The 144,179-nt window shown below is 36.2% G+C and overlaps 4 protein-coding genes across 5 annotated transcripts; 3 read left to right on the plus strand and 1 right to left on the minus strand.

Annotated features, from left to right (window-relative positions):
• Window positions 1–2,250: 2,250 nt before the first annotated feature.
• LOC129276700 (EF-hand domain-containing protein D2 homolog) lies at window positions 2,251–10,439 on the plus strand. Its single transcript, XM_054913098.2, has 3 exons — window positions 2,251–2,393; window positions 3,284–3,418; window positions 5,943–10,439. Exons 1-3 carry the CDS (start codon window positions 2,277–2,279, stop codon window positions 6,072–6,074), a joined length of 384 nt encoding a protein of 127 aa, XP_054769073.1. The 5' UTR covers window positions 2,251–2,276; the 3' UTR covers window positions 6,075–10,439.
• A 16,682-nt stretch (window positions 10,440–27,121) lies between these two features.
• Window positions 27,122–44,642, plus strand: LOC129276699 (solute carrier family 25 member 36-A-like). The gene is made up of 7 exons (XM_054913097.2): window positions 27,122–28,878; window positions 30,994–31,176; window positions 31,469–31,546; window positions 37,974–38,074; window positions 38,516–38,582; window positions 38,959–39,227; window positions 40,261–44,642. Exons 1-7 carry the CDS (start codon window positions 28,811–28,813, stop codon window positions 40,455–40,457), a joined length of 963 nt encoding a protein of 320 aa, XP_054769072.2. The 5' UTR covers window positions 27,122–28,810; the 3' UTR covers window positions 40,458–44,642.
• Window positions 44,643–44,867: 225 nt separating this feature from the next.
• Window positions 44,868–64,393, plus strand: LOC129276698 (2-phosphoxylose phosphatase 1-like). 2 transcript variants are annotated; one of them, XM_064109335.1, is made up of 5 exons: window positions 44,868–46,081; window positions 55,890–56,064; window positions 57,896–58,084; window positions 58,868–59,041; window positions 59,414–64,393. In XM_064109335.1, exons 2-5 carry the CDS (start codon window positions 55,953–55,955, stop codon window positions 60,640–60,642), a joined length of 1,704 nt encoding a protein of 567 aa, XP_063965405.1. In that variant the 5' UTR covers window positions 44,868–46,081; window positions 55,890–55,952; the 3' UTR covers window positions 60,643–64,393. The 2 variants fall into 2 exon arrangements, with proteins under 2 accessions (XP_063965405.1, XP_063965406.1); XM_064109336.1 differs by having other exon boundaries at window positions 58,871–59,041.
• A 534-nt stretch (window positions 64,394–64,927) lies between these two features.
• LOC129275969 (calsyntenin-1-like) lies at window positions 64,928–87,598 on the minus strand. Its single transcript, XM_064109334.1, has 12 exons — window positions 87,258–87,598; window positions 86,160–86,417; window positions 79,145–79,311; window positions 78,153–78,264; window positions 77,257–77,447; window positions 76,325–76,434; window positions 75,680–75,879; window positions 74,326–74,505; window positions 72,986–73,131; window positions 72,395–72,548; window positions 70,452–70,621; window positions 64,928–69,718 (listed from the first exon to the last, which is right to left on the minus strand). The coding sequence occupies exons 1-12, from the start codon at window positions 87,592–87,594 to the stop codon at window positions 69,563–69,565; spliced, it is 2,181 nt and encodes a 726-aa protein (XP_063965404.1). The 5' UTR covers window positions 87,595–87,598; the 3' UTR covers window positions 64,928–69,562.
• Between the last annotated feature and the right edge of the window lie 56,581 nt (window positions 87,599–144,179).

Below are 144,179 nucleotides of genomic sequence, written 5' to 3' on the forward strand. Positions count from 1 at the left end.
TGACATGACTTGATCAGTCAAATTTTTCCTTGGGGGGGGGGGGGGGATATTGGATGGAATACCAAAGATAAGCCACTCGTTAGGGCCAATATTCCACTCATCTGTGATTCATTGAATATTGGCCCTAACTCTTGGAATATTTCTGGTATTCCATTCTTAGCCATCCAATATAATATGAATGTTGAATTGCTTTTTGATCGAGAATGAAATTAATTCTACAGACCTTGATACTTAGTAATGGCGCAGTCACATTTCCCTTAACGGCTAGTAGAAAACAGCCGTTGCAACATTTTTGACCCAGCTACATATAAGTGGTTTGAATAAAAATGAATAAAACGGGCGTTTTCGACTCGCTGTAGGGCCGCCATGGGGAAATGTGACTGCAGCATAACTATTGTAGTTAGCCTTGCAGAACTTTATAAAATCCCATTATAGGGTGACAAAGAAATTCACCAGGAAATCACCTTACATGGATTTATCTCAAGATCTAACCATTTCTGTCAATATTTCTGTACATTGATTTTAGGTGTTGATATACATGGAATTTTATGACAGGCAATTCTTCAACAACAATAGAAACATAATAGATAAGAAATTATGTAGCCTTGTAATCTTTCAGTTCTTTGAAGATTGTCTTCAAATGCATGGGTACATTTTTTCATCAGATTAATCTTCTCAAAATTTGAGTAAACAAATGGTTTAAATTCTGAAAGGTAAATATCAGACCTTGTGAACTATTATATCACTCTTAGAAGGCTGACACAGTTCTGTGTAGATCTATTCAGGAAATGCTCTTTATATACAGGTGTACATGGACATTGCTCTGTTTACATCTCCATGCAATGCAAGTTCACAGCTGCCAGATTTTATGGTGTACACAAAACAATCCTTGACCAGTGTTGAGTATGGTGTGTTTATTGATCGTATATAAGATAAAATCCGGCTAGGTCCAATGCCAATTGTAGCAATCTGCCGAGTGTAAGATGCGTGAGTCACCCGATCAAAGACTCATTCACGGTCATTTGGCTGGAAAATTGCCACACCGTTGGTAAAGTGTGATGACCGATACTTCTGTAGCACCTTGAGCGCCGCGGCAAGGGAAGGGAAGAAAATGAACAAGAGAATGATGTGAGTGGGTTGTTATTGGAATCTCTGAAAGGAAGTCACTTGTAACAAATCCAGTGGTGTGTGTAGGAGAAATTGGCGCTCAGGGCTAGAGAGCTGACTTGAAAGTTGAAATCACCCCCCCCCCCCTTCTCAACATCTGGGGCCCTTTTCTTAACGATGTACAACTGTTATTTATGGCAACTACCATGGTAACATTGCTCAGCAGCCAATCACAATCAAGGTTTCCATGGTACATGTAGTTACAATAATGGCAAAGTTACCATAATTGTAAGTGTATGTGAAACAGGCCCCTCATACTGGAACAACTGATGCCTATGACCTAAAGGTCAAGTCCACCGCAGAAAAATGTTGATTTGAATAAATAGAGAAAAAGCAAACTAGCATAACACTGGAAAGTTCATCAAAATCGGATGTGAAATAAGAAAGTTTTAACATTTTTGCGTATATTCACACAAAACCAGTGATATGCACAGTTCAGTGTCATGCAAATGAGACCAGTAACTTCACATCAGATTTTGATGAAATTTTCAGTGTAATGCTTATTGGATTTTCTCTTTTTATTAAAACCAACTTTTTGTTAGGGTGGACTTGTCCTTTAAATTTTCCACGAGATCATTCTGTAATTTGTCTTTTTTTTTACATTTTATTATTTTTTTCACTCATACATTTGTTATCCTCATGGTCATTTAAGAATACTGTTAGTTGAACCTATGATTCTATTGATTCTTTTACTGTTTTATTTTGCGTTTTGTCATGATTGACTCATGATGGATTGTAATTTATGTAAACCTCAAATTTACATCCCTTGACAAAATACAGGAGAATACATAGCCCCACAAGTATAGAAGTTTTTGGGATGCCTAGATTTAGGATGTGCTATCACTAGGTGGCGCTGTTCACTTTTTCATGTGTCAAGCATTCATATACTACAGTAAGGTTTATGTATATACCCTTTTCTATCAAGATTTGTATTTTTATTAAAAAAATGATAGTGGATGTACAGTATAAAAGAGCCTACAAGTGGTTTACTTACTTACTTACTTACTTAAAATTGTCATGTCTTATTATCCATATGTTACATTTGTCTTTTTATCTTTCCTTTTCCATTTTTTTGTAGGTATGACACAGGAGGTGATAATTTCATTGACATGATGGAGTTAAAATACATGATGGAGAAACTAGAAGCCCCTCAGACTCACTTAGGGCTTAAAGCAATGATAAAAGAGGTAGATGAAGACATGGATCAGAAGATCAGTTTTAGAGAGGTGCGTTCACTTTCAAGTTCACCCCAGGAAAATGTTGATTTGAATCAATAGAGAAAAATCAAAGATCAAAATCAGGTGTTAAATAAAAAAGTTTCGCTTATTTTTTCACAAAACAGTTATATACACAACTCAGTGTCATACAGATGAGAGAGTCAGTGATGTCCCTCACTTTTTTTTGTTTTTTATTGTTTGAAAAATTGTACAATATTTCAATTTTTACAGATTTGACAATAAGGACTAAACTTGACTGAACCATAAAATGTTAAAACAATGGTAATTCTACATGTTCAGGGAAGAAGAAAACTTTGCTTCATAGGAGATTGAGGATTAAATTAGAATATTTCATGTAATAAAATATAAATGAAATCGTGAATGACTTCATCAGTCCCCTCATTTACTTTTTCTCTTTTTATGCAAGTTAACTTTTTGTTGGGGTGGACTTGTCTTTGTTTAACATAAGTAAATGTAACTAATATGTGAGATGGTTATTTGATGTCACCAATGATATGAAATGAAAAACCAGTTTTCATTCAAGGTCTAAGGTCATTTGAGATTGACAAACTTTGAATTTTATAATCCATTTATTTAATTTTTTTCTCTCTTTTTGAAAAAATATCTTAAATGTAGTGGTTTTCTAAGTCAGCGCTGCAGTTAGTTTAAATGGCATAATACAGCCCAGAGTGCTAGAGGCGTTTCACTTGTTTGAAAAGTTTCATCAGTGATTCTAACGGATTAATTTACTCTCAGCCACTCAGATGCAAGGGATTTCAGTGGCTTTTAACAGTTGTCATTGGAAATCACTGATTATCTGTTTCCTGAATTGCTCCCCTGATGTCTAAAGAGAGCCCTCTAAGAATTCTTTCTGACCAGTTTATTTTTCATCTTCCCAGTTTCTACTGATCTTCAAGAAAGCAGCAGCTGGAGAACTGGCAGAGGGTAGTGGCTTGAGTCAGCTAGCCCAGCTTACAGAGATCAATGTGGATGAAACGGGCGTCGGCGGGGCCAAAGACTTCTTTGAGTCTAAGGTAGGCTTGGTCTATCCACCATACATTTAGGGTGCTTTCTAATATTCCACCTCTCACAATAGGTGGCGCTATCAATCACCAGTGGCGATCAGTAACATGTCATTCAGATGTTACCATCACTCACGATGGATAGCGCTATCAATCACCAGTGGTGATCAGTAACATGTCATTCAGACGTTATCACCACTCACGATGGATAGCGCTATCAATCACCAGTGGTGATCAGTAACATGTCATTCAGACGTTATCACCACTCACGATGGATAGCGCTATTAACCACCAGTGGGGATCAGTAACATGTCATTCAGACGTTATCATCACTCACAATGGATAGCATTATCAATCACCAGTGGTGATCAGTAACATGTCATTCAGACGTTATCATCACTCACGATGGATAGCGCTATTAACCACCAGTGGGGATCAGTAACATGTCATTCAGACGTTATCATCACTCACAATGGATAGCGCTATCAATCACCAGTGGTGATCAGTAACATGTCATTCACACATTATCATCACTCACGATGGATAGCGCTATCAATCACCAGTGGCGATCAACATGTCATTCAGACGTTATCACTACTCACGATGGATAGCGCTATCAATCACCAGTGGTGATCAGTAACATGTTATTCAGACATTATCACCACTTGTGATGGATAGCGCTATCAATCACCAGTGGCGATCAACATGTCATTCAGACGTTATCATCACTCACGATGGATAGCGCTATCAATCACCAGTGGCGATCAACATGTCATTCAGACGTTATCATCACTCACGATGGATAGCATTATCAATCACCAGTGGTGATCAGTAACATGTTATTCAGACGTTATCACCACTCATGATGGATAGCGCTATCAATCACCAGTGGCGATCAACATGTCATTCAGACGTTATCACCACTCACGATGGATGGCATTATCAATCACCAGTGGTGATCAGTAACATGTTATTCAGACGTTATCATCACTCACGATGGCTAGCGCTATCAATCACCAGTGGTGATCAGTAACATGTCATTCAGACGTTATCACTCACGATGGATGGCATTATCAATCACCAGTGGTGATCAGTAACATGTCATTCAGACGTTATCATCACTCATGATGGATAGCGCTATCAATCACCAGTGGCGATCAACATGTCATTCAGACGTTATCACCACTCACGATGGATAGCGCTATCAATCACCAGTGGCGATCAACATGTCATTCAGACGTTGTCATCACTCACGATGGATAGCGCTATCAATCACCAGTTGTGATCAACATGTCATTCAGACGTTATCACCACTCACGATGGATAGCGCTATCAATCACCAGTTGTGATCAACATGTCATTCAGACGTTATCATCACCCACGATGGATAGCGCTATCAATCACCAGTGGCGATCAACATGTCATTCAGACGTTATCACCACTCACGATGGATGGCATTATCAATCACCAGTGGTGATCAGTAACATGTTATTCAGACGTTATCATCACTCACGATGGATAGCGCTATCAATCACCAGTGGCGATCAACATGTCATTCAGACGTTATCATCACTCACGATGGATAGCGCTATCAATTACCAGTGGTGATCAGTAACATGTCCTTCAGACGTTATCATCATTCACGATTGATGGCATTATCAATCACCAGTGGTGATCAACATGTCATTTAGACGTTATCACCACTCACGATGGATAGCGCTATCAATCACCAGTGGCGATCAACATGTCATTCAGACGTTATCATCACTCACGATGGATAGCGCTATCAATCACCAGTTGTGATTAACATGTCATTCACACATTATCATCACCCACGATGGATAGCGCTATCAATCACCAGTGGTGATCAACATGTCATTCACACATTATCATCACTCACGATGGATAGCGCTATCAATCACCAGTGTTGATCAGTAACGTCATTCATACGCCATCACCACTCACAATAAAACATGTCTTATGCTTCTCAATTCATGTTAACGTCTGAAAGAAAGGGGGGGGGGGGCTAATGTTGCAACATAACACTATTTGAAATTCAGTTGTTCCATGATGATGACGCTGATGTGATCATGATTAAAACAATACCAGTAATAATGATAATGTAAATGATAGAAATAATGATGATGATAATGATAAAAGCAATAATTTCAAAATGAATATAATAATAATATTAATGATTTTGATAATATAGTGATAATGAATACAATATTATAATAATATTAATAATGATAGTAGTGATAATAATAACAATAATCTACTACTACTACTACTACTACTACTACTACTACTACTACTACTACTACTACTACTACTACTACTACTACTACTACTAATAATAATAATAATAGTAATAATGATAATAATAATAATGATAGTAATAATATTAATAGTAATAATAATAATAATATTGATATTAATATTAATAATAATAATAATGATAATAATAATAATAATAGTAATAATAATAATGATAATATTGATAATAATAATCTGTATCAATGGTTTATTGTTTCAGATCAAAGTTCAATCACAAGAGAACAAATTCTATCAGGAGATTCTTGACGAACAAGAAGAAAGGAAGAAGGAAGCTGAAACAAAAAAATTAAGACAACAAGAGTTCAAAGCAAAGGCAGCCATCTTTAAATAAAAGTGAACTAACTGACTGAAATTACAAATTGCTGGGTATGAGAAGAGAGAGCCATTTTCTACATGAGAAACTTACTGAATCTGTGGTACTTATCCTTGTCTGTTCAACTGTTCGCTCCTGCTATTTCTTTGGTCGTCTTTCTGGTTTCAATGAGGTTTTTTTTTTAAATTAACTTGTCGACATCTCGGACTGCTACGTAGTGCTACGCATGCATCACTCCTCTCCCTCATCCACTCAGAATAGAGAATTGATTCTTCTATAGTCATCACTTGTACCTATGATGTCATCACAAGCCGTCTACACTTGGCTGTACACATCGAGTGAAATCAAATGTTATGAGGAATTAATGTCACCAACGCATCAATATCCACAGCTGGATAGAGCTACAACACGTTATTTTGAGTTAAAATAAGAGAGTACTCCAAAAGGTCAAGTGTGCACAAAGTTCCACACTTTTCTATTGTGCATGCGTGGAGTACTTTATGCGTTGGTATGGCACCATGTACGGTTAATTGTGTACTTGTAGTACTTTTCCTTTGCCCAAAGGTCTCACGTGCGGCAGAGCACTATGAGCTCCATCCAGCTTATGGATATCGATGCACCGACATTGACTTGCGTGATCTTGGTTGCCGTTCTTGTTCTCATTGACCCAAACTTCCTATTGTCTTAGAGTGAGAGAGACAGTAAGACAGATACCAAACTAAACACCTGTGACTGCCTACATTAGGTACCGTTCTTTTAATCCTGTACTGTGCTTATGTTCATCTGGGCCATGTTACACAAAACTAATCTGTGGTTTTATGATTGATCATTGCAATCATTTGTAAAAATAAATCTTATGATCAATTTTTGCCTCTTGTATGAAATGCTATAGCTGCATATCGACTGCAAATTTGCAATTGATTTTTGTAATTAATTGGAATGAAAATTTTAGCACACCCTTTTAGTCCCTGTGTAACCAGGACTATCTAGATAGACTCAAAGGATATAGTATTTCAGTAATACAAAACTCAGTCAAGATGAATGCTCTCTCGTGGAACTATTTTGGTCGAAAAAAAAGTATTTTTTTTTGGTGGTGGGATTTATCATTTGTCTTAATATTTTCTACATAAGTTTAATCAATAAATTGGTAATCATATTTGAATCAAGTGCTGCGCCTTAGAAGTCTAGTTATTTTCAAGATTAGTGTGATTAACTCATATCATTCTTGTGTCAAAATTAATCTATATTCCTTTTATAAAGATGTGTTGATCACAACTATTGAAAGTTAGCCAACACCAACATGTAGAATGCATGTTTTCATTGTGTGGACCAATTGGTGTTATTCATTTTGTTTACAAAGTAATATTCCCAAGATAAAAAATTATGACATATGTATGGCTTTCCACATCTGTGATAGGTCAAATCTATCCCTATTCCTTGTAATACAGAGCCTCTAGCTCTTTAAAATAAGTTTTCCTTCCATTTTGTTTACAAAGTGATATTCCCAAGATAAAGAATTATGACGTATATGGCTTTCCACATCTGAGATAGGTCGAGTCTATTCCTTGTAATACAGAGCCTCTCTTTAAAATATGTTTCTATTGGAATGATCTTTAATTGATGTTTACAATAACTGGGTATTATTTGATTATTTAGAATAAGAATATGGTGTTAAAGGTTGTATAAATTTCTTTTTTGAACATATATAAATGTGCTATTTAGTATATATCAGCTCACTTGAGTAGTTGCATTTGAACATATTGTATAAATATATAAGAGTAGTTTAGATAACTTTTGTACATGTACTGTATACTGTGCTGGCTTGAATGAAAAATCTAAATATATATTATGAAGCCTTGTTTAGTTCTTTTTGAAGAATAATTGCAGTAGCTGCATTTTGTATTTGATTTATAGAGTAACAAATTTAGTTGGAAGAGCAAAACCCCAAATGAAATTACCTACTCATCCTGCTTTGTCCTCTACGATACACATTCAGCAATTGTTTTTGATAATTTTGTATGATATATTTTTACATTTCATATAATAAACCATATTATATTTTATCATTTTTTAAAGAGAGATAAGTGTTGTGTTATGTTTCAGTGTGTTTTTGCAATGTCTGTAAGGTTTTTGTTGATTTCATTTCCATGTTATAAATTATTTAACATTGTAGTGGATAATTACTATCAGAGAATGTTGATATTTACAGTGAGATGTTATGGATTTAATTCACTCCAGTCAAGAACTTATTTGATGGCGATAAGAGCTTCTCTAGAATGCAAATAGGTGTTTACAATACATTCAGTAATATTCCTTGCTCTAGAATCGCAAACGTGAATCACAAACAAAAATGCAAAACACAAATCGGCATTCAAGGAAATCCTTCCTACCGGGAAACCGTTTATGATACTTGGGTTGAGAGTGCCAAATGTAGATTAATGCCTTGCCTGAGGATTTGAGTGCTGCAATGGGATTTGAAACCCAAACCTTGAGGTCATAGTTCTTTGTGTATATATACCCAGGCAATTTGGTTTGTTTTGTGAATCAAGTTACTAGTAACAGTCTTAGGGGCTGGAACTGGGATTTTACAAATCAACTACGGATTATCTTTCTTTTTTTGCTTCCACATTCCCATGAATATACAATGATATCCTCTTTCATTAAATTTGACCAATGCGCATCTTCGTGTGCCTGAGCTTTCAGATGCTATGAGATTTTATTGTATCATTTGTAAGAACACACATTGTTGTTTAAAGTAATGATGAATATCTAATATTTGCTCACATTTTGTAAATTGATGCTCTTTTCCTGCAAGAAAATTTTACTTTCGCTTCATATTTCCATGTAAACCTTAAAAATATAAACACTTTGATATTAGGCTTATGGGTCATTCACATATTGTTCATTTTCTGGGGATGTTCCTCAAAATAATTATATACAACCAAACTTGTTTGCACATAGAAACATTTGCATGGATTTCTGTAAGGTCAGTAGGTCTTTTTACAAGTTACCATTGATAAGTTTGTGACCAAATCATGTTTCTTCTTCATTGAAAAAAAAAATCATTCCTTGCCATATTGATTACGCATTACATGTAGAAAGACCAATGCATGTAACATAAATTTATCTCTTCCAAAATTGAATTACTCAATATTTAATGTTATCTTACAGTCTTTTTGTCATTGTGGATTTTCGTTTTTGTCCTAATTGTTGTTCCAATATTATTATTTTGTTTTCTTCGTATACCTTCACTTTAAGGTCTTCTCATTTTTTTCCTTCATATTTTCTATATATTCTGAAGCACTTATGAAATTATAAAATGTTACCTCATGGTATTGCGAATGAAAATATCTTATAAAGTAACAAGGGAAAATGGATGAGAAGGATATACTTTTGACCTACACACAAGATGTTAGCACGGAGCCTTATAGGTGCTCACAAACCTTTTTTTTCGGGGGGGGGGGGGGCACAATTCAGAAGAGTTTATGTCTTGGGTACAGTGCAGACAATGTGTGTCTCTGTATATGACATTTTTACAATGATTTGAATTTTGCTGATTTTGCACATTCAATATCGTCCCTTGTATTATTTTCCATTGCTGCACGTAAAGACAACATCAGGACCCGGTAATACAATGCTTAGCAGTTGATCGTAGGGGTGAATATTACATTGCATATAATATGTAATGTAATTGCATGTATTATTAAGTGCAATAAATCGTATCAGTCCACTTTACAATCAATTACTAAGCATTTTGTTACCGGGCCCACCTGAAAATAGAGTATATTTATATGAGTTTTAAAAATGTGAAAATATCCATACACCAGAGTGCCAGCTAATATAATATACAGGTAACTCTGCATAAGTTGAATCTGTTGGGATTACAGAATTCTGTTTGTCTTGGGGGAAATTCAACTTAGAAGTACATAACACATGTTTTTGATAATCTGGTCTCAAAATTGCTTCACTTAAGTGAATATTTGATGTATTGAAATTCGACTTGGGCAAAGTTACTGTTTGTACACTTTCTGTGATTACATTGTCCCATTATCTCAAACCATAAACTAAGCATTATTACTAAAAAAAATAGTGTCCACTTTACCTTTGACATTTTTTCACGCAATGTTGCAATATTGCAATAGTCCACATACCAATGAAACTGGTGATTGTATTAGTTCCAGATGTCACTATTTTCTATATCTCGGACAAATCATATTCATTTCTGTGATCAATGTCCTTATTTGGAATGAAATTATCTTACAAAATATGAAGTAAAAAAATTACAGTACTCTGATTTAAAGGGTATGGTAATATGCAAGATCATGATATGTTTGTATTTGGTTGTGGCTTTTATCATATTAAAATTCACCAACAAAACTTCAATTGCTTGATTCTGTGAGTGGTTCTATAAATTTTGGGTTTCAAAATTTGAGTCTGATGAAAAAAGGATGGCAATGTTTTGGATGATGATGACTTATGATTGATGACGATGATGGTTGATGGTGATGATTGATGGTGATTGTGATGATGATGATGATGATGATGATGATCATGATGATGAGCATGATGATATGATTTGATGGTGATTGTAATGATGACAATGATGATGATTGATAGTGATTGTGATGAGGATGACAATGATGATGGTGAAGATGGTGATCATAATGTAAATTACATACTTGATGGAATTGAATTGTCAAGATAGTGATATGGGCATGATTATGGTGATAGTTATGGTTTAGTATGATGGTGATGATATTGATAGTGATGATGATGGTGGTGGTAGTGATGATGATGATAATATTATGACATCCTATTTTCAGAGCGCTTCATCAACATTTGTCGTCTGACAGGATGTCAGATCTGACAGCTTTGATTTATGTTGACTGACTGAGAATCAAAGGTGTATGTGTGGCTGTTGTTACTAGGTAACAATCAGATGAAAACATGCAGACGTAATAGGGTAAAACTTCCAACAAATCCTTTCACAAAACCCTGATTTGTTTAATGATGAGGAGGATGCTTACAATTTCATGGACAAGAAGAATATCTTAGATTTCAAGATATTTGCCATGGTAGAAAAAAACTTCTAGAATGAGATCAAATCTGGACTCTCAAACAAAAAATAAATTAATAAATGAAATATAAAGTAAATGAAATTAAGGAAATGTCGTGCAAGCAAAATGAAGGTCCTTAAACCAATCATAATGTCTATTAATCAATTGCAATTTTGAAATTGATTGCTTGTCTGTCTCTTGCATAAATAACAATGAATTGTTTTGCTTTAGTCAAAATTGATCTATCGAATGTGCAACTGAAATTTACAACTGATTGCAAATATTTCCTCGGGACATTACCCTGTATCACCTAATAGAATGATACAAGAAGCTAGAAATTGTAATGTACAGTTTCTACATGCCGGTATACATGCAAATAATCATGCCTGGTCTAATACTTCCCTGGTCTAATCCAGTCTAACCAGCAATACACTATTATTACACAGCGCCAGCTTTGGTCACCGAACGTTCAACAACATTGCCGTTGCGGTGAGTAACTCAAAATAATGTAACTTAAACTTTTGGCAGTGATTTATCACCAAATAATTTACTGTAGTCTTTGCCGATTAGATGCAACGACTTCAGAAGCTTATATTAAATAGAATTGCATGTGCAGTGATCTGTAACCTAGATCAATACCGGAGAGGAATCAGTTATGAAATAAATTTTGAAGACGATGACAAAAACTATATTATTTTTATTTGCAAACACTGGCATTATGAGGGGCTCTGCCCCCTTCACACCCCCCAAAAAAACTTCCACACACAACCTATAGAAATGGGAGGAGAACAAGAAATAAATAGAGTCGGGGGGGTCAGTGATTTCGTTTTTTTTTTCTTCTTATTTAGGTATGATGTGAAAGCTAAAATGATTAAAAGATGGAAATCAGAGTACCTGGCATATTTCGTCAGGGGGGGGGGGGGCAAGCGACAAGAATGAGAAATGTGGGGGGGGGGGGGGGTAGTAGGCCTGGACGTATATAGGCACAATTTTTTTCAAGGGGGGGCTGATAATTATTGCCCAAATATCAACCTCAAAGTTTTTAATTTTCGAGCGAGCGAAGCGAGCGAACATTTTTTAAAATTATTATTTAGCCTTTTTACATGATGTGAAACGTGCAGAAATTATACATTCGGTCATAAGAATATGAATTACCAATACACGAGGATATTTGGGCACCTCGCAGTCCTCGTTGCCCTGCATTTTGCAGCCCACCCCCACACACGTTTGGATGTGTAGGTCTGGCAGACTGGCAGTGGCACTGAAGGTGGGAAAGGTTACACAGGGGGTGCCCAATAAAACAGTTGGGATCTTGCTACTATATTTGCTATCGGGCGATTGCACTTTATTGTCGAAATTAATTCTTTTTTTTTGTATATCATTCTAGAAATGAAATGTATTGGATCGTGATCGATATATTTCTAATCAAGTGGTAATTGCAATGTTTATACATGTATAAACATATTTCTTTTATTCCTCTTTGAAGGTGTTTACATTATGTTCCCAATTCTGCTGATTTGGAGACGTTATAAAAAAAGTATTTGACATTGAAATCAGTTAAATATAATAATATAAAAACAATAATTGCGAGCGCGAAGCGCAAGCTGATTTTTTTCTAAAAATTTAGACCTAAAACGCGCGAGCTAAAAATTTTGATATTCCTAACTGGACACTAGACATTCTCAGCATTTGTACAGGATGGGTATCTAAACAGTCGTGCGGCCCGAAGCGCGAGCTAAAACTTTTGATATTCCGACCTAAGAACTTGATATTCTAAGCACTTTTAATAACCGTGAACAAATTGGTTTCTGACTGAATGATTAATTGATGCGAGCGCGAAGAGCGAGCTGAAAATTTGAGATATTCCCCCTGAATAATGGACATTCTAAGCACCTTTTTTTTTTTAAACTATGAACAATATGGTATTAAAAAACAATTAATTGGTGTGGGCGCGAAGCGCGAGCTGAAATTTTTTGATATTTCGACCTGAAAACTTTACATTCTAAGCACTTCATTTAATTATGAACAGGATGGAATTTCATGCGTGTGCGAAGCTCGAGCTGAAAATTTTGATATTCCGACCTAAGAAGCAATTTTTGTAACCGTGAACAAATTGGTTTCTAATGATATATTTTTTATTTTTTATATCCGACCTGAAAACCGGACATTCTAACACTTCATTTAACTATGAACAAGATGGATATACCTAAACAGTTATATGTGAGCACGAAGTGCGAGCTGAAATTCTTGATATTCCGGCCTAAGAACTGGATATTATAAGCACTTTTTGTAACCGTGAACAAATTGGTTTCTAACTAATTAATTGACGCGAGCGCGAAGTGCGAGCTGAAAATTTTTGATATTTTAATCTACAAACTATACATTTATTTTAGGTATCCAACTAAAAAATTGATGCGAGCGCTTAGCGCGAGCGAAATTTTTATTGTTTTAATTACATTACCTAAAAATTGTTTTGTACCTTTTTCCTGTCCCTGGTCAGCCCAGTCCATACTCACTATCGGTACAGAGAGCTCGAAAAGTCGCATTGCGTAAAATTCACAATTTACCGATTAAAGTGTACAGTTTAATTGACATTACCGACAAAGATGGTGGAACTAAAAAAACGAATCAGTTAAAACAGCCCCGTGTGCCTGACAGTTTATAATATTTTCTGACAGTCTGCAGTCCAGTTTTTGTTTTCCCCTGTCTCTTAAACTCTTTCTTCTTTTTACCCTTCCCCCTTTTTTCTCTCTTTCCTTTTTCCTCTTTTCTTTCCCTTTTTTCGCTTTTTTGTTTTAGCTTGTGACTCGTCAGGGGGGCAGTCTGCCCCCTGCCCCCCCCCCTTAGGTACGCTAGTGCAGACGAGTCAGTGAGACGAATGCCCTGCTCTGTCCACTGTCCATTGTACAATGAGCGATGATAAACCGCGCCATTCATCAGTTTTACTGAAATGTGGAGAAATAAAATGAAAACCAAGGTCTGTTGATCCCCTTCCCCAAAGCACGATGAATGTGTTTATACGTGTGAGCCGAGTAATCATTTTATTTGGGGAAATATAATGCAATCCATTTTTTCAAGTCTATTTGTGTAATAACAATTAATGGAGTCGATTACTTTGCAAAAACTGTGATGTTAACCGTAGTACATAATTATAGAGGACCGCACCAGTTATTTTACACCGGTGTTAAATTGGCAGTGTTAGTTTAACACCTATAGGTATTTTACAACACCTCTGGTTGTTACATCTGCACTCTTTGGTGTTATGTTCAATCTCTAGGGTGTAATTTTAACACCTCAGGATGTGGTCCTCTATCAACACCAACTGGTGTCAGTATTAACACCATAGTTTTACAGTGCATCTTCTGCTTCCATGTTGTTGAAACAGAACCATTTTCAAGATGCGGATATTTTTCTTGATTAATTTTATTCATAATGTGAGAAGTAGCTGCAAATTATGCATTACCGACACTACGACGGGGCAGGGGCGGAAATCTCTCCCAAAAGGTAGGGGGGACACAGGGGCGGATCCAGCCTTCGCCAATAGGGGGGGGGGCGGAAATTTGTTTCAGCCATATTTTCCCCAAATCGGCAGCTCGAAGATGATTTGTGTTTGTTTCTTTAAAGGGGTAGTCCTCAAAAGACACTTCTTAGCTTTATTCTTATAAATTCATATATAATATCATAATCTTTATTTATATGATGCGAGCGCGAAGCGCGAGCTAATTTTTTGGAATTTTTATGTATTTTTTCCTAAAATTTGAACATTCTGGGCAATGTTTGTTATCCTGAAAAAATGTGTATGCAACTTAATAATTACTACGAACGCAAAGCGCGAGCAGAAATGAACTGATGGAAAAGATACCTGTTAAAGACTGCGTGCAGATAGCATTTAACAATCAAATAATGCGAGCGCGAAGCGCGAGCTGATTTTTTTTGACATTTTTACCTAAAGAATGGAAATTCTAAGCATTTTTTGTAACTCAAGTAGAATAGGTATATAAGTAGACAATTGATGCGAGTGCGAAGCGCGAGCGGAAAATTTCGAGATTTAGTCCTATGATATTTACTGAACGAGACACTCTATTCATGTTTTGTAAATCATGAAAAGGATGAGTATTAATAATGCGAGCGCAAAGCGCGAGCAGAAATTTTTTATATAAGTTTTTAACTGGTACCTGTTGAAAAGGTACCTGTTAAGGACTGCTTGCACTTAGCCATGAAGGCGTTACATATTTCAACAATCAAAAAATGCGAGCGCAAAGCGCGAGCTGAAAATTTCTAAAGAAAGAATGGCAATTTTTTTGTAATCGTGAACAGGATAGCTATATAATTCAAAAATTGATGCGAGCAGAAAAAAAATCGAGATTTAGACCTAAAAATGGGCCACTCTGTTCATGTTTTGTAAACAGCCATAGGCTGATCGAGGGCTTTTGACCGTGTTCAAATAAAATAAATCAATCAAAATCAATGTTTTGTAAATCATGAAAAGGATGAGTAATAAGGGGTCTTCCTACATTAATAATGCGAGCACAAAGCGCGAGCAGAAAAATTTTGATATTGTGATCTGAAACTGGATAATGATTTAAATAGAGAACAAGTTGATTATTTGAATAAACATGCGCGCGCGTGTTTCATATTTAGACCTAGAATCTAGGCATTCTAAATACATCTTTAATCATGAAAATCATGAAACTTTGATATTCCGATCTGAAAAAAGAGTCAATTACAGCTTTATATTTCAAGCACTGTGTAGGAAAATTGTAAGGTGGATATGGATCGCACTTAAAAAAAAAGAGCTAAAATTTTCATTATTATTACTTTGAGTTTTGACAAGGACCGGGACATCCTTACGACATGTCATGAAAATGATGACTATCTTCCTATTCCTCTTGCTAAGCGCGAGATGAAACAAAAGTGACAATTTAATTATTAAATTAATATCATATTTATTGATGCCTAATGAGGGCGCGAAATCTGATGATATTATGGCATAAAAACTGGACATTTCACTTTTGTAATTATGAATAGGATGCTTCAGTTAATATATTTTTAACCATTAATGCCAGCGCAAATCGCGAGCTAAAATTTTTGATAAAATATCATGAAAAGGGGATTTTAAGTAGTTTGTTGTATAATCAATATTGAAACATACATAACTCGCCAATCAAAATGCCAGCGTGCAGCGCTAGCTGATACGTCTTGAAAATCAGATATGAAAAGGGATATTTTAAAAAATTTATGGAATACACGAAAATAATAGGTACCTGATGTATCAAAATTTGCGAGCACGCAGCGCAAGCAGCAAATGTTGATAAAATTATTCAGACCATAAAACTGACATTTTTACATAGCACTTTTAAAAATCAATTTGTAAAAATCACACAAAATAATGAAAGTTCGATTTCCGAGGTGAAATATGTTTTGTATATTGACTTCCAAACTTGATATTTGAGCTCCATATTGAACAAGATATGTAAATCACCTAACAGGCAATGGGAGCGCGAAGCGCGAGCGAAAATTTTATATAGTGGCACGAAAGATTCTTTTTATTTTCCAAGTCTTCCCCTCATCTTATTTTATGCACTCGTCGTCCTTCTCTTCTTTTTCTCCTCTCTTTTCCCTCCTTTTTTCCGTTTTCCTTATTTCTTTCCTTTTTTTGCTCCGCCAATAGGGGGCGGGGGCCCTCAGCCCCTGGATCCGCCTATGGGGAAAGGGGCGGGGAAATGGGACAAGAAAAAAAAAAGGTTATCATCCCAAAAGTACGGTCATCTCGTCCCAACTCGTCCCAAAATACATGTTTTATTTCGATTTAGAATGATGTATTTCTTACCATCATAAAAGACCAAAAACAGTAGGGGGGACATTTGATATTGTGTCCCCCCTACTATTTTGAGTAGGGGGGACACGTCCCCCCTGTCCCCCCTGGGATTTCCGCCTATGCGACGGGGACGTTTCTCACTCAGTGCCATGTTAGCTCTGAAAAGAGCTGTGGGGTCTGTTAGCTCTACAAAGAACTTTCCGGTGGTGGGCTTTCCGGTTTGCAAGTAGCCCTGAAAAGAGCTTTCGGTGTTTCCCTGGATCTATATACTTTCTTGAAGAAATCAAGAAGACAGCGTCGATTGTCTTGCAGCAACCCTCTCCTTCAAAACATGCATGGGATGCCACCATGTCATCCAACTCCACACTGCAAAAACAAACTCCGGTGTTGATTTAACACCAGCCCGGAATCTATATATGTTTATAAACACCCAGCAGAGAAGTATTGAAACAACACCGTCAAACCGATGCTGTTTTAATACTAATTGGTGTTGTATAAACACCTATCTGGTGTTAGACCAAAACGAAACTTCTCTGGTGTAGATTCCGGGCTGGTGTTAAATCAACACCGGAGTTTTTGCAGTGCAAGCAGCCTAAGTCAAGACGGGCGTGCCCTCGGTTCACTGCAAATGCTTTGATATCAGCTATCACCTTTGAAAGATCTTTGAGATTCTTGATTTCCATGACCGGTTGTATGACTGGTTCCTGTACTTCATCGTCACCGTCATCTTCCATACCTTGCAGACGGTCTTGGAGATCTCCTAGTGAAGACGTGGGTCCGTTTTCTGATGAATTTATTATTTATGCTTTAGACCGACTTCGTGACTGGTTTAACTTCTTCACTGTCTCTTTCTTCTTCCGCATACTCAAGACTGTCATGGAGATGACCAAGTGAGGAGGCGGGTCCGTTGTCTGAGGTCGCAATGCCTATAGGACTGAGTGACAAACTTATTCTCCGTGACGCACGGTGTCGAATCTACAGGGGCTTGACCCTTCTCGTCGAGAGTGTCCCTAAGATTGTAGCCGCCACTTTCGCCATTCATCCTCCAGAAGGTGATGCTGTGTCTCTTCTGGAATACCTCGAGCCAGCCATTCGACGTCTTGAAATCAGGCACTTGGAACTATCTTGCAAGTCCTCTAGCTTTTTCCAGGAGTAGAGGTCCGCTGACGGGAAGCTTCCTTTCAGTGCGATCCTCGACCCACTCGTAGAGGAGAGCGTTGATCTCTTTGTTCCCAGGCTTCCTTGCCTTTCTCTTCATATCCAAGGGACTCAACCGCGTAGCTAGGATTTAATTTTGGAGGGGGCGGTAAGTGCACGCGAAATGTGCCAACACCAAAGGCCAACACTTACAGTTTTACTCTTATAAAACAACATAAACATGAAATAATCTCATAAACCTTATAAAAAGTGCGAGCGCGAAGCGCGAGCGATTTTTTAAAAACTTTCATGTACTAATATTTTGTCCTGAAAATTTAATATTCTGGGCAATGTTATGTGTGATCCTGAACAAGATTCGTATGTAACTAGATGGTTACTGCGAACGCCAAGCGCGAGCAAAAATTTTTATTAACTGGTCTAGCATTATCGAAAAGGGACCTGTTAAGGACTGCTTACAGTTACCCACGAAGACGGTATACATTTCAATAATGCGAGCGCGAAGCGCGAGCAAATTTTTTTGACATTCCGACCTAAAAATGGTCATTCTAAGCACTTTTTGTATTAATAAATGGGATAGGTATGTAACTAAACAATTGATGCGAGCGCGAAGCGCGAGAGGAAGAAAATTTAGATTTTAGACCTAAAAGCGGGACACTCTATTAATATTTTGTAAATCATAAATAGGATATAGTTAATTGGGTATCATTAATAATGCGATCGTGAAGCGTGATCAGACAATATTATTGATATTCTGATGTGAAACTGGATAACTGAAGTACATTTTAAATAAAGAACATGCAGGCTATCGCGCATGTTTTAGATTTAGACCTAGAATCTGGGCATTCTGAGTATATTTGTTTAATGGAACTTTATGGAATACACATGGACAATAGAAACTTGGCAAATCAAACAATGTGACCACGCAGCATGAGCTTAAAATGCTGATATGTAGACCATAAAACGGACATTTTACAGAGCACTTAAATTTGTAAATGAAAAAAAATAATGAATTAAAGCTCGATGTCCGAGCTAAAATATGTTTTGTATATTGACTTCAAAACTTGCTCCATATCAGCCTATTGAGCAAGATATGAATCTCATAGAACAGGCGATTCTGGCGCGAAGCGCAAGCAAAAATGTTATATGGTAACATGAAAGACTTTTTTTGCAAGTCTTCCCCTCACATTATTTCATTCACGCGTCTTCCTCCTCTTATTTTCCTCTTCTTTTTTTCTTCTGTCTTTCTTTTTCTTTTCTTTTTTTTTGCTCTGCCAATTTTTTTTCAGGGGGCACCTGGGGGGGGGGGGCACGTGCCCCCCAGGCCCCCCCCCCCGTAGCTACGCCACTGGAAAGCAGGAACAGTAAATTTTTTTAGCAGACGATATCAGACGATGAACGGTGTCGAGAGAAAAATGAGCAAACTAGTGCGAATGCCATTCTATTTATTGTGATTCGTAAGCAATCAGCTGTGAAAAAAACACATCAGATCGATCACTTTCATTACCTAAAGATCAAATTAATAGTTAATTACAAAGGTTAAGAATTAAATTCCCTGTAATTGATTTGAGCTTGTGTGAAAAGCGATTGCGTCATGAAAACAAAAGGCGTATTGTTCGCTGATCGCCCCCAAACCGGATCCTTCGGAAAATGTGGAGCTCTTCATGACCGACCTTGTTGAAGACAAAAAAAAAAATCCTTTTAATTTAAAATGAAACTCTTAACTTAGATTTAGATTTAGATTTTATTGATTTATTTCATTTCTTTTCTTTCCATTTTTCACATACAAGGCAAAAATACATAAATACAAATACATAAATACAATTACAAAAATGAACAAAAGTAACGACCTTACATTTGCAAAGATTGGGTAATTATACGAACAAAATACGATACTTATATCCTCATTTTATAAAACTTAACATTCTTACAAGCATGAGTATTCGTGTGTATGTTAAAAAAGAAAGGGGTGAAATGAAAAGAGAGACCAGCTGAGAAGCTAGGCTTGTTGGACGCTGATCTCTCGAATTCGTAAATAATGTAAATAACGTAATATAATGTAAACTTGGTAAATGATCATTCGAATCAAGGGAACATAAATAGTAGGAAAATCGCTGAACATATGGAAGATAAATGCATGGTCATGGATGATATAACAAAAAACAAAAAAAAAAAAAAAAAAACAGAAACAGAACAATGGACGGGGGACAAGGAGAAAGAATAAGATACAAAAAAAAAAAAAAAAAAAAAACGATAAGGAAAAGGAAAAGACAAATAAGGAAAAGGGAGTGGGGGAAAGGGGTCGGGGGGAGGTGGGATCTGTATGATTATCGGGGACATCCCGATAGACCGCGGGTCCGATAGACCGCGGGTCCGTTAGACCGCGGGTCCGATAGACCGCGGGTCCGATAGACCGCGGGTCCGATAGTCCGCGGGTCCGATAGACCGCGGGTCCGATAGTCCGCAGTGTGTGTAAAATTATGATCAGATATATCAAATGTCATCGAGAGGTCCAAAGGTCAAATGATACGAGGCCATGGGGTTCTATCAGGTGCGGATCCATGGAGGGCCGAGGGGGAACTGCCTCACCCCCCCCCCACCCCCAGCTCAAAAAAAAGAGGGGGAAGAGGGGAAAAGGGAGAGAATAAAAAAAGAAAGAGGAAGATGGGAAAAGAAGAGAATAGAAAAGAAAGTAAGAAGGAGAAAGGAAGAGAAGAAAAGGGGGAAAGGAAAGACAAAGAAAAAAGGAGAAGAAAAGGGGAAAGAAAAGGGAAAAAAGAGGAGGGAAAAGAAAGAGAAGAAAAGAAAGGAGAAAGGAAAAGGAAGAAAAAGAAGAAAAAAAAGAGGAAGGAAGAGAAGAATATTTAAATAGAGAGGAAGATGGGAAGAAAGATAAGAAAAAAGAGAGAGAGAGAGGAAGAGGGGAAAAGAAGAGAAGAAAGAGAGAGAGGGAGGAAGGGGAGGGAGAGAAGAAAAAATATTAAAAGAGAAAAAAGGGAGAAGGAAAGAAAAAGAAAAAGGGAGAAGTAAAGGGGAAAAGAGAAAAAAAGTGGAAGAGGGAAAAGAAAGAAAAGAAAAGAACGGAGTAAGGAAAAGTGGGAAAAGAAGAAGAAAAAAGAGAGAGAGTAAGTGGGAAGAGAGGAAAAACGAGAAAAGAGAGAGGAAAAGAGGGAAAGAAAAGACAGCAAAAAGATAAGAAAAGGGGGAAAGAAAAGATGGGGGGAAAGAGAAGAAAGGGGGGGGGGGGAAAGAAGAGGGGGAAAGAAAGAGAGAAAGAAAGAGAAAGGAAGGAAGGGGAATGAGGATAAAAGAAAGAAAAAAGAAAGAAAAGGAGATGGTAAACGGAAGAGGGAGATGTTGACCTGGACGTCGATTTGATGGCGCCAAAATGACGTTCGAACTATGGGGCGCCGAATTGATGTTCGATCTAGCGGGGCACCAAATTGATGTTCGAACTAGGGGAGCGCTAATTTGAATTTTGACCATAATGCGACAAATACATGTTTCAGAGAGGGGAGGGAGGGCTAAGTTATATTTCACTTGGGGGCGCCAAGTTTATGTTCAACCGAGGGCGCCAAATTGACCTTGAACTTAGAGGGCTTCATGCAAATTCATTTTCGACCGGGGACGCAACATTGCCTGTTTATAGTGAAATATATGTCCTGCCAAAAAACTTCAATTAATGCGGCTGAATTAAAATATCCCGTTTTTACGATAACAGAAAAAAAAAATGTTTTCGAGTTTTAAGTCTGTTTAGCGAGATAGATACCCTGTTCAGGGTCACAAAAAAGGGTTATCAAATTCAGCTCGCGCTACGCGCTCGCAATATTTGATTAATGAGGTATGTATCCTCTGCTTCAATCCCACATGTAAGTGTTAGTGTTTTTCAAGTCAACATACATAGGTCGATCCAGGGGGCAAAGATTTTGCCCCCCCCCCCCCCATGGTGGCGCAAAAAGGGGTAAGAAACAGAAAAAAGGAAGAGAAAAGGACAAGCAATTAGAATAGGAATTATACCTTAGTCCTTCTTAAGTCAGTATATACAAAATTGAGCTCGCGCTTCGCGCTGGCATCAATAAATTGTTTAGTTATAATTATACGCATCCCGACCTTACAGTTTTTTATGCGAACGAGAAGCACAAGCTGAAAATATTTGATATTCTAACCTGACAACTAAAAATGTATTTTTCATTTCATCATTATAAAAGTTTTCAGCTAGCGCTTCGCGGTCGCATTCATTTCTTAATAGATATGCATCGTGTTCATCATAACAACTACTAACATAGGCGGATCGAGGCGGCCCGAGGGCAACCTCCCCCCTGTTGACAGAGCAAATAAATTGTGAAAAACGGGGGAAGAAAAACAGGGGGAAAGAAAGGAGAAAAAAGAAGACGAAACATAAAAGGTGGAAGACGAGTGAATAAAATAAGGTCAGAAGAAGACTTGGAAAACAATTTAAAAAAATATTTGATGTCACTATATTAAAGTTTCGCTCCGCATCGCGCTCACATTGCCTGTTCGATGAGATACATATCTTGCTCAATAGGCTGATATGTAGTTTAAAATATCAAGTTTTGATATCAATATACAAAACATAATTCAGCTCGGACATCGATCTTTCATTATTTTGTTTTATTTACCAATTTATGTTTTAAGTGCTCTGGAAAATGTCCGTTTTATGGTTTGAATCAACATTTGCAACATTTTGTGCGCTCGCACTATATGCCAAGTAGGCCTACGTATTGTCTTTTTATATTTCATATAAGATTCTCTAAATATACCTTTTCAGGTGTCTCGATTGTAAAAAAAATAAATAAAGGCCTATGAGCTAGCGCTGTGATTTTGATTGGTGGGTTATGTAGACCTATATATTAATTTTATAACAAACTACTTAAATCCCGGCCCCATTAAAAAATTCCGGATCGCGATTTGCGCTCGCATTATTTGCTAAAAAATATATCAACCAATTAATGAATCATATTCATGATTACAAAAATACTTAAAATATCCAGTTTTTAGGCCTCATGCACTGTCAACAAATTTCACACACTCATTAGGCTTAACAGATTAATAAATATGAAATAAAATTTGTATAAATTCATTATAACTAAATTGTCCCTTTTTCAGAAATAAATATCAACAAGTTTTAGGAAAAGAAAGAGAAGATAGTCATCATTCTTATATGATGACAAAATGTCCTTAGGCCTAAAATGTCTCGATCCTAGGTCAAATAAATAATAAAATATCAGCTCGCGCTTCGCGCTCGCATTATTTATATAGTGCTATCAAATTTCCATATATACACAGTGCTGTAAACAGTGCTAAAATTGACCCTTTTCATATTGGAATTTCAAATATTATTTTCAGCTCGGGCTCTGCGCTCGCATTATTGATTTTTATGATGAAAAATGAAATGTATTCAGATTGCCAGGATTCTGTCTAACTCTAAAACACGCGCACGCATGTTTTTAGGATACAAAGCTTGATCTTATTCAAAACGTGCTAAAATTATCCAGTTTCGAATCAGAATATCAAAAAAAATTTGCTCGCGCTTTGCGCTCGCATTATTATTGTAGGAAGATACCAAATATTACCCATCCTTTTTCATGATTGACAAACATGAATCGAATGTCCCATTGGGGGATTTGAAATCTCATCTTTTTAGGTTGGAATATCAAAAATGTTCAGCTCGCGCTTCGCGCTCGCATTATTTAATCGTTGAAATATGTATCGTCTTAATGGCTAACTGCAAAACATCCTTAACATGTCCCTTTTCGACCAGGCCAGAACGAATATTTAACATTTCTGCTCGGCTTCGCGCTCGTGGTAATTATCTAGTTACATACGCTGTTCAGGTTCACAAACATTGCCCAAAATGTTCAATTTTCAGGACAAAATACATGAAATTTCATTAATTTTATGCGATACACCATATCGAGCCCCCTCGAAATTGTTGGCTCATTTATACGGCACTGGGACAACCCCTTCAAAGAAACAAAAAAAAAATCAACTTTGAGCGGCCGATCGGGGAAAATATGGGTGAAAAAATGGCCCCTCACCCTAATGGCGGAAGCTGGGTCCGCCCCTGACTTAGGCTTTCAGGATATAATACATGAAAAATTAAAAAAAATCAGATCGCGCTTCGCGTTCTCATTATTTATTTAGGCCTTGTGAAATACCTCAATGTGTTTAAAAAAATAAAATCTCAGATATTCTTTATCGTCTACCCCCCTCCCATTTCATTTATTTTTTCATCTTGGTGCCCTCTGCATAAGTTCAACAAGAACCCCCACCCCCCCCCCCCCGTGCACCCATGCTGAATAAATACGCCACTAATGAGGAGAATGAGTCGATTGCTTCGAGATTGCATTATTCCCAAGAAGTTATCATTAATATTATTGAAGGCTATTCTAAAACAACTAGTAAAGAAACAACAGCTCCCGTTCACACAATATTCTAGTAGGGCCTACTCTGGAGAGAAGCTAAACCAAATTGAAACCCCCAAAAATCGCTCGCGCTTCGCGCTCCCATTGATATTTCATTATATTTTCATGGATTTTTTTTTCAAGAACACATTAAAAGAGTGGTCATTAATTGCCTTTTTTTAATGTGTTTATAAATTCAAAATCCATTTTAGGCACTTAAGTTAGCCTGACTGGGAGGGAGTGGGCGCCATTTTTCGAAAAGTACACATGGGCGCCAAGAATCAGATCAAATTTGGGCCCCCCTTCTCACGAAATCCTGGATCCGCGCCTGGGTTCGATAACAATAACCCAATTAGGGCAATCATCCCCTGACAACTACTTCAAGGAAAATATGATCCCCATATTTTTACCACCGGGGACTGTTACCCCCGGAAATTTACCCTCCAGACAATTACCCCGGATAATTACCCTTAGTACGGAGCCTTTAAAATGCCATCGACGTGACGACATGGCGTGATACTTTATCTTGCCATGTAAGATTAATAAGCTTATTATTTCGACATGGCGATATATTCTATCTTGTCAAGTCGATATGTCGACATGGCGAGATATGAAGTGTACAAGTCCCGGCGAGAATCCCGATATATCGCCGTGTTGACATATAACTTGTTACAAGTCGACTTGGCAAGATAAAATATCTCACCATGTTGACGTATAACCTTTTATATGTGGACTTGGCAGGATAACGTATCTCGCCATGCGGACATAAGCTTGTTTAGTCGACATGGCAAGATAACAATCTCGCCTTGTCGTCAAGTCAATGGCATTTGAAAGGCTCCGTACTAGGGGTAATTGGCGTCTAGAGGGTAAATTTCCGGGGGGGGGGGGGGTAACAGTCCCCGACGGTAAAAATATGGGGATAATATTTTCCTTGAAGTAGCTTTCAGGGGGCGATTGTCCTTTGTGTCGGCATCGTTATAGAACCCCATGGACTCGTATCATTGACCTTTTGACCTCTTGATGACATTGGATCTCACTATATCCTGATCATAATTTTACACACATCGCGGACTATCGGACCCGCGGACTATCGGACCCGCGGTCTATCGGACCCGCGGACTATCGGACCCGCGGTCTATCGGACCCGCGGTCTATCGGACCCGCGGTCTATCGGACCCGCGGACTATCGGACCCGCGGTCTATCGGACCCGCGGTCTATCGGGCTGTAACCTGATTATCAAGTAATTGAGGTTTGTTGTGAGTAGGGGGCAAGTAGTGATTTTTTAACCTTAAATTTAAATGTACCTATACTTAAGCTCTCTCTCGTATTTAGGGGAAGGGAATTCCAAAATTTGGGGGCAGTAAATATAAAAGTGTTCTGTGTAATTGCTGTACGACTCCTCGGCAGATGATACAAATTGATTTGTCTAGTTGGGTAACGGTGAATTTCATTATTGACTCGAAATATGTTGTTAAAAATGGAGGGTAACCCTTGGTTGTTATACTGCATGATACATAAGAATCGCAAGATTCAATCGATGAATATCGTAAATTTTTAGAATATTGTTTGCTAAATAGCATGAAATTAGTTTTCTCTAGATTTAGGGATAATTTGTTGGCCTTAACCCATGTTGACACAAAGTTTAATTCGGAGTTGACTATCTGTAAGAGTTTCGATGTTTGTGTGTGAAAGAAAAAGATTGGTATCATCTGCATACATAATAAATGAAAATAAGTCCGAGGATCTGTTAAAGTCGTTGATATAAAGTATGAAAAGCAGCGGGCCAAGTATGGAACCCTGAGGGACACCACAATTAATATTTCTCAATTGTGACGCATGATTTTCAATGCTAACATATTGTTGGCGTTCGTGTAAATAATTACGGAACCAGTCTAAGACAATGCCTCTGATACCATAATGCGACAGTTTATATAAAAGAATTTGGTGATCTATTGTGTCGAACGCTTTAGAAAAATCTAAAAACATTCCTATCGTATGGGAGCCTTTGTCAAAAGAGTTAGCTACTTTGTTGATTAGGGACAAGATAGCATGAGATGTATTATGATAGTGATAGATTTTGGCATTCCTATCCTATTTCGTTTTAGCCTTCTTTTTTCACTAATCATGGAACTTTTTTTTTTCCTTGGGGGGGGGGGGGGGTGGGACATCTCCCTCTTAAATCTGTACGCCATGGGCTGATCAACACTTTCTGAAGCGGGCAGCTGGTCCGAATTTTTTTTCAAATTCTGTCTCACCATTCAAACTATATTTACTCATATTTCTCAAATTTCTTAAACCAAGGTTGGCTCCCCCGACAGGTTCCATATTCAGTATGAATTTTATCGAACTTTTATTCATCCGAAAAGGGACAAAAATAATGACCACTATCACGTGTTATCTAGTACACTCTTTCGATTATAAGGCTTGTTGTTGTAATATTGTTAAGATTAAAAAATGCATTATATTAAGCATATCAGAAAGTTACGGGTGAAGGTTGCATCCTGAAACTAGCTCCGTTTCCATGCTTGAGATATGTTCAGGCTATTCCTTTTTTTATCGGTCACCCAACCTTTTCTATTTTTGATTTTCTTTTCTTTTTTATTCGTTCATTTTATCGAATATCTTTTCATTGTCTAACATATACAAATAAGTAATGATACAAAATACAACTAAATAATGATAGCAGAATTACAATTTGATGAGTAACAACTTTACGATATGCAAGCAAATCTGTTTTTGGCATATTGATTATAAAAATCACAAGAGCAAATTATTTAGGCCTGCAATCAGTTCTGTTTAGAGAGGGAAATATCGTTTTAAACATGGTCAATGAAAAATAAGACAAGAAGAAAACAGTATAGGCGAATAGAAGCAGAGCTTGTTGGAACGCTGGTCCGTTTTGTGGAAGCAATAGAAATGCAATCATTTGTCAAAATAAAAGAAAGAAAACATAAGACAGAGTATGAGAGTTAAATTAAACGTGGAAAAGGTGAAATGGGAATTTCCGTGAGATATATAAATGCTAAATAGTCTACCCTAAAATATAATATTTCACAACTTATCACAATGTTTATGATATACCCATGGAGCATATCATAGAGCTATTACAGAATATACCGTAGTCATTTTCCGTAAGCACGCCATGTATTCACTCCAAACATTTTTGTTGTTTCGAGGGAGATGCCCCCATCTGGTTTCCCCAAGGCACGCTCTCTACCTTTCCTCCATTCAAGGTCAGCAATCGTTGCCACACCCTAGACACACCCCAGCCATACCCCCAGCTCCAGTCACTCCCTCAACGCACCCCCCGGCGACTACCTAGAGCTGACCTAGAGCCCTGGGCCTTTGCCTTGGGAGACACACCTTCAGCGACCCGGCATCGTTCCCATATGCCCCGCCATATGCACAGGTAATTGGTTTCCCAAGTCATCCCTATGTCGTCGGTTGAAATTTAATATTTTGAGTCCATGTAATTGTCACGAAAATGTTTTGAAATCCACACTGAAAAGTAATTATAAAAACAAAACAACAAATGAAAACAAATGGAACAATCAAACAAGCAGGGCTATCCACGCCCCCCCGGGGGGGGGGGGGGGGCACTCGACCACAAAAGTGGTAGGTATGTCCATCCAGGACCGAGCTAAAAATAAGATCACGTGTAAGCGCATCCCTTAGTTAGTATCTATATGTTTATAAAAACACGACCCTCAAATCAGATAAAACAGACAAGTAAAACCTCTCAGCTCTACGTTTTTGTCCGGTTACATCAGTAAAACTGTTTGCGATTGAGAGCGATTTCTTCGCGCGTCGAACTCGAAGTCTTCAACGACTTTACTCATTCATGTTTGTAAACAAATCATGAATGACCCGTCCTACATAATTCAACCGCGAACATGAAGGAAAAGTTCACTACCTCGACATAGCTGAAGCATTGCTTTGACCAATCAGATGCCCGTGCCCGCGTGATCGCAGCTAACCTTGTGCATGTAGCTGACGATTGTCCAATCAGCGCGACGGAATATTTCCCCCACGTGCTTGTGTGAACTTTTTGTGAAGATCAAAACATCCATTGAGCTAATAAAATATCTGTATGCAATTTTACAACACACTCATGCATGGTACTGGTACACGCAAATAGGACACAATATTGCGAAATTAGTGTTAGTAATCATTCGAACTGTCTTTACCACTGTAAAAATTTTCTGCACAGACATCAGACGTCTTTATCGAGAATAGACTGGAGTTGATTTGTAGGAGAAAACTGGAGGAATACGGTACTTATCGGAAAGTTGGATCTTATGCCTGAAACTGAAACGATGCATCGACCAACCATTTCTCCACACATGACTCATGTAGTCGCAGGAGGGTGAGTACGAGAGTACGAGTATGGGCATGTAATAGGTCCATGGTACTATACCTATAGGGGATCGAGGGCAGCGCCTTGCTGGAGGTCTGCGGGAGCCTGGCCCTGGGCGGGCGCGGGAAGGGAAGGCTTCATGCTCATGCTGCTGTAACTTAGGCTTAACGTTAGGCTACGGCTTTCTTATGAATACAACGATCTTTAATATCTCAAGAAGGGTTGCAGGTTAGAGCCATATTTTATTAAAGCTAAATCTACATGTAGTTGTTGCTTGTGCGCTAACGTAACGATTAACACTTATAACAGAAGAAAGTAAAACTAAAAACAAGTGGAGATATTGGCATGATGATGGTGCCGGTGATGCTGTAGTCTGTACTGTTGTGTCGTCTGTTGATGTCTGATGATGATGATGATACCTGGTGGTGGTGGTGGTCATGGTGGTGGTGATGATGATGGTACTAATGATGGTGATGTCGATGATGGTGGTGATGAAGGTGATGATGAGGGTGATCATGATGATGTCTGATGATGATGCTGATGCCAGTGATGGTGATGATGATGATGAAGCCTGAAGGTGATCATGATGGATGATGATATGGTGATGATGCTGGATAATGTTGGTATTAACGTTATGGTAATGATGATGTCTGATGATGGTGATGAGGGATGATGGTGGTGGTGATGAGGGATGATGTTGGATGACGGTGATGATGATGGTGGTGATGATGATGGATGATGATGATGCTGATGCCTATGGTGATGATGATGGATGATGATATGGTGATGATGCTGGATAATGTTGGTATTAACGTTATGGTAATGATGATGTCTGATGATGGTGATGACGAAAGATGATGGTGATGATGGTAATGGTAATTGATGGTGATGAGGGATGATGATGTCCGATGACGGTGATGATGATGTCCGATGACGGTGATGATGATGCTGATGGTGATGATGATGATGATGATGGTGATGATGTCGATGATGGTGGTGATGATGGTGATCATGATGGATGATGATATGATGATGATGCTGGATAATGTTGGTATTAACTTTATGGTAATGATGATGTCTGATGATGGTGATGACAAATGATGATGGTGATGATGGTAATGGTAATTGATGGTGATGAGGGATGATGATGTCCGATGACGGTGATGATGATTGATGATGCAGCTGATGATGATGGTGATGATGATGATGGTGATGAGAAATATTGTGATGTGCTTGCTCATGCCTAATCATAAAAGATCAAAGTGAAAATTAAAAGGAAATCACAGCTCAGCAGCATGCCCTGGTTATTTTTAATTTCAAACTTTAATAAAGATTGATGTGGATTAGTGAAGATCATGCTGATTTTTATTTTTATTTTGATGTGATGATGTTTGATGAGGATGATGAACATGATGATGAATGCCAAAATGTGATGTAATCATTGATTCATTGACGATGAGGAGGAGGATGCATGATGAGTGAGGGTATAAATGATGATGATGCAGAATTCTGCATTTGGAAACAGAATGCTGATGGTGATAAGATGAGGTCATTTCTTGAAGACAGAAAAATATCTAATGAAGATCTAGTAATTTCAGCAACAAAATTTATTGGAGGGTGTAATAGATATGATTTTGAAATTTCATTCATTTTGGTTATATAGATCCTTCTTAAACATCTAGATTTCATCTTATCTATTTGTGTTTAAAACAACCTAAAATGTACTTGAACTTCATTAGCGATATGGCCGAGACTGTATAACTTCAGTTGGTATTTCTTGACAGGATCATTTGTTCATGTGTAAGTACATGGATAATGGCGCAGTTGACAATTTTTATGTGGATCTATACCATGAAGGAGACATTTTTCAGTAAAGAAAAAGTGATGTACATATATGTGCTAAATGTGAAAAACTTTCATTCCAGTTCTGATTTCTTTTTCCAAACTTATATTACCATTCTTTTTTTTCTTATTTTTCTCCTGTCATATAAATCTAAGTTGGAGTTCCCTTTAAATTAACACCATGCTGTATCCACTGTTCAAGATTAATGCGGTTTAGTTATGACTTTCCCCTTCAATTTTGTACAAAGTAATTCATATTTATTCATTTATTTTTCATTACAGGGTTGGTGGCACTGTTGGAGCTGTCATAACCTGCCCTCTAGAAATTGTGAAAACCAGATTGCAGTCTTCCACCACTGCGTTCAAACAGCTTCCCGTTAATGGCATATCTGTATCCACAGGAGGCAGCATTATTCATGTTGAAGATTGCGGAAGAAGAACAGCTAGCATAGTAAAATGTATCAAGTAAGTAAAAAAAAAGAAGGTCTATACTTGACATTGATTGACATTCTATGAATGCAGTTATTACAATGCAGTCATTGTATCTTGTAATCTAGTCAGATAACAAATGGATACTGTAAATTAATGTCTGCATTTCGCTCTGTGCTTTATGAAATAAAGATAGATAGGACAGCTGGATTATTTACAATGGTGCTGTGGCCAAGTTTCAGTTGTCAAACTTCGTTTATACAGTTGGATTAGAAACTTTGACTAATCTAGTTTTATCATTGTTCTCCCTTGCCATCTTTTATTGCAGACAAATAATCGAAGCAGAAGGAGCGACAGCATTATTCAAAGGCCTTGGACCAACTCTCGTTGGTGTCGCCCCATCCAGGTAGGCATGCTCAACATTAATTTGCCTCAGGTGTAAAATCGTGATAATCACAAGGAAATTGAAGTCGTACGTTACAAGGGTAGCATAATTGCTCCTTGTTTTATATTCATATGTGGATGTTAGCATCCAGGTCTGTGAAACCATGTATGTAGTATTAAAGGTCACGCAATACACACATATATTGCAATATGATGCAATGTTTGTCATCATTTCATTCCCTGCACAACAAATATCCAATCAAAATATACTGTTATGACGCAAATATGCTGTCTGTTTTTTTTCTTCTGTACATGCTTGCTTTGTTAAAGTTTGCTTCACAAAGCTTTTTATACTTGAAGATGGGGTTCTTTTTAGATTATCATGTGGGCCAGAGATTGTACTCTCAGTTGAGAATTTAGAAATTATTTCCCCCATGGGTTAAGTTTTAGTTTGATCAGTTATGGGCTAGGCCTATCAGTGAAAATTCATTCATGATTTCTACCTCGGCAGTTTCTTGAAATTTGTATTTAAAAAATAATAAAATAAAAACTCCATGAAATATTCTGCATATTCAGATGGTTTGATCTGATTACACAGCTCAAGTTACATGTACAAAAAAATTGATCAATGAAAAACAATGATAAACAATATTTCATAAAGCCAATCTACTGTTAGCTCTTCAAGAGAACCCTGTGTTATTTAGATTTCAAAGTGCACCAGCTCATGAAAATCATTTTGAAAGTGCATGCATGTTGTGGGATAAAGTGGAATGAAAATTTAGATACCAGGTCGTGTAGACAGTGTACAATGAAAGGAAATGCATGCCATTGACCCAGTTATAATTTGTCACATGTTTGGAAAGATAAACTGAGTGTTACAAATATGAAACTCATGAAGTTAGATAGTGGTATGGGTCGATGGATGTGGAAGTTAAATTTCCCCTCCCTCTTTGCTTTTGAAAGAGATTGCTAGTTCCAGGGCCCCTGCCACAATATGAAAGGTGAAAAATCTGTCCTACATCTGATAACATTTGCCAATGTCCCATGTATACAAGAATATAACGCAGTAAGGCTGGCCCATAGAGCATTAGATGAAGCCATTTGTTCTGCAGTTTCTACCCACAAATTTGCTTTGAGCCAATCTGAGGCATGGATTTCAAGAGCCTATTACAGTTGGTCGTGAAATTCCTCAACAAATCACTTTGTGAAATACTACACTGATTTTCAATTTTTTTGTGATGGGTGAAAGGTCAGTCATATCCCTCTTGTAAGGTATTTATAGATCAAAATACCTCCTGTGCAGTTGTGTTTATGATTGTTACATTATTAAAGGAGACTTTTAAGGCAGTGTTCAATTGACAACTTTGAACTTTCTATCATCAAAATACATGTATGGTTTTCAAATATGTTTTAATAGTTCAAGCCACCTGTATACTCGCAAGGGATATTTTTCAATCTCTAAAAAGTTTCTTTTCAAAATGCTGAATAGGTATGTTTTCAAAACTTTTTTTTCCGAACCATAGGTGTTAAAAATTGATGGGACGCAATAGAGATCTCAATTATGTTTCTACCATAGGCTACTTCACATTGACCTTTACAGTGTACTTCCTGGGTCAAATTATTATTCAAATGCGCAGTGGATGGGGCTTGAAAAGAGGGAGATACGAACAAACACTCCTAAAGTTACTGTGTTTGTTTGTGTCTAGATTTGTGCTTGCGATTCTAGCGCAGGAAAAAATCAAGTGAATGCACCATCCAATCCAGGTCTGCATTTTGAGCGTCTTCTTGACCCTTGACCTTGCACGAAGTCCAACTCTTATTAGCATCCTGTGAGCTGTACTCCTGTTACAAGATGCTTGCTCAATAACTGTACAAGCTGTTCATTTTTCCTTTCTAAAACATGGATACAATGTACCGGTAATGGTTTTGCTTTGGTAGTTCTGGTAGGCGGTAACGGTGGTCTATTGTTATTGAGTTAATGTAGAATTTAAAAATCAGAGGGAGATCCATTTGTCATCCGATTGTCTTAGGACGACCTTAAGCTCATCATAAAAGCATTGCAACATGCCCAGACTTTTAATTATTTTAATCTGATTTATTTTCTTTTTTAATCTGATTTATTATGTATTGTCAGATGAAAAGTACATTCTCAGCTGGAGTGAAGAGCAAATTTGGGCTGTATTTTCTTTGTGCAAATAGTTGGATTTGTTCTTACGGAATAAATCTTCCATAACATTATTGACCATGATTTAATTTCTTGGCTTTGTTTATCTTCCTACCTAGATAAGATTGAATATGTTATTAGCCATTGTGCTCAAGGTAGTACTGGTCCACATTGATTATCAGTAATCTGAAAAGACACAGTTTGACAACAGTCTAGGGCTGGGCAAAGATTTATAAGCCATGTATCATAGCTTCACTAATTCCCTGGCCAAGATGAAGGAAATGCAAATCTTACATTTACGTGCAACGTAGAGTCTGAAATAGCCTTTTGGATATCAGAGGGAATCTCTATGGTAATGTCTCATTCTAAGACAGGAACTTGCCAATGATGAATGTCCGCCTGTTTGGTAATGGCCTCTATCCATTCACCCGTTTTTCAGATTATGTCTGCTTAATCTGTGTCGGAACTGCCCTGGCTAAAACGTTGTAGACAGTTTTGCAATAAATATTCGCTACGCTAAATGCAGTTAATTTTACAACATCATCTGCTTATTTATAATTAATTAGTTAATCAATTAAACCAGAGAAATTCAGTTTATGATGTATGAAAATCAGGAAATGTATTCAAATGTAACAATTACAACTATTTTTGGGGACCTACAGTAATAAATTGTGTTTGTTTTGCAATACCCCTATACATGTACATGTACTGGTTGTTATCTCATCCCATTCTGTAAAACTAAAAATAAACCATTGTTATGTCTTGTTGCCATTGACCCTTTCTTTCCCAAAGTGATTAGCTAGCCCTGCACTTCAGAAATTGTTTACTTGATCCCATATTCAGGGTATAACATTTCAGCTATTATCCACTGACCCAGCTAGCCACTGACCTGTAGTGATGTACAGCCTGTGTATCACAACTTGTGTGCGTGCTACTATGATGAATAGGAATGAAGGTTTATTGTTGTCCTATTGGATTAGGTATTACTCCCTATCTGGCTTTACCAGTTTATTTTCAGGTCAAAGAAAATGTTTGTTATTTGACATAACAGCTCCTTGATTATTTGAAGTTATATTTTCCATTTCTGTTTTCTTTGGCCCTACCATCATTTTCAGGTAAAACATCAAACAAACTGTCTTAACAGTATTTGACACATAAAGCTCATTCTTATGATTCACAGTTATTTTCTAATGCGATTCAGTTATTTTCTAACTTTGGGCGACATTGACTCATGTGCCTTTTTTCTTTAACACGTATAAAGGAAGAGTCAAGAATACAATGCATAATCCGTGGTACATGCAATGAAGGTGAACATGTACACTAAAATAGTGTCCATGTATTGCACAGAAGTCCACAGTATGTTTCACGTTAATTTAGCTGAAGTTGGCAAGTTTGTTTTGCTTGTACATTGCACCTACTGAGTGAAGCAGGAAAGAAGGTTTCCTCTCTAGCTCATAAATAACTGGATTTGACCTCTATTGTGTGTTGGTATCACAAGTGTCCATAAATAAATCCAAGGCTTGTATTTACACTGTACAATGGATCCATAATTTGTGAAAAGGAATAGATACACCAATAGACGGTTCTCTGGAAGTAAATAAGCCAAACTGGCATATTGTAGTTCTTGTCTGAACTGGATCATTCTTGTTCTATAGTCCATGTAGGTCTCTGTGAAATATCAAGAAATAGCCTTGAACAATAACATTGAAGTTATTAAAGTCTCCAAAATCAAGGTCAAATATTAGTTGTTAAAAGCATTTGTGCCAACACACCCCTGTATCTCCAGCAGCGTTATGCCAAGGAGGTGTTGCTTTAATTATAAGCCTGCATAAAATATTTTCAATGATTCTCCTTTTCCCCTTCTGGTTCATTATTTTGCCATTATTCATACATGTACATTGTAATTGATCTGTTCATTATTTTCCGTTCCATGACTCGTGTAGGCCTAGGCCTCGTTCTAGCACGCATTGTGTCATGCACTGCAATATTCCATTACACAAAACTTTTCACTCCCTCTCTCTTTCTTGGTCCATTCTCCCTTCTCTCTTGCTGCTTTCTCTTCTTCCTCCCCTCTCATCTTTATGTCAGCATCATTGTAATATTCCATCATGACTGTCATAGATACTATAGTCATGTACTTCATGGAATGTATATTTGAACATGGAATCGGGAAAGCAGTGAGGCCCCTCTTTTGCCTCCTCTATGGAGCAACATGAATGCACAGTGACAACATTAATTGCTTCGTCGTGACGTAATGCACATGTTAACTTAGGGATCCTAAGCCGCATTGAGTTCACCCCCAAAACATTACGCAAGTAATCCATATAGGCAAGTAATCCATATAGGCCTACACTCAAAATAGTTTTCTATTGATTGCCCCGGGGGGGCCACTTACATTGACGAGTGGATCCCATGCGCGACCAAAAAAACACGTAAAAAGGATGTCTTTTTCACGATAGGGCACGTTACGTACGTAACGTGATAAGGGTGTCAAAAACACAAAAATAATGAAAAAAGGGTATCTATTTCGCAAGGAAAATTATGTTTTTAGGGTCGAATTCGCGGGGATGATAAAACAAAATTAAAATGTTTTATAAAGGATGGCCTTTTTGCCCTAACACTTCGTGTTTAGAGTCCGATTTGCGCGAGGTGTAGAAGGTGGGGTCGTACTAAACCAAATACGGTAAAGCCGTAAAGGACCCGTAACAATAAAACATTCCTGTACTTGTTTAGGGGTTCATTTCAGGGAACATTTGCCAAGAGTATCGTTTTCTTTCCAATACTTGTAAAGGGTAGGGTTTCACACGCCAATACTTGTTAAGGGGTGCATTTTCAGAATATGGAAATTACGTGTTTAGGGTGCTTTTCGAGACCCCATGGTCGCGCATGGTATCCACTCGTGAATGGAAGTGGCCCCCCCGGGTTGATTGCCTAGTTTTTGAATCTGTGCACTCATGCAGAAAGCACAGCTGAAAACCCATGACATGCATACAGTGCATGAATGGAATTCCAACTAGCATAGTTCCCTGTTGAAATCAAAGGTTCTGTGCGAGGTGTGTGCGCTGGCTGTGGGTACATGAAAATCACCTTGCCAGCGTGTAGGCAGGCATGTGGTTTTCTTCCATTACGCATTATGACAAACACTGTATGGATGGGAGAGCTATCTATTGATACACACTTGCCAGCTCACACTTGTAATTAGTCTGCTGGCACAGACTCAAACTTGACACTTGACACTTGACTTGACTCTGCATGTATTTTCTAATGCAAAGAGCAGTATGTCTCCTATAAAGGTATTTGGTTTTGAGTGTAACATGCAGTATGTTTTTACTAGTCTTAGAGTTCAGACAATACATGTGGTTGCTGCTGATAAAGAGTGTGCGTCAGCAAACTGCAAACTATGATGGTGGGGGGGGGGGGGGTAGCAGTAGCGACATTTGCATGTACAATACATGATTAATTCTGATTATTACTGCCAGTCTGATAGCACTTAAGACATTGATAACTTTAATATAAGTAATTTAAGTGTAAATTCTCTTTGACTTGTTTATCTCTGAAATCAAAGGATGTTTTTACACTGTAAACAAAGGTCAAAGTCAAGTCAAATTTTTATTTGCACTTGTTTTCCCCATTGGAGGTTGCATTCCCAAACTTTTGGTTGAACTTTCCAAACTTTTTGATAAAAAGGACAGCTGTTTCGTTTCAGATTGAAATGAGAAAATCTTGTAATCGAGATGTTTTTATTTCATGTGGGTTTGCAGTTTGCACCAATGCTGCTAGTCATATTTGTAAGTTATGTTAATTGCTCCTGTCAATCTGGGTCCCATTGCCTAAAACCTTACCATGATGAAATCAGTCAAAAGTGCTCAAAAGAGAACTAAATTCTCTATGAGCAAATGCATAGCATAGGATTAGGTTCCTATAATACATATTTCAGTGGGGGACACTAATTAAGCAAACCCATACTTGTCTTCTTTTGTTTAAGACAGGTGGTCCTTTTATGCAGGGGATCACAATTTAAACAGGTTTTACTTTATTATGGTACATGTACCTCTGCCATAAATGGTTAATGAAATAACGTGTTTGCTGGGATCAGCAGCCAGTAATATCATACTTTTTCCATGCAAGTTTAACGCTAATTGCAAAATGACCATGATAAACCATGAAAGTAAATCAATGTCTACTACACAATTGCATTCATCACATCATACAGAACACGCTCATATATAGTTCACTTTGCATCTTGATTAATGATTTCAATTCCTCTCATTGTATCTTCATGCAGAGCCATCTACTTTGGTGCTTACGCCAACACCAAGAGCTTCCTGAACTCCCACCTGACACCCGAGTCATCCATGGTACATCTCCTATCTGCAGGTTCAGCAGGTAAGAATTTAGGAAAAAACTGTCTGTAATAGCTCACTAGTATGAGACATAAAACATGCATGTAAACATTGAACATAAATACCAGTTGTGGTAACAATTTTAAAATGAGTTGAAGCAGAAACCAGGAAAATTTACACTAATGTAGTAATGTATGCATTTAGGTGTGAATGAAAAAGATGTGTGCCAAATGATTCTAGAAGAAAATGTGTAATTGCCGAGAGTTTTTTAAGTTGCCAATTTGCATGAAGGGAGAGTGTTCACATTGCCATTTTAAGGTGTTAGTGATTATCTTTGCTTCAACAATTTTGCCACCAAATGAAAGAATCCGATGTGATGCAATTAGGCATAGTGAGTTAATTGATTATTCTTTCTTGTGCATTTTGTCAAGAATGGAAGAAGATGATTATTACAATTAATGCATGTTTTTTTCTTCTCTTACAGGTTTCATCTCATGTACATTAACAAATCCCATCTGGATGGTGAAGACAAGGATGCAATTAGATGAAAGGTACATATCTTTTTGTCATTCCCCATTGTGATGTCATCAACTAAAACCTCATGCTATAGGTTGCTGCTTATTAAGTGATAATGGACATTGAAAAAAAAAATTAATTCTACTTAAAACCTTTCACTCAATGACAACTTGATTTACATGTAGGTCTTCACATCAATCTACAGTCTTTACAACTAATTATGCAGTTGATTAAGTATTTTAAATTATTGATTGGGAATTGATAATTTATAATTATTAATTCATTAATTATGCCAAGCATTTTCCAAATAGAAATGCTGAGTTACTCCTCTGGTATTTTCCAGTTCATGTCTTAAAATTCTATATATGCATCATAATTTCTTGCAACATATTGTGTTTCTGTCTCTAACAGCAAGGGGCCAGCGTATAACAACATGCTCAAGTGTGCAAGACATGTCTACCAATCAGAGGGTCTCCGAGGCTTCTACAGGGGCGTCACCGCCTCCTATGCCGGGCTTTCAGAAACCATGATCCACTTTGTCATCTATGAGAAGATCAAGCAGCTCATCCAGACTCAGAACTACAGTACTTCCAGCGACCGCAGACCCTGGGACTTTGTCTGTTTCATGGGAGCAGCTGCCACGTCCAAAACCATTGCCTCAACATTGGCCTATCCTCATGGTAAGCTTGATGTCTTTGATTGTGATGGTAGCCAGCAGATTATGTATATATATTTTTTTAGTGTTGTGAAGTTGTTAAAGCAATTTATGGGTCATTAATCTTGATTTACAGGTTTTAGCAAATGCTACATGGTTATTACTGCTGTGTTGTAACATCTATTGATAGTTTCCTGAGACACAAGACATAGACGCAAGTCACAAGAAAAGTCTGGCACCCAAATCTCCAGTGGGTATTTTTCAGTCTGGTGATTCAGTCCCCCCCCCCCTTGAAACGGGACAGTGGATTCTAATTCAAGGCATGGCTTTAATTTTCTTTATATTTGCTACACACCCCAGATAAGGTGAATCAGTTCTTGATAAGATTGGTGTTTAATTGCCCCTAGCACTAGAAAGGAAAGCTCAGGCCACACCTGGAGTTAATGACAATTTATGTGCTTCTGAACAGTTGACAAGATAGACGGTGTGCTTGAAATGGTATTACTTTTATGTTGATAAAAAATACAAAGAGATCATGTATTAGAGAATCAATTTATGGTTTCTATACTTTGGTGGCCATGAAAATATTAATTGATGCTTTGTTTCTTAAAACGGTTAGTATTCAGTGCCTACAAACATTGTGTTAAAGATAAATGAAAGTAGTTGCAGCAAACAATTATTTCATGAGAAAGTCTTTTAAATAAAGATTAATTGTCAAAATATTATACTTCTAGATCTAGTCCATTAATGTAAACTTATCTTTGCAAAATCATGAGATCTGAGCTCAAAATATATAATTCACTAATCACTAACACAGAAAAGCATATGTGGGACAGTGTATTAATATTGCTTCGATAAATACCCGACATTTGATGGAATTCCGTGCTTATTTTGCTCATTTGTCAGCAATTACACATTTTCTTCTAGAGCTATTTGACACATTTTTTACATACGTTTGTATGTAAAAAAATATAATGGTTAATGGTTAAATGTAATGGTTAATAAATGACAATACCAATATCCTTACCATCATCTGCATTGCTTTTATTTTGTTACAGAGGTCGCAAGGACAAGATTAAGGCAAGAAGGGAACAAGTACAGGACATTCTTCCAGACGTTAATGACAGTCTTCAAGGAAGAGAGGTACAGAGGTCTGTACGGCGGTCTCGGCACGCATCTCGTCCGACAGATCCCCAACACCGCCATCATCATGGCCACTTATGAGTTTGTGGTATACCTTTTCAACCGATGTTGAGTGGATGTCTGCCGAACGATTGTGATAAACAAGGGATTCATGTGCAATAGAGGCCCTGAAGTTCTGCTCGGTTGTCTTCTGGTTTGGCTGTCTGTGTTTTCTATGTGGAGGATATGAACAAAGCTGGAAGCCGTTTGAATGGTGTTCCTGAGTTTTCTTTTCGGACGAAATGGACGAGGCTGGAGCCTTAATGATGGTTCTGAGTTTTCTATTTGGAGGAAATTACGAGGCAGTAACCGTTTGAATGAATACAGGAGATGAACAATGCTGAGAGTGCCGAGTAGATTGTCATGAATGAATGGAATGGCACGTCGCTACTGCTTCAGGATGTCAAGAATGTTTGTGGACTGCTTAGAGTTGTAAAAAGTGGAAGTCGAAAAATAGGGAGCTTTTCAGCTGAACAATCTGGCTTTAATAGGCGAAAGTCATCTGGGAATCAAGTACAGATCAGTTCGATGGACCCTCAATTTATTCAAATCGGGATCTGGTCTTGAGTATTGCTTTTGACTTTGACAAATTTTGGACAGCATCAAGAGATACATTTTGAAGCAAGTACTTGATCTGAAATACAAGTCTTGTGTGTCTCTGAAGTTGAGGACAGTCCCTACATGTATACCTCCTTATCATTTCAGAACTGTGGCTGATTCTACAAAATATCTGTTTTTCAATCACCAACTTGGAAAAATACGATCATGTAAGAAAACTATAGGATATGTGGACTGGAGACATTTTGATAATCCTTTGTGTATGCCTTGATAAATATATAAGAATACAAAATGAATATGGGCTTTGGATAAAGCTCTCCAAGTGCTTAAGTATTGTATATTGATTCGTCCAACCATGATATTGTACTGTTTCATATTAACAAATTTATATATAAGGCTTTTGCATGTTATACAAAGTAGTAACTCATTACTTCATTTAAGCCTTCCATGTATATGTTTGGTATATATATCTTTAGCATGTGCTGCATATAAAGAGAAATTTTGACAATTCCATTGTTTTTGTCAAATAATATTTTGGGTGTTAAGGTTGTAAATTATGACTTTTGAAAATTTGAAATGAAATTTTGACCTCGGTGGCTTCCTGAAACAGATTTAGAATTTGGAAATTATTAACGTTATCGGTCGTAAACAGGAAATGTGTCATGGGCTTGGAATATGTCACTACTCAAAACCGATCTTGTTCATTTTTTTCACCCAAATGTGGTCAATTTTATCATCAGTACTATATGACTGGAAATCAGTTCAACTTTTTATTACATCCAAGAATAAAATCAAATACATGTAAAGAGTGTACTTTGTAATCATTGAAATTGAAGGGATTAAACAAAGTGATAGTTTGTTATCTTTTTTCCTACTCCTCAGTACAATAATTGTTTTATTTTTATGTTAGACTACCTGAAATGACAGACAGTATTGTATCATGTGATTATTGTAGGTTAGTAACCTCATATTTACATGTATTTTAACATGCAGTACCGGTGTATATTATATAATTCTTTTTTCTGTTTAGTTCCATTAATTGATTATGGAAATCATGGTTATTTTTCTTGCTTTCTTTAATGTTTTTGTTTTTATGCCCCTAGAAATTGGTATAATAACGGTATCTGTCCCTTTTTCAGGTGAGGAGGGGGGGGGGGGGGGATCAACCCCTATACAAGTAACTGTCTTCAATTATATTGCATACCTGTGCATTATGTGCTTTGTATTGGTAATTTAGATTTTCCTGTCAGTTTTGAATGAGAACTGGTGGGAAGCAGTGCTTTTGATATTCAAAAGTAGAAACTGTGTCATCTACTTGTTCATTATCAGAAAACTGTGCCGTTTTGAGATATGTGTATGAGTTTTATAATTCTTTTGTATGTTACCAAACCATATTCTCAAGGATACATGCAAGTCTGATATTTGGCATTATCTTTGTTTTTCTAGGTGATTTCCCTGTTCTAATAAACTTCACATTGCTGATGTTTTTGTGGGAGAAAGACTGAAATATGAATGAAAGAACACAAAATAGAGAATGGGGTTAAAAGAACCCACAAGTGCTTCACAGCTTCAAGCATTGTGGTTGTTCCAAGCAGCTAAATAGGGGGATGAAAATTGCAAGGAGGGGAAAGTCTACCAAGTTCTTAGATTTTTCTCAGAGTTTCATAGTACTTTTGGATGAAATGGACAAATTTTAATCTTAGACTGCCTTGGAACTCCCTTTTGGCTATTTTTGTGAACTTCAGTCTAAAAATGTTAAAAGATTTATGGAATGGCCCATTTGGTGAAACTTTCTTTGCGTGTGCATGAATGAAGTACATGTACATATATGTTCTAACGAGTCTTAGCAACAGTGGCCAGTTAGTGTTCAGTATTAAGCTCAATCATGTGTTTTATCACTCAGATTTGTTTTCATATAATGAAAATTGACAGTACAATGTGATCTTTACATACATGTACATACATGACATTCTATCAGAGTTTCATTTTTCTATCTTTTTGCCCTTGTCATTATTGTGCATATATCCATATAAGATTTGTTTGCTGAGCTAAGACCCATTTACATGTATTTACTTAATAATATTTCCTTTAATGTATTTGTATACAATAATCAACAGTGGAGGTGTATGTAAACAGCACCAGGAGATCATTGTGAAATGTACATTATGTACAAATGTATTCAATGTAAATTACAGTGTATAAACTATAAACTATATTCCAGGCATGTAGTTTACAATGCCTTCATAATGGCAGGGCAAAGGTGAACTAGCATTACAATTCTGCACAAAACCCTACTTATCATTTATTTGGCATGCATTGTTAAAGAATTTGTCTTCCTGGCATTTATGAGTTCCTCACTGCCTACTGTTAGCAACAACCCTGGTTCAACAATCAACATGAAATTGATCAGCTGATGTACATGTAGGTGAGGGTGGGGAGTGAAAGGGGGGTATCGTAAATGCAGGGTTAGCTATTTCTGAACCATGTGACGTGGTGCGACATAGCTGGTAGGGCATCAATATACAACAACCTGTATCGTTTACATGCCTGAGAATGGCAGGGGTCATGTCTCTGCAATGCAAAGGTATGATAACATGATTATGCAGGCTAGTCTGGTTTGATACTGACACATGGACTGATCTTTTATTCTAAAAAAACAACATGAAAAGTAAATTAAACAAACAAACAAACAAATCAACCACAACAATGTAGATAAAATGCTATACCAGCCATTTTCTGAAGAAGTTATTTTTTCAAAGTTTTTAAACTTGCAATGCATGAACAAAGTACTGATGTGATAGAAATTAATCTACCAGTAAGTACATTGTTGACATCCGTAAAGTCTCATTTTAAGTGCCTTGAAAATTGACTTGAATGTTCTTTTTAACAAACCATGTATGGGTCATATTAGAATTGAATGAAGAGCAGTGGAATTGCATAACTCTCAATGGCCCTCGACATTACTTTGCATGTGCATACAGTTATTGTTCAACACACCTGCAAGAAATCAAGTGTTTGAGATCATTCAAATCTTGCAAGTGGTTGCAAATACTTTGGTTCTGAAAATATGTGTTTTTGGAAGAAAAAAAATTATCATTGAGATTACATACCCCCCCACAGAAAATACTAATTTTTTTTAATGAAAGGGATTTTTATGGTCTAACTTGTATTTTATTAATGATCAATGCAAATATTGTTTGTTAATGATCAATGCAAGAATTTTATAGTAATGATCAATGCTAAAATTGTTCTGTGAGCTTCCATAAAACATTGCTTAATAATGCATACTCGTCCCTGTAACACAGTGCTTAGGGGTTAATTGTAGTGTTGACTTTACGCCTGATCACATTGATCGCTATGTGCGATCAAGCATACAGATCAACTTTAAAATCGATCACTAAGTGCTGTGTTAAGGGACCCTGGAGTTTCATAATGTTTTTTTTATGAAATAAACATTTAAAAAAGTGCTTTGATGGATGCTTTTGATTGGTCAAGATGTCCAAAGTTCAAACTCAAGCATATATTTCTCAGTTAATTGTCTACTTACATTTAATGCTATGTAACTATGTATATTAAAGATGACAGAAACAAGTTGTATATTTGTTATATCGACAGGTATGAAAAAATATTACTTCATGAAAGATTATGTTTTTATGGCAATAAAAGGAATTATGATACATACAGTATGTTGAAATTGAAACATCTGTCTGAGAGTTTGTATATTGAGCTTTCTGCTTCTTTTATGCAAGGGGACTTAGAAATAATGTGATCTTGTCACATGATAAAACTAGCGGTTGGAACTAGAATTAAAAACAAACAAACATTGATTTTGAGAAGGTGAAGATCAAGTAGAGATGAATGTGAATGTGATAGAGTGGGAAGGGGTTGGGAAATAGGTAGGAGAGGGATAGAGAGAGTAGAGTGAGGGGGGGGGGGGGGCAAACAGAAAGGGAGAGAGAATATACCAAGATACAGTGAAGAAGGTAAAACATTCAGCAATCATTAAAAAGTATAGCTGGATAAGATGCCTCATTCCATTAACAATGATATTGATTATCACATTTGCATAATATGTATTTAAAAAATGTACTACCAGACCATCAACAGGAATATTTATGTAAATCGGAAGGAAGATAATAATATTAAAGTTAAAGATACTGGGATCAACAAATTAAAAAAAGAAATCTACTTTGCATTAGGCAATTGTACCCAGCTCGAGTGGAACTTCACTTCAATTTTTTTTAAGAGCAAATATAAAGAAACATGAAAGTGAAAGTTTGACCAAAATGCACCAAAGCTGCTGCAGCTCAGCAAGCAGAAACACAGATTTTATATAAAGAAAGTAATGTTTTCTTTTGTGATGTCATATTTTGTGCAAGCATCTCCCCCCATTTGTCATGATATTAATTCCCTATGATGCAATCTTATTTAAGTAAATGAAACTGATTTTACCAGTCAGTGTTTTCAATTAATAATAAGTAATAATTGATATCAGTCATCTTATCTCATGAACCTGAAAAGGGGAGAATTTAGAACATTACATAACACAACATGGTGCAGCTGCTTGTATGTTTCATTAGTCCTTGGTACATCTGACTGTCAAAAAGTAAGCTCTTTAAAAAAATCATATCATGTATCCCCTTTAAAATGGAAAACAAAGCTTTAATACATTTTTACCTGGAGAATGACACTATTTTAATCTCGGTAATAACATGATATAATTTTGATATGATAAAAGAAATGTCTTCATATTACACGTTGTACAAAAAATATAAAGATATCTGTTGAGGGGGGGTATATGTTGACTATTTTAATCAAGGGAGTCGTGGGTAGGGCACGATCCTTCAATTGAATTAATACTCTCTTTTCTGCATCATTATTCTGATCATTCTTTCATTAATTATTTGTAGAGAAAATATATTTTAAATGCCATTTTAGATTTGACTAATACTGAAAGAAATTCCCATGATCAGCATCTCCCATCTTCCCAAGACGGAAAACTGTACGTCACAGAGTTGAGAGATGGCGCTATACCAAAATTGAAAGCCGAGTCAGAAGTTATTCTTTGTCTGCTAATTTTTTCGGTTGACGTGTAAAAGTAAAACGTCACCTGTGGAAAGCTTTGTCATCAATTTCTGAGTAAGTGAAATCTCCTCACAATTATTTTATTACTGGTGAAAATGAAAAAATGGAAAATCTAGGTTATGGATATAATTCTATGGAGCAAGTAGGACTTGATTTTATTTGGATCGAATATATTTTTCTTTAAAATATATAGTGCAGTCCCATATGTGTCTAATTGTGTAAGTTAATATTATTGTCTTATAAAATATAATAATAATAAGCTGTCCTCCTATTACTTCACTGAACTTCTGAAGTCTTCAGTTACTTAGTGGGGTTCCTTGAAATGACTCCTGTAGTGTAGAAAATTAGAATAGTCTAAAGTCATTGTTTTTTTCGTTACCAGGCCAAGGCATCGAAACTAGCATTTTTATCATGTTTATCTTACTGAGAAAAAGAACAAAGAAAGGCGTTCCAAAGCATAGGGTTAGCATATTCTTCTTTTCGAGAAAAAAGAAATCTGTTCCAAAGCTTCGCATATTTTTTGTTATGCCGTTCCCGCTGCATTGATCTGCTACAATGAGCTGCATTTTTGGTGAAAAGCGGCCCGCAGAGCGCTGTCCGATGTAGACAGGAATAACCGTCGTTTCTGGGGATTTATTTAACAATTTCTGATATTTTACTATAATAGATTGGAGCCAACGCAGTTCAGCGGAACAACCAAAATACAGAGACTGAAGCTTTTGATCTATGTCCGATGATGCCTCTCTAAACTGATATTTATGGACAATTACATGCACTCGATCCTGCTAGAAAATTTATCGGAATAAAGTAAAGTCATATTTTATTATGTATTTCCACTCTTCCATCATATATGTTTTATATTAGAGCTAGATATATTATTTTGAACCTTCTCAAAATTTATTTTCAATTTTAGGTGGCTGTCGCAAAAGGAACTCTTCCTGTTAATTTTGTCTAGTACAAGTAGAATAGAATGATGATGCTTCACATTTTGTGAGATATTTTCTGTCTCTGTCTTTTCTGTTATTACATTTTTTATTGATTTCACTCCTGAGTATTCAATTCAATTCAATTTTATTGTTTAACCATCAAATACAAAAACAATACAATCAAGGGAATATACAAGACAATGATGGTAAGGTGACCCCGGAGAAGCAAGGCTTATAATAAGGGGCCACCAAGTAACAACAATTATCAACAATTATCCAAAATAAACAAATATAACTATCTATAAAAAAAGGAAAAATACTTGTATCTATAAATAACAGTTAACACACTCATGCAGCAAAAAGAAAAAAAAGAACGCAGGAAATTCAGTAAAGTAAATTCAAGGGAGGTTAAGAGGTTAATATTCCCCTGCACAACTTTCTAAATCTCAAAATAGTGGAGCTGTTTTTAATGTCATTAGAAAGTTTATTCCATAGTTTTACAGATGTTGTTTTAGAGAAAATTTATGCTGGCAGAAGCCAGCATCTGCATTTATGAGACACGTCACATAACAGAGAGCATTATTCCTAGATCTAGTCTGATAATATTAAAGTTTGCATAAAAAGTAAAAATTAACAAAACTTCAAAAAGAGCAAAATTATATTATTAAGCCAATTGAACTAATGGAAGTTATGAAAGAAAGGTTAGATGTATGGATTGGACCTATCTGCCTATAAAGAAACATTCTAGTTTAAGTTTACAACTTTTTATGCCTTCAACAGTTAATTTTCAATTAAATTGAGCTTAGTTTCTCCTGTTTGAATTTATAGCCAGGCAGGAGGCACTTATTGGAGAGTAAAATTAATTTGCTAACTCAAGGTTACTTTCAAAGACGGCTGACAATTTTTGGTACCAATCACAACATATAACATCATGTAAACAAGATCTGTTAAGCCATTCCTTGCTGGAAAAATAATCTTGTAAAAATATAATACCGCTAATCATTCCGCATGTTTTTTATTATCGCAATCTGACTGTTCTTTGTGAAATGCTGGACCAAAAGTTTTTTACAGAACTGCATGAAGAATGCTGATGATTACACTGCAATGTTGGCGTTTGTCATGGAATACAGTTGCTCAATTGTTAGACTGAGCCAGACAGACAATTCAAACCATGCAGTGCTTGATTGTCCAGCTGAGTATTGGCCCATTGATATTTCACAGCTGCTTTCCAAGATAGATTTAAGTATTTATCTGCAAATTTTTCTTGTGTTTCCTAAAAAAACTTTTGGCCTAGCTTTGAGATTGACAACCATCTCTTAAAGGTCAAGTCAATCCCTTAAAGAAAGTTGACTTGAATTGATCTTTGGAGAAAAACCAAACAAGCATAATTCTGAAAATTTCATCAAAGTCTGATGTAAAATAAGAAAGCTACAATGTATGATATTGTATGAAAGTCTCACTTATTTCACAAAACAGATCCTCAATTCAGTGATATGCAAACGAGAGAGTGAATCAGCGAAAAAATTCACGGGAGCGCTGAGCGATTTCGCTCTCGTAAGCTTTGAAATTGCACTTGCAAACCCAATAGAGAGAGCGATCGGGAAAAAAAATCTTGTGTACAGTAACTAGCTCGGCCATACGTCCGCTGTCATCCCTTCGTGTGTGGGTTATAACGTGCACGTAATGTACCATTCACATTCACAAAGCTCAGCGCAGTGAGCGCACTAGTACGGTACTCAGTGAATATTCTCACTATTTTGTTTTTTATTGTTGAATTATACAATATTTCAATTTTTACTGCTTTGATAATAAGGACCTTTGTGATTGAACCTTAAACTGTTTAAATGGTGGTAATTCCACATGTTCAGGGAGGAATAATACTTTGTTTCACATGACAATCGTACGAAAAATTAAGATATTTCATATTTCATGATAAAATAAAAAGAAATAATGAGTTTGTAATGTCATTGGTCCCCTCATTTGCATACCAAACAGGATGGGCATAAAACTGTTTTGTGAAACTGAAACAAAGTGAAATTTAAAAATGTGAAAACTATCATCTATCCCGGTATCTGATTTTGGAGAAAAAAAAATCTATGTTGTGTTGTTTGATTTTCATCCTTTCTAATTCAAATAAACTTTTTTTTAGGGTGGACTTGCATTGTATTGTCACATTCTATTACCCTGGTTTGGATCCTGTCCACAATGTAACATCCTTCAGCAATGAATGGATCCACATTATGTTGCACTCAACCCAGGTGAAGCCTTGATAATATATAGTGTGCCACTGAATAGGCAACTAAATAAATTGTAAATGATATCATCTCAGTTGTCGGTTAAAAAAAATAATGACAGTATACTTTTGTAAGATTCAAATGTGATAATTTTTGTCTTTGCAATTCCCATTAGGCCTATAAACCAAAGCATCAGATGGGCTTTTAACCAGGTACAGATCAATAATTGCTATGGAAACTGTAAATATGCTTGACTGATCTATTGATTTTTTTTTGTGTTTGCTTCATCATAACAACCATGAACTAGTAATTCATTATCAGATCAGGTTTCATTTTCAACTATAATCTGAGCCATTGTTCATTGAGTTGTTTCTTTATTATGATAATGGGATAACTGTATGCATTGTGATATGGTTTGTGATAACTTCAGTCTCTTGATAAAGTTGATCAAACTTTTGTTCCAAACAAATGGTTTTCAAGCTGCTGTTCCTGACTTAACATTAAAAAAAAATTATTAAGACCTATAAATAGATGTTTTTTTTTTGTCTTTTTGGGATGATGAATTATTTTTTTTCATTCATATTTGATCAGCTGATATCATTTGAATTGGGAACAGTAACATTTCAATGTAACTGCTGTTCTTTTAAATTCTATACCAAGTTTTTCACTTGATATTGATACATGTAGAAAATATGTATGTTTTTAAGTTTGTCAATTTTCATGGTGAAACAGTGATTTTGATGTTATATTGCATGGGCAATATAAGAGTCTTTAATGATCATGGAATGAAACATACTGATACATACCATATCAATATAGGATGTATCCGATATGAAGTCATAAAAAATAATTTCAAATTCTTTGAAAGGATTTGAAAATCAAAATATTCCCCAAGAACTATTATTGCATGTTTAAATCGTGAGGGGTAGTGCAAATTATGCAGATTTTAGTGCAAATTATACGCACTGTTTTCAATATTTCATGTCCTTTGCTTATGTATATCTACCAGGCAATGTTCTACCTTAAATGCATTTACATGTGACATTAATAGTGTTCATAATATTAAATTGAATTTTTCACTGTATTAGAGTAATGTACAGTGTTAAACATAAATTGAAAATGGTATCATCATTGATTGAATTACATATCTGTTTTGTAATACAGACACCCATATGTCAATACTTACAGAGCTTTCTGAATACAGAGATATGATCCAATTAAACAAGAATACTTAAAATATTAAACCTCATCTTATCAATACTTACCGGTACTTGTCAAAGTTTTCACATTGTTGTACGCATATGCCAACAAATTTCAAGTTCACATTGAAAATCTGAACTTTAAAAATATGTTTATCAAAAGAGCAATGTCATAAATGCAAATGGTGGGTGCTGAGATCTGAGCTAGTCTGCAGGCGCAGACCTTTGCTTTTGGCATAGTGCACTGACTGATTCTACCAATAAGCCAGTTCACGGTTATACATGTACCTTGGTCACATTTGCTCTACGGCGGCCGTACGGCGAGTCGAAAACAGCCGTTTTAACATTGTTTGTACCAACTTCATATAGGTGGTTTGAATTAAAATTAATAAAACAGCTGTTTTCGACTCACCGTATGGCCGCCGTAGAGCAAATGTGACCAAGGTATTAGCTTATGATCAACTTTTCTCAAATGACCTTTGTGATTTTTCATTAGGATAAGCACTATCATTTTCAAATGTAGATGTTGCGTAAGCTTTACCGGTAGAGTATTCAAATTCTAAGAACAAAAGGCATTGTATAGACCAGGTGACTAGAATAGTACACCAGGGATAAAGTTTGGAAATCTGTTTATTGTCTGCCTTTGGCACATTTGACTATTGTTTAGGCTACTGTCAAATACCAGTGATTGTGCAGGCTCTATTTATTACTTTTCAGCTTGGATGTGATAAAATGAATATTTTGAAAGGAATACATGAATAATCAGCAAATCACAAATGCATATGTCAGTGAATTTGAAAGCCACCTTCATGGTTTATCTCAAATGACCTTTTTCTGCTCGTGCGCAGTTAACAACCGTGAACAGGCTTATTGACACACACACACATAAACACAGAGGGTGCGGAGTGAGTCTAGTCTCCGCTCTTGACATGGTATTATAATTTGTTAAAGTGTTGCAGACTAGATCTACAAACTCTTCAATTTTCTGTTTTAAACTCTACATAACATGTATTGATCATAGTATGGATATTATTGTAGTCAAATATTACATTTGAACACCCTTAACACCTACCAGATGGTGTATATATTTTTATATTGCTAGATTTAGGTTTCTATTTTTATAGGGCACTGGGGTGTGGATGGTTGTTCTGCTGTGATGTTGTTGTAGTGAAAGTTTATTAAAGCACGTGTTTCTTGAATCAGCGGCTGCAAAATGCGAAAACTTATATCAAGTATTTGTGCCGACTGCCAACTAAAGTACCCCATTGTCATTGGTGTTTAGAAAGTTTGGTACACGGCTACACTCCTTCTGATCTAAGAACATTTCCAGAGCTTTCCCAATTACGAGTGCATGCAGAGGCCAGAAGGTTAATTTGTAGTCCAGGGTCATCTTTGACATCTTTAGATGTCTTCAATTGGACCTGATGGTAATCCTCATAGAAGGCATGTATGTACAGTCAACAGTAACGAGGGACATCATGGTCCAGTGGTTCTGACTCTCGTATTTGAATCAGAGGGTTCTAGGTTCAAATCCTAGCCGTGGTGATTTCATTCAGCAAGAAATTTATCCACAATTTGCTGCACTCAACCCAGGTGAGGTGAATGGACACCCAGGATGATCGATTCTTGAAATCCATAATTCATCAGATGCATTGGAAATGGCAGCTCGAGCTAAAGCTGGGGGTAATGATAATCAGTAGGGGAGATTGGGGTTAGTTGGAACGCGGGGTAAGTTGAAACATTGTATTTTCTTTAACGCCTGTAAAATAAATTTATGCCATACTGCCCTCGATTTATTGCTATTAATAATACAACAGTGATGTATTATTTATAGCATTAAATTGAGGGCAGTATTGCATAAATTTATGCATGGTGTTCAATGTGACCTTCAAAAACCACTATTCTCCACCCCCTACTCTCTAAATCATCCCAAAGTCCATTGTCAATTGACATGAATAACACAAAGAAATACATAGTATCACCTAGATAGTTGAACCAGAGAATTGAGAGGCAGTTCTACATGTACGGCACTTTTTTCATCGGGTCAGTCTAGAGATACATGTAGCCTGATATAGACCAGCCTAGCCATTCTTGAGTGAATGTTCAAGAAGATTCAAGATCGTTTTTATCAGCCTGAGTGGGGTTATTCCTTTTTTTGGAGTGGGCCCTGAAATTAACCTGGAGGGTAATTATAAAAAAAAAAAAAAATTGGCTACGGGGGGGGGGGGGGGGGGGTATAAAGTTTGTTTGGTCAAAAAGAATGAGATAAATATTGAACACTCCACTCCAGATGGCTAATGAGAATCCGGGGGGGGGGGGGGGCAGTCAAGTATATTGCTGTACACACGCGTGACCAAAAATACGCGTTTAATGGGGTGTTTTTTCAGTTTTGGACACGGGCCGCGCGTGCTCTCGGGTATCAAAGACACCGATTTTCAAAAAAAGGGGTAGTTTTGAAAGACTGGTCAATGGTCAATCGCAGGGTCAAACGTAGGGTATGCTTTTTTCCAAAGCTTTTTTTAAAGACTAGCCAAACGTGTTTAGGGTATGTTTCCCCCCCCCCCCCAAGCTTTTTCTCCGGGGTCATATTCTGGCAACAACTTGTTTAGGGGCCAAAATGTGTACATAAAGCCAGCGAAGAACTTGTTTAGGGGATTATTTTGCACAAAGAGAAAAACTCGTTTAGGGGGTGTTTGGAAATAATTTGGCCAAGCGTGTGTGCAGCAATACATTTGACTGCCCCCCCCCCCCCCCCCCCGGATGAGAATGAGCTATTCTGAAACCTAGTATTACAGAGATCAAGTTGATGTTCATTGCCACGTGAGACCCCAGACACGTGTAGGAGGTTGTTTGCTTTGACATTGACCTAGTATGTTATCAGTAGTTAAGCTGTCATTAAGTGGGCCCATACATGTCATGTGATGTATGATATTGACGTAAGCTCGCTCCGTAGTTTGTTGGATCTCCAGGGTACATTTATAGACTACTGTTATTTATATTTGGGAGGGGGTGGGTGGGAGAGGGAGGGGGGGGGGAGGTGGGGGGTAGTAGTATCTTATTAACCCAGGGTACAAACTTCAGCCATCTGTTCTTTCTAGACTAGGAGAGGTCAAGTCGGGGTACATGTTTTTTTTTTTTTCAAAAGGCCGGGCCTCATGGCTTCATGTGTATATCCAAGCATACAAGGAAGATAGATCAATTTATTTTCACTATAGTATGGTTGCCATAGGCCCCGGGGGGCCACTTCCATTGACGAGTGGATACCACACGCGATCATGGGGTCTCGAAAAGCACCCTAAACACATATTTTCCATATTCTGATAATGCACCCCTTGTGTGAAACCGTACCCTTCACAAGTATTGGAAACAAACGATACTATTGGCAAGTATTCCCTGAATTGAACCCCTAAACAAGTGCAGCGATATATCAATTGTTATGTCATGGACGTTGGTCGTCGGTTTTACCTTTACCTACATCATTGGGTTTAGTACAGCCCCACCTCCCACACCTGGCGCAAATCGTACTCTAAACATGTAGTGTTGACTCTTGGGGAAAATAGTATATTTTTTATTAAACATTTTAGTCTTAATTTTTTATACCCTCGCAAATTTGACCCTAAACACGTGGCTTTCCTAGCGAAAATAGATACCCTTTTTTCTTTATTTTAGTGTTTTTGACACCCTTATCACGTTACGTACGTAACATGCCCTATCTTGAAAAAGACATCCTTTTTACATGTTTTTTTGGTCGCACATGGTATCCACTCGTCAATGTAAGTGCCCCCCCCCCCCCCGGGCCATAGGCATTACATGCATGTCTTTGGACATCACCAATCCACGGTTGAAAATTGACCATTACCCTTTTATAAAATATGAATGTTTTAATGATGGTACCTGTATGATTCGCATTATTGACTCTTTTTTTTTAAACCAAAGTTTTAGATGGGTCTTTAACCCACCTTTATATTCTTTTATGGATTTTTCAGTATTACTCATTGCATATGGTCAGAAAATACAAATATTGTTTTAACTTTTAGGATCAAGGGAATCTTTTTAACAGCTGTTTCCTTTCCTTTTTGCTTGTTGTCATGCAGTAACTTCTAATTAAAGTGGTCATATGATTTTCATGAGACTATTCAGATTAAGTTTTCATTTCCCTATTGGATGTTAATCACTTCCATGAACTTACAAAAATCATTTTTGTTTTTTGTGCTGCCTTCAAGTTAAATCAACACTTTTGTTTCTTAGGAACATGGCTTTTAAAGTTTTCATTTAAATTCAAACCATGGTTGCATTCAAGCAATGTTTCATCTATGGAGGTGCATTGGCAGAGTGTTCTAATATGCCTGACTAGACACATGAAAAGGTCAAGGTTCGATACCCAGCCACCGCACTGCAAGCAAGGCATTTAATCAACAATCCTGGGTGGTGTTTCATAAAGCTGTTCATAAGTTAAGAACGACTTTAAGAACGACTGGTGATCCTTTCTTGTCGTAAATGGTATAATGAATTGGCAATGGTTTAGCGCGTAAGAAAGGATCACCAGTCGTTTTTAAAGTCGCTCTTAACTTACGAACAGCTTTATGAAACGGACCCCAGCATTCAAATAAATAGCAATGCTATATGCATTCTTGGTACCATGTGTGAACTTGTTAAAAAAAATATCAGTCTTACCAATAAAATCTACTTAAAATGCACAAAGATGAAATGTATGGTAAAGTCTCCAAAGTCTGTGCACACACGCATCTGCACCATTCTTTTAAAATATACGCAGCAACCACAAACTTTACAGATGCAATACATAGAAAGTGTTCATTAAAAAATGTGACTCAAAATCGTGGGAAAATATTGAACTTTAGGCATTTCATGTGACGGCCACAAAATGCGGCCTTTCTCATCAAAATCCCAATATCATGTGTAAAGTGAATGGGTGCACAGTCATGGGGCACAATTTTTTTGTTCAATCTGTAAATGACTTACCGGGATAATTTTCCAAGAAAATTTCTTTCATTTTTTTATGAGCTTCAAGTAATCAGGGCCCTTCTAATGTAAAACTAACCATTGACTACAAACAAGATGGAACTCATTCATTGAGTTTAATCAGTAAAAGTAGAAATAAGATAAAATTATGAATTTTGGCTGAAAACGCAGTTTGCTTGGATTTGTACACGAAATCACATTTTTGAACAAAATTGGGTCTGACATGCACTTTCAAAATGTTGCGTTATTTTGGAACCATTTATCTGGGGTCTCAAAGAAAAGGTCATAGCATGGCGCAGGGCCAGCTTTTCTTGTTACAAATTTATCACGGAATATGTCGAGGGGAGGGGGGCAGGGTTGAATAAGCTCCCCTAGCCAGCCTTATTTGGGTTAAAAGAATCAATCAATATAGTGTATAGCGCATATTGAAGATAATTGTAAGTTTATGGCAAACCATAGGCCAAGAAAAAGGAACAGTTATATTGTAAATATCAAATGCATCTCTCATATTCTTTACCCCCAGGTCATGAATGAGGTAGCAGAGAAGCTTTGTTGGAATATGCAAATGATATGATTGTCAGGTGACATGCCTTCTCAGAACCGCAGCCAACCACGGCAGTCCTCCGGCACGATGAGAATGTTTTCAAGGACACGCATCTGCTTCTTGCTCGTCTGCTGTTGTCTTGCCATTATCTTGTGTAAGTAAAAAGAGTAATGTTGACTTGTTAAACGTACATTCCAACACACCAACTGGGTAATGATCCCAGCCCATCAGGGAAATCATGGAAAATTATTTTACTTTTTTCCAGTCAGGGAAAAATCAGGGAATTTGAAAAAAAATACCTCAAATCAGGGGTAAATGCCTAAAATGAGGGAAAAATTTGAATTTTGATCAGCCCTAAAGTCGAAAGCACGGTAGTCAGTCAGACTCTGTTATATTTTGTTGCATATCAAAACAACATCCATTGAATTACTTGTTATGGTGGTACTAATTAGTTTTACACTACAACAAATTAGAAAACATGCAAATCTGGGAAAGGGTTTAAATAATTATCAGGGAATCTTTAAACTTCATCAGGGAAAATTCAGGGAAATATCATGGAATTTTCTTTTCTTGAAAAGCTGGGAACCCTGGATTGGATTCAAGCAAAATTCAACAAAATGACCAATGTATGTACAGTGCAATGCATGAATAGAAATGGTGTGGTAGAGGGTTCTGGAAGAAAATTAGTAATTGCTCAAAAGTTAAGAAAATAAGCATGGCAACCTGCCAGTTAATTAGGTCTGTCAGAATATTTAAAAACCAGATGAGAATTATGAAAGTTACAACATTGTGCGGTTTTGCTTGATTTCACGAAACAGTGATATACAAACATTTTAAAAATAATAAGGAGCTGATGATGTCGCACACTTGTTTCATATTTTGTATTTTGTAATATGAAATATTTAATATTTCAATTTTTCTTCATATTTTGTCTCCTTGAATATGTAAGATTGCCGTTATTGTAACTTATTGTGATTCAGTCATAAACTTCATAATTATCTAATTTACAGACATAAAAATCTTTGGTTATGAGGTAGATCAAATCATCATATATTGAGGAAAATTAATTAGGCAAAGTGGCAATTATTCAAATTTATCATAAGAAATTACAAATAATCTAAGTTTTTATCTCATGATTGCTTTTATGTCACTCTGTATGCATTATTTTTAACCTTTTTTTTTACAAAAACAATATACAGTGTACAATTTTTTCAGAGAAATTGCTGTTTAATTACCCACTACTGAACTTAATTAATTCTGTTACCAGGCTCTTTGGCCCTAATTCACAACTTTTAGGTGGTTTTTAAAACCCTCGGTTGAACCCATGGTTTGCGCAGATTTCCTGTATAAATTACGTTTATTTACCGCTTATATTAAAAAATGTCCAGTGCTGATGCGCGCTCTTGTCACAGTGTGCCAAATTGATGTCTGTTATTGTTAAGTATGCTATTTTATTAATGAGTCCACTGTTTGAAGAGTGGACTCATGAATGAAATAGCTTACTTAAGCATGGCAACAGGCATCAATTTGGCGCACTGTGACAAGAGCGCGCATCAGCATTGAACATTTTTAATACACGCGGTAAATAAGCGTAATTTATACAGGAAATTTGCATAAACCATGGGTTCAGCAGATGGTTTTAAAAACCACCTTTGTGAATTTGGGCCTTAAAGTTCTAACTGGACATTGAGCGTCCACCTCATGAATGAGAGGACATAGGTTTTATTCCTGGCTGAGTCAAATCAGAGACTTAGAAAAAGGGAAACTTCTGCCTTGAGGTACTGTATTAGAATGGAGAAGGGTAATAATAACATTATGTTACGCAAGGCCCTTGGGAGAACATTCCTAAGAGCTGAAATGGCTACCCCAGGTACATAAGAATTATCATTGTTATTATTGAAAGTATCTTTGTTATCCTACTCATTTTGCCATAATTTTTTTTTTATTAATTTCACTTTCCTATCTTTTTAAATTCTACCACAAAGGGCTGACTCTAGAGCAAGGTAAGAACTCAATCGGGGAGGACCTGAATGCAAGATGGCTCCATGCTAAAATCATTCCAGATGCTGATATTGATGTTGAACATCATGCTAATAAAGTGCTAGTGATGCAGGATGGGGAAGGTAGCGCAAAGGGAAAGCATTACCCTGGAAATGGAAAAGGAAAGAAAACAGGTAAGGCTAAAATCATCACACCTCCTCGGCTTGTGAATCTTCTACACTCTTCTGAAAATATCTGTGCCTCGTAGCCATTTAAATATACTACACCTGGGTCGAGTGCAGCGCAATGTTGATAAATCTCTTGCTGAAGGAAATGCATGGCTGCGATTGGAATTCATGGCCCTCTGATTGAAAGGCAAGAATCAGAACCACCAGACCCCAAAAATTGGCAATACATGAAATCAGATTTTGCGTTGACTCTCTCAAATAATGTTAGACAATACTCCTGCAACTTTTTCTTTATATCTTTTTGTTGTTGTTGTAGTTCTTCTTCTTCCTTTCTTCTCCTTCTTGTTCTTCTTTTTCTTGTTCTTCTTCTTCTCCTTCTTCTCCTTAATTTTCTTCTTCTCCTTCTTCTTCTTCTGCTTTTTTTTCTTCTTCTTCTTCTCCTTCTTCTTCTCCTCCTTCTTTTTCTTCTTCTCCTCCTTCTCCTATTCCTTTTTCATCTTCTTCTTCATCATCCACCTCCTCCTTCCAAATTAAGATCACCTTGCCAAAAGATGCAAGTTCTGTGGTAGGATTTGAATCCTGGACCCTGTGGCTTAAATCCAGAAATGTATCCGCCTCTACCACATATATTCTGCACTTCCTCCTTACCTTTTTGAAAGTGAATATTATTATTATCTTTTTTTTTAAATGTGTACCAGCACTGTGAAATGTTGACTTAATGCATATTTTCATTACATTGACTTCCTTACTTCTTCCTATTCTTTCTTGCATTTGACGTTATCCTCACAGAAGACTCCAAGCAGAATAAATTGAAAAAGAAGAAGAAGAAAGAGAAAGCACACTATGAGGAGATAGAGGTAGTTGATCTGGGAATGGAAGCGAAAGAAGCGGAGCAGTGGATTCAGGAGAAGATAAAGTTTGGATATTGTAATCCACCAGGAAGAGAGATACAAGGAGAAGAAGGTGAGTGAATTCCTACCCAGGGAGTAGGTTGTGTGTATACAATATGTGTTGTGCTGGATTCAAAAGAAGATAAAGGTAGGATACTGTAATCCACCAGGTAGAGAAATTCAAGGAGAAGGTAAGTGGTTTCCTCCCCAGGGAGTGGGATATGTGTATATAATATGTGTGGCGCTGGATTTGGGAGAAGATAAAGATAGGATACTGTAATCCACTGGGAAATAGAAATATAAGAAGAACAGGCTTGTGATTAACAATGTGAGTTGTTATATGGCACTTAATTTGATGTTGGTTAATGAAAGTTCTGGCAGATTTGACTAAACCATGTGATTCATATTATTGTAAACTGATTGCAATTTTCATCTTTTGTTGCAGGTAAATTTAAGTCAGGGTTCGACCTGAAAGCTGTTTACATGGTAGCTCGTCATGGCGACAGGACACCAATGTATGAATTCGCAGACCTTCCCAACAGCAACTGGCATCCGCAGTGGAACTGTGATCTTAAACAAGCCATCAAGAAGACCACCTCGGACACCCTCAAGAGGTTTGTTGATCAAATGCAGGATGAGATCATCAAAGGTGAAATGACGGGTGCTTTGGGTACCTTCAAGAGTATGCCAATAAGTACCAACGGCATATGCAGGAATTCACAGCTGACACCAATTGGATGGCTGCAACACTTGGAGCTTGGAAAGTTCTTCAGGAACATCTACGGAAGGACTTTGGTCAAGAACCCGGAGTTGCTGCGGAACGTCAGTGTCTTTCAGAGCACCATGAATCTGCGGACGCAGCGGAGCGCTTTCGCTTTTATGTATAGTTTTCTTGAGAAAGCCACGCTGAACGATACAATACGGATTAAGCGGTTACCCAACGTCAACTTCTGTCCTTTGGATATGTGCGCCTGCCCAGCTTTAGACCACTTGATAAAGGCCAAAGAAACAGAGCATACCAAGATGATGAAAGGCAACCTCAAGTTCATGAACGTGATGAGAAGCGTAGCGAACACTCTGTATGGGACAACGCAAACATCAAAGTTGCCTGGGATCAACCAGGTGGCGGAAATCCTTGGAACTTTAGTCTGTCATAATATGCCATACCCATATGGAACATCGGGTGCCGTGACCCCTATACAGCATGCCGTCTATCACAAGCTCCTCGAGGAAACATGGGTTTCACAATCTCGTGCCAAGGACGGCACGTACGAGAAAGTCGGACGAATGTTCATCCAACCGTTACTCACCGATATGGTACGCACCATGTACAAGGTCACCCAAGGTAGAAACGCACCTCGCTTCGTCTTCAACTCTGGTCACGACATCACAATAAGACCAATCGTTGATGGGCTCAAGCTCTCTGGTCCTGGATGGCCAAACTACGCATCCCGGGTGGTCTTTGAGCTGTGGGGTAAGACAGGGTCAAAGGAACACTTCCTGCGTGTCCTTGCATACGGGAAGGACCAAACGAACAAAGCTTTGTTCTGTAAAGGGAAGATGACAGACGACGGACTGTGTCCTTTCTCAGCTCTACTGTCCTTTGTCGAGAGAGAGAACATGGAGTATTTTCATTCGGAATCTTATAGAGAAGCATGTGCTAGAACTTTCTGACCAAACTAGCTGTGAAACATATACTAGCAAAGATTGACAAAATATTGGTCTTACTCTATTTCTGTCTATACTCATTTCAAGATTGTTGTATTTCCTGGCCAAAGTATTTATGACTTCAACTTGATAAACTTGACAATCTTTCGGAGTATTTCTCTTCAAAATCTTATCCAGAATCATGTACTGGAACTGTGCGACCAAACTTCTTTCAAGATTAATAGAATTTCCCAACCAAAGCTTTTATGAGTATGAGTCAAATTGGACAAAGCATGACAGTCTTTTTATAGTAATGTAATATATCATCAAGAAGATTGTACATTTCTTGAAATCAACATGACAAAACTTTGCAATCTGTTCTTTGGTCGCTCTTTTGGAATTTGTTTTTCTCATTTCCAGAAAAATCTATGAAATGAAATTTGTGACCAACCTACTGATGAAATAACTTGATAATCTTTCGGTGGTGACATATATTTTTTTAAAGACTTATGTCAAGACCCCTGTCTGCTTTATACTTACTGATGAAACTTCTCTAATGAGACCAACTCATAAAAATAGTAAATGGTTGTTAAATTCAAAAGCTGGAAATACTCATTTGGAGGGAGTTTGACCAATTATCAGTTTGCTTCTTTGGCTGCCGTTTTGGCTGCAGAAATGACTATTAAAAGCAAGTCCTGACAGACATTCCTGCTGTTGAATTTAACAACGATGTATTGCAAACTTTGAGTGGATGAGTGAGAAAACTTTACATTGGTTCATTCTTGCCAAAAGTGTGAAAACTTCATTTTCAATTGTGTTTGTGAAATATTTCTGTTATGACCCATGTTAAGATGCTTGAGGTGGAAGTACTAGAAGTTTAGTGATCAAAGTATTTATGAAACAAACTTCATATTCTTGACATTCTGAAGGTCTTGAATAATATTCATTCAGACTTTTGCTTTATGTGTTTTATAACTTGTTATCAAACTACCAAATAGAACATGTTAGTATATTTCTGTTCAGACTGGTTCCAAGAAGCAATATCACAGTGCTTTTATGTACTGGTGAATCTTGTACCAAACTAGCAATAAAACTTGGGGGCATGACAAATGAAAAAATTGCTTTCTGGTTTGCAATTGTCCCAGATCGGAATCTAGTTTTCTGATGAATGAATGCAGGGAATTATCAAACATTTCAAACAAGTTTCAGAAATTATGGAATTTTTATGGTCCCAAGAACTGAATTTCTTTTCTGTACTGGCAGAGATGTGGTTCAGTGGATAAGTATCCAGCCTCTAAATCACTGGGTTCCTAGTTCAAATCTTTGCTGCAGCGTTAACATCCTTTGGCAAGACATTAATCTACATTTGAGATAAACCTGCACCTGTCAGGAATTAATTCCTTGAAATTCTTGCCAAAACAGGAGATCTTGACTTCTCTTGTAGAACTAGGTTGTTTCAACAATATATATGAACTTGCCTATCAAGTGTGATTTACATGTACCATTTGTAACAAGTGTTTTTGTGTGTAAACAAAAATGAAATAAACATTAACCAAAAAACAAAACTACAGCAAAGAAACAAATACGCACTTGTAAGACTAAAAAATTAGCTGGAATTTAAAGTTGACCATCATTCGGTGATGTATTTACAGGTCTATGTGCTGTGTAGATCTGCTTTTATTTTTTTTATGATCTTTGATTCTGTAATTGGGCATTATTTGAAATAGCATTAAGGGCCTGCCCAAAGAATTGTTTAAAAGAAGTGATATATTAGATATAGCATTGTGGATTTAATTCTGTATATTTCTCCAAACTGAATATACTGTAGATAAAATACATAGAATGCACAGATTTGAATACATAATTCGTTTAGGTAAAATTTCATTAGAAATGAGTTTCAATATTTGAGGGTATTATTTAATTTGTTGAATGCTATCGAAATTGTACCAGATTGATTATTGACTTGGTCACATTTTAAAGGGAATATACAATTGAGGGTTTTAGTGAATATACACTGTAAGTCCACATATCTTTTTTAATACAAAAATACTATTTGGCCCCTTTGAATGTTAATCTTCTTTCTCTTGAAACATTTAGAAAAATTACTTACTTTTATTTACATGTAGGCAAGGATGTTGATGACAATAAAATTGCTTTGCAGTGAACTTCAGTTTGATTATTTTTTCAAGACGTAAAACAGAGTCATCGAGTCTGATAGTGGACTTTAAAAAAATAGTACATGTATGTTGGAGGAGACTGCATGCAGATATTTTGTATTGGATAACACGATTCATCCACATTTTTCTTCTCTCAACCCAGGAGAGGTGAATGGATACCCAGCAGGGATAATTCCTTGAATGAACGAAGTGCTGGAAACTCCAGCTGGCAGCACATATGGGGTTTTATATATAGCGAGTCAGTGAATAGGCAAGAAAATAGATATTGTTACATACATGATCATATAAATTCAAACTTTTTCAGGAGTCTGCTCCTTTTGAATGTATAATAGATATACAGTGCCTACTATGCTGTGAATACTCATCACATTGTATTACAAAATATTACTAGAATTAATAGAATTACAGTTAATGAGAGAAAAAATTGAATTATTTCTCTCTTTATGGCTGTCAAAAGATCATCAAAGTCTTTTTGATATGTATGTTGTCTGTACTAGTAGTCTATCTTTATCAATAAGCACCAAACAATCCTGTAGTAGTAGCATTGTAAAGTTTAGATTATATACACCAACCTATTCAGTGTTCATTATAGTCTTATATGTAAGTAGCAAAATTAAGAAAAGAGAATCTTAACAGAGTTTTGTATGAATGTTTTTGAAAGTTTTTACCTTATTTGATTTTATATCCCTTATAACACAATTTCTTGGTTTAAAAAATTGTCATTCTTTTTATTAGAACAGCTCAAATATATAAGTGCAATGTACATTAGAATTATCAATGTATTTAGGCTGTAGATAAGAGCTTGCCGTTACATGAAATCATTGTCCAATCTGACAGTTGAACAAAAATACTTTTAGAAGTATCAATAACTAAAATGTTTTCAATAATTTGTAGCACCTTTGTATTATCGTATAGCAATATGGGTATGCATTTCATATTTTTCTTGTGAAGATTTGAATAACTTGATCTTTCAAGAGCTTTGAGTAAAATTTCAGAATGCATATTTAATTGCATTATTTCATTAAATTTGGGGGATTGCGTTTTTGAATTGTATTGTGAGAATCTAGGGAACATGCATAGGCGCATTGCATCCAAAATGTATTTGCTTTTAAAAATATATATTTGAAATTGCATGGTCATTCTCGAAAGTAAATCACAATTTATGAAAATCATGACTGCTACCTTTAAATCTCATTTGTTAAACTGAAGTGATTTGAATGAAATTTCACTTGGCATGAGTATACATGCAGTGCCATGTCCATTGATCAATGAGATTACATGTTTAATTACATTCACCTTGGCTCCTAATAATGACTATTAGGTCATATATACATAGAACTTTGGGAAAAACACCTTTTGTATACTGTATTGGAATTATGATTTGATTACATTTTGTGGTTGATACTGTATATGGCAGCATTATATTTGTCAGTAGATAAACTTATGTATGGTTATTTTCTTCCGGTAATGTTTCATTCATTTTGTGAAGTATTTTAATGTTTGTTTTATGTCACATGCCTAGAAAGGGCATGATTTAATGTACTACAAATATCTTTGCATGTGTCACTTCAAATCTTCAACTATATCTGTCTGAAATTTGATTAGAGTTTCTATTTCTTGTTTTAATTTCTAAGATTTATTGATCGTAGGAGTGTTGGAAAGGGGTAGAGATGGGGAGGGGCAGAGGACAGGAGAGCAATAAAAATGAGAAAGACAACAGAAAAACAAGGATACCAAAGAGGACAGAAGTGAGTAGAGAAAGGTTTTGGAGGAGGGGAGGAAGGAGAATTCTCCCTTTGTCTCCATCTGTTCCCCTTCCTTTCTCCTTCTCTTCTCTCCCCCTTCTCCTTCCTTTTCCCCCTTTCTCTCTTCCTTTTCTTCCCCATCCCTTCCTTTCTCCTCTCCTTCACTTTTTCCTTCCTTTCTCCCCCACTCTTCCCTATTCCCTCTCCTTCCCTTCTCTTTTTCCTCATCTCTCACCCTTTCTCCCCCTCTTCCTTCCCTTTTCCCTAACACCCCATTCCACTCCCTCACCCCCTTCTCACCCCGCCTCCCCCCTCCCTTGAAACCACTTCCCTGGCCTATCACAACACATCAAATACACACACAAACACTACATGACAAATCTGTCAAGATTTAGTGTTGATAGTTTGAATTTTATTTGACTACTGCGGCAAAATGCATAATTGTCGAGACCCAGAATCCTATTTGATGTACTGTACAATTTGCACCCTGATATATATCTTTTAGTTAAACACCAAGGGAATATCAAATTCTTCATCTTCTGTATTTTTCTACAAATTTAATCCTACAGTTCCTATTTACATGTACATGTAATACCAAACGGCAATTATTTTACATCATATATTCATTCATATACATACTTGCGAGGACCGAAATAATCAGTTTTCCTCCTCTCTCCTTTTCTATCTTTTCACCTGTGAATACCCCAAAATTTAAAATAACACATATTCCTCATACTTTTTCCACAACTGATAGGCCTATCATGAAATGACCTTTCAACTCTGAAATTTCTACTTCAATTCAACCCGTCTCCTGACTTCATAAATTCCTTGAAAATGAATCCCATACTTTCTCACACACCTTTACTACCATGTACATGAAAATATGAGCTTTAATTTCCTGACCAGAGTTTCAAGGGCATGTCCCTTTTGACCGACAACTTTACGTCCCCAAATAAATTTCCATTTGATGCGTGAATGGTATCGATTGCTTGCATATCGCTGTCGGCAATTTTCATAATGTAATAAACTGGAAAACATTTGCATCAATGTCGTCCCCGGATACGAATAATTTCATTTCCAGTGCATACTTTAGAATTTTAACAATCACAACAATGTGAAATGTACATAATTTGCGTTGCTATGTAAGGAAAGTCATGAAGTTTATTCCATCTTTCACAACACATGCTATATGCAGTTCATATTGTGGTAGTTGAAATTGATCATATTGGACCACTGTAAAATCGTATTCAGGTCAAATACACTAAGATGATATTCCATTAGACTACCTTATACCTTAGAAGCATTGCCAAATGCAACAGAAGCATTAAAATCCTTTCATTTTACATCACCGCAACAAAATAAATTTGGGAATAGACTCACAAGAAAAGTCATCGGTCAAACTGGTAATAATATTCTTAGAAACATGTTAAAGCTACAATATACGATAGATTGTTGGAATCATGATTTACACTTTTCAGCCCATTATATTAACCAAATACGCACATCATTTAAGCACCCGACCCCCCCCCCCCCCTTAGTCCCATCCCTGATTTGCTGTGCTGGCTAGACGACTTTAAGAAGTTATCGAACTTGGCTCCCCTTTGGAAAAACTTTTGTGCAACATATTTTTTTCTTCAGTTTGAAAGCACTGATTTATCACAAAAGCACAGATTTAAAATCATTCACAAAATTAATATCAAACAAATTCTATGTGCATATCGGCTTCAGTTACCATTAAAAAAATCAATTAACATTCATGTATGATGTCTTTTGCAAATTAGTGTATTGAAAATGTTGGCTCATGTATGAGAAAGAAACGAAGAATGTAAGTACTTAGTACAAAACTATTACTGAATGCGTTCATTATGACCATGAGAAATTCCTTTTTTTCAGTGCAAACTACAGACTTCTAATCTATAGACACATAATTAATCAGATTTATTTACAACTTCAATACCCACAAACACAACTTCAGCACAATAGCTTTGTGTTGTTAGCCAAATGTACACAGTGATATATGTATTTATTCATATACACAATATAAACACATAGAAAATTGCATGTGCAAAGCCAATTGGTAGTGCTTTGTAATGCAATCGTTTTGATTCAGAACCCACATCCCCCTAGCCCAATTAAAGATCATTTTATACTGTCCAATTTCAGAGAAAATTTGAATATGATTATGCAATATGAATAATCAGAACATGATTTTAAAACCCAAAGATTGATCCAAGTTTCACCCCTAATAAAGTAAAATTAGAGTGATGATTATGATCTAGTTCCCAAATTACAGTATTGAAATGATATAATATTAATAATTACCAATCATAGATAATAATTTATAAAAGAAAATCATCAGTACATTAATTAGCCACTTCTGCCTTTATATGTTTCAAAAACCCTGCAAATAGATTTGAGTGATTGAATTGCTAAGCATTGAAATTATTAAAGACAACCACTATTTAATACAATATCACAATGTTAGTACTTCATTGTGATAAAAAATGCTGATTTGAGTTGGATAATAGTTACATTTTAGTGGTGGGATACCAGTCAACAGGAAATATTCAACATTCAGTGTACAAGTAGGAAAAATCTACTGTGATCTACCCATTGCAAAAAAACCTTCAAACATTGATGAAACGTAAAATAAAACGTGAAACGAAGTGAACACAGAACTCCCTTATTTAATTTACATCAGTTTTATACACATAAATGGCTAAGATAAATGGAAAAAAACCTTCACATTCATACAAATGTACACAAATATAATATTTACTGCAACATTTATTTAATATAATACTTTCAGTAATTATATCCCTTACAGATTTATTTCCCAAAAGCAAGTACGATAAAGTCTCTGGCTGAAAAACGCTAAACCAAAGCAATAATTGGAACAAAGAAAGTATAATCTCCTCATTTTAGCAAGATAAAATTTGACCTAAACCTAAATTTGCAGATTAACAAATGATGCTTGATGCAACGTAAGTTTTCACTTTATACAACTTATATTTGTCAGGATCTATATACAAGCTTTTATGTTTAAGAGGATAGCATGATTTTCAAAGTAAGTCACAAAAATACTGGTTTATCATACTGGACCATCACAGAGAATGAATAGTTAAAAAACATGAAACAATTGGTTAGGAATAAATAGAATTTTCTTTTAGAATTAATATCATCGTAATAAGTATAAGAGAAGATTTGTATTTTGAATATGAGGTATAAAGAGAGGTTTGGTTTGAGAATTAAAATCATGATAACTCCAGCAAAATAACATGTAACTAAACTTTTGTCTAATCAACTCTGCGTTTCTTTTACTTTTCACTCCTCTCTACTGCAAGAAGCCATTATTATTGCATTTTTATCTTCTTTAAAACTACATGTCCAACACTACTAATCTAATATTTTTTTTGAACAATATCATAAAAATGCCACTTTTTCATCTCTTTTTTTGTAGTACAGCATAAATTACAAGATAATAAGATATAGTCATACATTTCTTCTCTTCTCAAAAAATACATTAATATATAATTGGTCAAAATCAATTTACAACTTAAAAAAAAAAAAATCGCCAACGAATCTCGAGAGCGGCATATGAAGAGGAAGGGGTGTTTTCAAGAGGTAAGAATCGAGATGGGGGCAGTGTCAGTCGAGGCTACCATCTACTTATGGATGGCAGGCCTATTTAAAGAGCTAGATGCCAAAAGGCGATATCTCCACCTATGATGAAAATGGAATTATCAATACCAGTATATACTTCTGCTCGAGACCTGTCTTTATACAAAAGCTTTGTGATAGCTTTCATTCATAGGCAAAGTTTTGTCAACAAATGCACTTTTCTTGAAAGTAATAAAGTTGAAAGTAGTACCTTTTGGAATAATTCTCCAAGTTTTCACAGTATTACTGTTACCATTAGTTTAAATATGTGGATTATGGCGTGTATGGTGTCTGCAAAGTGTAAAGTAAGAGAATAATTTGAGCCTAATTTTCTAGTTGGCAATCACCGTTAACATAATGAGGTATTCAGAAAAAATCTCCACCGACATTCAACACCTCGCATATTTAGTCTATTGACTGATCATAGGATAAACCTATAGAGGTAACAATATTCTGCAAGGTTGATTTTACTCCTCAAATTGGCAATAATTGTTGATTTTTTTACCCAATTCAAAAGTCTGAAAACAATGAAATATGGTGAAAACTCAAGTCAAACGAATGACGATAACAAGATTTGATGAACAGTTGCAAATTTGCATTTATGAATAAAGATTTTCTATTTTCAATGATAATAGCAAAATTTGATGAAAAGTTGCCCGTTTATGATAAAGTTTTCAACACATTGTCAATTTAAAGAGTGTAATGTTTAGCTTCAGTTGAACAGCTTTAATTCAGCAATGGCACGTCATACTGCACTGGTAATGGTATCATTTTTTTCAAAACATTTTCTCTTTCTAATCATATTCTATGTGTGATTGTTAGAATTGAGGATAATAAGAAACTGCAAATGTAGCCCGCTGTAGGAAATATTGTTCCTCTATGGGTTGATGTTTGTGCTAAAATTAACATATTTTCATCACTAATTCAGCCTTTAATGTATCACAGATTAGGTCTTATATAATACCAACATTACATATTTCAAAAAAACAAACTTAGCTTTTGAACGACCAAATAATCATACACACTCTGATAACAAATAAGCATTAAAAAACCACACAAACTTTTCATAACAGCAATTAAAATTGTACAATTAGAGACCATTTAGACATGAAGTGAAAATTAAAGATCTTTGTTGAAAAAAATCAACCACTCTTTGTACAATATAATAATAATAATAATGCTTTGAATTTAGGAGGAGAAAGTTTTGATTGCAAAGTTTAAAATGAGAGAAGTTGGACAAAAAAAATTAAAGGAGTTTTAAAAAGAAAAGGGAAGGAATAGGGATGGAAAAGGAGGATGAAGAGAGGCAAGGATTGATTGAGCGAAGAAGGAGGGATTTGATGGAGAATACGATTAGGGTTGCTTTCAGAATTTCATTGTTGAATCATCCCATTCTAACGGCGTCCCTTTGATTTCGACGCAAACTTCTTCTTCCTCTTCTTCTGAACTGGAGCTTTCGTCTTCCAAACTATCCTCGTCGTCGTCTTCGCTCGATTCGTCAGTGTCTCCTGTTGGAATTGGCTGGAGAGAGAGAGAAAGGAGGAAGAATCGGAATGAATAACTTGCTTCCTTTTATATTGAATAAAGGCACTTATCTGCAATCAAAATAAATTGGGTAACTTTTTGAAAATTTTTCACCTGCACGAGATGCATAATTGGCAGGTGAATATCATTTAATCATGATCTCATCAGCTACGAACCAACATACGGGAAAACTTGAAACCATGCAGCCATGGCATATTTTCTTTCAGCAGAAAACGACCCATATAGTGCTGCACTTGACCCAAATGAGGTGAATGGCTACCTGGGACCCGTTGCATAAAACTTTTTGCCATAAAAATCTTTCGCAAATAGACAAAAACTCTGGCAAACAAAATTATGCCACTGAAAATTACAAATAAAAAAAACTCTGGCAAAAAATTTGCCAGAGTTTTCTATGGCAAAAGTTTTATGCAACGAGTCCATTATTCCTCGAATGCTGTAGCACCTATATGGTGGCTCAGCTACAGCCGGGTATTAATATGATACCAAGTATTAAGCGTAGTGGAGTATATGCACATAGAATCTGCACTATATAAATAGACATTATCATTTGGCTTACTATTATCATTTAAAATCTTTCAGTAGTTAGCCAATTCTATGATAATTTAGTTTTAGGATTAACAATTTTTTTTTTATGCCTAAATCTTAATATTTGTGATCATCTTCTTAAATATCATCCTAAAACATGAGCCCATATCTATCTCCGACTTACCCCTTCCATGGGATTTACTGTGATGTTGAGGGCCGAATCGTCCCAATCCATATCTTGACCGTCAAACGCTCTGTTAGCCTTGTGGGCAGCGTAGATACGGAACACGCCAAGGACGATCATAAAGAGAAGGAATCCCACGCAGAGAACGACAACAATCGCCATCGCTGTACCTGTGACAAGGAGGGGAAAAGGGAAAATTACTTATAATTACCAAAGAATTACATGCATTGATACTAGCAGAACAATAACTAATAAAGTAAGGTAATTAGTCGAATAGCAAAATATCTTTCAAGAGGTAAATGTTATGCAGTATCTTGTATCCAACATATTTTCAACTATTATTCTATTTACTACTGAATTTTCCATTTACCATAGACCTTGTACAAAACCCACATGGATCTAGTACGTAATAGGTTAAAGTCAAATGAATTTGTCTACACCATTAGTCAGCTTGACTGTGAAGCTGTGATAACTTGATGACATAATAATTCAATGATCAATAATCATTACTTAATCATCTAGAAAATAATAAACAAAAGTCCCAGTTATTTTATGAGAACATCACTATATCAAAATTAGAGTTATATTCTCAAGGGCACAGAAGAATTTCCTATAATAACCATTCAAATGAATATCAAATATATTCATTCCTGGCTGTAAGAAATTGTGGTTACAAGAGTCAGATAGCTCCAATGGTAGAGCACTGATCATGCAAACCAGTGTCTCTGGAGTTCAAACCCTGGTCAGGGCAGTTTGATTTTCTTACATTCTTATTTTTTAAGCTCTTTTCAATCCTATCAATTGTGATATTATAAGATTCCTCTGTTTATTAATCTACTTTTATGCAGTTATGTGAGATGAATCAATCAAGCCTGTCCATAGTGAAAAGCTGTCTTTAGTGGCCATGATTATTGTCTCCCATTTGAAAGGAATGTGTGCTATAGAACCTGTTATAGAATGGATGGGAAAATCCCTGCAATCTGATTGGTTGAGAGCAATGCAAGAATTTTTACTGGCTGCATGAACGATATCCCGATAATCAAAACGATATCCACTGTAAACAAGCTATCGTCCGAAAAGGTCATTGTGATGTCATCGCGCATGTACTGTTACGCTTGTTTACGTCAAAATTTTGAATTTTCGATCAAGGCAGAATGAATCAAATAAAGGATGCAAAATGATCTGTAAGTACAAATACGGTACCGTAATTGTCATAGGGATTAAAACTGCCTGCATACTCGTTAGTTGAGAAGTCCAGACATACGATCTAACGTGCCCTGGGCTGGCTGTGCACAGCCAAACCTCCACTGCAGGCCCAGGCAGCGGCGTAGGCACTGGCCCCCGGCGCGGGCCGGGCATACACACACAGCTATTGGAGGTCTGAGGCTGCCTCATACTTTATAGATCTAGTCAATGCAAAGCTGTATCTGGCATTTTGGGTATAATAATGCCTTTGTGCCTACATATTATCAAGTTAGGCATACATATTTATGTTGTCCAGGGTTGTCAAAGGGTCTGCATTACATTTTGGAATTTTCATGCATCCGGTAATAAATCATGCGTCCGGTAAAAAAAAAATCATGCGTCCGGTAAAAAAAATCATGCGTCCGGTAAATATTTTCATGCGTCCGGTAAATTGAATTTACCGGACGCATGAAATTATCATGCATCCGGTAAATCATTAATTTTTGTGGTTTATTCAATAATTTTTTTCCATTCTATAAAACAGATGATGCATGGGTTTATTTCGTAGGTCAGTGGAACTGTGTGCACGCGGTAACTTTGGCATTATGGTCTAAACCATGTCAAAGTTACCTAGTGCACACAGTTCCTACTGACCCACTCTAACCCATGCATCATTTGTATATTATAAAGGCCACCTGTCATCAGTGTTTTAATAGACAGGTTTAACTGTACATCGATCCTATCAGATATATACTTACTTGATATTGCGCTCTTTGATGATGTAATATGTTGAGGAGAATGTTTTTCTTTGAGCTGATCATGAACTCTCACGTTGTTATGACTGAACATCACAGATTGCTTGACGTGACTTGGTTTATTCAGGGCACGCATCGTTTGATGAAGGACTCCGATCTGCACCAAATGAATATAAGATAATTGATAAAACACTTGCTATAAAACTGAACACTAGTCAGTAATCACTTAAAGTGAAGCAATTTACCAGACCAGATAAATCACAATATATGTCAAGTCAAATTTTGCCATGTTGCATAATAAGGTGCTCTATCTCTGCCATACATCAATAGTTGATGAGATTAGATGAAATGTTTTGGACTACATAGGAAAACTTAAGAATGTGTCTTGATAACATACCCTAACATCATAGTTATTGCTGACAAATCTTCATAAGAAAACTTAATACATACATAGGCAACACTTTATAGTAAAACTACTTACAAAACTATACAGGAACATTACATAAGAAAGCTACCGGTATATACGAAACTACATAGGAACACTATATAGAAAAATTACTTAGGAAAACTTGATCATGTGTTTTGATCACATACCCTAACGTCAAAGTCATTGCTGACAAATCTTCCATTGAGTTCTGAGCAGTGAAGGGTGAGACGACGATCCTGGCCTTTACCCGACGATGATTGAGAGTAGGAGATTTGCCTCAAAACATTCTGATAATCGTTCAATGTAGCTAGTCCTGTATATACCATGAGATGTAGAAAATACAAACTTGTTGAATAGCGGTACACTCATCAACAAAATATAGAACAAAGAACAAGTATGAACCCCCTATCCCCCCCAAAAAAAAATAATATTGCTATAACAAGAAGACAAAAAATGATATTTTGAAGGAGAAGCTAAGTTCTGTTCCACTTGTTTAATAAAAGTTTCCAGTTTTTTTCTTTATGACCTTGGCTACTGTTCATTTCCACAGTGGTTATATATTTTTTTTTAAACTTGCAAGTCACCCTTCTTGGAAGTTTGAAATTCAATAATACATCTATATATGAATATTGATGTAAATCAACATGAAGGAAATCAAGGAATTACACTCCTTGTAAACTTTCCAATCTAGTATCACGTAATAGAAATATATGTATGTCAAATATATGACATACACAATATGCAAAGTTAATGTAAGTTTCCGAGGGAACTAAATCCTCACTTGAGGCGATGAAATAGAAAAACAAACAACTTCAAAATACCTTAAATCTGGCAAGCACTTTACTCCACGTCTGCCCCTATATGAGTCCTTGGTCAAAAATGATGTTTATGTACCCTGACAGTGACTATGGACTTCTTGACACAGGAAGTAATTTGTCTCCGACCCCTCCCGTCCCCAAATATATACCCCTCCAAGGTCCCTCCTACTGGCGGGGGTAACAGCCCATGCATATGTTCTAGTTTCCTTTTGCCCTTTTAGAAAGTAGACTAACAAACAAACAAGGCGGCTCGTTTGTGGTGTTAGGTTTAAAAACTTAAAAAATAAAGTACTTTTTGATATTTGTGTATTTTAGTGGAGAAGGGTAAGATCCGAAATCATGTATTTAGGAAGATTTCGATATATTCTAGCCCGTTTTAAAAGAATATTTTATTCATTAGCAGTTCACCTAACCGTATAGACTATGCAAAGTGATACTAAGTAGATGATAGACTGAATGGCTATAGCCTAACTGGAAATTAGACATACCGGTAATTGTAAATTGGCAGTCAATTAGCCAAAGTGGTTTAGTAGACGAAATGGTTGTAGATGAAGTAAGATTAGACTAAATGAAAAGTAGACAAATCATGTGGAGACAATTCTGCAATTTCCTGAACATTTAGCATTAGCCAAGATCAGTGTTTCAACCTAATAGCAAAACTAAATTTGACCAACATCTCAAATTCTTACCTTTGATGACCATCCCAGAGTCCGAGTTGACCACGGTCAAGCCATGCTGCTGAAGGACCTTCTCTGGAAGTGTCAGTGTTTCTCCGTCCATCAGCTGACCCTGCTTGACCAGTACACTGCAGGAGTCTAGGTTATGGGTGATCAGGTCTGGGGTGTTACCACCTGTCACTTCTTGTTGCTCTGGACAGGGAAAGACAAGACAAGATGGAAACTTTTAAAGATCATACTAAATTTGATATTTTTACTTTCAAAGAGTTAGACAAATGTGATACAGTGAGGTACATAAAACATAACATAATTTTCATAATTCCTTCATCATGATCTTCATCATCATTACCAGTATTCTCCTCTTCATTCCTACCACTTCCCCCTTCCTATTCTATTTCTCTCCTTCTCTTTCTCCCCTCCTCTTCTGCTGCCCCCATTTCCTCCTCTTCTCTCCCCTCATCCTCTTTTTACTCCTCCCATCCTATTCTTTCTTCCTTTCTTTTTCTCCTCCCCCATCTCCCTCCCTTCTCCTTCTCTTTCTCTCCTCTTCCTGCTACTGCTCTTCATCATTACCACCACCATCATCAACCCACAGAATACACTATGATGGGCAGAATCTTGTCCTTATCGTCCGTCATATCTACACAGATCACCGTTTCATAAACGCTACATTGTCCCATTTTCTTTGAATACACATAGATTTCATTGCATAAATGATGGTCCTTCATAAATACAATTTAAAGGACAAGTCCACCCCAGAAAATGTTGATTTGAAAAAATAGAGATAAATCAAAGGAGCATGATGCTGAAAATTTCATCAAAATCGGATGTAAAATAAGAAAGTTATGATATTTTATAGTTTCGCTTATTTTTCACAAAACAGTTATATGCACAACACAGTGACATGCAAGTGAGACAGTCGATGATGTCCATCACTCAATTTTTCTTTTGTTTTCTATTGTCTGAATAATACAATATTTCATTTTTTACAGATTTGACAATAAGGGTCAACTTGACTGAAGCATATAGTATTAAAGTATGCTAATTCCACATGTTCAGGGGGAAATAAATCTCTGTTTCACTTGACAATAAGGAGAAAATAAGAATATTTCATATAATAAAATACAAAATAAATAGTGAGTGGATGACGTCATCAGTCTGCTCATTTGCATACCGACCAGGATGTGCATATAACTGTTTTGTAAAATTAAGCGAAACTTTGAAATGCCATAACTTTCTTATTTTACATCCGACTTTGATGAAATTTTCAGTGTTATATTCGTTGGATTTTTCTATTTTTATTCATTAGAACTTTTTGTTGGGGTGGACTTGTCCTTTAAAATAAAACGAATCCAGTTCCACTGACCTGCACCAAGTTCCTCCTCCTCCTGTTCAGTCATGATGCTAACGATGGTGACAGTCTTGAAGGGCTTGATGCCTGCCACTAGGTTAGCAACAGTCTGAGATGTTGCCTGGGATCCGGTGATGCTGATGGTAGGTTCGTGGGGTTGCAGGACCATCACATAGGAGGAGACATCAGGGATGGTGATCTCAACACCGTTGCAGCTACAGAGGTGGATGGATAAAAAGATGTATTCGATGTTATAAGAATTGTAACATTACACTTTTGTACAGTGTTTATTATTCTAGAAAGACATCATCATCATCATCATCACCATCATCACCGCCGTTGCCACCACCACCATTACCACCATCGTCATCATCATTCTCACTAACACCACCATCACTGTCATTATCATCTTCATCATTATCACCACCACCACTACTACCCCCACAATCATCATCATCACCGCCGTAGATACTACCACCATTACCACCTTCATCACCACTATCACCACCACCACCACCACCACCACCGTCATCATCATCATCATCATCACCACTACTATCCCCACAATCATCAACACCAGCAGCATCTGCATCAACACCAGCAGCATCTTCATCACCATCATCATCACCAATATCACCACCATAACTACATGTCACATACCTCGCTTTAGTAGAGATAGAAAGTGGGCGTCGGCCCTGGGTGGGGAAAGTCCTTTCATTCACATATGCAACCTGTTGTAGTACACTGGAAAACTGTTCAGTAAGTTCACCCTAGAAGAAAACAAAATCAAAAGGAACATGCATAATGTATTTTGAAGGAACAAGTAATTGAGGTGTATTGTGGTTGTTGACAGAAATAATCATATCATTGATATGATCTGATATTCATTACTTGACCAATTCTTAAGCAATAATATAAGTTCTATACAAAGTTTGACCCTAAATCAAATGTTGGATAACTTCACTCTCATTTATGTTCTAATTAGAAATATTATTTTCCTTTTTGATGGAATGTAAACCAACTACAGTTACTCATTTCTAACAATGTAAAAAAAAACATCTCATTATATTCTGTCTTACTGATTGTTTATCCAATATATGATTGAAATGAACCTACATCCACGAAAACAAAGGAACAATTTTGCTGCAACTGTCAAAGCCGACAGTGTGGTCATTGCTGAAAACTTATATGAAACGATGTCAAGGGCTCCGTAACAGAAAGGTTTGCAATCAATCCCTTATCGGCAATGTCCAATCAAGACCATTGTTTCATGTGCATTTTGTTCAAAACATCAACCAAGAACCAATCAGAAGTGTTCTTACATATTTGAAATATGTTTTAACCTTCGTGTCACAGGGCCCCAGGAGATAAACTGATGCTACACAAGATAGCTGTGGCACTGTTGAGATATAAGTCAGGGGAGTGTGTCATGAAGCATCCTGTCAGTGATTTTCACTGACAAATTCGCTATGGGCCAATCAGATGCAAGGATTTCAGTAGCTTATAATGAATAGTCAGTGAAAATCACTATTTGTTTTATGAAATGCTATTCTGCTTCTTGGGATGCTGTTACAATGAAATCCAAGACTTACAGAGAGGGTGAGGTTGGTGCGGGCGGTGTTGATGCGAGCCACGCTGACCGGTAGGTTTCCGACGTTGAACGAAAGACCCTCCTTACATCTGACCATACAGGTGACCACCTCTGGGGTTTCGATCTGACCGGGGAGGATGCTAAGGCCGGCAAGGTAGCCCTGGAAGTAGTTAGCAAACTTGTCCTGAGCTCCTGGAGGGGCAAGAAAGGACATGAAGAGATTACAAACATGAGATTATTAAAATCTTGGATTTTACAATATATGAATTAATGTTACAAGTAACAATACACTTGATATTTGAATTTAACTATGCACGCTGAATTAATTTTGAGGGATAATAATGACAACTATGTTATTTTCTTTGAATGAAGATTTCTACATTACACCATTGATACTTATGATTATCGGATAAATGTTATCCAAGAACTATTGTAATTTATAATCTTCTCTAATATGTATGTATAGGAGAAAGCTAATACAATTGTTCAATTTAATCGTACAAATGTGCAAAATTGCAACATCAGCGTGCAAAGGCTTAAAGCTCCTTCCGGTCTTATCATGAGGTAAAATTGTGCAATTGTGAAAAATGTATGTTTTCGTATGTCCTACTTATCTTGAATATTGTAGGCAGGCTCTTGTCCAGTCTTGCAGACTTTCTCAAGCCAAGCAATCACTTGCATCTTTTCCTAATAGTTTTTTTGTTGTTGAATTATTACAAACAGGTACTTGATGTATCAAGCGCTTCATCAAAGTGGAAATGTGGAATATTATCATTTATTAAAGCCATCAGATAAACATAGAAAGAATGCTCAAGCAACCTTTGCTTTCACTAAGCTATTCTTTAAAGTCACTAAACTATTCTCACCAAGTTTCAAGAATGTTTGGAAGATACATACCCTTATAACATGCTCCTACAGTAGTAGCTGTAGGATTAGCTGTAGGATGAAGGGGCCAGTCCTCAGATACTCTAGGACCAATCTGAGCTTCTCCATCAATGAATAAGGAGGCCTGAAACAAAAAATAGGAAAGGAAATATGGTTCACATATATGTGAAACAGTTGTGTACCAGTTCATTGAAACTTCGCCGTGAACCAGAATAGCCTGGTGGTTAAGTCACTGCCAGGCAAGCAGTAGATGACAGGGTCGAATCCCACTAGTTACAATTTTTTCTGACTTATGATTTTCAACACATAGGAGTAATGCAGAAAATTTGTTTACAAATTATAATTTCCTCCTATTAAAGCCTCTTTAGTTAGTTGTGTACGTGTATATCACTATAAATAAATCGTTTTTATCATCAATATGATCCTCATGGATGAATTCAAATGTGGTGTCAAGCTTTTGGTGTTGGGTCAATGCTTACATCAGCACAACACCATCATAAAATGAAGCAAGTTGTGGGACGAGACGAACTAGGTGTCGAACTATTAATAATGTAGTCTGGATAACTTTTTTAGTTAACTCACATGAGGTGTTGAAGCTAAGTAAGACGATTTTGCATCTAACACCACCAACACTGAATTTGAAACCACCCATTGTGCAGCAAATGTACTCAAAATCCTGGTTTTCACAGGGTTATCAAAAATTTTGCAAAGGTTTTGCAAGGATTGCAATGACAAAAATGGCAAAGTCCACAATCATCTCTCATGTGGAAAAAAATTGGCACACTTTTGCTGGATAATAAAATGTGAATGATTAACTTTTTAAACCATTTTTTGACATTGGCATCCTTGCAAAATGTTCATGAGCCCTATGAAACCATGCTAAAAGAGTTGCATGACACTTTCTTTATTATCTTTTTTTTTTACATCATAAACCCTTGTCTATTCTCATATCCTTTACCCTAAGCCTATCCTTTAAATAAATATCAAATCAAATCTTTCCTCACCTGTAACTCCTCGATGTTGATGGTGTAACGATGCCACTCCTGATCGCAGACCTGTTTGAGTTTCCACCTATACATGGATGGGTAGAAACCATCACCCGTCTCTTGCCGAGAGACAAACACCAACCGGCAGTTGTGGACGTACAGGCCATAGTGATGGCGATTCAAACCTGGAGGAGGGAGGGGGGGAAACAGAAAGGCCACGAGGAATGATAAATTACATTATGTGCCTTACCTGGCATATTAATAGGTGGTATATGAAGATCTTGGTTCTGAGAGGTGATAAATAAAATTTTGATAAATTGAATTATAATTTCATTTATCCAGACAACTTTACTTTAAGTCAAGTCCAAAAAAAAGATGAGAAATTCAAATGAGCATAACTCTTAAGATGTCATCAAAATCTGATGTAAAACAAGAAAGTAAAGATATTTCACAAAAGTTATTATCACAACACAGGCGGTATGCAAATTAGGGAATTGGTGACATCACCAAGTCACACATTCTTTTGTATTTCATGATATGAAATATTTAATTTTTTTCTATTATAATTTAAACATGGCTGCTTTGTCAATAAGCATGATCAATTGCTGCTGCTGTAACCTTTGTCAAATCTAAAATAATTGAAAATTTATATATTTAACAATAAAATAAGAACCAAAGTTGACTTGAGGGTACTGTCCCTTTATGAAAACAGGAGAAGTAGAACAAAATATTGGTTCTGACATAAGCTTCCTTTATATGGAAATAAAGAGTTTGGATGGACTTTAATAACTGGAAATTATTCTCAATTAACTGGACATCAAAATCCTTTGCTCCGGTCAAGGATGGGGGGGGGGGGGGGGTAGGAAGAATTGTCTTCAAAGAAATGAATTGTCTAACCTGTATTTCCATGAACTGATCTAAATTCTTCAGGCAATCAAATTGGCCTTTCATTTCTCATAACAATTTTTCACACCAATTTTCATATTTCACAACTTTCTATTGACAGGCACCTGATCATAAAGCAGGGGGTAATAATGCAGATCATGACATTAACCCATCATCTACCATCTTCATTCATCCTGATAGACTTTATAACAGGAGCTGACCAGTTATGGTAGGTGTTGGGTTAAAACAGAAAGGTTACCAGCATTCAACCATGAAATGGATTAATATAACCATGACATTGTTTAATAACCCTAAAGGGTCAATTTCACAGAGTAATGATCCCCTTTTCCCTCTATACTTATATTCTCTTTCGCTCTTCTCTTTTTCATCCCCCCCTCTCTCCCACCCTAATATCTCTTTCTCTTTCAACCTCATAAACTTGGGGAAGATGAATTTTTAGGTTAATTGCAAAGAAAGAGAGTGTTCTCACTCTGATGATATCATCAGTAGTTCGTATTCTGCTAAATTACCCAATTCTAATTTTTTTTCCCTTTGGAATGCTATGACAAATGAGTTTGAGTTGCCCTACATTTTTAAAGTATTACGATCTTAATAAGTTTTCCTATTTCCTTTAAAAAAGAATAAGCTGAAATATGAACATGCTCTTGGAAGTAGTTTAGTTGACTTTTTGAATTCTGCAAACTTTAAAAATGTGCGTATACATCTAGAGTAATATCAGTTCATACTGTAACTTTTCAAATGCTAACCATAATAATTCCTTAATCAATATATCACATTTAATATTTATATAAACTTGCTTCAAACCCAAGATTTCCTTCCACTATAAGCAATCTCTAAACTTCAGCCCGACTTTGAATAACTCCTTTAAGAAGAGTAGGTCGCTGATGAACAAATCAAGCAACATATCTTGTCAAGGGGCATCCGCAGAAGGGAACTATGAAATTGCACTCAAGGACCTAGCCCCTACAGAAACAAGAATGTAGTAAAGATGAACATTCCTGATTTCATAGTCTGGGGGCAGTTGGCTGGATTACGCAAATGACCACTAGTTCAGATAGCAGACTAATTTAGTTAAACCTTTGGCCTTATTCACTTTGAACTTCTGGAGATTTCGAAACAGATTTTTGAACTACTGCGAGGTTTACAAAAAAAGGAAGAGGGGGGAAAATGCTGCTTCCGCCTGCAGCTGTTCGCCCCGGACAGGAAATATTTGATAACCGGACCCTTTCAAGGAATTCTTACCAACATTTTGAAGTTTGAAATAATTTAGACAATCATAATTGATTGTTCTAAATTGTGTCAATTCATTATAGCTGGTTTAGGATTTTGTAACAACAATGGAGTTGATAATTGATTTATCTAGTTTATCATGGAGTATCATAACTATACTAATTAGTTTGGATAAATACAATATTATCTTTTCCCCTGCAATCCTGTGACTATAGATAAGTTATCTTCATGTATCAACTATGAGTAAGATTGCTATTTATAATAACTAAACAGAACATAAATGAATCTATCATTAAACTAATTAAGAAATATTGATAATTGCCTATAAATATCGAGCAGAATTATGAAATCATTGTTATTTCTTAGATGCAAATTAAAATTTGGGGGAAATGTATTGTAATTCAATCAATTTGACATTGAAATTTAAACCCTCTTGTACACTTCAAAATGAAATAATTCTATGTGGAGACAGATAATATATGGGGATGGCTTGATGTATAGGACTTAGAAAAAACAATAAAATATGAGAATTAGAGAAAGAAATTATTTAAGAAAGATAGGAATATAATGATGAAAGAATAGATGAGCAAGAAAGATCCTCAGCAAAAGGGGAAAATACAAATAGGGAACTCATTGCCCTCTACATTTACGCATTCTCAAACAATAAGACTTATTCTAGAAGTGTCTCAAAACCTACTTTATCTTCATTAGCCATTTCCATATGATGCTTGTGTTTGTGAAAATATAGGTTTTTTGTGTCTTTCTTATGTTCTTTTTGTTTGTTGTTCAATGTGCTTTGTTAGCTTAGAAATGAAAAGTAATATTTATTTTCTTATTGATAGAGCAAACCTGCTTAAAACAGATTTAAGATGAGATTTGAGGCACAAACAGTGTTATTGAACAATGTACAAAACAGCATCACAGCATTAAGTACAAATTGCTTTTTTCTCTATCATTAGAGGTCCCTCATTTCATATATCCCATGCTCCCCATTATCTATGATTACGTAATCAAAGGTAATAGCACTTTAACAAACAATAACCCAGTAATCGTTTTAAAAAATCACTGATAGCTCACATCTATTGTACGAATCAAAACTTTTCCTTTGTTTCGATAATATGATAAAGTGATGATTCATAAATTATTATTTAGCTCTCTCGCAAAAAGTCAAATGTTTTATTCTTCTTCATGGTTCATAAGATTGAAATGCTGTACAATGAATATTCTGTTTTGTAATATTTTGTACAATATTATGTAACCACTTGACGTTTGATATATTAATTTGGAAGAAATTGAATGTCTACTTTCACTTGAATTTAGCATACATGTATTACTAATATTATGTATACATTATCACAAGAAGCAACTTTCCCCCTTCTTTTCACAAGTTTATTCCACTCCTTTAAATGGCTATAATAGTAAACCCCTATTGACTTTTTCCCTTCACATGTAGAGCCCCACTTGATATAACACACTTGTCTCTCTGCACAGTACTCAATAAGGATCTGAATAAATGATCTGAGATAGTCCGATGAAGTAAACAAAATCCTTTCCCCTTTTATTTCTATATCAACCTGTCAGCAAGGACGATTTGGAGAGAGAGAGGAGGGAACTTCTTTACCCCTCTCCAATCTCCATGGTGATCGGAAAGCCCCCTTCCTGCTACGGATTTAGGGTCAGGGGGTAAGAAGAGGGGTAAAGGGGGTCAAATTGTGATTGGGGTGTCGTCGAGTTCCGGATGAACAGGAAATATGCAGTAGGTTTGATAATTGAAATCAATACCAATTAAAGCCATGCCTTGTGAATATACTCAAGATGTTTCTTTATATTTGTATATTTTATTTTTTGGAAAGTAATGCTTCATGTATAATGGGTGATCTAAAAATGCAACTTGAACTTTTATGCTCAGTTTTGTAAAAGAATGTCAAACGTAAATGTGGGAATAAATTGTGCTTTATAATTTTCTTATTAAAAAAAGTTTTGTGACAATCATTAAGGGTTCTTTAACTACTACTTCTATTTGTGAAGGGTTTGTGAGGCCATGCTAATCTGTGGGTCATGTGTTGAAATTCCACCATGATCTGGCATCCTTTGGCAAGGAACTTTGCCCATTCGCAACCCAGGAATCAAATGAGTATTTGATAACATGAAAAAGCCTATTGATAATACCCAGCAGTCAAGTTTGGAAACTTTTGTGCGTCCCAAAGAGTGGAGAAGGTGCTACTTTGAGCGTGGACAAGCCAGGATTCATCGCTTGGGTTTGAAGTATATCTGTAAAGCTTAGAGATGTCTTTCTGAGTATGAAGTGCTATGTAAAACCAGAATGTTATCACAGTTTTCTTGAAGAGCTAATTCTTTTAATAAATCTTGACAAGGGTAATACCAAATGGGGCCTCAGAAATAACCTTAAGACTGAATATATTCCCTCATGGGAAGCTCAGTTTCATTCCTATTTTAATATCAATAATCATAAAAAAGTACATAGGGAAAAACACCTGGATGGAATAACTTATCATCGTGAGTTTGCAAATTTGGGAGGTGTCGAGAGCTAGTAGCAATGGGATAATATCAAATTAGAAAACATCCTATATCCCATTAGAGAATTCTAGAGGTCATGTCTGAAAGCATCAGACATGAACAAAATGGATCAGAAAAAAAAGAATGCCATGAATGAATGTATATGTACATAAATTGAAAAAGAAGGCATTGGTAGCTCAAGATTTTTGAATTTTTCATAGTTTTGTCCTAAGTCTCTGCTGGAATTTTTACAATTTCTAACAAAATTTATTTATGATCTTCATTTTTATCAGGAATTCTCGGTAAAAATGCCATGTTCAAACTATCTTATTGAAGTATTTTGTTGACGATTTATTTACTTGCTTGTAACGTACGTAGGCCTTCATTGTTTGAAATATCTTCTCCCTTTTCTATCCCTTTTCACACATTCTTCTTCCTAAAAAGTATATGCCATGTTTTTATTTATAAACAAAATTTAGTGACAAATATTCAACTGTTGTTGTTTATTTCTTTTGTATGGCCTTTAGCAATATCATTAGAATTACTGCAATTTTGGAATGGTTTCAATAACAAAAGACAAAGTATTTAGAAAATTTCCTCTGTTCTTAATGATCTACCTTTCATTTCAAAGAACACATACATGTTTTTCTTTCCATCTTTTTTCTGTCTTTCAACTAATGATATTATCACTCAAGGTAGAACATTCAAAATCCCAATCAATGTCTGCTCCAGAAATGTTAATTCCTTGAGCCAAGCCGTGTCTCTCAGAACAGGTGTACCCTCTCAATTCCACAGTACCCATTACAATCAAAGAGGGCTTCCTCATTCAAGAACTGACTGTGTATCCATCGTCTTGTAACATACACTCTTTAGGATGTGCGCTCCAAGAGCATGACAAACAGAACCAACAGCCAACAGGAAATTACATAGAGCTGACGATGTCTGCGCTCTGTGAAAGGAAATATCACCGGCTTACTTCAGTTCATGATATTCCTCAACCCTGGGTAAATCCTAAACATTTGATTTTGCTCAGCCTGCAGGGTTTGCCCCAAGTTTTTGTTGTCTATTCGAAGGAAGCATCCATCCTCGTACCTCATTAATCCCACTTCACGGAATCCCTGTTACCCGTCTGCAGACTTGTGAGTCTGTATGTGATATTCCTCCACCCCTGGCGAATCATAAACATTTGATTTTGCTTATCCCGCGGGGTTTGCCAACCAAGTCCACTGGGAATGACCTGTTTTTTGTTGTCTGTTTATAGGAAACATCCGTCCTCGCACCCCCATTAATCCCCCTTCACGGAATCCTTGTTACCCTTCCTCATCTGAGTTGCGGAGGGAACCCGGTGTTTTGGGATTAACGCCCACCACAGCCTCCTCCAAATATAGGGGACATGATAGACAGAGGCTTCTGTTAGAGTGTGTCAACGATACCATCGTCAATAACAGAAGAGTCAGATACTGTCTTTGGGGTGAAGAGAGCTTCGCATATCACGCATGTGCCACTCTTGAATGACAAGAACGCACCATCTCGGTTTTTCGAAGTAAACATGGATGTTCATTTCCTCAAAATCATAATAAAAGAAAGAAAATCTCATAAGGTAGCCACTTTGACACCTGTTTCTTGAGCATGTGTTGCTCCATGTGTCACTGCTGCTTATCACAGATGATATCGCTACCATGGGGCACCATCAGGGACTAGAATGTGGACTTGCTTTACATCAGGGTCTACGGACAACAGATGTGACATTAACAAAATTATAGGAATTTTCATCTTTACACATGGACAGCTGAAATTTTTTTGTAACATTTCTAAAAGGAGGTTGTCTCACTTTTCTAATTCCTACCTTGTAATTGTCACTTGCAAGGGGAATTTTTTTATTTTCTTTGAATCATGACAATCTGAGTGAAAAAACATGTGCATCCAGTATGCAAACTCTTGAAACCCAAAATTAAAAGATTAACATTAGGTCTTTGAAATAATGAGTTGAAAGTAATTATGTTCCTTATACCTCGGTCACATTTGCTCTACGGCGGCCGTACGGCGAGTCGAAAACAGCCGTTTTATTCATTTTTATTCAAATCACCTATATTTAGCTGGTACAAAAAATGTTAAAACGACTGTTTTCGACTCGCCGTACGGCCGCCGTAGAACAAATGTGACCGAGGTATTAGAGTGCCCATACATCAACAAAGAAATACCTGCCTATGGAAGCATTCTATAAGGAAAATCACCATTACTGACAAAATTGTTTCATAGGTAGAAATTCTCTGTAATACAGATCTGACCAAAATTTTCTTGAGCAAAAGTTGTGTCCCCTCAAAGAGCAAGGAATTCTCCTTTGAGGACATCTCTCAGAATTATTAGTCACAACTCTCACCTTTGCTGTCTGATTTGCAAACAATGTACTCCGGATCTCCACCGACGATGTTCCGATGCTTCATCCAAAAGGAGATGGAGAATGTTGAGGTTAGGTTGTCGGGTGGGGCAAACTGCTCGGGAACGATGACAGCATCCCTGACACCATCAAACTGGTAGATCTGGTCACTCTCGTTGCCGTTGTCTGAAGTAAGCTTCTTGGTCCATTGCTCACCAGCATTAGGGCGGGGCAGGAGGTCGTAGGTTCCTGCATCAGCATCTACATGAAAAACAGATCGTGGGGGGGGGGGGTGGGGAGGGTTAATCACAGAATATTTTTTAAGTGTTGAGGTAATCATAGTAGTTTGTAACAACAAGATGATCTTGTGCCAAGTGTGATGTCCCAAATTTCAATTTCCTAAGTGTTTCAAAGTGGGACTGAATTTCTAATAACCTTTTTCAAATTTTGATAAATAATAAATGATGTATTCACAATACTTGTTAACAATGAGAGAGAATTTTGATCTACCTATCTGCTCCGAACATATACCTCAATGTCTACAAGTGGACTGCTTTCAGTTCACCCTCACAATTAACTCCTAAGCACTCTTTAAAGACCACAGAGGAAGTCAAAACAACTATGCATTATTGGAAAGCTGTGAAGATTCAGAATACAACAATGTAAGTTTCATGCATTTTCACTGCTTACTAGCTCGGTATTATGCTTTGTAAACACTCAAATTTGTGATTCTCGATTATGGGATTCATTGTGCTTCTCAACGACCTGAATTATATGACATCATCCTATGTGACTCTTTAAAAATATTTGAATTTGTGAGCTGGAAATCAAGAAAATAGTACAACTTTTCTACTTGCCAATGCATAAAATCACAGCTGCATCCACATACGATGACGTTAAAAAATCTGTCGGTGGATTGCACAATTATACACATTTTCGGTATTTGTGAACTGGAAAATTTCTCAACGAAACACTCAGCTGGTAAGCTGTAAAAAATATGTGAAGCTGGCTTTGTTCTATTTTGAACCTTATCAGCTTTCAATTGGTGTATAATTTGTCAGTTCAATTTTTTTGCTTCCAATATTAGGTCTTTAAACTTACTGCAAAGTGTGCGCTGAGACTGAGTGGAGTAGGTCTCTCTATCACAGCCAAACCCAATATGGTCGGTCTGAAGCGTCACAGTCGTGGTCAGCGACGACGAGTTGCACACCAGGCGTCCGCAGGTATCCAGGTAGGCCTTGGGTGCCAAGGGTGTGGCCTTTGAGCCCGGGAGGTACTCGATGCGCTTGGGGACACCCTTCCAACCTGGCTGGCATTGCTGCGAGACGTGGATGTTGACTGGGATGGTGTCACTGCAGAGACCGCTGCAATCGCAGGATTGAACCTGGAGTGAGTAGGTAGATCCTCCTTCAGATGTTAACGTTGAGGTGGCTGACATACGACCTGGATATGGAAGATATGAAGAAGAATGGAGAATTTAAAGTTTAAGTCTTTACATCACAAAAAACAGCAAATGATTCAATAATAAATGCATTTGAATAATCAATACATTTGATACTCAATAAACTTGACCTTAGTTGCATCAAAAGATGGTATCTCCATCTAGTATCTGGAACACTTGTAAGCAACATGACTAGAATAAAAGAAATCGTTTTTCATTTATGTCCCATCGTCAATGCTTTATTTGCTCAAACTGTCCCGGAATGAAATCATAAGAGCATAAATTAATGATCAATATTTTGTTATTTTAATATTTACCTGGGTGAATAAAAAGAAATCACAAACATTCTTGATAATGTGATGTACATCTCGGACAAGGTATGATAAAACAGTTTCAAGCAACACAACATACAACAACAACCACAGTATATATTGTTTCATATGGTGGGTAGGTAAAATGTCAATAGATTTTTTAAAAATACATCAAAACAAAAAAATTGAATGAATGGGTAGTTTTAATTAAAGATAAAGGGCTTAATATTGAGAATATGGTAATAGAAGTTGAAACAAAATGTAAATTCCTTCTCTTATCATTATTTTCAGAACAAGACGTGAATAAAAATGGTGTCAAATATTACTGAGCCTGTTTACTACCCATCGAGTTTGACATTTTAAGTAACCTACTTATCGCTATTTTCCTCCTAGAATTCCCTAGAGAAACATCACCATGTCTAGTATACGCCAATCAATTATGGTATCATCACACTACCCTTGCACTAAATTGATAATAAAACACTTCTGCCCTAATTTCTTACTCATAAGGTGCCAAATAAGAGAGTTCCTCGGGCAATCAACTCATGCATTATGGGTCTGAGGGCACTATTACAATACCTCGCTTTCTTCACTAGAATTTAATTTGGGGGCGGTTTAGCAGTCAAGCCTCAGCACAGTAGGAGACTAACTCAAGACGTCTGTCGTTCATGCTGAAGCTAGCCTTATTAACAGGAGTTTCCTGAATATATCACAAGGTATTTAGTAAAAATATCCTGGAGAATGCTACGTAATATACTTTCATAAATTTTAACACTTTTTTTTCAAAAGAGGAATAACTATGATTACTTTGTCAGTGTTTTGAGAAGCTCTTTTTCTCATTGAAGCAATACTGTAAGTTCCAAATAAAAAATCAGCTTAAGATAATCACAAATGAAAAGAAAGACTGTAATTGCTACAATTTTATTCATATTTTTACTCTACATTTGAAAGAGTAGAGTGCACTCTGACTCCAAGTAGGAAATGTTTATCAGTAGAAAAATGAGAGCAATAAGGAAAATAAATCAATGGGAATATTTTCCCTTCAGTAAAATTAACATCATCATTAGACACAAACACTAAAATGATCAGTGAAATAGAGACAAAGGACCTGAAACAAGATGCAGTCTGAGAGTTCCTGAACATTCACACTGATCGATCAGAATGTAGAGTTCATGTTCTTTTTCTCGACAGCACACAGATCAATGTAATCGATTAGCTAGAATGAATTGCACACTGAGAGGTCTACAATGCAAGTGGTAAAAGCCAGTATGCGTACTACGTCATATACTGCAAAAACAGCAGTGTTAAAACTGCACCAATGGGTGTTGTAAGATGCCTGCACCAAGCATTTTACACCAGTGTTATATTCATGTTAAGTTCAGCATCCATTGGTATTAAAACTACACCAGTCAGTGTTGTAAAATGAAAGGACTACACCAAGCATTTTACACCAGTGTGATATTCAGTGTTCATTCACCCATTGGTGTTAAAATACACCAGTCATTATTGTGAGATGACTGCATCAAGCATTTTACACCAGTGTTATATTCATGGCGTAAGTTAAAAATCCATTGGTGTTAAAACTACATCAGTTTGTGTTATGAGAGGATTGCATCAAGCCTTTTACACCAGTGTTATATTCATGGTGTTAATCAAATACTTATTGGTGTTAAACTACCAAATTAGATGTTGTGCAATGTACACCAGTGGTATATGATTTGATATTACAAGACTTTAATATCTACGGTAGATTGTGGTATAATGGCAGTCCTGAATTTAGGTTCAGTCAGGAAGACTACGGACTACACTCACTTTTCTTTGTTGTCTTCAAGACTCGAGTCATTAACAAATTACCCTTTCACTATATGCCCTCTAACTACATTTTAACCTGTGAATCGAACTTGTTAAAGCATAGTAAAGTTAGACTTGTAATCTAGACTGTTAGGTGACACACTATTTCTGTAATGGGTAATGTAGATTCGTTGATTCAGTTACATGAAAATTATTTTTTATTTCCTGTCAATGTGTCTGTGAGCCTTGGTATATATTCACTAGTAGGATCTAAATTGTAATTATTGATAGATGATAATGAGGTGAAACAAGCCAACTTTAGCTTGTTTTCATGATTGCTTATGTTTTGTCAATATTTTATCCTTTAGCCATTCTTTGTTTACAAAAAAGGCTTCAATGATGATGACATGAAACAAATGAATTTCAGCTTGTTTTTACAAAAACAGATCAGAAGTTTGAATTCTCTTGGGTGTCTGAGAGCAGTAGACTAGCCCGCCATTGCCCTCCAGAACGTCATTACATTAGGCCCAATAAAGAGTTTGAATGACAGTATTTTTGTCGCTTTCCTGAACAGCCCGAGATCCAAACTTCCATAAAGCAAGCAAAATACACAGAATTCATCACACGCCATCAGCCTTCTCTTTCATATTCTCACTTCATGTACATATTTCCATAATTAATCTCGCCTCCATGAAGTCCAATTTAATTTAGGTTTATTCAATTGACTGACTGACAGCCGTGTTGGATTAACCTACAATTCATTTGACGATGAATAATTTAAAAAGACGAGGGAATTGCAGAGTAAAATCAATATGTTCATAATAGTTTGTACATCCCATCTCTTCCTTTCTCTCTCTCACCCTCTTTTTTTTATCCCTCTTCCCTTTCTCTCTCTCTCTCTATATATATTTGTCTCTCTTTCTTTCTTGTTCTCTCCCCCTTTCTTTTGCTCTTTCGCGCTCTTCACTTTCACTTTAATAATCATGAAGAAGTATAAACATTTCAGATTCATAATTTCATCACAGGTTCAGAGAGCGAGAGAGAAAGAGGAAGAGCCTAACCATAGACTCACTGAAAAATGAAACATTATCCTCCACACAAATAGCAAAAAATGTCTTCAAAGCCTGATGATAGTATGGTAAGGAAATATATTGTTTATGTGATGAAATGTAAAGAAAAAGGAAAAAAAATCTTGATAGCAAGATCATGATCTCTCATTAGGCCCTTTGCCCTTCATGAATCTAAACAAACTGCAACCTAATGAAGCGGATGCATTCTTCAATAGTATGCACTAATTGGCTCTCGTAAACCTCGGTTCTCTTTCGTTCGTTCAGAGTCCCATGAGAAAAACAGAAAAGGTCCAATTAATATACATAAGAACCCAACGTCTGTATGGAAAATAAAGAATATGAAATAGGCTGTTCAAGATAGTATCACATATATTGTCATGACTTGAAATAATTCATTTTTTGTAATCATAAATAATACTAAAATATTTCTATATAGGCCAACTGCAAATCCTAGAACCAATATTTCTTATGTCTTTATTCTGAAACAGTCAATTATAAACAGAATATGATCATTATTAGTGAATTATATTGAATTATAATCAATTATTAAACAGAATTGTTTTTAAATATATGAATGCGCACCTTCCTTGACACAATTTGATTATGATTTCAAAGAAAACAATGTGATTATCTGTATTTTTCAAAACAAAATAGAATAAAAAAGATTCAGAAGTAAAATAAGAAAGAAGACCCTATTTACTTCTCTCTGTTTCTTTTACATATATTCCCAACCTTTGTTCATCTATCCCTCCACAAAAACTTTCCTTCCTTTTCACATGGCCAACATTCTGTTTTGTTTTTTAACATACATTATTATTCGAAATGTCCTGAGCAGTTAAATAGATATGTTTTGAAGTCATCCATCATGAAGCCTTGCTCATAAAACATAAATCAGAATTCCTTGATTCTCTGCTGTCAAAACAATTGCTCGAATACAATTCTTGCTTTGAAATATTTCAACAAAATAAAGTCACTAATCCTCTTTTATCTCACACTTCCTAAGAACATACCTGGCAAAGACATGCAGCATTGACAACATAATTCCTATTTTGACAGAAGCTATTGGATCTGATAGGTTAACATCGCTTCCATGTACTTCATAAATATATCTCTCTTCTAATGCTATTTAATCAAAACGCAGTCCAATTCCATGTACTTCATAAATTTATCTCTCTTCTATGCTATTTTATTAAAACGCAGTCCAATAAATCACATTCCAGTTGGAACCAGTTTAAAATCAACGTACTGCATTTTCATACATGAGTCGGGCAATATCTCATATTTTCACTCGCATGATTTGAATGACTACAGCTCCATTTACAGAAATTCATTTCGATTTGATGAAGACAATTTTACTCCGTCTGTTGCATAAATAGCAACTTCAGTAAGATGTATGTCCTACTCTATTTTTTCTATAAAAGTAATCAAATATATCAAAACTGGAATTCCAATATATGATTCAATTCCAATTTATGTATACATCATCTCATCTGCATGAACTTAATTTACAATGCCAAAAATACAATGAGTGATTAAAATACAACAGTGACTTCTGCTCCTATCCCGTCACCCCCTTACAACAACGTATACTGCATGACAAAATAATGATGCAAAAAATTGAATCTTATAAATGCACTATTCAAGGAAATAACATTGGAGTGGATAATCAAATGTCAAATACTATCCATATTATAATTCATCACATTCACAGCACTTTTCCTTAAAAATCATGCAGGTTTTACAGCATGTTCTTAATTTTCATAGAAATCCCCCTTTCTGAGCAAAATGCAAATCACTTTGATTTTCATATTGGTGAGATCTTCAAGAAGTTGAAGTTAATTTCAAGAAATAAATTCTTTTAGAAAACCCTACCAAATGTGAGATGATAATATACATATCAAAATAAAATGAAATAAACACTATATTGAGGAGGGAAGATATATAACTCATACATTTTCAAAAGTTTTCTTTGATGTCTGACATTTATGTCAACTTGCTTGCAGAAATAATAAGAATGAATTGCGCTTTGCTGATGGCAAAGTTTTTATAAAAAATCGTATCTTCTAGAACTAAAAGCTATTAGACGCAGCATGCATCACCAAGGGCCGGAATATAAAAATGTACTTACAGAAAGACACCAGAGTATAATGAACCCATTTTTCAGGTTGTCATGATTTTCAAAGAAGTTGAGAGATAAGGATTAAAGTGAATTATCTACAAAAATATCCATAAAAACCACCTGTAAGGAAGTTTAGATAAAGGAGCACAAAGGGAAAGAAAAATGGGTCTTGTTAATTTCAAACTACATAACAAGGGATCAGTGTCAATTTTAATGCATGAGCAAAATTAATGGTTTCTACAAAGAATTAAAAAAAAAGAAAAACCTTGTTATTTGAAAGGGCAAAAGATAAGATTTTTACATGCATATATGAAGATATTTGTATAGAAAACTTTAGTTTGAAAGTCCATCAACTAAGTTAATATATCATACTGGATCTATATTTGAATCCTTTGGATTTATCTTTAAATCTCAAATGATTTAAATTCAAATCTTTTAGCATAAATTTGATAAGGTTTACGTCAAAATGTAATATTCAGCTGGTCACTATTCAAAGCCTTTCTGAATTTATTTCAAATCCTTGAAATTTAAAGTTTACGACATCTACCAAACATAATTTTTTTTTCAACCTATGGTGCATCAATCTAAATTTTGCAATTATTTGTGCATATCCATTAACAAATTTGTTTGAGTAAAAATATATCAAACCCCTGTGAATCAAGAGGTTATGTTTTTCTTGAAATTACAAGTCAGGATTCAGCCATTCAATACCCAAATGAGAGAAAAAATGGGGGAAAGCTGCCGAACTATAGGGCTGGAGGCGTTCACACCTCAATCAAATTGATGGAAAGGGACTGGAGGATAGCAAGGAAGGGGAAAGTAAAAGAGAAAATGTAGTTTCTGGGAAAGGCAAAATAAAATTCTTTGTATTAATTTCAATGAAAATCATAGTAATCTATCAAGGAAAAATTCTAATTTTATTTAATTCAAAGATATAAAAAGAACCTGCACGTAATTTACAATGGTGCAATATATCAGTACTATGTCCCAGTCTCACATAGTGTATTGGGATTTTCTTCTTGGAAAGGTGAATATTGACCACTCTTATTTATCATGTTTATTTTTATGATTCCAAACCTCAAAATCTTACATTCCATCATATGGAATGATTCTAAATCAATCAAAAATCGGTAAGAGAAGATATTTATTCTGGGAATGATATCTGAACATCTAACAAAGGAAAAATGCCTTTGAAAAATGGGTATTCAAAGTTTGAATACAAAACTAATCTGCTAATTTATTCAAATCTTATTATTCTTATGAAAGTGGAAATATTGAATTGATTCATTTCCACTTTCCTAACCCAAAGATAAATTCAATAAATTAAAAATTGCCCATACGAACGGATGTCAGGTAATGCCTTAACAGCAGATAAACCACACAGTAAAAATGCTGTTTAAGATTTTATACAACGCTGTTTAATATATGAACCTTACAGTATTTGTTTAACAGTTTGAACAATCATGTTTAATTTATTGAAGATTAGATATTGAAAATTAAACTTTGTTGCTTAAAGATAAAACACTTGTTTAATCTGTTTAAAAAATTACTGTAAGGTTCATATAGTAAACAGCGTTGTATAATTTTTTTTACTGTGCATGCTATTGTACTCTTCTCACTGAGAAAATGGAGGATATAAATTCAAAGACCTTACCTAAAAGAAAAATTCATATTTTCAGCTGTCATGTTGTGAGGTAGCGAGGGAGCCCTTGATGTCTGACGGGAATTACCCATCCATCACTCTGTTCGCTATGCATCCATCAGCTACATATTTTTTTCATATCCATCGGCCGTTTTCGTTTATTCTTTGTTAAACTATTGTTCTTTCTATCGACCATCGACCTCTGTTTTTATTTGTATATTAAGAGGAATGGCTTGCGTCAGCGAAAAAATATCATTGTGTTCGCGTATCTCATTCGCACTGAAATGCCATGCATGAATTAAAAAGACCTCTCTCAATTTTTTTCGAAAGCAGCGCCCTTACATCAAAATTTCCTTCAAACAGCATACAATTTTATTTCTGAACAAAACGTCTCTCCTATTACAGAGACAACTAAAATGCTCAAGAGTCAAGACTGCTTCCAGTTTTGGTTTCTAATTCCATTATATATTCCTCTTCTGTTCTTGGAGGTACAAGTTTCTCACAGCACATAATGAATACGAAACAGTATTTCATTTGCCCCCCCCCCCCAAAAAAAAAAAAAAAATTAAAAAAAAATGGTGTTATACATTTGTAACAGCTTTGTGGCTAAAAGCTACTCTTTTCCCAAATCTAAACACAGTTGGAGACACCCCTAATTGTATGCCCTGTTATTTCCATGTTTATGGAATCTCGTTTGCACACCCAACACTAAAACATCTTGGTGGAAATTGCCAGGGATCGAACATGGAAATGCCCCCTTGGCAAAAACACTTGACACAACAACCCATCTCGGGTTAGTCTCCTATCCAGGATTGATCCCTTAATTCTATTACTATGCCTTAGTCTATTGGATTGTGGGTGGTGAAAAAGTTGAAAAACACATGATTTAAAAGTTTATTCCATTCCTGGAGTTTTTTTTCATGCTATTTGACAATACTATGATCTCACCAAGGGCTGATTGGTCTTCACATTTTCCTAGTTTTCCTATAAAATGATATTTATTTCAGTCCAATTTTGCCTTTTGACACTTAGCACAAGTCCCTTATCATAAATATGAAACTTTGGAAATTCAGGTACACTTAGTCAATGTAAATGCCCTTATCTAAATTATCTACTCTAATTTGAAGAGATACTTTGTCAGACGGGGCATTTAACATAAATTCCACTGATCATATACTTTCGTGTTAAATGAATACAATATCTATCATAGAATGACAAAATTCTAAAACTTTTCAAAAGAAAATCTATTTAGTGGCCCCTAAAAAGGTATCTCTTCAATTGGAGTAGACTGTTTATAGAGGGCCTTGACAACAAATTTCCCTCACTACTCCATCAAAACAGACAAAATCAACACACAGGGCCTGGAGTTGAAACTATGCAATCCATGACTAAATATTTCATCACATGTTATCCGTGTCATCCCTCATCAAAGCATGGAATCCACAAACGAGAAAAGCGCTCCCAGAGGATGGCCACATAGCAAGGCAATCTAAGTATATGTGATTTGAATCTGTACCAAGCTTGGGGCCCCCTATTTGTTTTCTGTTGTATCATCATAGCAACTTGAGTTCTAGGAAGGTGACAATAAAGAGACATTACACTGGACTCATTTTACTTTATTCTAATGCATATTCCAAGCTTTCATCTACGGAAAGTTGACCTTCAATTAATAAATACAAAAACCTATTTTTTAAATGCACAAAGCTATTACTGAGCAAGAAACTTATTTTCCCAAAAATTGAAGGCAAAATCATGATTTGTCAACAATGAGAGTCACACCAAATTAAATTGTATTCAGTTTCTTTGTTTTGGAATAATTTTTTAAAAGAACAGGAAATCAAGATTGTGTCCCAAAACGAATTCAGTGTAAGAGCATAATTCAGTTTCTTTACTTATTTAAAGTCGTAGGTCAAAAGGGGCCTAAAAAAAAAAAAAAAGTCATCAGACAAACTATCAATGTCAACAAGAATCTAAGTCCAAATGTGCTGACATACTGCACAGTAGCTGATAAAGAAGCATGTGTGTATCCAGCTTTAGAACTTATAGGTTCAGAGGTAAAAGCCCTTTTTGCTCTAACAGATATACTTCTAAAACTTTTTGTTACAATCTATCTTTCTCAATTAAGGACCACGGTTCTATCTGCACTTCCTTTTTTTCCATCAACTATACAGGTCATCTTTACAAGATGATCACCGTCTTCAAATTAAGAAATTCATCCGCCATTTCTCAATCTACAGTAGATATCAACCTAGTCTCTATTCCCCGATACTCTTTCGCAGCCAAACAAAAGAAGCCGTATCGTGATCGCGTAACCTACGCCGCGCTCATTACCCAAAGACATCCTCAGAAAAACACTTGGAACACCGTAGGAACGCAGATCTCCATCACGATACAGAGCCTTGCCCCCGAAGCGCTCCACTTCTCTCACTCTCGATACACACAAGAGCTAGGTTATCTCTCTCTCAATTGCAGGTGTAATAAAATCGCCAAGGAAGGATGCGCAAATACCCTAAAAAAATAACAACTCCTCACGGACTTGACCTAATTCTTCTGTCTCCAATGCGTTATTACTCTTTTGTTCATGATCACTGCCGACTCACGATGTTGCAAGTTGCCTTAGTGGATATTATTGCCAGTGGTTCAAGAAAAGATGTGGGTGAAGATTGAGGTACGATGGGCGAGTTAACACCAAGACAATCCTTGAAGATCATAAGGTAGATAGCTGGTGTATTTAGTGAGCAAAAACATATTCCTATGGGTATCAACATGTTTTGTCGATGCATATTGTTATTCCAATTCAAGAAATACAGATTTCCTTGATTTATCACAATAGAAGTGTCAAGAATTAAACTGACAAGTCATTCACATGATAAATCAATATTTATATACAGTAAATCATCAAGGATTTTTCCTATGTAATATTGTCAAACTGGTATTGAGAAAAGGGGATAGAAGCCAATGTGGCATCTCAGGAAAAAGAGGGGGGTGTTTCACAAAGATTTAAGTATGACTTAAGTCGCACTTAAATGCTGACGCGTACAAGATATGCAACACGCAATCTTATTTATCAATACGCAGTAGTGCGCATCCTCGTGGCATGATCTGACCAATGCATTCATGCCTTTTATACCCCATGTAAATGGACATTTACGTGCGACTCTAAGTCATACTTAAATCTTTGTGAAACACCCCTGGTATATAACAGGCAAATAAGGGAGCAGAGAAGTTTATGAAGAGTAACAACAAAAAGAAGGATGAAGAGAGTGAGGATGGGGAGAAATGGAAAAGGTGAGGCGTTGTATGGAGAGGAGAAAACAATGAAAGATAATGCAAAGCAGGAAGAAACAAAAACATGAGAAGGAAGGAATGGGTGTATGTTTAAAACCACCTGACATTGTATTTTTATTATCAAGGAGGCCGGTTACCACGAATTTCAAATCATATGCAAATTAGGAGCAATAGAAGCGGGGTATGAAGTAAAAGCATCATGAAATGCCTTCTACGAGGCAAAAATTGTGGAAGAATATGCTGTTTGCGTTTGTCATGACGGGAAGCGCAGACCCGGAGGGAGGTAACTGATATGCTTGTTATCATTTATGGTTCCATGGGGTGTCTTTCACGAAACATCTTGTCAATGATTTTCACTGCCAAATATGCTCTGAACCAATCAGACGCAAGGATTTCAGTAGCTTATAACAAACAGTCAGTGAAAATCACCAACCGTTTGTCTCATGAAAAGCTCCCCTGGATGGATGACAGCTCCCTTACCACAGCGGACACGATGAGATATGACTTTCTAAATGACATGTAATTGTTGAGGAAGAAAGAAAATTATTATATGGGCATCAAATCTTTGGTGAAATGTAAATATGTGGGTATAGAAGATAGAATTTCATTGAAAAACTTGTGCAAATGATCTGAAACTGAATTCGATATAAAAACTTCTCGTAGTAGTCTAAGTGGAAAGGACAATAGGCAAGGATCAAATGACATAGAACAAAGATATGCCTGTGGTGTAAACTACATATCAAATGTGATTTTTTTTTATTGCTTAATTTCTTTAAATGAATAAGAACATTTTATCAGCATGGCATGATACGTTTACTCGGAAGAGGAGTATTCTATTTTTTGTTATTTTAGTCTAAAGCTTCTCCAAATTTGTTTCTACTCTGTTTGAATACTTTTTACACCAACTTTAATTTTCTTTGATACAGCTTTCAGCGAAACTGCATCAATGACCAACCATTTTAAGCACTTAAAAAGAAATGGATGCACTTGGCTACAGTGAATATCAATTTCCAGACTTCGTTAGCATTTAATCCTTAGATGATACATGTGTGCTAGAAGATATAGCATTTTGCACAAAACCAGGGCCTGATCACATGAAAGCTTGTGACTGATTTAACGATTTGAAAAAGCAATTCAGGGGCCCGTCTAACAAAGAGTTGCGATTGATCCGATCAATTGCAACTATGGAAAGCCAGCAAAGTTAACATTTAAAATGCATGTTTATTAAAAAAATATATGAATGTATATCCATAAATTCATTGATTTCTTGACAATTTGGTGCGTTCTCCTTTGTTTACAAAGGACATTTTGCAAATTTCCTGTAGAAAAAATTATGACACTGATAGATTTCAATAGTTACGTTTGATTGGATCAATCGCAACTCTTTGTAAGACGGGCCCTGATTAGTTGCTGGTCAGTCTTTGTTACTTACAATCCATGACAGTTTCTTATGACATCACACAAGTCTGGTTTATGTTAAAGGGGTTGATATTTGGACATGTATGTGAGTAATGTGACTTAATATTGATTGCAAGTTTCTTCCAATCATCCCCCAATATTGGTTAACATTGTTGGGGTAGTGACATCTGCAGACCAGGGGGCCCCAATTCATTAAGACTGTTTTGGTAACATTGCCACTACATGTATGGTGACCACCATGGAAACCTTGATTTCCATTGGCTGCTCAGAGTTGTTACCATGGAAATTACCATGATTGCAAATGCAAAGTTAACATAATCCTTAGTCCTTTACAAAACGGGCCCCTAGCCTGTATGAACTACATGTCTTTGCATGTAATGAGGACAGAAGAGGTACTTATATCCACACTGAAATGCGAGACCACTCTACAAGAACTAGACCAGAACCAAGTGCTCTATTTGCTACTTCGTCCAGCCTCAGAAACATCTTCTCAGACTCCTAATGCATCCACCAGACTTGAAGTTGATAGGAATAACCTCCAAGAATGCTGTGCCGGTAGATACCACCTTTCGCACAATGGTCCAAAGGGCAATTGAAGATCAGGAGGGAGGGGCGGAGAGGGGCACCATGTAGCCCACGCCCTTTCCAAAATTATATTCAATGCATAACAGCAGTGCACTTTCCCGAGGCATCGTAATTCTGTGAACAACATTCTGGCTTTGTGTTCCGCTCCTATTTTCTAGCATGCCATCTTTAATCATCATTTTTATACTATGAAAATATCTGAACCTTCTCATTACAATTGTGGTATACTACCCTGGTAAAAAAGAGTATACTATTTCTGCACCATTTTAAAATACCTAAAATGTATTGTAAATTCAAGCAAGTTATACAGTGTATGATAAAGCAGTTTCAAGGTATAGCCGTTTCAGGACTATAAATATGATTGCTATAAACTCACTTTTAATACATGTATGAAGATAGTTAATTGTTTTTCTTTAAATGGAATGGAATTGCCCAGCAGCATTTATTTACCAAGTGTACATATTCCTTATGAATACATACATGTACAAGTGTAGGGACCTGAATATTCTGCTTGTAACTAACTCTTCAGGATGCTGCCCCCGTCTCGTCACAGAACTCTGGATCCGCTACCGGTCTTATGGGATAGATGATGAGGGAATAGGGATGGAAGTGGTAGATGCGTTACCTCAAATGAAGACGATAATTGGGGGTGTCAGATCTTGGTCTCCCTAGAATGGGACGGGTGATCGGTGAGGGAGAGGGGTGACGATTTTAAAGGTAAGTGGTAGCTTCAGATTTCCTTCTGTGGGCAGTTCAGTCACTGCGATCCTTGATCAAACATAAAGGTCAAACTTTAAATCCTTCAGGGCTTCCAGAAGTAGCGTTGTATTTTGTTATTTGTCATTTGTCAAGAATATGTAATTGATAAGTAAATATGTCGTTTAGTGTGTATCATCTTTCGTGAGTTATATTTGACCATGTACAGGTTCCGGTCTTTGAATGGAAATAATGTTAGTTTGCCAGTTCAATGATAGGAACTGGCTGGTCTTTTGGTATAATAATAATACACTCTAAAAAACGAAGAGCTACGAATAGCTAGTTTAGCTCTTAAAGAGCGTGTATAGTGACTGCAAGAGTGTTGATTTTTCTCCTTCAAATTTGAACTAGACAAATCAGCACACCGAAGTGCAGTCACTATACACGCTCTTTAAGAGGTAAATTAACTCTTTGTTTTTTAGAGTGTAATAGGCATTTATATAGCGTCATTTATCTATAAATAATCTATTCCGAGGTGCATTGTTATCATTATTACCCTGGCTTTAGCTCAAGCTGCCTTTCAGCGCTCAGTGCCTTCAAGGAATAAATCCTGCCGGGTACCCATTCACCTCACCTGGGTTGAGTGCAGCACAATGTGGATAAAATTCTTGCTGAAGGAAATTACACCATGGCTGGGATGCAAAGACTTATCCCCTGGGCAACAACGTATGCTGCTTTATAGATGTATATGCATACATATACTTGCATATATACTTACATATATTTTGATTTGAGCAGGTTCCTTTTTAATATTAAGTTATTTTGCTGTTTTTGTTTGTTTTTGTAATAATTGTTATGTTAACCTTTTTTCATTTTTGTTACTTGTTCTTGACATAGCTCTCTTTAAAATAATAATAAAATAATAAATAAACAAAACAACAAATGTATAATCAAATAAGTTAAAATCTGAATTTGGATCATTAATTGAAGGGTTTAACTTCTAAATGATAAGCCTATGCCTTTTATTTATAATGCCGTTGATTTGAAGTCATGTGGCTCTGTGAAAATGCCTGAATACCCCCCCTTTATCATTCTTCTACAATGGATCTTCCTTTCCGCCGTTCTTCCACAAAGTTCTTGGATCTGTGGGTGAACAGATAATATACTTTTTCCCTTCTAAATGGAAAATCATGTGTTGCCACTGATTTTGCAGGTCAAGAGGTCTTCTTTGTTGTTGCAATCTTATAATACAAGCACATTCAGCATTTTACTGAAGAGCATCACCTACCCCCCCCCCCCAGCACACACAAACATACACAGTACTGTAGTTCTATCATTATTCATTCTATTTATTGCACACTGTGTTGATTTTTCTACCCCCCCCCCCTTTCACCCGTTCCTTTCCAACATCTCTGAGGAGAGCTTCCTCATTTTCTCTTTCCTTTGATACTCTACTCTCTCCTACATGTATATGATGGATGGTATATCCCCCTTCCACAATGCCTAAAAAGGGAGAGAAAAAGAAAGAATTGTGATTCCCTACCCCCAATTGATGCTCCACTGGTCCAGGCGAACGGAGTTCTCTCCTTCATAATCTTCCCTAATATCTGCAAACATTAGCATCTTAATTCTAAATGTGATTTAATTCCTGTTCACCCCATCATTCCATAATACATGATATTCCTTTCTTTTATTAATTTTCACCCCCTTTCCCCCTCCCCTCATCACCATCCATACAATACACTGTATACCATCACTTTCCCTTTTTTGAGCCCATCATTAGCCCTTCCCGACCCCGTCCCTTTCTCTGGAATACGAACCTCTAATCGATGAAACACACATTAAGTTCAAGGTTTGGAGAGAAAACAAAGAGCTTCCATCCCAGAACAGTAGAGGTACAAGATTAGCATGATGACAAGTTGCTTTATCTCCAGAAATTTTCTTGTTTTTGATGATTTACCCCAAAGATTGCCAATTGAAATATCTTTTGATTTGTTTTGACAAGTTAATCACCCCAACCATCCTTTAAACTAAAGGTTCTGATTTATTCTTCAGAGTACCTGATGTGTTAAATTTAACGATACATGTAGGCTTATATAATAAAAATGTATAACATTTTAAAAATCCTTTGTAGATGATACAGAAAAAAAATCCCTTCATAATTTAGAACTCAGACATTATTTCCATACTATAACATTTCATTTCCCTGCTATTCTGATAAATTTGAATTACAGGTAGCGTTTGTTCTGAATCTGTCCTTGAAACCAACTAAAACAAGGAAATTTTTTTTTTTTTTCTTCAAATGAACAGGTGTTAAATTCCTGCTTCAGGGGTTTGATATGGATATAATCAATACAGTCAAAGAAAGGTACATGATGTAAATATATGAATATCAAAATGATGATGACATTCGTACCGTAAGCTAGGCTTAATCAAAGGCCATCGAAGGCCATGGCGGTGGATGCCTTGTGAACTGACCTTGATACTCTCTCATGGCCTTGGAAATTTTGCCCTTTTTAATTTTCCCCATTTGAGCTGTTATATAAATATGAGCCCTATGGACAAGTGGCCTTGCCCTAAAGATATTGAAATTTAAGGCCTGCTTAAGAGAATGGTCTCTTCTAAAGATTGCCTCTAGCTCCCTCTTGAATTATAACTAAAACCATAACCATACGCTTTCTCGTATACATGTACTATATCTTAAGCAAATTTTGAAACCTCTGCAATTACTTATATTTGAAAATATTCTGTTGATTCATATTAACCCCCAAAGTACATTTTTTCATGCTTTGTGTATTTTTATAATTCTATTTTGATACTGTTATGTTTTATGTTGTTTTTTAATGTAAAAGTTCTGTACAATTCAGCTCTTGCTGCGAACAGTCTTTGAATAAAATACCATTATTATTATTATTATTATTATTATAATACATGAGCGAATTCTCCAGGCACATCAATTTCTACAAGTAGGTACTTCCATAACAAAATAAGTTTTGAGATGATTGATGGTTATATTCAGAATCCCTAGCGCAATTTTGCATTTATCACCACCGGTAACCAAAGAAAGTCGTAGAACATTGCTGATTTTCACCCATAATCCATCATCGTTGCTCCCCTATCTCGAGTTGAAAAGAAGGTTTCTTCTAAAAATCAATGGAAAGAACATCCAAAGATGCAAAAGATCTAGAATATTTCACACTTCTCATAACCCTCACTCGTGATCTGCTGTACAGATGAGATGGATGTTTCAATGATAAAAGGAAGTGATCATTCACATTTCCCGAAGCATTATGGGTAATGTTCAAACGCCATTAGGTGAAGAGAAACGTGATACCTACCCTCATTTGCTAAATGATGCCCACAAGAGTTAAATTTTTCTTCACATATGAGGAAGTTTCTTCCTACATATAAGGATGTGCAACAGTGGCTAGTGTGCAAATGGAAACTACGAATTTCAGAAACAATGTTCATATCAAATCTTCACATAAGTCTGTTTTTAAACTTATGTCTTAATGCCCATATAACTACAGAAAATAATATCTGATGACTAATAACAAGAAAACACTCATCTTTGTCCATAACCCCATAGAAAAAAAAAAAACATTTTTTTTTGAATACCTAAAATGTTCTGAAAGAAACAAATTCATAGTATTTTCAGTTGGTCATGTGGAATTGGACTGTGCATGAATCAGAAAACTTGTGAAAGTAGGGTACTTCTCCTCTTTCTCATTTGTCATTTTAATTTCCGATTTCATTAAAAAATAAACTATACTCTCATTTGTAGGGAAGCAATAGTTTGATATGAACCATGGTGATATAAAAAACTGCATGAACACTCTGTGCAGAAATCTCATTACATAACAAAATGATCCATGTCCATGCTTCCGTTAAAAAAACTTAATGAATACTGAATATGAGATGCTCATCATCACCCGCATATATGGATAATATATTCTATGAAATGCCTGGAACAAAGGCTACCAATAAAGGGTATACACACAGAGAAAAGAAGTTCATGTTTGATAAATTGGTGTAAAACTGGGAGGGAAATTCCAAAGGACCTTTCAATTATCTTTTCACAATTTTTTAAAAGCATTCCCAGAAGTATCTTTCAAACCCTCGAGCCAAAATCCCATCCATTTCCTCCTTCCATTTTGTTTGAATATGACAACATCTGAAAACAAGCTGAGGGATAAATGCAAAGGTTATGAATACACTCTCTCTGAAATCCATAGTTTACTAAAAACACTGTTTAACTTAAATTTCCAGACGCGATCTAGCACTTCTCGATATCAAATCAACGCAATGAGACGTATTGATTTGCAGGCAGACTGCAGCGGAGACAATGTTGTGATTGGGCTTCGAGAAAATTAAATAATGGCCCCTTGCCTTGGTTTTTGCTACATTTCCCAGCAAATGTGTTTTATAATCAATGCCTTGCGTGACACCGTGTAAGCACAGTGAATGGGGGCTCGTTAACCCTCAAGCTTATTTTAAGAAATCATTAGTAGGGAGGATCCTGTACACATTTAGAATATAAGATATTTTGAGATGTTAAAGATAGGGGCTCCATCTACCACTTATCAGTTGTTTTTTCAGCATCTAGGCATCATCCTCATTCATAAAAATGTGAGAGGACATTTGAGGAAAGGTTGATATACCTTCGCAACATGGATTATCAAACAAATAATGTACAAGTATGAGTGTGTTAGTGGCAATGCAGTGCACACTAGGGTATTTACAATTCAATGATGCAAGGAAACATGAGCTTTGACAGGCACTTTTGCGCAATGCGATTTCATTTTGGTGGTTTATCTTTTAACTGAATTAAGTGTCATTTGGAAGGTAAGAAATTCAAACCTTCCCTCACATGTTAGATCATTATGATAAATGGCATCAAATATAAGAAACCATAATTAAAATACGCAAAAATTCATAAATTACGATTAAAAATATGGTTGACCATTAATAGCACTTAAAGCATAGAGCTATTACAGATCTATGATGCATAATGCATACCATACACCATTTTATAAATGAACATCCCCAAAGCACATCATTAATGCACTCTTAATTGTAGTACATAACTATAATGTAATGTACATCAAGAGATGTCAACAAAAGTGAACAGGTTAGATCATTAATTCATCCTTCATAATTACTTCTCAGGGTTATCCCTGACATGTTTAATTATTCCGGCCTTCAGAGCTACCCCCTTTTGTCTCGCAGCGGATGGTAGTCAAACAGGAGCATTGTAGAAATGAGCATGATTTATTGTTTGGGAGCCACTAGAACAAGGACACTGCATTAATTTTAGCGACCTATCACAAATGAGTTCGCAATATCCACAAGTCGTAGGCTTGAATTTCAATGTTTGGAGGACACCGTGGTCTGTTGCACGTAAAAGCTTTATAATGTGGTTGAAAAGTAAAAGAAAATCATGAAATGTATATGGTTCAAACATACCGAGAGCCTGGTTGAGGGACGAAAATCAATGAATGTGTCGCGCCATGCAGTGCCGTGGGAAATAGTCAATGTCATCATGCATCAAATTTATCTCTTCTTGTATTCCCCATTTCTCCTTTATCAAGAACAAACCATTTTCTCAATGATTTTTCAACGTTTAGAATAAAATAAGATATGTGTAGGCCTACTTTCTCACTTTCATTCCAAATTCAAAGGATTTTTATCTTTCCTCATCTAAAACACTAAAACGTATACATGTATAATACTTTTCTTCTTGATGGCAATATTCTATGAATCCATACCACAAGTGATATCTTATTCTGTACTGAAAAAAAATCTACTTTGAGAAGGCCCATAAATCATATCCTGGAATTGACAGTTTGTTGATAAATAAGAATGCTAGTTGATCAAACAATTATCTTGAACTTGGTTTTAAAATGGAGTCAAAATTATTTTAGGTCAAAATATTACTTTTTACAGAGTGAATATGTCCATTAATCTCTTAATTAGAGCAAACAAATAAAAAAATTGTTGATTTCAATTTATATAAAAACATTCAATTTGTTGACAGGGTTACAAGGAAAAGCTCTCTCTCAAAAATAATTTGAGATAAAAAAAGAATGATATCGACGAAAACAAAATGAGACCAAAATCACAAAACACGTACCTCTCTGACAAAACACTCAGAAAGCTACATAACACAGAAAGGCTTCCCTTGGCATCCATAAAACAAACCAACCATATTGTCAAGCTTTGACAAGCTAATACCATTTATAGGCCCACAAAATGGATCACAAAAATGGATCAATAAATATTCATCCCTTTCAGAGAGAAAATCAAGTTTGATGCATCAGACAGCAAACATGTCTGAATTGCAAAGGTTAAAGGTCAAACGCATCTCCAAAAGCTGTCATCTTGAGATGCATAGAGACAGAGAAGTGCATGGATGCATCCAGAAGGGTCGTTAGGGGACTGATAACACATTATGGAAGCATAAGAAAAACACTAGCTATCACACTTGTGCTATGGTCTCACAAACCTTAACTGATCAAAGCTATTACATTATTTTAAATTGCAGATCATCCAGGGGTTTGGAGGTGGTTAGATATCAATCATTCAAATGAAATAATGGTCAAATTAGACATACTATATAATGATATCGGACTTTGAAACTGTTAATTGTTACGGGTCTCAAATATATTCTTTGGCATCAATAAAAATAATAAAAGTGTAGATATAATAATTTTTCAGATAGATCATTAAACGCAGACTGAATCATCTATTTAAACAAACATGTTCTTCCCCTTATAGGTACAATATGGTCTGAAATTCTGAAAACTTACAAAAGGAGACATGCATAATTCTGGAACATACATATACAATAAAACAGAACGATCCCAACTGAGATGGATATAGATCATCTGCCTCAGGCAAATTACATCATTGCTGTGCAGTTTCCATGACAACGGATGATTTTCAGGGGCTTAAAAGTCTTCTTAGCATTTAAATCATGACGATGTGTTTGCAGTACATGTACTGTGTATATTTTCGATGGTATTTTGAACAGTGGTAACGAAATTGCATGATAAATGTATTGTTTAATGAGTATTATATATTACTGTATAACCTAATAAACTTGGGATAAATTGTACATTGTGCTTATAAAATGTCAATGCATGTGTTGTTTTATAAAAAAAAAATAAAGCTGCATGTATATGCTGAATTCAATATTATTGCCCATATCACTAAATAGTTAAGTACACACAGTTGCAAAAAGCTTTTTCAATAATTGAAATCTATATTGTTACTAATGTACCATGGATCAGGCACTGAAGCATGACTTTTAAGTCACTTTTAAGTCCAACCTACATGCAGGCCTTGGTGAAATACCCTCTAGATTAGAATAGATCCTTTGAATAAGAGCTAAAGCTGTTGGTCCTTTGGTTGCTTACAAGCATTCATCATGTCAATACTTTCTTAGGTGTTGGGTGAAAAATAACCACTGCTTCTTTCATTGAGCAACCACAGGAGACTTAATCCATTTTTTTTTACATATTTTGAATATCCTGCTAAAAAACCAGCAAGACAATAAACATTATAAAGGGTAAAAGTTGTACATAAAGAGGAAAAGAGTTTGAATATTGGAATCAACTTTAAACTATCACTTGCCCCCAATGGGAGACATCGAATGCATGTTCTTGACAATGAAATGCAATATCACATGAAAAGCCTCCATCGGGGTACGCATCACATTTGCAGGCGGAAATGCAGTTCTCAGCAAACCAATTTACCGTCCAAAAAAATTTGGTGCTTTCAATCTTTGCATTATCTCACGTCTGGTCCATCGCCGTTCAGAGCGTGGCAAGATGGCCTGCTCGTCGATTCGCTAATCAGGCGGGAAAGAAAATGTGCTTTAGCACCTTTTCTTCATTTCAAGATGAACGTATGACTTGGTAAACAAACTTGGGGGAGCATTTCATGAAAAGTTTTGTCAGTGAATTTCATTGACTTGTCTGCTCTCAGCCAATCAGATGCTAGGATTTACAGTAGCTTATGACAATAGTCAGTGAAAATCACTGATTATTTGTTCTATGAAGTGCTCTCTAGATATCTCATGATATAGTTTTTAGACTGTGGTGTCAATATGCCAGCATTAAAGCTCCTAAAATAAGGAAAGCTCCTAAAATAAGGATAGCTCCTAGAACGATTTTTTTTTTCATCAGACATTCAATTATTTCTTCTATTCTATGCTTTCTTTTTTCTGGATCATCAACAGTTATTGATAACTGATAATATTGCGATGAAAATTTTAGTTTACAATATGATAAGGTAAGGTAAGTTACCACACACTTTTTTTTTTGGGGGGGCGGGGGATTTCATCAAAATGTCAATCAGTGTCAGTATCAATGACATTGTTAGCTGAACATACTGGAAACCAATTCATTTTCACATTTTACAGATTGCATTCTCATCTCCTTGCTCTACTGACTCTACCAACACGGGGTGACATATAACTACTCTCACAAATATAAACTTGATATAATTCATACTTGTCCTATTGTCCAAGTTTGACAGAACACCTGCTTTAATATTACTTAATTTCTCAAAAGAATATTCGGTTCACAGGAGCAAAAATTATGACAACAGGGGAAGGCTGACTGCCCACTGGTTCCCACAAACCTCTGTACAGCAAAGAACAATCCTGACATTTCCATGACCGACGTTGGTGAAAAAATCACTCATTTACGACTGGCGAGATAATGATAATTTTACCACCAATGTTCCGCATCATCCGGGCCATTGTATCTAATTGATGGTGGACTTGTTTGGGGTTTAACGCTGACATGATTTCGAGCTTCATGCGTATCGTGGCGAAACTTCCAAACTTGCTTCAGGTTTATGTGAACTGCAGATTCCATGCATAAACTGGTTATGATGCCTTTAAATATGAATTGTTCAAAGAAATTTGTCTGTGGCTACTAACAAGTACAAGGAATCTTCACATTCTCAGTGTAGTCAAGATGCCATTTGGTCTCTATATTTGGCCCATCATGTACTGTACGAGCCAATATCTCGATGATTTGTGATTGCGACTTGGCATATTCACAAGTCGTTACACTTATGTTACATGAAAGTTAATAAAGTACCCTTTTTCACGAGTTCTTGCAAAATTACTAGAGCAAAGTGTTCTTTGATTTAACAGGATTTAGAAGTATTTATTCTTCGAATATGTGAGGTTCTGAAACTCCTGAAAATCAAAATCCCAATAATTTTTTTGGTAATGTTTCTTACGCTCTGTAATTTGTGACTAAATTCTATTTTCAGAATCACTCTACAGATGGTACATAGAAAGCAAGACTATCCTTTTCAGTTCAAATTGAAACTAATATTTGTTGTCCCAAGCAACGAGAAGATAAAGCAGGAAGGATTCCGTTGATCAAAGTTCGTCTTTCAGGAAGTTTTGGCAAGAGCAGATGTTCAAAACAAAAAACTAATTTGACGCATTAGGGAATTCCGGGATTTCATCAGGCAATTTCATAGTTAAGCTAGTGAAAATCCCCAAGAATCTATATTAATGAGCATTTTAAAGCAAGTTTAAAGGATAAGACTGAACTATACTTCAATTATCATTAATAAAAACAGATCATTATCTTCCAGCAGCTAGAATAATTGTCATTTTTCCTTAGTTATTTCTGAATTTTCAATTTTGCATCAAAATTGTTTCATAAAATACATTTTCAAGACAAAATCGATATAATTGTCTCTTTAAAAAGCTTTCTCTCTGTACATTCTGTACTTTAAAATAAATATTTTTCAATAAGATTATCTGGCATACCTAAAAAAAAAACTTATAAACTTATAAAAAAATGGAGATGCATATCGCCCAGGAAGAGAAGTGGTGAAGATCTTCCCAAGTTTCTTATTGAAAGTACAGGTAAACTCTGGAAAAAGTTCTTTCTTCATGTAGCCCTTACTGTAAAATTTTATCAGTCAATGGTATCCTCTCCAGGCAGGTCTATGATAACTACACTAGCTTTGAACATCCACATTACATAAAATGGTCATGACAACTTCATATTATTTCTTGCTGAATCTGTAGGTTTTGTGGATGACGGCCAATCAGTAGGTGTGAATGTCATAGTCTAGTCATAACAGGATAGAACTCTCAGAGCACCAAGGTACAGAAAAGGGATGCTAAGGTGGTCAGCAAAATGTCTTAACGTAGGCTGATAGGTAAAAAATATGAATTTTCACTATATTAAGAGAGAGTCTTGTTAAAGAGAATTAAGTCACGATTATAAATCAATCTAAACAGATTATTGAAAGGGGTAAATTTGGAGTCAGATAAACAAAAAGGAAAAATATGAAATTTCACTATTTTAGGAGAGAGTCTTAAAAAGAGGATTAAGTCAAGATTATAAATCAATCTAAAAAGATTATTGAAAGGGGTAAATTTGGAGTTAGATTTATAAACAAATATCAATAACAAGAATATTCATATCTAATTACCATAGCTATTCAACATTTTACATTCATTCCTACTTGAAATCCAAAGCATTGAGAGAATGATTACCCCCTCCCCCCACACACACCACAAAAATGTATCGCTTGATTCAGGGAGATACTCTGTACCACTCTCCTTGCTTGAATCACATATCAATTAAAAAACACAAGCAACTTTTCATAAACTTATTTAAATTATAGATAAACAATGGACAAAGCTATAAATGTAAGTAGACAATACAAGACATATATCAAACTTCATGTGAAGAAACAAAAACATGGCTTCCCTTGGGAAATAGTTTTTACTATCAATGTCCAAGACTAAAACCTCTCCTGTATAGGGGGAATCCCCTAGTGTCCCCCTTCCTGTGAAATCCCAGACAGATATTTAGATTGAAATCTTAATCTTGTACTCAAAGCAGATTTCAGGATGGGTAAAGAGGTCCTAATCCTATTAAGTCCCTGTCTGGATGAGTTACACTGAATCAAAGCAATACCTTCCATGTGAGGTCCCAGCCCACTCGCTTGTAAACTGCAGATACATAGTGTGTATGGCCTCAGATGTATGTCAAAGTGCTGAAAAACTTGCAACAATGACAAAGTAAAGTAATTGGCCAGGGCGCTATGACATTAAGATTTGCGATGAATTGCAAATATGAAACCACCATTCTGATTGGTTCCTGGTCAGTGTTTTGAACAAGTGTGCATGCAACAACGATCTCGATTGGTCATTGGCATTTAGCAACTGATTGCAAACCTTGAGGATACGGTGTCTGGTCTGTTTCTTTGAAGTACATAGGCCCCTGTATATTTAAATCCAGATAAATTGAGACTATTTCTCAATTCTTATGTACTAAAGCAAAGTCTTCAATTTTAGACACAATTAACACCAATCTAAATATGCCTATCTATAGGTCTAATTATCTAAAATCATTATGAAAAATGATCCCCCAAACATGAAAATACATTCAACGTTGCAGCTTACTGTGTCACACAAAGCAGAACAACAAAGGGCCAGACGTCAAAATAGTACACGCATTCATGTACCTCTATGTAGCAACCAATATCTCTCCACGGCCCACTGACGAGATGAGAGTCAATCAAAATGAATCGGCATCAGCCTTGAAATGGGCTCTCCAAATTGGATCATAGAGCGCTTCGACATAAGAATGTAAATGTCTCTATGTGTGTGCATAGGCAATAGCTATTCTAAACTTGTCAGTTGGACATTACTAGAGGTGGATTCCCATCAGACTGAACAATGTTGAACTTAGGAGACATGGATGCGCTTCAAGAGATAGGTGTTGCATTGCAGTACACTGTTTCCATTAGTCCAGTCTAGCCTCTCTGGGAGGAAATTTACCATTCCCCATTCCATGGGAGAAAGATGCACAATTACACTACCCCCAGTGCCACTTCACCCCCATAGGCCCATGGGTACACTTCCAGAAGTCCAAATCCAACAAGTTCAAGTCAAACTCACTTGAGTATTGCTTAATCTATCTCTGTTGAGCTATATTGTCAGAGAGAACAATCTTTCATTTCAGATACTGTACCAAGACAAACGATCTCCAGGGGCCCGTAGCACAAAGGTTTTTATAGCAATTGATCGTATGCTTGATTTTTACGATTGATTGTACATTGTAGTCAATGGAAACAAACGTAGAAAAATGTTCTACGATCATTGCTAAGCTTTGGGTTACAGGCCCCAGGAGGTACTGTGTTCTGTCAAGGAGGTACATTAAAGGAGCCCTTAGTGCTAAATCATGGGGAAATGGAATCGTACAGAATTAGTAAAAGGCTCCTTTGCTTGCATACTATAATTTACCTATCATGCGAGCCTGTCGGACTGATACATAAAAATGTGGATAGCATAAATTTTGACAGAACTCAAAATCATCATTTACATGTACTCCAGGTTGTTAAAGTTATGTTGAAGTTCTCAACAATCAAAACTCCTAGACTCATGATTTTTAAACCCAAACAAACATCCGGTATCAAGCTTACACATTTCAAAGTGAAAAATGCAGTTTATATCTGGCAATAGTCTGCTACCTATCGCATTGTTACCCATTTGGAACCACAAAGGCATCAACTGAAAGCATTCCATCACAACCCATGTCATATATCTGTCTCCAGAGGCCATCAAAGAGCATCTTCATGAGGCAAGTTAGGCAACAAATTGGCCTAAAGCGATGAACTACACAAATGACCATGACATAATACCCTCGAGATATGGACATTCTGGGTTGCTTGGGATAAGGATACCCTTACAGAATCCTGAAATTGTGATCAATTCACATGCCCTAGTCAACATCGGAAGACTACCTCAAGAACTTGGGCTAATAAGGACAGACATCCACCATGCACTGGAAAGGGAGACTGATTGCATGTGGTTAGGCATAGAAGATGGCGTTTGGCACCATGGCACAATAAAAACGAAATTTGATCGGTATTGCTATGGCGCTCATAACCTAGCACCTGACGTGCTGGAGGTTCGTCGAATCTAGAGAACTGTTTGAGGGGGATGGAGTAAAGATTTTTGTCCGGGGGAGGGTCTCACAAAACTTGAACATAAATGTTATCGCTGAAGTAGAAATCCTATGGAGTGTTCGATGGGAAAATTATATGGGATGGATTTCATGGACAAACTTGTTATCACAAATATTCTAATCGTCCATTTATCCACCATATGCGTTACTTAGGTAGCACTGAAGAAGGCCGAGGTTCGCCCCCTCATCTCGGGGGGGGGGGGGGGGGGAGGGGGAGGACCTCAAGCCTCAGAATGACTAAAACTAAAGGATACTTCACATTGTATCTGACCTGCATGCAGCTACTTATGAAGTAATTTGATCTGTAGCCAGAATGCATCACACACCTGGACACCTAAACTCATTGCAGGTTAATCAGATGCAAAGGATATCAACAAGCGCAAATGTAGTCTTCGACAGCAGGCAGCACAAATACCCAATGCCAGAGATGGAGATCAGTCAGCGTTATATTTGTTCTATCTTAAAGTTTAAATTTTAGCAAGCAGTATTCTCACCTCTTTAAAAGTGTGAGTAAAGGCTTTTTGTAACACAAAGATTTGTAATTAAACACTTGGGTTTGTAAGCGAAACGGTAAAAACCAATCAGAAACCCTGTTTAATATTTGCAATTGGTTACCAATCTTTATACTACTGGGCCTCATATAGAGCAAAATGCGTTGATTGGATTGAAATTTGAAGGTCGGAGCCATTAGCTTTCTTCTGACTTCCAAGTTCAAGATGAAAAATCAAAATTTAGCTTATGGCCAGGCCTGGGGCCAGTTTCATAAAGGACTTGCAACTGTTGTAACTTTGCCATAATGGCAGCTACCATGGTAACAAGGCTCAGCAGCCAATCAAAAGCAAGGTTACCATGGTGGCTGTCATAATGGTAAAGTTACAACAGTTGCAAGTCCTTTATGAAACGGGCCCCTGGGAAGCATTTCATGAAACAAATAGTCAGTGACTCTCCCTGGAGATTGTTATAAGCTAGGCCTTGGTCGGAACGGACGGAAAACTGGAATCTGTCTGATGTGTGCGGGTTCCGGTTTTGTTTTTTCTGTTCCGGTATTCCAATAAAACAATGTAATACATAATGGTTTACATTTTTTTCCTTCTGAACATCTCAACATAATTATCGAGTACGTTTTTTTTTTTTTATAGATTGTTCTTTGGGCCTGATGTTGCCATGATAAAATGATTTATTCGGTCTTACCAATTATAACCCAGGTTTCTTTGTTACATTTCAGGTGACCACCGGGAAAAATATGATGAGAAGACGGGAAAAAACTTGCTGGTGTTTACATGGCCATCTTGTTCTCTTTGTTAGAAACTAAGCTATGAGACGCATATCTCTAGAGGGCGGCAGACTCTATAAGCGTCTCGTAGCTTAGCTACCAACAAAGAGAACAAGATGGCCGTGTAAACATCAGCAAGTTTTTTCCTGTCTTCTCATAATATTTTTGTTTTGTAAAGGAATGTTCGTTTAAAAATGAAATCAATATTGTACAACATGTGAATTCTTTGTACTTCCCCATTCGTGAATTCATTTATCGGGATACCGGATTCCGACTGATGCAACACCTGCGGATTCCAGAACAAAAAGATTCCGACATGACTCGGGCTTATTACAAGCTACTGAAAATCCTTGCACCCGGCTAACTGGAAAGAAATCAGTCGATGAAAAACACGGACAAACCTTTTCATGGAATGCTGTCACGTGTGAAAAGATTTTCTAACTGATTGGGCACAAACTTCATTCTCCCCCAAATTTGAGTGTTGCCTAGGAAGAACTGAGAAATAATACAGAACTGAAGACTGACCATTCTTACATTTTGACAATGGTTATAATAACTCAACACTCTAATCCAGAATAAATTCTGCTACAGTGAGAGATGGTTGTAATGAGCAGATGCATGGATTAGAATCATGAATTATAATGCTGTCAAATTTATCTGAATGCAAATCTTAATCAATACAATAAATTTCAACACTTTATAACACAACAGAGAAATCCATATAGAAGCAGGTAAACAGCTCCATGAATTTGCAAGCTCTGGCTACAATTGTATTCATGAATTATTGCAGCAAGAGCAGGATAAGCATCTAAGTTGAATGACAGGCAATGAAACAGTTACTTGAACGCAACAGAAAACAAGATCTGGATCTCACACTGCAAATCATGGAAAATCTAATGAATTTTGAAATGATATATTGAGCAGTTGAAACTCGGCGACATAGTAACGACTGAATAATAAACACCAAAAATAGCAGTCTCTGTATAAAATTAATTTTGTATATCACCCTCCGACTGATTTGCAGCATGAATCATTATGCACTAGCTTTCCCAAAGAAAGGACCCCCCTCCTCCCCTACCAAACTTTGATGTTTTTTTCTTTCGAGTTGTCTGAAAATTTGTACCCCACCCTGACAAGAATTTCCCAATATTTTGCTGCCTTTATAATATACATGTAGGCCAATATGATTTAGATTTCTGTATCCATGCTCTTACATTCAAGTTTAATTTGGCAACATTCTGGATCGTATGTATGTCACAAAAATTCCTTTACACTTGGGGGTGAGCTCTATTGAAAAACAACTGGAGACATGAATGATGGCTGACACTGCATTCGGTTCTGAATCCGTGATCATTGTTCAGTGTCATCACAGCAAAGACGGTCATCTCTTTCTATAAGGACGTTATAGAGAGAATGAAGAGAAGGAATAAGGGCCGAGAAGGGGAGAGAGATAGAGAGATGAGGGAGAATAGGAGATCTAGAGAGAGTTGGATACAAAAAGGGTAGAGATGATTGAAAACCTGGGGGGAGGGGTCTCAGTATGTGTTGCAAAGAGAGCCCTTACTTTTCCAAAGCAAACTGTTTTTCTTGAGAAAAATGAAAGGAAACTGTTCTAAAGCATTGATTCTTACCATACCTGATTTTTTATGGTTTTAAGATTTTCAGTGTACCATATTCAAAGTGTTCTTCGTGATGATTTTCCCCCTTAAAGTTGTATTTCAGGTAATCCCATCACCTAAAAGATAAAAACTGATATCCGTTTCCCTTTCTACATTTGCCATTACCGTCAAATCATTCATCAATTCCTATATTGATGAAAAACCCAGTAAAGCTAGATGTGACATACATGATCAGCACTTAGTAAGAAGCACAACCCCCCCAAAAAAAAACCCAACAACATCACAAAAGGTTAAGATGAGTCCAGGAATGGGTAAGATAACTGTCGCTTTCCAAGCACCGTTGCTGGATGAATTTGCATACATATTAGCGTAGCACAGTTCAATTACGCTCCAGTATTGCAGCGGTAGAGTTTACTTTGGTGCAGTGAATTTGTTAGCTCACTCGGCAAAGGCACTTCAGGTTGAAGCAGCCAGGAAAATGATGCCTTGTTGTCATTTTCACCAAACAAGTTGCCAATTTGATCACAAATGGAGAACGTATCAGTTTGATTTCATCTTCAATAGAATTATAATACGCATAACACCCTATGTTATGCAGGATCTGATGGGAGAACAGTTCATACAAGATTAAATGGCTACTCGGGATAAATAAGATCAATTATTTCATCATTCATTATCTTTAATTATACATTTGCTCTGCTTTACTTATATTGTGAATTGTTTTTTTTTATGAATAATATATCAATAAATATCTTAAATTAATGGGATCCCCAGGTTCCATTGATAATGATCCTTTTTTCAGTCCATTTAAGGTCTCATATAGATTGTAGATCTTGGATAAAAACCAAGAACAAACACAAAAAGGCATCTCTTCATAATCATACACATGTTAAAAAAACATGAAGTCTTAATGCAAAAACATTTAAAAATCGTACGATAAAATTATCATACAAAATATAGAGACAAAATCAAATTTGAACTAGATTTCAATGACAACCATCAAAATTTTCACATCCCACAAGTATCTGGGTCGGCCCATAATATGGAGTAGAGTTTCTTATTTGATTTGCACGGAACCATAGCCTGGGGACACAACAAATAGAACTTTTGCAAACAATGGATTTGAAATCATTATTCACCCGCATCTTGCTACCGGGGACATATTTCTTACTATCCTCTACAGTTCCTCCAAGAATATTTTCCATATTTTTTAAGGTAGTTTGTTGAATTCTATGTCACCCTAAATGAAGTTTGCTTTTGATATTTTATGACTATCATCAATGTAAATTCAGACTTAATTTCGGCAATTTTCCTTCAAAATATCTTATCAGGGGGGGGGGGGCATACATAACAGAACTGTAAGTAAGAGGAATATATCAGCATATTACCTATTCAAATATCTCTGATTAATAACTTTAGAGATAAGAAAAGTGAAAACATCAGCAAATATTTCTAAATCCAATAGATTAAGGTGGCTTATCTATCGTTCTAACCGCTATGATGAAGCCGTCTTTCGCTTGAGGACTAAACTGGTCAAACAAAGCGTTCTGTAGTGACGGCCATATGCTGAGAAAACCGTGACTCACAAACCGATGCACAAATCTATGCATGGGACTATCAGTCTAAATTTCTAATCTAATTCACCTTAAATTGGATAAGATGGGATCTCACTTTTCACTCATCTAACGCAATCATACCCGGTTCTTAGGGGGGGGCATCAAAGTTCCACTATTGGCTGTACCCACTCATGATTCTAGGATCCATGATCCGCTTTAAAGATAATGAGAAATAAACCTTGTTGTCAGGAACAACCTAATTGGAGTTGGCACAGCATCGTGCTCGTGCAATGCAGCGATGAAAAATCAAATTTGACCAAATTAAACAACACAGGCAAAATACATGAACCCAATCTATGGGACAGTTTGGAAAAACTGGACATGGGAAATACTGAACTAAAAAAGATTTGACACCACATAAAGCATCAGGTTTAGTAATTAAAATACACCAATCTCAATTACAGATCAGTCGTTCTTCTGATGATTATCAGTGTATAAATGCAATTTTGCAACATATATCCTGTGATATTGTATTTCAAGCTCTTATGGATGAAATATATAAGCCTACCTATTTGTTTCAGCAATTCCGCAATAAGTATATTGTGTATATTTTTTACAAGCTCAAAATCATATATTATTTAATAATCATAGGCATAGCTGGACTTCAGGATATGTAATTTTGTTTTTTAATGTTCATTTCTTTTCATTCATTAATTTATTTGATTATTCAATTGATTTTCAAGTAATTATTTTCAAATATATTACTATTTTTGAATGGGGGATTGGGAGGGTGAATGGGGGAAATATCTGCTGTCATCCACTGCTATGGTTTACCAGATACTCTACTGCAGGGGGGGGGGGGTACGTCAGTTAGGGTCAATACACTGCCATGCATTGGTGCATCTTTGATAACGATTCGCTATGATACTAGGCAACTCTCTGTGCCGTTGAACTACCGGAGTATCGGTCTATTATATACAACTCTTTCTTTCGCCTCTCTTTAATTTCCTGCTTATCTACCTCAATTTTACGAAGCAGAAGGCATTTGATCGATGTTACAAAAAAGAGGGGATAAATAGACGAGTTTTGGTACCCATTCTCGGGAGACATGTGTTTATCGCAGTCAACTGCATGCCTGTGTCAAACAAAAATAACATCTCATAACACATGGGCAATGATTCACAAAACAGTTTTATGAAAAGCTTTTACCACACACCTCAGATTAATATGTGTATTCGTAATAATTTGATTAAAGCAAAACTCGCACAATGGTTTTGTGAAACATGACTAAAGTCTAAACCATATTGAATGTTTTTTTCATTTGCTGTTGTGTTTTAACAATTCAGCCTAGTTTCTATGGTAACACCGCAGGGGGAAGGGGAAGGATGCAACATGAAAGTAGAAGAATGGGAAGCGGTGAAAAACATGCTTCTTTAATCTTTCATAACATACTTGATCTTCGGATATGAGTGTCCTCAGGCTGAGGAATAAATTGAAAAACTATTGATCAAAGTAGTTATAGTCTACTGGCCACAGACACTTTATGAAATCTATCTCTAAAATCAGGAAGCCGAGGGGTGAGCGATAGAAATGTACACCTGCTAATCGATATACATGTATGTGATTTGGAAGCAAATTTTTGAGATGCAGTATAGAATTTACTGGACTAAGAAATTTTGTTTTCATTATTTGTAGATTAAGGTAATAATGCACCAGAGAGGGTTTAGTGGTAAAGACTAAGGTAAAAAAGAAAGACAATAAAGGGAAAAAATAACTTTGCTTTGGAGATTGTTTGCCGAGATGGTTTTGTTTTGACGCAAACGGTGAAAGCCGAGAACTCCTTTATTGCTCTTTCTTCTCAGAATACTGGGTCTATATATAAGTACGTGTCATCTGCAAAATAAAATGAAATTCTCACTGTCCGTTCTAGTATCAGAGTATTCGATGAAGAATAGCAATAAAAAAGGAGTAGGCAAGAAACAAAAGAATGTTGGGAAATAGATACCAGTTATGCCACTACAAAGTACAAAATCCATTTATTACGCATTTACTTTTTTTTTCAAAACAAAATGAATCATAATCCAAAAGAGAAAACCAAATACTGTATTTAAAAAATGTTACAGAAAGTGGGTAGATTATGTCTCACTTCCTCATTTTTAACCTAGAAAGAAATGTTTTATTCTTCAAAAGCAGCTTATATGACAACAATTATGAGTTATGCAATTTACACCACATTACAAGAGTTATTCTATTACAATGTTATATCACATCAAAGTATACATGTAGTATAGACTACTCTCCTTACAAATGAAAGATTTAGTTTAAAAGTTTTAAACAAAGAAGAATAATCTTTCTGTCATCTATACATAACTTCATGTCAATGTCACTTTAATATCAACTCATGTGCCAAATTCTCATATTTTCCTAAGAATCATTTTTGAGTAGGTTAAGCACCCTTTCCTTGTTTCGCGTATCCTTTCCAAATCTTTTGATGATGGAATGCGATCCCCTAAACTGACCATCTACTTCGCCCATCTTTCGCCGCGTCTTACGTTTCTCAAATCTGTATTTTCATGCCAGAAAATCCCTTTTAGAAACCTCCAAGGGCCGCACCATTCCGCTAACAAGCAATAGTGGTCCCATTCACATTAAAATATTTAAACATTTGAATTTTACCATAATTGATATAGTATACTCTTATTACAGTTTTAAGAACATTTACCTCACTTTAAATGTCTAGATATCCATGTAAGGAACAGTTTATGTAAAATCAATTGATAAAAAACGTGATTTTTGAGTGAATGTGGGATTAAAAAAAAAATATTTCAAATAGCCTACATGAATCAATATTCCTTAAGTATGTCTTATGACATGAGAATTAATAAATGGTAAAGGTAAATCCCACCTAATTAACAAGATATTGCAATATGAAGTGCTATTTTAGCTTTGCTCACACTAAGTATGATTCACGTTAACCTATGCTATTTTTGATGCATGGTGAACTCGGCCTCGATGTGAACATCTTCGTGAACCGCACCAAGTCAAATGCACATTGCATGGCATTAATTTTTGAGGATTTTGAAGCCGGTCATTCGATACACATCCGAAAAGTGCAGGAGGGCAAGGTACAAAGGATGAAATGTACATCCCCCGTGGCAGGGGATTTTACATCGGTGGAAAAACAGGCGGAGTAAAAAAGCTAGCTAGCAAACGTAACATTTAGAACGTTTGACTGCTTCTCAAAATATGGGCCGGGTTTGCAGGCAGGCTGGCTTTGGATTTAAAGAAAAATATATCCACATTGGTTGATAATCTCTTGTGTAAAGCTAATGGAGAGAAATGGAAATGGATGGTAGAATTGAGAGAAAAAAACAAGGAGAAAGAGAGAGAGAGAGGGAGAAACACACAGTAGGTGGTTTCAGACCGCCTCGAAGTTCGCCAGTTCCAGGTATTCTCTGATCGGGAAATTTACCCCGATCAGAAAATACCAGGTATTTTGGCGGTCTGAAAGCAAACTACGCGTAATATCCCCGAAAGAAAATACCCGATAAATAGTAGGTACTTGGCGAAATTACGAGAACTTTCGCGGGGATTTTTCCAAGGTCGTGGGTATTTTGGCGGTCTGAAAGCAAATTACGGGAACTTTTAGCCCAGCGTGTCGTTGGGTGCGGCGCCGTGCATGGGTTGCTGCTGGGCTAGTGATTTTGAATTTCGCGCCTTGCTGCTTATCAGACCATACTGCGCATGCTCGTAACTTCAGGAACTTATCCCGAAGGGTATGTTTCAGGGCGGTGTGAATGCAGGAATAATTAATGGGTATTTTTCAGCCTAAAAAAGTTCTTGTAATTTAACGGGGATTCTTGTGATCGAGGCGGTTTGAAACCACCTATAGAGACAACAAAGACAGACAGACAGAGGGGGGGGGGGGATGGAATAGGATATGTTGGTAAAGAATGTGGCCGAGATATTAGGGAGCAGTCATAAAAATACTTAGGATGTTGATACAATTCAACAAATAATACATTAAATCAAACCGTGTCACCCTTTCTATGAAATACAATATAAAAACTTAATGACAACAGTTTGTATTGTACAGGTAATTTAGCAATTGGAATTTCAATAAGGAGGAGAATAATGACTCTCAACAATCTCCTTACGATCTTCTCCTCAAAGAACACGAGAATGAAAAAAAAAAAATCACCTGAAAGACAGAATTTCAAATTTCAATGCCATTCTCCTTCTCTTCTATTTTCAAGACAAAATCTAACCCTCCTCTTTCCATCATCTTCTATTCTTGTTTTTGTCTATATGCAAGCCCTTTCGTTTCATGCCCTAAATACCAGTCCTGCACACTGCGACACCGATCAATATATGAACAGCGACCCTCTTGGAATAGCTTGTAATGATTACCCTGACAGAGTTTTCACCCTCAGTCCTCAAAGAACACTTTGTCAAACAGGGAGAATAGGATGAAAGAGGGTTGAGATGGCAGTGACCCTGAAATTATGAGTGCCCAGAATTAGAAAATAGCCCCTTAATACTATTAAGAATTAAAAAAAAAATTGATCACGTAGTTGAACCAAAGAACATGGTCGAGGGTAATATCAGCCTGAATCTTATAAAGTGACTATCAGAATATTGCTTTCCAAAAAAAAAAAAAAAAACATACTAAATATCAATCATGGAAAAAAGCACTAGAGCTTGAATTAAAAAATATATAAATAAAGGGGAAAGAATATGGTTTTGTTTGAAAGTTGAAAAACTATTGCTATGATTTCTATCAAAAGAAAAGCAAATTCAGAGCACATGAAATGAACAGAAATTGAAATGTTGTTTCTAGAACGGCACCACTTGATGAAATGTATTCTTATATTCCGATTACTTTTCGGAAATAGACTCTTCAGAGCTTCATCTCAAAACAATTGTTTTAAATTGTTATCAAATCGTCATTTTCATCTCAGAACAATTTTGTAAACTTGGTATCAAATCGTCATCTTTATCTCAAAACAATTGTTTTAACTTGCTATCAAATCTTCATTTTCATCTCAAAACAATTGTTTTAACTTGTTATCAAATCATCTCAAATTTACTTTCTCTGAACAACCACCAATTTGTTAAACCCAACAAAAGCTAAATGATATAAATGTAATTTGTGCATGAATAAACAAACACTTGAGATTCGGCAAGATATCATTTCAATGGAAAGACTCTGTCGAGAGCAGGTGATGACATCGCAGCTGACCACTCGTCGTCATGGCGACCCATCCCTATAAGAGGGCTCTATGATGCATCCAGCAGTTAACTATCTTGGTCTCGTTGAATAATTTCTCATCGAGTGCGCCATTTTTCCCCTCTTGAGGTTGGGCATGATAGTTTAGCGCTGAGAGCAGAGCTACGATGTTCTGACGTACTCTAGTTGCGGGTGGGATGAGGGGTTTAATGCACTGAGCTCTAGTTTTAGGAGTGGTGGAGAAGATGAAGAAAGAGGAGTGGAAGAAAGATGGAGGGAGGGAGAGAGAGAGATGGAGGGAGGGAGAGAGAGAGATGGAGGAAGGGAGAAAGAGATGGAGGGAGGGAGAAAGAGATAGAGAGAGGAAGGGAGAGATGGAGTGCAAGAGAGATAGATGGAAGGAGGGAGAGATAATAGGAAGATGGGAGCTTCAAGGAGTTTTGGATAGAGCAATTAAACAACAATGAGTGAAAGGAGAAATGAGAAGGTTAAGAGGAAGAGATGGGGGGGGGGTATGAAGTAGATTTTCTTGAAAATGGCACAAAAATTTCATTGCATCAATTCATACCCCTTTCATATTGCGCTTTTCACCGGCGAACTTCACCGGCGAAGTTCGCCAGCGAAGGGGAAAGTGTCCAGTATGAAAGGTACACAGGAGAACTTCACCGGTGAAGTTCGCCGGTGAACTTCTCCACCTCTAGAGGTGGAGAACTTCGCCGGCGAAACTGTTTCACAGGCGAAGTTCGCCGGTGAAAAGGCCAGTATGAAAGCAAACCGGAGAACTTCTCCTCTTTAATGACGTCAGAGGTCATTTTTTTTCTCTCCCGGAGTCCCCTGTACCGAGATTCCGCGCGCGATAGTTGCAAGCTCAGCTGAATGCTATATGGCCAAGTAGATACCCTCGGACATAATTTTTTTTACTAACCCTCCGACGAAGTTTCTGCTAGGATCGAAAGCTTAGGCCCCTTTTTGACTTTCTAATTTACTTCATTGGCTCTCTTTTATTAGATAAGCAGTTTTCAGCAGCTTCTTTTTGCCAACAATATTTATTAAAAAGCACTTTTTACATGTATAAAATGCGCTAAAATATAAAAACAAGGTGATATTGTTTGTTTTATCGTAATACTTCCAAAATATGTTCTAATTAATTTTTTTGATACCTTTTTGTAATAGGTAAGAAGTAATGTTTACAATTTTCTTTCGTTTGTTCTGCAATCGCCCGTTGACTTTCGCCGGGGAAGAAATGTCAATGCGAAAGGGTACATTTTTTTCTTCGCCGGGGAAGTGAGGAATGCGAGGCGGAGAAGTTCGCCGGTGAAAAATGAAGAGGGCAGTATGAAAGGGGTATCAGATGTAGACAAAAACAATCAAAAAATGGTATAGCTTCTCATCTGAAAACGACAAGCATTCTACTAATATCAAAGTCTTTCAGGTACATTTATTATTTTTCTTCAAATATATGCATTTCAAATTTATTAATTCATTAGGGGCTATTGAGAAAATACATCATAGTGCACTCTATAACTAGATTGTGGAGAAATTTACAAACAACCAGGAAAAGGGGTATATGCACTTTTGTTAGGTGATAACAAATCACTTAAAAAAAATCATGTTTCATATGAAAATTTTCATACAGCATTCCTTCATATTTAGAAGCATTTGTTGTAAATGAAACATTCATGGTTCCTCTTCACAAAATATTGGATAAACTTTTCATTGTTGTAAAAAATACTTCACAAATCAATAAGCAATCCTACACCTGTTATAAAACAAACAAGTCATATTACATACTGTATGCAATATATATATATATTTTTAAACAAAGCCCTTAAGGACCTTTAATCATTTTTTATTGACTCTTGTAACCATAAATGTTTGCATACTTGGTTATTAAGTTGGGAGCAATAATCTCATTATTTTCTTATGGTTTTTGGTGTGTATGAAAATGCCACCTGCCGTTTCTGATAATTTTGGAATAAATGGAAGGGAATATAAAGTTACAATTTGAGTGACATTTGATCATGTGACGCAAGCTCTTGTAACTCAAGCCGTTCCAAAGATTTTCTATAAAAACTGATATCAATATTTGTTCAAATATTATTCATATTTTGAAGAAAAAAAGAATGCTATGAGGGTAAATTCATTTTTATATTTATACCAGCTTCAAATGTACATTTACCTGGCAAAATACATGACTTTTCAAGTTAAATCGCCCTGCAATTATTATCACACAAAAATACATGTAATGTGAGTTTGTTGCCCCCGAACCATCAAGCCACAAAAAAAAAAAAAAACTTACAAGAAACCATCATAACACCAGAAAGCATCCATCATGCAAAATGACTTCATACATAAATGGTAAAATGTGGTCTAATATACCAATTAAAGTCTACCACCCCCCCCCCCAAAAAAAAAAAAACACGATTCTATATTCCCATAATTCAACACTTTTGTACTTTGACACTTTGGCATAACTTCCCATCCATTGTATTCATGATTAAACCAAGCTGCTAATTCTCCATGCCAAATTTGTCATTTTTCCATGCATGTCAATTTCCGAATTAAAAGGAAATTGCCCATACTAATTTTTTGGAGAGCCCTTGCGAATTAATTTAGAATTCCCCATTTTTTCATAAGAGTTAATTTGTTTTATAGGAGTGGAATGATGTCACCGAAATCATTTTTTATTAATTTTGTCACATCACATTGTATTTCATAATCTAATCTTTTTGTAATTAGTGTACAATTTGTCACTGGATTATTGTTGGTAATTTAATCTATGCCTATTCATCAAACCTGGATACTGTTTATCTAGAAAATGTAAAACTATCTATTCCAAGCTTATATTTTCAGACACATACAATATGTGCATGCCAGCATATCTCAATGGGAAATACAGTTTCAGGAATACCAATCTTAATCAACAAGTGGTTGCCCTTATATCTATACTTGTTCCCATACAGCAGATTTGACCGTATTCCATTTTTCAGAATATTTCTTTAGTATAGTTTGCTTTATCATTTAAATAAAATTTTGCTTGTTGCTTAGTGTTGAAGGTGGAAGCTATTACAAAGTATGATTTTCTTGCTGTATCAAATACATGTATCTCTATTGTATAGCTTTTCTTTTGAAATAACAAAATTTATGTAAAAACAAAAAAGGAAATAAGACCAACACATCTATGAATAAATCAGATGAGGTCATCCGATAACAGCACCCACCTGCCCTCCCCCAAACTAAATGAGACATGCAGCTTTATATAAACCTCTTGTGAACTTCCTAAACAGACACAAGTGACATCATATGACAAACATCTCAAGTTTACAAGTTTCACTCCTTGGTTTCGACTGACGACTGTCTCATTTCCGTCATTTCTTCTTCCTCCTCGCAAGGTCTCGAACCAAATTTGGATCGAGACACAAAGTCTCCGAAGAGGTCTAGATATGTGTCCTGATTCTCTAAAGCCTACATTGATTTTACCTGTTGAGAATTTATTGACATAAAGTTTGTCTATAGTTTATTTCCTGAAGGGCATGCTAGACTGAGTTTAGGATGCAATTAACAGTCTGGTAAACATTGGGTATCATAATATGCATGCATTACTTTATTAGAAAAAAAATAATTTTATTAATTGGCTAGGCCTATATCTTTTCCATAATATTTGTATCAATCAGCATGATAATAGGCTTGTGCCATCACACCAGGTTATCGCGTTGGGTCGGGCAATCGCGTATACCTGAGCACTCAAGAAAAAGACCCCCCCCCCATTCCCGAAACGTCGGGTCCAGTTTACCCGACCTCTTCTCGATTGGTCGGTTTACGCGATCGATGTGATGTCACAAGCCTGACAATGTCACACTGAGTCTGATACACAATTCAATTTCCATCTTCCGCACAGAACCAGATTCTATTATCAAAACACAATGACTCATCCCTCCCATGTTTCTAGAAATTTATTGAGATAAAACCCGACACTAAGACTAAACACTGACTTACAATTTTCCCATAATTCCTTCTGCTTCCCACCACCAAGCTTTTGTTTTCCCATCGCATGACCCCGGTGACCTTTGAGTTGCCACTGACAACTTTTAGCAAACTCCTGCTGTCATAAATCCATCACGTGCTCTCATATTTTGGCTGACATCGTAACCATGGCAACTAAAATCTGGCCCGCTTACCTAGGATAACATGCATTTTTAAGTACCCTCCATGCCTATAGCTTTTGAGGCTGCATAAGAGCGGCAGAATTTGGAGATAAGCACAGTTTTTAGGTCAGCTCTTTATACATTCATATTTTCACCTGTCTGTGCATACTTTAGGGCTCTCCTTGATCAGAAGGTTGTCAGAATTTGTTTCTATCTCAACTCAGGAAATCATAAATATCAGACATATATTTTGATCCTAGATGTAACCTTGGGCTACATGAACCTAGAGTGAGGCATATGGCATGGTAAAAGATACCAAATAATTAAAAAAAAAAAAAAATAGTTTTCATAACAGATGGCACCCTCATCAATGTCCTAGAACAAAACCACTGACCACAACTCAAACTAAATGACAGGATAGATGATATCGTTCAATTGCTCGACTTGACTTGTTGCCCCCCCCCCACACACACACAACAGGTTGCCAATAACTTGGTAAAGATTAATATAATCCATGTGATTCCAAAGCCCTCCAAACTTTTAATGATAAATCTTTCTTATTCAGATGAATAAGACAGATTTTTTTTAAATATATTTTTCTTCCAACCCTCTTACTTCAAACTAACATCCCCCTCCACAAAAATCTGTCCAGAAGACCTTCTTTGACCAAATATTCGACCCTTCTACGTGTAGGCTACTCTTCTTCCTGCCAACACAAGTGTTTAGGAAACCCTCTTTTAACCTACAAGATCTAAATGGCATTAGCCTCAGGGAGATCTTTCCAGAGAACAACTTTTTGACCTCATTAATGTACAATAAAGACAAGAAAGATAAACTTGAATTAAAAAGGTCAAACTGAGGATGAGTAGTGCTACTATAATGTTGTGCGTCTTGTATATGTTGACAGTTTGATCCTGGCTTTTGGCAGATACCCCTTGACAACGTAATGCCGGTAAAGTTTATGATAAAGATGCCTGTGAGAGGGGGGGGGGGGCACTCACATATAATTGCAGTATGGTTAAGTGTAGCCCTTAAGACCCCCCTTTTCATGCCTTGCCACCTGTTCATAAGTATATTATTTTCACCCTTTTTTCATTGACCAACCCGTTCTCTCACGTTCCTGAGCGGCTGAGCCCCAATTTTTTTAAGGCGTCTGTTCAAAGCACGGTCCCCATTTGTAGAGGGCCATCTAACTTGTTAGTTCTTACTTCATAAGACCCTCATTTCATAAGCAACTGGGTTTCAGACTTCGGGGCTACACATTCTTCCCCTTTCCCAATCTGGGTGCCCCCCCAAAAAAAAAAACAATACCCCTCGCGATAACCCTCTGTAAATTGAATGTTACATGGAATGAACATAAGTTCAGAATCGGATAATAAAAGGGATTTTGATAAGCAATAGGGCCTAACTTTTTAAAGTAGGCCCATGTTCTAGACTAGATTCTGTGAGTTTTCCCCTGTGCTATGTCTATTTCATTTAGTCATGATCTACATTTTCAACTGATTAAGGCCTATGGGTGGATCTTTCTCCATGCCAAGAAAAACATATATATAGCATATCAAAATTTGATACATCCTCCCACGTCCATATCTAAGCATATGTTTTGGAATAAGCAAGAGAAGAAATTAAAAATATAATAAACACATGGCTCGTAAGCCAGAAGAAGGGTGTGACATGAGTGAGTGTGTTCAGACTGTTAGCTTAAATCACTATTTTTTCTCCATGTTTTAACTTTAAACTCCAGCACAAAAAAAATCCAGTAAAGTGAACAGGGAAAACTAGGTTTTCAAATGTCCTTCCACATGTAGGTCTTTACAATACAGTATAAGTGGAAACAGGCAGTCACTTATTAATCCACAAACTTTTTAAGGTTGAGATCATTGCTTGGCACAAACCAAATTAATTCTATTTTGAGGAAGATTACAATTGCAAATGGGCAATTACATTTCAATTTTAGTTTTGATCACTGGTCAACGACCTAGAAATCACAGGTAGGCCTACATGTTGGCCTAAATGTATGGAGATAATTATGAATCTAGGTAGATGTATAATGTCTAAATTTATACAAACTTCTTTATATACAGTACATGTATTACACAAAACAGTAAATTATTTCCTCTGTAAATGCATAGCCAGGGAACGATTTTAAATTCTCTAGTTTCATTAGCCATTTTGATCGGTAGGAAAATGATTTTACAATTCAATTTAATTAAATACAATGTTCTGCAGAATCCTTCATAATAAAGCTACCACACAAAATCGTTTTTTGTGCAGCAGCCATTAAAAAATTCATATTATTAATTGCAATGTTAATACATACAATAATTCCTGCTATCTAGGCCTACATGTAAATGTACAATCACAATGAAAGCAAGAAAAGAAACAAGTTTATAGAAAAAAAGTTGATATGGCTTTTAAAACCTGGACATAATCTCTCAAGCTGAAGTTTGAAAGAAAAAAGAAAAGATTTTGATGTTTCATCTTCAAATGAAAGGTGTTTCTGCTATCATTCCACCCACACACCCATCCCCCGCTTCATGTAACCATCCGCTGGGGCAGGTGCTTCCATTTCAAACGCAACGTTTCATTCAGATAAAGTACATGGGGGTTGATTTAGTCATCTCTGCCTGTGACTGCTCCAGAGCATTTCCTGAGCAAAGGTTTTCACAAGAAGTGCTTCCATTCTGCTACAACAGGCACGGATGAAAACGGACGTGTTTCTACACCAAGTTTACATAGACTAATCAAGTGGTGTGCAGAATCTCTTCAAATGTTATGCTTCAGAGCTAAATGCATGCGGTTTTTATGGTTTTACGAAAAACTAAAAGCTTCTTGCTTTCTTTCAAAGTCAGTGTTTATTATTCATGTACCCAGGCTTTTGAAATTGCTGATTCTTCTTTTAGCTATGTACAAGAAAAAGGGAGCAATTTATCTAACTTTTGTTATTATTGTATGGTTAACTGGTAACACAACAGATTTCTGAACAAAAATGAACAATACAACTATGGAAATTACACTTGATACATAAAACTCCAACAGCCACCCTGATGTTATAGGCCTACATGTACTTAGAATAATGTTACTAACAAGGCCTACTTGTAAAGTATATGAAATGGAAATTTTGTAAATGAATTAAGATATGGTACCAAAACATTATCAATTACATGGAATGACATATCTTCACTTATATTTCATGGATTCTTAGTTTAAGATCAGATGCAGTAAGTGGACAGCCAAACATCGGATTTGTTTCAAAACCTTGGAGAACTGAATTTGAAAATTAAAAAGTTTCGGATTTTCATCCTTTGAAATAAAATAAAAAAACATTTCAAAGCAAAAGCAACGCAATATTTTCTTGGAATATTGGAGAGATAGTCATCTCCGAAATAACATGTAACCAAGTTTTATAGACAGGCTGGCAAATGTCATTTCAGCATGACATTTAAACGTAATTCAATTATGCTAGAACCAACAACTAGCCTAATAAAAGTGAATTCATTCTCTAACCCCCCCCCCCCAAGAGATGAAATAATTGTAATATATATCTGACCCCAAGTATTGGACGTACAATCAATGCTATGAAAATACACTGAGAAAATACTAGGAGAGATGTCTCAATCATCCCAGGAGGATTCTAGCGGACATATATTTAAAAAAATTAAAATATGAAGCACATAAAGAACATGTACTAGTACTACATTTATTCTTGTCAATGGATGAAGGTATCTGTAATGAATAGCAAAAGCAAATGCTGAATACTGCACAAAATATTTTTCATTTTTCTAAGAAAATTGGCACTACCATAAATCTTCAATTTCCACCTTTCAACCCGACACTCCCATTCAGTAGTACACTAATCAGTTCTAATTAAATCCACACGAAAGTCAAAAAAAATTAAAAGGGTAGCACATTCAATATCTCCAAATATCAGGTCTATTGCTCTGGCCAGAACTCAAGAAGTGTAAACATATGGGTCAGGATTTATGACGATATGATATGCTTTCTGACATATGACATAGTGCCAGCTGTCATCGCATTGAATGACATCATTTCATGCAGAATAAAAACAAGAAATATGAATTTATTAATCTCCATCGTCTTTCCAATGTCAGATGTATCTTGTTTATCAGGCAGTAGTTCACCCAAGACCCTGCAGGATGCTTGCATTCTTGTCTATTTGTTTACTTCTTTTGTAGTATTATTGTTTGTTATCATTGATGTTGTTTACTTGTATTCATTTCCAATTTCTTTACAGATTGAAAGAGATATCAATCAATGTTGATAAAAATAAGAACAAAACACATGCATCTGTCAAAGTCTGCCTTAAAATATACTTCACTAAAAGAAGTTTCTATTTGGTCATTTTCAAACAAAAGTTGACATGGAGCTGAAATTTGATTTTGGCGCCGTGCTTTTGTAAATGCAAATTAGGATCTGAAATCAACACAAAGGCCTCTTTACAATACAACCAACAATTTAAGTTCAAACATTATGTGATCCAGTTTTCTTGCGCCGAATAATTGATCAAACAGGAATTTGTACATATGGGACTATGGTGCATTAAATGCCTCTTATTCTTATACCTAGTCACTTTTGTCAGATTTTTTTTGCTTAAAGAAATTACCATGTTGTACTCTAAAATGATGGATACGCACTGGTAATTTGGATCCAGGTATTTGCTTGAATTATTGAAAAACATGTTGAATTTTTGCACTCGTCGTGTCACTAACGTTTTGGATGTCGCGTATCTAACGGCACAGAGAGGGGGACCATTTGCCAAAGAGAGGGTTTGATCAATTTTTGACTATTTATGTTAGATAGATACACTATTTGCAAACATTTTAATGGTACTTGGGTTACTTGAATATGTACTTTAGCACGAATCCAACCATAACCGATGGTGGTCAGATACCCATGTCTAAAATTTGTTGTGTCACTAAAGCACTATTTTTTAATCATAATTTACTTGAAAATTGCAGAATTCAAATCTAACTTTTATTGGTACATAACAGACCTACATTACACCTTATATGGTAGTCATGATCCATTCATAACCACTTAGTGGGGAAATATGTGTCCTTAAGTGTCTCCCATTGTGTGTCACTCACGTTTGAAAATGACCATTTGTATTTTTGTAAAACAATGTATTTGTTTTATTTACTCCATATTTGTGAGAAAAAAGCATGGGAACTTCCTTCCTTTTGGGGTAACATTTTTGTCTATGATTTACTATTAAAGAAATATGACAGGCTCTAAATATTGATTGATGCATTCGCTCAGGTCTAAAAAGAAATGCAATTACAATGACTGAGTTCCCCTCTTTTTTATATTTCTTATAACTTCTGATTCTTATCAACAGAAGAAATATTGATATGAACATGACACTGCATTAGCTCAAGTTAGAGAAAATACAGTTATTTCAGTATTTTCTGTAATAATTTTTTATTTAGTTAATATAGGAGCGCCTTGAGCACCTAACAAGGTGGATATGTGCGCAATATAAATACCCTATATTATTATTATTATTTCCAGTAGGTTACATGCATATGAAAATAAAGAAATGTGATCTTCTAGCCAACTGAGGCATCCCATTGCGCCAGACTGAAAATCTGCCCCGAAATTTTCACTGAGTACTGCCTCAGGGTCTTCATGCAGTCGTTGGACAAATTTGATTCAAAATCTGCAACTTCTGCCAGCAACCAACCCCACCAAAAATGAAAAAAAAAAAAAAATTGTTGCTAGTATAAAAGATTTTCCTGAAAACAAATTAATATTGATATCAAACTTATTCAAAGAAAAAAAATGGAGAGGTTTAAATACTGCCAATATTCATAATTTGACAATCAAAATAATCTTTTCTTTGCAGAGGTATTCAAATATGCATCTTGTTGTCGGTGGGTACATAAGCATATGCGTTGTCTATGACAACGATACCTACAAAGTGTGTTTACACCTATGTGTATTTATAATTCCCCAAAAGTATTTTGGGTAAAGGTTATCATTAGACTATGATAAGGATAGAAAATATGAACAACCTAACAATTCAATACGCCAGAACATTTACTGAAAAATAGATTCTCTTGCTTTGGGTAAGTTGAAGGGTCGCTGGCACCATGCTGAGTTGCCTTTACAAGTAAGTTCACATATGAACTCTATTGTGTTCAAATGATTCTTGCCATTTGAGATACTGACTGTTTTAAAGAGGGGCTTTCGCTGTTACAGGTTTATGTTATTATTCAGGATTAATAATTTGTATGAACTATCATCATTGGAGGTACATGTAGGGGATGGGTGACTGGATAGCTACAGAACTTGACAGAACCCAAGTGAGCATCTATCAGGTTCTGTTCACACATGGGGATTGCAACGAATCCCCTAGATGCCATCCAGGTACCCCTAAATCAAATAAGTGTTCCATGTCAAATCTACATCCTTGACATGTTGTCCTAAATAATGAAACAATAACAAGCCCAACCACCAGGTGAGCTGAAACACCCAGTGATATATGGGTCATTAAAAATGTCTCATAATTTTGGTTTGGACAAAGTTTCTTGTGTTCAGAAGCAGCTGAAAATGCATCTTATGTACGGGCATGGTTTGAATCTTTGAAAGGATCAAAGTAAACAATATTGGGCCAAGGGGGAAAACACTGAAATACCTTAAGAGGATTTGTTTATGAAACAGACCAACTCAGAGATAGAAAATAAATGAGTGAACCTTTGGCTTCATGGTATAATGATTCTTTAAAGCAAAAACATGAAAATATTAAATTTGTAATGCCATAAAACATACATGTATATCAGTCTATTTTGAAATATGTCTAGATTGAATTTGAAATCAGTCTAATTCATATGAAACTAAGCTGTCAAAAAAAGAACACCATAACAACAAATTTATCAATCATATTCCTCGTGCTATGTCAGAAGCATACACACATGATACTGTACTTTGTCAAAAAGAGAACACCATAACAACAAATTTATCGATCATATTCCTTGTGCTATGTCAGAAGCATACACACATGATACTGTACTTTGTTTACCTTGTTTCCATTTTCAAAAAAGTTTGTGAAAGAAACTTGCTTCTTTATGCCAATGAAAAATGCCTAAGGTCATTGTAAGTCAGGCTTAACAGTGACAATCAAATCAATTTAGTGCCGGAAGGAATCAAGTACAGTTCTGTCATCAAATTAACAAGTTCAGAGATTTGATATTTTTCAAAGACGTTACACCGGACCAACCCTTCAAGAAAATCCAGGTTTGAGTCAAGGAGCACGGTTATTCTTGGGTCAGACTCAAATCGCGACTCCACAGTCAAGCTGTAACGAGGTTTTCTCATTTCCTTTTATTAAAACGGTAGAATTGGGGCTAATTAGTAAAGCCTCAGGGGCTTTCCTCTGAAGAAATTTAGCTTTCTGCTCGACTGATTGACCCCATGTGGTTCTTACAACGGTGCTGTATTGTTGCGAAACACTTTTTCGTGATTTGCATTTTCAGAGGTCATGATCAACTTTTGAAATGGTTGATCCATTATGATCCAGGTATTATTTCAAAGATATGATTGAATTTGACATCTTAAGTTAGATCTAAACATTGAAAGTAAGGTGCTCGATCAGAACTTGAAGCTAATAAAGCCCTATAGAGTTGATACAGTTTGGTTAAATTAATAAACTGGATCAAAGTTTGAAGTTCAATAATGTATAACTGACATTGGCAATATGTCAAGTAGCCATTCAGAGGAGGTGTAGAGGCAGAGTGTAAAAAGCATGAAATAATTGAGTCTTAAAATGATATCAAGTTAATAAGCCTGTTCACGGTTGTAAACTGCGCACGAGCAGAAAAAGGTCATTGGAGACATCCATGAAGGTGGCTTTCAAATTCACTGACATAGGCATTTGTGATTTGATGATTATTCATCAGGTATTCTTTTCAAAATATTTATCACATCCAAGCTGAAGAGTAATAAATAGAGCCTTCATAATCACTGGTATTTGACAGTAGCCTAAACAATAGTCAAATGTGCCAAAGCAAGGCTCCACATTAACTTTTTTTGGTGGTGGCCCGTTCGGGCCACCAAAACCATCAAATAATTTTTTTTGGTGGCCCGATATTAAAGTTTGGTGGCCCGAAAAATATAAAGAAAAACATTAAAAATTAATAAAACAAACTTCTGAAATATTAATTCTGCAGCCACTACCACTAAGTTACTTTCACTTTATCATCTTGTATGTAAACCTTGTTTGCTGTTATTTTACTTTGCTAATTGGTTTGTGGTAAAATATCAATTGTTTCTATCGTTTTAAAAATGAAATGATTGAAAGAGAATAAATGAATTTTATTGTTCGCAGGTTGTGTGGACTTTTTTTTTTATCTGGAAAAAAAGTGTGACTGTGGGAAAAGTCCTTCCCTATATTTGCCAAAATGTTGGAAAAATTCAAATTTCATATCGATGAAATGCCTTCCCAAAGTATTTACTTTCTCAAGAGTGGTTTAAGAAGTCATTTATAAACAAGAAAGAAAGAAACTGTCTGTTCATTTTTGGCTAGAAAAGACACAGCTTCGAAAGAAACCAAGTATCAACATACATACAAATGCACATGTGGGACTGTGATGTACTTGCCTATGTGTTTTTATGTGTATTAATTCATTTGGAAATCGGTCTTTTGTAGTCAAAAGAGAGGTCATAATTCCTCTTCTTAATGCTTGCAAATAATCAGGGTACACCAAATTTTCGTAATATAGACTGTAGAATGTCATTTCATTGGTGTAAAATGTGACTTTGACTTAGATTTTCAAAGTTCTGTGGAAGATTTCTTAGCAGCAACATTTTTTATCACGTCTCCCAGAGTCTGAATAGGCTGAGCTAGATCTAGGACACAGCTGTATGCAGTGGCTTCATGCAAACTCAGGCCAGCCGGCCGGCGCGGCAGGCTGGATAATAGCTACTGTATGCTATAGCTGTAGGCCTAATATGCAAACTTTGTGTGTAGATCAACAAAAAGGGCGCATGACGAACTGGCTTGCAATTTGAACTGTAGAATGTTGATAAATGCATGCAAAATCGGGAGAAAAATTGCGCTACTTTGAAAATTATTGGTTGCCCGATTCGGGCCACCAAAACTTAACATTTTATCAATAATGGTTGCCCGAAGTGAATTTCTGGTGGCCCCGGGCCACCGGGCCACCGCTAATGTCGAGCCTTGGCCAAAGGCAGACAATACAACAGATTTCCAAACTTTATCCCTGATGTACTATTCTAGTCACCTGGTCTATACAATGCCTTTTGTTCTTAGAATTTGAATACTCTACCGGTAAAGCTTACGCAACATCTACATTTGAAAATAAAAAATCACAAAGGTCATTTGAGAAAAGTTGATCATGAGCTAACCGTGAACTGGCTTATTAATTGAATCATAAACGTAAAAAAGTCAAACAATACAAAGATTTTGTATGAGAAAAATCTAGTGACAACCCATCTGCTCTTTATTTAATAGTGAATCATAATTATCAAGTCTTAAGCCAAGACTACATGTACCAAGGCATGTCACCACACTATAGTACTTTACATGATTCTGACAAAATTAGATTTCAATACTGATGACAGAAAACTAATCTTGCAACTTCACAGGAATGAGGAAACTAGTGGAAACCTTTTTAGAATTCATATTGACAAGGCATGAATATTTTAGAAGCCATCTGGGCCATGATCACTATAAATCGATATGACAGCTTCAGTAGAGAGCGATGCCTAAAGTCGATGTTACCATGCTTTTTCAACGTTCTTTTCATTCAAGTTGAGAGATGAATTCGTGAAAATGCGCCATCTTAATCAAAACGTGAGTGAGATGATCTAGATGCAAGTCAAGATCGGATTCATTGGGGAAGATTTATCAGACCTATAAGGGGAACGGACTAGAGGAAGGGCTTAGTTTAAAATGGCCGCTCTTTCGGGATGAATTTATGTCAGGAGACCATCGTTATCAATGCCCTGTTCATAAGAATTAACATCTCATTATCCTATCTATATTTGCTGAAAGAAACCACGTCAGACCTTGGTACATGAAGATATTTTTTCAATTATATCTCCTAGTAATTCTTGTAAAGAAGAGCAAAATTCTGTCATTGTGTTGAGTGACTTATTGTCTCTTTAAATTGTCTACCTTTATTCTATTTTATGATTAGATAAATCATGATTCTTATTGCATAACATTTTTCATGCTAAATTCACATGAATATACCGCTACTTTTATTTTTGGTGGGGGAGGGGTTAGTTGATGGTTGATTTACCTACTGGACAGGCGAAGGGGGAATTAAACGGTCACCAGCATGTAACAGGTAACCTATCTACATGTGCAGATGACAAACTACCCAATCACACCTAAATGCATGCGACTCGTGCCCTAAATTTCCTCTGCCGACCGACCGCTGTATCTCTCTTATCCAAAACCTCTCGAATATTCGATTGAACACTAATGCTCGATGAACTTTACATTCACACTGCAAGAAAGCTGTACATAGGAAAATATACAGAACACAAAACTGTTTAAGTTCAACCAAGTTTGTATTATTATCTATAAAGAAGCCATCAACTTCACCTTGAAAAGGCCCACAGCCTTCCAACAAAAAATTCAATAAGATTGATAATTCTTTCTGGAAGTCCATTCTTGTATTTTTGTAATTCTATTTTTTATACTTTCCAAACCTCAATACAGCAACAATTACGATGCTTTAACATTGTCTAAGAGCAAGAAATTTGATTCCTGATGGGTACCTATTAACCTCACTTGGAGGGAGAGCGACAAACATTGTTAATTGCCCTGCCAAAAATAACAATGAAATAATATTGCTTCTAATTGGAAAATTCCATCATCAAATTCTACATTACTCTAAAAATTTGGATACAGCTACCAATATGATGCTCTACATTGTAGCATCCCTAGAAATTGATGCTTACTCTTTCAGGTATTCACCTCACCTGGGTGGAGAGCGGCAGGTGCAGATAATTGCCATGCCAAAGAACATGAATGCCCATACAAGAACACAATCACAATCAATACAACCCAAATGCTGAAAATATTTGTTTAATGTAACCATGATGAAACATAGGGACTAGACCGATCATCCATCAAGTTTTTCACAATAATGCTCAAGCAGGTGTTTGATATGGGGTTGTTCACACTTGACAAATCCTCCAGTAAGAACATGGATAGATGATGCGTCTCTCCTCCCCTCTCTCTCAAGTTCAACCCTAAATCCTGACATTCATGCCAAGTCAGCACAGTAATGGCAGTCCCCATGGGGGACAACATGAGTGATATTAGATTTGCCCTGGTTTTCATTACAACTCGTCAAGGCCCTGCGTAAGGGGTGCTGTTAGCTGGAGATAACCGTGTACGGAATTCCATCAAGTGTTTAGAATGTAATTGGGGGTAATTCTAAGAGGAAAACCGCAAATAAAATGGTCCTTTTGCCGAAAAACCTTGGCTATATTTAGTTTTTAACCATTTGGAATAAATTTATCTGTAAGACAAGTAAGATAGTTCAAGACTGGTTTCAACATCCTTTCACCCCCACAAAAATATTAGATATTAATTAGCTCCCAGTCTTGATTTAAGAATTTGAGGACGTCTTATCTATAAATATGCATGTATGTGCAACTATGTATGTTTTGTTTCATTTCCAGCAGACACATTACATCACACTTCTGAATCATAACAAGGCCTATTGATTTTAAGAGTTAAAAAATTGCATCTTTTTGAAGTATTTAATTGCAGGAAAGATCTCTTTCTTACAAGCTGCATGGTACTACTTGCGTAACAGATGAAGGATGTAAGATTAACCGACAAATTTTCCCCATTTAGGCTTTGTATTCCATCATCAAATATCTCAAAATACAGACATTGTACAACCATGAGACCAAACAATTCACATTATGTGCTTCTTGCCTACACAGATGTTTCCGTAATAGCATACCCATATCAAATTGTCAGACCTCCTATACATACTGCTAAACATTTGCAATCTTTGGGTGATTTATACAAATAGAACATTATGTCAATAATATTGAGGGTCTTATTTGAAAACTCATTAAGATTGGTGATTCGTCATGACATAGAAACATTTTTCTCCAGATCTGAGTCATTCAAAACAGTATTTTTCTAAGCCTCAATTCTATACGAGGATCTTTACTTTTCTAAAATCCAGGCAAAGAAGCTTTTTCGTTATTTCTTTGTGAGGAAAGATTTAATCTTTTACCCCTTTGATGATGAAACATGACCCATTCTTCGGCTGGTGAAAAGTACTTTACTCAATAAATGCCACCACAATGGTTGAAATGTACATTTTGATACTGGAGTGCTTATATCAATAAACTAGACTCAAACTGCATTTTATTCCAAGTTCAGAGCTGAAATAAGGAAGTTTAAAAGGTCATATACACTTGTTTTGATATGTGATTGAAATTTATATATTTGTATCACTCAGATTTGATACTTACGCCACTATTCGAAGTGCAATAAGCTTTGGGGATACAAAATCTCATTGAATCTTTATATTTTTTAACGATTATTGATATACTGTAAATGTATCGGAAAAGAAGCATAATTCTTTATTACAGATCTTTATCTTCGGGACATCTCTGATAAAGAATTTGGAAAATATATAAACAATAGGGATTTTTCAAATCAATTTCTTTCAAAATCAGCGAACAACCCCTGTAAAGGCTAAGAATAACAACACCAATACTATTCAATGTGACAATCACAAAAATACAGAATTGATGATTTCCAATCTCAATAGACATCCATTCAAATCACAAAACAACAAAAACAAATCAAAACCTTAAAGATTTAAAAAAAGTCATGGTCTTACCTTTGATGTCAATTTTAAATGGCATTCCTGGCGTCATAACATCGTAGCTGCAGATTGTTGAAAATCCAGGAGAACAGTCGTCGTCGACTGCTTGAATTTGAAGAAATTTATGAGGCACGGTGCCTTCTTCTACCGTCGCTTCATACGAATTTTGTAAGAAGCGTGGCTTGTTATTATTTGGGTCGCGCATGACGATGTGAACTTGCGCACTGTGTAGGAAAGACAAAAATTGGGATATTCAAACAGTACATCAAAGTGTGAATAACATGGAAAATTATTCAATATTTTCTAATGAAAAGGATAGAACCAAAATTCAACACCATAAACCTGTACAATATTGTTAGGAAAACTTTTCAAAGAGCCACCAAAATATCATGATGCCTACATTGCCTCAACGATTGGATCATTATGTTAAGTTTCAGATGGTGCACACTTTTTTTTGCATTTAAAAATGTACAAATTCGCTGAAAATTTGATCTTTACGATCAATGGATCCATAAGCCTGCCAAATTCAAAATATGAAACTGGGGCCTTAACTTCTGAATTCTCTGTAAGGTTTATTTGATTTAATCATAAACGTTCAAATGAAGATCAGAATTGCATTCACTTCTCAGAATCATATTCTTTTGCTAATCTGTGCTTGCTAAAATGATGAGATATACCAAAGGCCCATTAAAAATACAAGAATTAGAGAAATCCAGGAAAACGTAACTGATTAAATAAAATTCAATGCCATTCTTTACTATATGGTTTTCTTGAACAATTTTTTTGGACTGCTTTCATTTTACAGGTAGAAAGACGTCAATAAAACAGAAGCCTGGAAAAGGAGATTTCTCAATTGTTCTAAAGAAACGTTGACAGATGATGCACTTAAGGGATTTAAGTGTTTACGGTTTAAGAGGAATCTGCAGTGACGCTACGACAACGTCAGCAAACATCCAGGCATTATTATCTACAAAAAACAATGGATGACATCTGATATTGTAACTTACAAAACACTTTAACGGATTATATTCTAATAGTCCTGCTTAGTTGTTGACATAGACAATATAGATATGATACAAGCGTCTTTCGAGAATCTTTGTATTTTTTTAATGGTAATTAGTCAAAATTCAGGATTGTAAGCAATTCAACAAAAGCAATAGGGCTCTAGAGAGGAATCCAACCTTGGTAACAAGGTGATTTGTGTTAAAAAGAAAAATAACATTGAATAATAAATGTTTAGAAGAAAACGGACAAAGAAAGAGACATGCAGCTGCTTGAAATGTGAGATCATGCTTTTCACACTGCATTTCCTTAACCCCATACTATCTTTTTTTGTTTGTTTCAGACTGTCTTTATTAATCCCATACTATTTGCTTAGCTGGGGTTAACGCTTTAACTAGCTCATGAATATTGAAGATTTTGCTACACAGCACGTGATTAACATGCAATTTTGACTTCTGTGATTGGCTAATGCTTAGCCCACTTTGGTAAAACAGTGTGAAAGTGAAGTGGGCTAAGCTTAACCCCAGGAAATTGGTGGGGGTGGGGCTAAGCCCCCCCCCTTAACCTCATCTACTAGTATTCCCCAGGGTAAAGGAAAATATCTGTAGTGTGAAAAGCATATAAGACTGTAAATCAGAAATTGGCAATTTGGTTGGAAGATTGTGACAAGAGGGACAGACTTCTTTCCAATTTAAGCAAGTTTGCGTGTCTGAGCAATAATGCAGGGATAAACCTTACACCAATGTGGCCAATTTAAGTCCCCATAGCTATAGTGATTACAATTTTTTAACAACTTTAGAAAAAAACCATTTTTATCTTAAAGATGAAGTTCACCCTTATGATATGATGGAATAATAAAGATAAAAAAATTGAAATACTTATGAATAATAAGGGGGAAGTGTTGATGACAATCCATCAAAGAATAACAAGTTTCTTGGAGTGCTTTGATTTACATAACAAAATGGCAATATTGTATTAATTCTTTTAATTTTTTAAAACCTTGTACTTTTAATTCAATCATGGTTTATTACGTGGCAGTCATGGGCCACTTTTCATCATTTTCTGAAGGCAATATCCGGCCTAAAGAACAATCTATAAAAAAAAATAAAAAAAAAAATATATAGAAAAAACTTACGTTGGGGAGGAGAGCGGGGGCGTGCCGCAATCTGACGCCCGAATGTGAAACCTCCACTCCCTCGTCTCGTCACAGTCTTTGACTGCTGCATTAATGGCACTACTGACTGCCTCTACAGACCCTGTGCCTTTTGCTCCGTTCTGCACGCTGGCTGTAAACGGAACACTATCCCCTATGTTAAAATGGCAGATTTTTCCGTTGGCCCCCTCGTCCAGGTCGTGCGCGACAAGGGGGTCGAGCATCTCAAGCTTCCCATTTTCGTTGATTTCCCCTCTGAAGAATTCTGTCTCCCAGTAGGGTGCATGATTTGATGTGTCTGTAGAAAAAAAGGGAATATAAAAAAAACAGTGAAAATCAAAATGGAAATCAAGTTGTGCAGAAGGTTGAAACAATTATTGTATTTTGGATTTATTATTTTTTGTGTGTACTTTCCATGTTGTGAGAAACGGTTTTATAGTAAAACAAAGATCCAAGATAAGGTATTGCCCAAAGATTAGAAATATAACCCATTAAATACATAAACTTTAATGTACAGGAAAAAAGTTTTTATTTTGTAGCCCCATATGCATTTTTATGTGCAGTGTATGTGGCTCACAGGAATCACTGATCATTTTGTTGAAATAATCTAAAATCTTAATTTTCAGAGCTATGCATTATTATTAATTTTTTTGATTGACTTTGAGACAGTTCCTTCTACAGTATAATTTCAACATCAAATGACCACACTTTGTCTCATTTTTTATCCCTAATCCATTGTTTTTTATTCTTAAGTTTTGTTCTGACCACTTTAAGATTAAAAATAATAATTTCATTCCAAATTACATTTGGCTCATCCACAAATCATGACACAAATTCACAACAAACAAATCAAAACAAAACAAAACATAAAAAAGAAGCCAAAATACTGCTTGGTACCTGTTTGATGAAATCTAATACATGTATCCCCTTATACCCCTTTCCACTGAACATATCCATGACACATAATACTCTAGACCTGTGGATTCAACGATTTCTAAAAAATACAGCGTATGTATACAATTTAAGATGGGTGCAACTTTCAGGTACATTTCAACACGAGACACCCAATAACCCTACTGTTACAAAACCTGATACATTTGTCTGTGAAAGTGGTGACTCGTAGTCATGCTCTAAATGTTAGTTTTTAAAGAAAAAATGCTACCGAGTGTACAAATCTCAACATTTCAAACATCATCATGTTCAATTCCGCTGTAATTCTGCTAAATGAGGTCATATTAAGAAGGTGGGTCCTGTTGGTAATCTGATTACAGTCAAGAAGCCTATCACGAGTCTTCTAAAAGAAGACATTCAGTTTCAGCAATGGGTGATTCTCCATTCACACTGCTTATATTTCTACATGGTTCTGAATTTTAGAAACAATATAAAGCTCAAGATTGAACTCCAAGCACTATACAGGGATTAATTTTCCTGGTATCGCATCGCAATTTGCTCCACATTTTTGAAAGATTGCTATGCATAAAGACTTTTGTATAGCGTATTTTTTCATAGGACTGTACATTACTTTATAGTTGAGAGCTTTTCTCTTATGACCAAACATGCTATTCAAATTTGTAAAGCAGAATTATTCCCTGCTATATTCTAAAATACCATAATGTGGTGAAAGGTGGATTTGATAGAGAAAGACATATACAGAGATTGAGAGTGACAGTGAAAGTAAGAGACACAAAAAGGGATCAAGACAATAGCGAGAAATGAACAGAAGAGAGCCAGGAGAAAAAAAAGTGTGAATAAAAAAAAATAAGTCGAGAACACAAAAGCAGATAAGAAATGGCCTGCAAAAAATGAG

Source organism: Lytechinus pictus, chromosome 14, assembly GCF_037042905.1.
Source record: "Lytechinus pictus isolate F3 Inbred chromosome 14, Lp3.0, whole genome shotgun sequence".
In the NCBI taxonomy this organism is placed as follows: Eukaryota; Metazoa; Echinodermata; class Echinoidea; order Temnopleuroida; family Toxopneustidae; genus Lytechinus; species Lytechinus pictus.

Excerpts from the sequence above, each read along its gene's own strand:
- LOC129276700 (XM_054913098.2), top strand. The coding sequence starts at position 2,277 with ATGATGGAGTTAAAATACATGATGGAGAAACTAGAAGCCCCTCAGACT. Across the intron at positions 2,394-3,283 it reads AGAAGATCAGTTTTAGAGAG|TTTCTACTGATCTTCAAGAA; the intron begins GTGCGTTCACTT and ends TCATCTTCCCAG. Across the intron at positions 3,419-5,942 it reads AAGACTTCTTTGAGTCTAAG|ATCAAAGTTCAATCACAAGA; the intron begins GTAGGCTTGGTC and ends TTATTGTTTCAG.
- LOC129276699 (XM_054913097.2), top strand. The coding sequence starts at position 28,811 with ATGCCTGAAACTGAAACGATGCATCGACCAACCATTTCTCCACACATG. Across the intron at positions 38,075-38,515 it reads CCTATCTGCAGGTTCAGCAG|GTTTCATCTCATGTACATTA; the intron begins GTAAGAATTTAG and ends CTTCTCTTACAG. Across the intron at positions 38,583-38,958 it reads AGGATGCAATTAGATGAAAG|CAAGGGGCCAGCGTATAACA; the intron begins GTACATATCTTT and ends TGTCTCTAACAG.
- LOC129276698 (XM_064109335.1), top strand. The coding sequence starts at position 55,953 with ATGCCTTCTCAGAACCGCAGCCAACCACGGCAGTCCTCCGGCACGATG. Across the intron at positions 56,065-57,895 it reads TTGTCTTGCCATTATCTTGT|GGCTGACTCTAGAGCAAGGT; the intron begins GTAAGTAAAAAG and ends TCTACCACAAAG. Across the intron at positions 58,085-58,867 it reads TGGAAAAGGAAAGAAAACAG|AAGACTCCAAGCAGAATAAA; the intron begins GTAAGGCTAAAA and ends TTATCCTCACAG.
- LOC129275969 (XM_064109334.1), bottom strand. The coding sequence starts at position 87,594 with ATGTCAGCCACCTCAACGTTAACATCTGAAGGAGGATCTACCTACTCA. Across the intron at positions 78,265-79,144 it reads TCAACATCGAGGAGTTACAG|GCCTCCTTATTCATTGATGG; the intron begins GTGAGGAAAGAT and ends TTTTTGTTTCAG. Across the intron at positions 74,506-75,679 it reads GGAGGAGGAACTTGGTGCAG|AGCAACAAGAAGTGACAGGT; the intron begins GTCAGTGGAACT and ends TTCCCTGTCCAG.